This window comes from Panulirus ornatus, chromosome 59 (assembly GCF_036320965.1).
Source record: "Panulirus ornatus isolate Po-2019 chromosome 59, ASM3632096v1, whole genome shotgun sequence".
NCBI lineage: Eukaryota > Metazoa > Arthropoda > Malacostraca > Decapoda > Palinuridae > Panulirus > Panulirus ornatus.
Window position 1 is genome coordinate 23,975,839 of NC_092282.1, and position 132,634 is coordinate 24,108,472.

General features: G+C 42.0%; 2 protein-coding genes across 18 annotated transcripts in view; both read left to right on the forward strand.

Moving 5' to 3' along the window:
* Positions 1–8,255, forward strand: part of qvr (protein quiver) — a 356,159-nt gene extending 347,904 nt beyond the window's left edge. For 5 of the 6 annotated variants that reach the window (XM_071696431.1, XM_071696432.1, XM_071696428.1 and 2 more), the window contains 2 exons: positions 3,197–3,310; positions 3,944–8,255. The gene's annotated coding sequence lies outside the window, so the exon portion shown is untranslated. The remainder of the gene's footprint in view (positions 1–3,196; positions 3,311–3,943) is intronic. The other variant, XM_071696430.1, reaches the window with a different exon arrangement.
* Positions 8,256–22,495: 14,240 nt separating this feature from the next.
* Atf-2 (Activating transcription factor-2) lies at positions 22,496–121,567 on the forward strand. 12 transcript variants are annotated; one of them, XM_071696439.1, is made up of 15 exons: positions 22,537–22,616; positions 83,397–83,484; positions 85,372–85,572; positions 88,243–88,354; positions 93,768–93,901; positions 96,008–96,225; positions 97,517–97,654; positions 101,588–101,752; positions 104,841–105,000; positions 105,810–105,944; positions 106,140–106,264; positions 110,181–110,371; positions 115,818–116,068; positions 117,711–117,953; positions 120,811–121,567. In XM_071696439.1, the coding sequence occupies exons 3-15, from the start codon at positions 85,522–85,524 to the stop codon at positions 121,021–121,023; spliced, it is 2,136 nt and encodes a 711-aa protein (XP_071552540.1). In that variant the 5' UTR covers positions 22,537–22,616; positions 83,397–83,484; positions 85,372–85,521; the 3' UTR covers positions 121,024–121,567. The 12 variants fall into 12 exon arrangements, with proteins under 12 accessions (XP_071552542.1, XP_071552538.1, XP_071552548.1 ...); XM_071696441.1 differs by lacking the exon at positions 83,397–83,484 and having other exon boundaries at positions 22,496–22,616; positions 120,815–121,567; XM_071696437.1 differs by lacking the exon at positions 83,397–83,484 and having other exon boundaries at positions 22,504–22,616.
* The last annotated feature ends 11,067 nt before the right edge of the window (positions 121,568–132,634 follow it).

The following is a 132,634-nucleotide window of genomic DNA, read 5'->3' on the forward strand; positions in this document are numbered from 1 at the left end:
GGCAGGTCTCCTCCCCCCTGTCCCCCCCCTCACTCTCTCTCTCTCTCTCTCTCTCTCTCTCTCTCTCTCTCTCTATATATATATATATATATATATATATATATATATATATATATATATATATATATATATATCTGTCTCTATGTATCTATCTATCAATCTATCAGTCTATCTCTCTATCTCTCTCTCCTCCTGTATTACCACAATCTCAAGGTACCGGGTAATTCTTTGAGGTAATAGTACTTGGCCTTGGACTGACCTGACTGTGCGCATGCGCCGCTTCTTCCTCCACCTCCTGCTGTTTGCAGTGGACCCCCGGGCACCGTTAACTGCCCCCTGCCATATACCCTCGTCCCATTTTCTGTGAGTAGTTCTCGTGCCTGCCCTGGAGCGAACCACCTCGTATGGCCTCGCATCTACTGACACTGGCTGGTCTCTGAGGACTGACACTGGCTGGTCTCTACTGTGGTCTCCACATGGATTGTGGAGCTGGTGTTCTGCATGATGTTATTATGCATGTTAACAATAACCTCTCTCTCTCTCTCTCTCTCTCTCTCTCTCTCTCTCTCTCTCTCTCTCTCTCTCTCTCTCTCTCTCTCTCTCTCTCTCTCTCTATGTATCTCTCTCTCTCTCTCTCTCTCTCTCTCTCTCTCTCTCTCTCTCTCTCTCTCTCTCTCTCTCTCTCTCTCTCTCTCTCTCTCTATGTATGTATCTATCTATCTCTATCTCTCTTTCTATCTATCTATCTGTCTATATATATATATATATATATATATATATATATATATATATATATATATATATATATATATTTGTATGTATTTGTATGGATTTGTATGTAGCATTTATGGATCTGGAGAAGGCATATGATAGAGTTGATAGAGATGCTCTGTGGAAGGTATTAAGAATATATGGTGTGGGAGTCAAGTTGTTAGAAGCAGTGAAAAGTTTTTATCGAGGATGTAAGGCATGTGTACGTGTAGGAAGAGAGGAAAGTGATTGGTTCTCAGTGAATGTAGGTTTGCGGCAGGGATGTGTGATGTCTCCATGGTTGTTTAATTTGTTTATGGATGGGGTTGTTAGGGAGGTGAATGCAAGAGTTTTGGAAAGAGGGGCAAGGATGAAGTCTGTTGGGGATGAGAGAGCTTGGGAAGTGAGTCAGTTGTTGTTCGCTGATGATACAGCTCTGGTGGCTGATTCATGTGAGAAACTGCAGAAGCTGGTGACTGAGTTTGGTAAAGTGTGTGAAAGAAGAAAGTTAAGAGTAAATGTGAATAAGAGCAAGGTTATTAGGTACAGTAGGGTTGAGGGTCAAGTCAATTGGGAGGTGAGTTTGAATGGAGAAAAACTGGAGGAAGTGAAGTGTTTTAGATATCTGGGAGTGGATCTGGCAGCGGATGGAAACATGGAAGCGGAAGTGGATCATAGGGTGGGGGAGGGGGCGAAAATTCTGGGAGCCTTGAAGAATGTGTGGAAGTCGAGAACATTATCTCGGAAAGCAAAAATGGGCATGTTTGAAGGAATAGTGGTTCCAACAATGTTGTATGGTTGCGAGGCGTGGACTATGGATAGAGTTGTACGCAGGAGGATGGATGTGCTGGAAATGAGATGTTTGAGGACAATGTGTGGTGTGAGGTGGTTTGATCGAGTAAGTAACGTAAGGGTAAGAGAGATGTGTGGAAATAAAAAGAGCGTGGTTGAGAGAGCAGAAGAGGGTGTTTTGAAATGGTTTGGTCACATGGAGAGAATGAGTGAGGAAAGATTGACCAAGAGGATATATGTGTCGGAGGTGGAGGGAACGAGGAGAAGAGGGAGACCAAATTGGAGGTGGAAAGATGGAGTGAAAAAGATTTTGTGTGATCGGGGCCTGAACATGCAGGAGGGTGAAAGGAGGGCAAGGAATAGAGTGAATTGGAGCGATGTGGTATACCGGGGTTGACGTGCTGTCAGTGGATTGAATCAAGGCATGTGAAGCGTCTGGGGTAAACCATGGAAAGCTGTGTAGGTATGTATATTTGCGTGTGTGGACGTATGTATATACATGTGTATGGGGGTGGGTTGGGCCATTTCTTTCGTCTGTTTCCTTGCGCTACCTCGCAAACGCGGGAGACAGCGACAAAGCAAAAAAAAAAAAAAAAAAAAAATATATATATATATATATATATATATATATATATATATATATATATATATATATATATATATATATATATATAATCAGTCTATCTATCTATCTATATCTATCTATACATTCTCTCTCTCTCTCTCTCTCTCTCTCTCTCTCTCTCTCTCTCTCTCTCTCTCTCTCTCTCTCTCTGCATGTTCTTTATGTGTTCTCTCTCTCTCTGTCTCTCTCCCATTTTCTTTGTGTTGATCAGCTTTATATATTTCAGCTACATAAACAAAAATCTGCTGCATTGTTTCTCCAATAAACATCATTCAGTAATCTTTTCATCATTATTTTTGATTCATGTTTCTTTTAATCTGTACCACAATGTAGATAGAGAAGGAGTGGTTCTCTTTTTTTAAATTACATATCAGTCATAATTCATTTTATATTTTTTGTGTCTGTGCAATTAATTCCACCTTCCTTTACTGATTATGTTGTAAATAAATAACATTTGTGGTTTACTAAACTGTTGAAATAACTGTTGGAAATTAGTAACTTCTTGATACTAATTTTGTTATACTAAGATTGCTTGATTCTTTTATTACATGTCAATTGTTTCAGGTATTTGTTTATTAAGATATTACGTTTTAACATTTTGCCTTAATTTGAATTGTTTATTGAGAAGTATAGATTAATCTTGAGCTTGGAGAATATATATATGTATATTTAGTATTGTGCTTTTAAATGCGTGTGAAAACTGTACTAGAATGTGATTATTAATTGTCAATATAGTTATCATTTATTATAGTTATTGTTTTTTTTTATTGCTTTTGATATTATAGTTGATATTGTGCGTGTGTGTGTGTGTGTGTGTGTGTATGTGTGTGCTTAGTTTGTATAGTACTTTAGCTCTGATGAAGTCCTCTATGTTTACATACATATATATATAAATATATATACATATAAATTCTATTGTGTGTTACTGTTTTCAGTCTTATATTCTGTTGCCAGCATTTGATGGATAAATGTGGCTGTGTTCTCCATGTTCTCTTGTGTTCTAATCAGTGTTTGTTCTCTTTTCTCCAGTGTTCAGCTCCAGGGTGGGTGAGAACTCACACCTCCCGGCCAGCCTCACTACCAACACTACTTTTCTCCTCTCCTCATTACTCTCCTCCAAAGCTAAGACAACTTTATGTAATGGTAAAAGATCAATTATGTTCACGAACTGTCTAGCCAAACCATTCACCTTTTGATATGGTTATTTTTTTTATCAGTTCTCAACCACCGGTAGAAACCGTAGAAAACTTGGAACACTTTTTTTTTTATTTTCAGATTGAATTTTTTTGGTGGGACACTATTATATTTTTGGACATGATTATATATCATGCAGCGCCCTCTCCCTATATATATATATATATATATATATATATATATATATATATATATATATATATATATATATATATATGACATTTTTGATGATAAAATATTACCTCATAGCCATTATTTCTAAAGTTATTTTAATCAGCTTCGTAAAAGATTATTATTCACTTGTTTATTCTACATACATGTTCATGTGATCTGCCTCATAAACGCTTTTACAAACGGCTTTAAAATGGACGTCGTTTAAACTGGTGTCTCGTGCTGATCATTTGCATGAACTCTTCAAAGCAATCATGATTACGCGTTTAAAAAAAAAAAATATTTAACTTATATCATTGCTTCATATATGACATATTTTACATAAATTCTCTCTATCACATCTTTCATCTATTTCGTTCTTTGACGAACAACGTGTGGCCAGTGTTCTAACGTGTGCCATGTTCTTTGCAGAACGCGAAACCTTCCAAGAAACAGTGATGGCGGCAGGAAGGCTCCCTGTAGCACTCCACTGTCGTCGTCATGGTTGATGTTGGGGGAGGGACGTGTTGTGGTCACATTCCTGTGTGTGTGTGATGCTGCAGGACAACAAGCCATCATCACAGATCACAACCAGCACGCGGGGCATTGCTGACTAGTCTGTCTCTCCTCTCTGCCCGAGCGAACTCCAGAGAAAACGGGGAAATTGGTCGCGGAACCTCCTCATAGAAGATGGGAATGGGAAGACCTGGTTAACATCGCTTAATAGCGAGAATGGGAACTTTTCTCTCTTTTTTTGTACGATGTACAGTGCAATTCAATATACAATACTGGGGAAGATTGTCTTTACCTGTATCAGGATAGGCACCAGCTTGTAAAAGGTTAGAATCAAAGAATTTTTACCTTATTGACATATATATATATATATATATATATATATATATATATATATATATATATATATATATATATATATATATATATTCATTCATGGCAGCTCTTGTGAATGTTGCACAAGTATTTGTTTTTCACTTTCAAATGACTGCTTGTTTGTAATGTTTAGTCTTCATATTATTGTTATTTTTTTTCAACCATTATGCATTGATGCATAATTATGATGCAAAGAAATGCAGGTCAGTATATATATATATATATATATATATATATATATATATATATATATATATATATATATATATATATATATATAGTGAATGTGCATATTTGTTTCCTGATTTTCTTGGAAGAGAATATCCTTAATATTTTATATAATGTAGTTTGAATATTGTTTAGGACTTTTTAATGTCGTGATATACAGGCATAGAGAGAGAGAGAGAGAGAGAGAAAGAGACTTTTGGCTGTTTTAATACCATGAAAACATATCCAGTAATTATGATTTTATATAGTATATTGTGTATTAACTTGCTATTTCTTTATTTGGGTTTGATATAGTCACACATCTAGGTGCTATTACTTCTCCAGTAAGTAATGAAGCAAGAACTGATCTTCTACATATTCATAAATACATATATATATTAATTCTACGTTTACATTTGATGTAAGCAGAGATTAGCTATGTATACATTTCCCAGCAAACTGTGATGGTCTAGTTTGCTGGCACCATAATACAGCCTTGGCCTGGGTTGTCAACTTACACTGGCTAGGCTGTAAATCCAAGTGGCTCCACCAGCCATGCTAACCTGGAGATTTTTTTTTTTTTATCATTAAATTCAAATATGAAAAACTGGTGTTAAGATCAGATAAATTACCACAATTTACCTCTCTGGATCTTTTTGATTACATAAAGAACTGGTGTCATAATTTTTTTCTTCTCTCAAAAGCTCTCCAGTTTTTCATAATTGGTTTATGGAAGCCTAAAGAGAATTTATTATTGAGATAGACTATCGAGTGATATTGAGATTTTCCCGTTGTTATATAGTATTTCTATGGTTTATTATGGACATTTTTTGCAGTAATTGCATGATAAATGACCGCGTGTATGCCTATCATTGCCGCCATTGGACCTAACCATATATATTCCAGTTTCCCTCCATTTTACAATATATTAATTCTAAAAAGATTCAAGGTCTGATTTTGTTTTTGAATGACCTATTGAGGATTTGTGGGTTAAATTGCTATTCACTGGTTAGGCCACATATTGTGATAGGGACTTTGATATTATCATGACTAGAAATGAGAAGTAGATTTGTTACAATTGTCATAAATATAAATGAGAAGTAGATTTGTTATGATTGTCATAAATATAAATAAGTAGATGTGTTATTTCAGTGTTCAATAAAAAGGAGAAGTGGTTGTTGTTGATGTTGTATAAGATGGTGGATAGCTGTTTAACCAACTCATCTTATAAGGTTTCCATATTCAGTTCTTAAGGTGTCATCGAATGTGATATGATTCATGAATTAATCATTGTTAATCGTGTTTTTAAGTCACTTGCGTGTAAAGTAATAAAAAAAAAAAGGAAAAAGTGGTTAAGTGAGTTAGTGTATTACCCGTTCCAGACACTAAGGTGTGTATGATCATGTCACAGTTGATGTTATTAAAGTCAATATGTGATGTATCCTACAACATTTTGCAAGGTATGGATACATCACAGCAAACTTTCTTATTCAAAGATAAATATAATTATAGAAATGTACATAATGTCAGGCAAAGAGTGGGACGTCTGTGTATTCTAGAGCAAGATTTATTTATTTTTTTCTTTTTTAATCTAGTGAAGGGGGCTTGTAAAAATATATGAGCCAGCTAGACTTATTTTCTATGCTTTACCTCAAAGTCAAAGGTTAGCCAAGGTCACAGTAGTTTTGATTTATCATTGTCTACGGCGTCTCACTTGTTGCCCCCCTAACCACCAACCAACGAAGCAATATTTTGTATCTTAGATTTGTCTTCGTAACCAGTTCACTGTCGTATAGGTCACGTGACACTTGTATTTAGATTACAAATTAGGTTCTTACCTATCCATATACATATATATATATATATACATATTTATTTTTTTTCCATCACAATAACCATATTTAGGGGATTGTTTGTTGTTTATTGCTAGTTGTGGGGAAGATTGGTGGACATTTGCCTTCAAAAGTAATTTGGGCACATTTACTGGTGTGTATGATAGCGCACATATAATAACTCACATGAAGAACATTTGCCTCGGCATTGCACAACAAATTTTGGACCACGTTTTACTTGACATCACATATAGATGGCTCAGGGGTCATGACCTGGCTCAAACATGCATCTAATTAGTACAGAACATCTGGAAGAAATTAATCTCAATGTATGAATTAATCTTTATGAAATTAATCTCTGTATATGAAATTAATCTCAATGTATGAAATTAATCTCAGTGTATGAAATTAATCTCTGTATTGTATATGAAATTAATCTCAATGTATGAAATTAATCTCAATGTATGAAATTAATCTCAATGTATGAAATTAATCTCAGTGTATGAAATTAATCTCAGTGTATGAAATTAATCTCAATGTATGAAATTAATCTCAGTGTATGAAATTAATCTCAATGTATGAAATTAATCTCAATGTATGAAATTAATCTCAATGTATGAAATTAATCTCAATGTATAATCAAAAACTTTATTTTTTAACATATGACCTAGAAACTTGTACGCATGACACAGGAACGAGAACAAAATATTTAATATTGAACATACGACGTCTCAAAGAAATTACAAGTGATAAAGAATAAATAATTTAGCAATAGGTCAAGGCTCCTGAGCATTATAAGTACGTGAGGTTGCAATAAATGACTTCAGTTAGGTGCAGCGGCTTTGACCCTTCCTACTCACCAGTACACACAAAACCTAACTGACCAATTTGGACAATTTTATGTTCTTTTGTGACTTTTTGATGTTACAATGTGACCCTATGGAGTGAGTAGATGATTTATTAAAGACCTGCGTGCAAGTTAAGAATTTGTAAGAGATTTGGAAATGGAATGCTTGTTAAGAGGAACATTTAAACTTCCACCACAAAATTTTATTTTTAAAACAAATCTAGTAATTATTCAAATTTGGTTCCTAAGTGTAATAAAAGTGATGAAAGTGTTTGAGATTCATTTACTGGATATTATGAATGAAGTGTTATAAGATTGCTTGATAAGTTCTACCTTTTTCAAGACCTGAAATATACTTGTAGTGTTTTATACATCTCATGATAGAATATAAATCGTAGATGGTAACTACCTGTGTTGGAGATGATATCATTGATGATAATAGAAATATTAGTTTCTTGACAATTTTTAGGTAGAGAAGAATATATATATATATATATATATATATATATATATATATATATATATATATATATATATATATATATATATATATATATAAAGTTACCAAATGCAAGTGCAATGTCAAGTCTTGGAATATAGAAAAAAAGATTGTTAACCTAACACGTATGCATTTTCTGTAATTGATTTTTATAGTTTATAGATTCATTCTGGTCATAATTCATAGTGATTGAAATTTTATTAAAAGACAAATTTGTTTAGAATAGTGTTTAGTTGAATCTTAAATGTTGTGCAGATGTTCATTTTTCTAGATATATATGTATGTACATTTGAGTGTATGTATGTGTGTGTGTGTGTGTGTGGTGGGAAGAAGGTATAAGACGACTGTCATGTTAGACCCAGATGACAAGTCTATGTTGAGTGCTTATTAAATAAGCAGCGCAGAACCCATATGATAATTGTCATTGTTGATCATTCTGCTTTGTAATTTTAATAAATTTTTATATACTGATGTACCGTTTTTCTTGGCCTTTTTTTTTTTTAAGATAGTATAATTTTTTTTCATAACATTTGATGGAACAATAGACCATACAGCAGTTTATCTTTGTACTGATACCAGATTAGATATAGTTTATTGTGTCCAGTTTCTATTTTCTCTAAATTTGTAACGTACTTTAGTGAATTTGATGATACTGTGGAGTTTCACGATGATCAGAATAGAAATTTGGAACACACTAGCATAGAGGGAACTCAAGAATGCATTCTATTGTAAGGAATCAGGTCATTGCCCAAATCTGACTTCAGCAAGAGCAGGTCATATGCCTTGTAGGGTGATAATTCATGTGCCTGTTACATCGCATGATTACTCAAGGGTGGGCCGTTTTGATAACTGTTTCTTACCCTACACGTCGAAGCTTTGGAACTCTCTGCCTTCTCATGTCTTTCCCAGTAACTATGACCTGACACATTTTAAAAGACAGGTTTTTCACTTACTCCAAAAGTCGTAAATACTTTCCCTTGTCTTTTCTTTTTCCTTTTCACAATTCTCTCCATATTTCAGTTAAGGCCCGGCCTTGATGTGGACTGGAGCCTTCATCATCAAATACGACCATTGAATAAATGAATTTGGAACATTCTAATATTTCTTTGAGTAGAAGAACTGGTCTAATCACCACAAGAATTTAAGGACTATCCATTCTACTCGCCAATACATAGATTTAGAACATATATCATCAAGATTAACTGAACTTCATTCTTTAAAGATGATATAGTCAACAACACCACAACCATATTTCGAAGAATTTAACAAAATGGAAGTTTACTTATAAACACTGATATAGTGGTATGTGGTACAGACTTGTTTTGATATTTCACTTTTGTTTTTCGGAAAACCCGTAGCCATAGATGAGGAAGTGAACTGTCGACCGTAAGTTATAATACAAGATGTTCCTTGCTTTAGTTAATATATTCACGTGACCTGCGGATGAAGCCATGGTATATATATATATATATATTTTTTTTCATACTATTCGCCATTTCCCGCATTAGCGAGGTAGCGCTAAGAACAGAGGACTGGGCCTTTGAGGGAATATCCTCACCTGGCCCCCTTCTCTGTTCCTTCTTTTGGAAAAAAAAAAAAAAAAAAATATATATATATATATATATATATATATATATATATATATATATATATATATATATATATATATATATATACTTTAGACGATAAATGTGATTAAATTACCAATTGTGATTTACTGAATTCTTATATTTTCATGATGAACTCTTTCTTATACACATCATATACATAACTCATTTGATACTTAGAAATATTAAACTATATGCACTTAAAATCACTTGCTGGATAATCAAGAGGAGCAATTTGAATCATGTTGCTCATTCCTGACAGAGGGTAATAGATGTGAAAGGGTTAGGAGAATGTATATAAGTAGATAAGAATTATCTGTGGAACATAAGAATGTATCATGGCGGTACTAAAGCATTTTGTCATATATATCACAGTGTACCAAACTGCAGTATTCTTCAGCACCCTCGTTTATCTTTGGGATTAACGATGGGATTAATGAGACGTCCGTACAGAAGTGATTATCAAAGACTACTTGAATTGAATCTTAGGAAGCAACAAGTCATTTAGTTGTTAACTAACTGTAAGGCATATCATTATAACACGGGAATGATAAGTGAGTTATGATGATAAAGTTATGATATTTAACACCACTCAAATGGTAACTTAATCCTTGTAGATGATAGACATGATATATAGATGGCCTCCCATGATCGTGGAAATACATAAACTGATAAGTATATTGAGTGATTACTATTGATTGGCTGGACATCAAAAGAATTCTTGTATTTGAAGTTCCATGTTTACACGACGGGTGCACATATATATAAGTCAATGTAAATACGTAATAATCCACATTATTTTGGCTTTTTTTTTTTAACAGTTTGTGATCATTTCTGTACAATTAAAGCTGGCGATGAAACCTTCACAGGGTTGTGTGTGTGTGTGTGTGTGGAAGGTAGATGTGATATTATTAAATTAAAATCAAAGACATTTACTAATTAACCTCAGTTGAGAAAGCTAGGAACCATAGTATGTTGATTGCTTGATGTAACGTCATGCACAAAACAGCCACATAAATGACAGCAGACGTGTTTGAAAAGCAATAATAATAGTAAATAGTGTAGGTTTGTGAGCTACCAGGGCTGAAGATATGAGGTATATAAATAAACGTTAAATATAGAACCATCAAATATTAAAATAACAGCCACGTAATAAAAGGAATAAAGAAAATTAATCATTGTTCACAGTATTAATCATTGCGGTTAAATATCTTGATATTTCGGAGAGGAAATTGTATTTTTTAAAAAAAAAAGATAGACTTCCAATGATGACCTAAATAACTGCCTCCGACAGACAACGCCCTCTCATTGGCGGACTTTTAGGCCTACATGTAATGAATCAGGAGCTGTGATTGGCTGTTGATGTAAATGAAGCTTATTGGCCGAAAGGTGAAGGAGAAGGAGCCAACTGGCCATTCAAACGGCAGTTGCTCATGTGTTGTGAAGGTGGACGGTAGACGTGGATATCTAGTGTGTGTGTGATATAAATTGCTCAGAAAATGCATTAATTTATGATAATATTAATTAACGTTATAGATATGGATGAATACGTGAAATAGTGCCTGTCGCTTGGACTCATTATGATTACCTTTGATATTGTAGATATGGATAAAGTGAATTATTACCCGTCGCTTGTAATCATTATAATTACCGTTATGGATATGGATAAATAAGTGAAATAGTGTCTGTCGCTTGTCTTCATTACCATTACCGTTGTGGATATAGATAAATAAGTGAACTGTTGTCGAAAAGGTAATACATGACACCATCAGGTCAAGACGACTGTGCCACGTGTCCACATGCAAGGTAGGTCGACCCGTATTATCAGTTGACAAATTTTTTCAAAACCACTTTATAATGACCTGTAGGTCATTCTCTAATTAGAAATTTGAGTTAGTTTATAATATATGAAAATGATCCGTTTTTGTCTAACGGGATTTTTAGATATTTGATCCACAATAAGGAAAACTAAATTTTTATGATGCAAAAGTTTGAATGATAAAATTTGGTGTCGCCAAAGCCCATGTTAAGTTTTATAGATGATAGAACTTGGCGAAGTTAGTCCCAATTGAGCCCTTACAATGTGTTGTTGCTATAGAGTGGGTGGGAATCCTGGTGTATTACCTCTGACGTCATCAACGTGTTGACCTGGGTAGTTGGGTGAGTCTTGAACAATTTTTTTTCCTATATGTTTTCGTGTTGTGTCAATTCTCTCATACTGATATGGTTAAGGCTAGGCTGGGCTTTTGAATTACCTGGGGGACAAATGCAAGTTTTTAGCGTTTGTAGTTAAGACGACGTTGTGTGTGGTATATCAGCAGACGGGTATAGAATAACGGAATTTTTTTTTAAGATTTCTGGTTTGATCATGATAATGTCTAGCCATCGCGTTTTTGTGGTCATCCCTACGTACTGACTGACTTTGCCAATAACATCTCTCCCATACAGTTTTACCGGTCTGGCCTACATAAATATCTTTAATCCTTGGTTGATGTATTTCATTATATATATATATTTTTTCATTGGTCTTAAAGTATTCACACTTCCCATCTCTAGAATTATTTTCTTCCATCCGCTTCGTTCTAGGAGATGCAGCTTTTAACGTGTACATCTCGCAGACATTTAACCTTTCTGAACTGGCTTCCTCATTTTCTGGTAAGTGCAGGAGTTGCCGACCTGTGAAGCTGTCCTTGTAGGTTGTTGAAGATCCGGGGGCTAGAGGAGGAGTAGGCCAGCACGGGGGCTGGAGGAGGAGTAGGCCAGCACGGGGGCTGGAGGAGGAGTAGGCCAGCACGGGGGCTGGAGGAGGAGTAGGCCAGCACGGGGGCTGGAGGAGGAGTAGGCCAGCACGGGGGCTGGAGGAGGAGTAGACCAGTACGGGGGCTGGAGGAGGAGTAGGCCAGCACGGGGGCTGGAGGAGGAGTAGACCAGTACGGGGGCTGGAGGAGGAGTAGGCCAGCACGGGGGCTGGAGGAGGAGTAGACCAGTACGGGGGCTGGAGGAGGAGTAGGCCAGCACGGGGGCTGGAGGAGGAGTAGACCAGCACGGGGGCTGGAGGAGGAGTAGGCCAGCACGGGGGCTGGAGGAGGAGTAGGCCAGCACGGGGGCTGGAGGAGGAGTAGACCAGTACGGGGGCTGGAGGAGGAGTAGGCCAGCACGGGGGCTGGAGGAGGAGTAGGCCAGCACGGGGGCTGGAGGAGGAGTAGGCCAGCACGGGGGCTAGAGGAGGAGTAGGCCAGCACGGGGGCTGGAGGAGGAGTAGGCCAGCACGGGGGCTGGAGGAGGAGTAGACCAGTACGGGGGCTGGAGGAGGAGTAGACCAGTGCGGGTTGCTGGAGGAGGAGTAGACCAGTGCGGGTTGCTGGAGGAGGAGTAGGCCGGCACGGGGGCTGGAGGAGTAGGCCAGCACGGGGGCTGGAGGAGGAGTAGGCCAGCACGGGGGCTGGAGGAGGAGTAGGCCAGCACGGGGGCTGGAGGAGTAGTAGACCAGTACGGGGGCTGGAGGAGGAGTAGACCAGTACGGGGGCTGGAGGAGGAGTAGGTCAGCACGGGGGCTGGAGGAGGAGTAGGCCAGCACGGGGGCTGGAGGAGTAGACAAGTGCGGGTTGCTGGAGGAGGAGTAAGTCGGTGCGGGGGCTGGAGGAGTAGGTAGGTCGGCCCAGGAGCTTGAGAATCAGGTCGGCACAAGGCTCATCATTCCTCCAGGACTGATGTCTAAGGAGGAGGTACAGACAGGGTCTGGCTGGGCTGCATCTTTGTGGCCCTTCGTCCTGTCCATGGACGACATGGCCTGGGTCGTGCCAGGGGATGTCTCGTGTGGTCTGTAGCGACGTGGATGACTACAATGCTCTGGTGGGAAGAGTTAAGATATGCGTACAGGAACAAGGACACGCACGCTCTCCCGGTCGGCCACATAACACAGGTACATGTCCCCCCCTCCATGTTCGAATGGGTTTACGTCCTTCCAGAAACTGAGGAGGTTCGAGCCATCCCCCTGGAGGGACGTCTTCGAGTGCCTCCCTTCAACGCACCCGAAGTCAGAGTCATCAAACTGGTCACTGGTCGCCTTCCTACATCTCGTGGGCAGCAGACCAACACAGTTGGGATGTTCGTAACAACCTGGATGGTGGTTGTGAGGCTTATTTTTCAGCTTCATCGTAGAGTTCTGTAGGGGGGAGGGGGGGGGGAGATCCCGACTACATGGAAATTTTGAGAATTTGCACTGGAATCGGTTGATCTTGTTAGAAAATGGATGAACATTTTTGCCCCCCGACACTTACGATTACATACGTCTGGCCTTAAATGTATCGTTTTCTTTAAACCAACTCTTATTCGTTTTCCCATTTTCTCATCCGAGAGAAAACGGTCGATGTTACTATAAACTTCACGATACATGTAGAGTATTTCTCACGATTGGACACTACGCTCCTGAAGTTTTATGTATTCATTATTTACTTATTTCGTCTGTAGAAAGCTGAGTGAAATGTTATATACGGCCCGCAGCGTCTACGACCGTGTCCACATACCCTTGAACGATTTTATGTATATATTTTTATATCACGGACAACTGAATGTCCTTTTCAAGGCCATCTTGATGATATATATATATATATATATATATATATATATGTATATATATATATATATATATACAAAGTGAAATTTCCTTTGAAAAAAATTACTAATTTTATATCTTTAAATTTTGCAGAGTCTGTATCGTATCGTCTTAAAGTTATCTTTCACAATTTAGGAAGGTGTTCTGATTTTTTGATCTAGTCAGTAACCAAAAGATGTAATTATTATTAGTATTTGTATTAGTGTTATAGTAGTAGTAGTAGTACTGAAAGGGAAGGTAATATCTGCAAAAATTGAGATTATCCATATTACAGTTTTGTCAATAATTAACCCTTTTAAGTTAACATCTACCATGCTGAAGTGCCACAGTTTATATACTGACTTTTCCTTGTTTATATAAAGCTAATTATTTCCCTTAAGAGTGTTATATAACAACCTCACACTGTTCACATAGACTGCAACACACCTATAACACAAACCCACAGCCTATATGGCGAGACAGTGCACTGGAGGGATATATATGTATATATATATATATATATATATATATATATATATATATATAGAGAGAGAGAGAGAGAGAGAGAGAGAGAGAGAGAGCTGTTGTTTTAGAACTTTCGTATATTCAAGTAAAAAAAATGCTTGACTGACTTCAGAGATGTAGGTAAAATTGATAGTTTCCCCCTAAAAATTATTAGAAAACTCGTGAGAAATGGCGTTGAAGGGAAAACTATCATGTATAATCAGTAAGGCTAAGTATTCGTAATTAAACGATTATTTATTTACTTCAGTGGATAGTGAATATGATTTTTTTTTTATTTGTTAAAAGACGTTTGTGAACTAAAATGGTATGTAAAGAATGTATGTTTCATAAAGCGTTTTAGGATGTTTTAACAAAAGTGGTCAGGTTATTTGGGGTGTTGGACACAAGGGCCGGGAATTTTTAAAAGGTAATTTTTATCGAGTAAATTTAATGTTTTCTGCTTAACAAAAGACATTTACTCTCACTCGAATATGAATATATGATTATAAAGTATATAGGGAAAGAAATGATTGCTGAATTGTATTATTGCCGTTTAATATGTAATGCATTATGGTCTGCCTCTGAGCACGACGGTACGACCCTTGAACACGACGGTGCGACCCTCGAGTACGACGGTACGACCCTTGAACACGACGGTGCGGCCCTTGAGCACGACGGTACGACCCTTGAACACGACGGTACGACGCTTGAATGTGATGGCACGACCCTTGAGTACGACGGTACGACCCTTGAACATGACGGTACGACCCTTGAGTATGACGGTACGACCCTTGAACACGACGATACTACCCTTGAGTACGACGGTACGACCCTTGAACACTATGATACAACCCCTGAGTACAATATGACCCATATAAGCCTAACGGCACGACCCTTGAATAGAACTGGACTACCTTTGAACACGACGGTACGACTATTGGGCACGACGGTACTACACTTGAGCACGATGGTACGACCCCATGGGTATGATGGGGTGATATGTAACGTAACCCTCAAGAGTTATATAAAAAAAATCGTGCTGTATCTCAAGCCAAAAGAAGCAAGTGGTTCATTTGCCACTTGGTTGTTACACTGTAACTACAGTCATGTCAGGAGAGCACTGGTGATTTAAAGTGTTTTATTCAAGCATCCAGGGTTCGTCGTGTGTCTTCCCAATGTGCCATAGTTTTGGAGTAGCCTTCAAATGGCAAGGGTAAACAAGCTTGACTGAATGACCCCGTGCGTGTGACAGACGTCTCCACGTGTTCAAATAAACGGTAACGTATTACCCCGTGTAGAGGTGGTATGCACTACAGATGAAAGTATCAGTAGGTTTCTCTGTTAGAAATTCGATCGGTCATTAACCTAGGCCCTTGTCCAAGGAGGGTCAGTCCTTTATATTTCTTCATTCATTTAATATAATTCTAAAACCATACACGCTTTCTTTACACACACACACACACACACACACATATATATATATATATATATATATATATATATATATATATATATATATATATATATATATTCTTTCTTTCATACTACTCGCCATTTCCCGCGTTAGCAAGGTAGCGTTAAGAACAGAGGACTGGGTCTCTGAGGGAATATCCTCACCTGGCCTCGTTTTCTGTTCCTTCTTTTGGAAAATCAAAAAAAAAAAAAAACGAGAGGGGAGGATTTCCAGCCCCCCGCTCCCTCCCCTTTTAGTCGCCTTCTACGACACGCAGGGAATACGTGGGAAGTATTCTTTCTCCCCTATCCCCAGGGATATATATATATATATATGACCCTTGGAAGCAAGCGGAGATGCTTCAGAAATACACCAACATGATATAATCTGTTTTTCTCCCTAGTTGTCATTCTGTTGTGGGTCCTACAACTTACCATTAGGTCAGTAGTAACAACATTTATACAGTCTAGCTACATTACATTTGATTCACATGGTGAATTTATATTATGACCCTCACTATACTAGCATGAGTATGGTGTTTTAATCATTACTTCGGTCAGATGATCAAACGGGGTGATTTGAAGTGATCACTCGATGGTTTAATCAAATCATCATCAGAGGCGATGGTTTGTATATGACGAGCAGTCCAGGTTGTATGATGCAGACTTGCCTTATATACTTTGCGTGTATATTGACTGCCAACCTCGAAGGATAGGCAGTTAGTGATGCTTGTAAATATATATATATATATATATATATATATATATATATATATATATATATATATATATATATATATATATATATAAAAACTGGTAAACTGGGGATATCTGTTGGCGTGAGCGTCATGCAAGTAAATATTGTAAATCAAAGAAAACGACGGCCGTTTGAAGGGGGGACGCAAGGAAAACATGTTGTGGTCTTACAATATACCAAGCCATTCTACCGTAACTACTCCTCAGGCTTCAGTCAGTGAAGATAATGGTCCTGCCTTTCTTCTTTTTACCTGTTGAATTATTTTCTTAAATAATCTTTTATAAAGATATTAATACCTACGTGTCTCCCCTACTTTAGCAGATGGTAGGCGTCGGGAACACGCGATCAATGGCTTTCTTTGCATTACATCCACAATGTAGTCATGTGTGATTCCAGACACCACAGGTTTGTCGGGTGAAGACAGTGTTACAGTGAGAACGCGGGATCAGTGCCTTTGGGGTGCCCGTTCTCTGGTCCTGGCTGGCTGGAGTTCACCGCCTTGAACAACACAGTCGGATAGGATGATTGGGTCTGGATGATCGCGGTGGATGTGTGAGTCGACCCTGGGTCTGGATGAACGCGGTGGCCGCGCGTGTGAGTCGACCCTGGGTCTGGATGATCGTGGTGGCCGCGCGCGTGTGAGTCGACCATGGGTATGGATGATCGCGGTGGCCGCGCGTGTGAGTCGACCCTGGATGTTGTGGGACCTTGGTGAGGCTCGTGGTGGGGCGCGCCGCGTACATTTCTGTGTAGTTCACTTCGCTGGGGATCACGACTTTATCTAAGGTGTAGGTGGGTGTCGAGGGGGGGGGGGATAATATCTTGAGCATGAGGTGTAGCGGGTGGGTGTAGCTGTTGCCGCTGGGCTCAGCAGCTGGGGTCGTCGTGTGTGTGTGTTCCTCTGCTCTCAAAGTCCCGGGTTTTTTTTTTTCTCTCTCTTAAGGGGATTCGAGTGCCACTTGGCAGCCCAGAAGGGTGTGGTCTAGCGGGCTCTTCTCTCGCTCATGACGATATATATAAGATGAAAGTGGATTAGATTTTTATTTTTTTGGCATGATTTTGTCGGGGTTGTGTGGTGGGGACTCTCTCTCTCTCTCTCTCTCTCTCTCTCTCTCTCTCTCTCTCTCTCTCTCTCTCCCCTTGCGCCTCGTCTCCGCCAAGTAGCACTTGGCGGAGGACGACCCACCGTTGAGGAATTCGAGGAGGAGGAGGAGGCTGTACTCCTTCAAGTACAGGGTTCCTCGTTGTGTGCCGGGAACTTATCCTTGACACCCCGTCACTGGGTCTTGGTTGGGTCTTAATGATGGCGAAACGTGTGGCTGTCGCGTTCCCCTCCATGCCCACATGGCTGGGGATCAAGCGAAGGACGACCTGGCGGCGGTCGTGAAGGCCACGCCCCACATCGGTTCTGCAGGTTCCCTCCTGACTGCTTCATACGTTCTAAGTCTAGCCCATTCACAGCACGTCGACCCCTGTATATCATAAAGATAGATAATACATTTATTCATACATTGGTGTAGCGTCACCGGGGTTATGTGTATAGTACAAAGCCAAGTTAACTTAGCAATGGTGTCAGATTACTTTTACTTTGAGAATACTTACAATCTGTAAGTATTGTAGTCTAAGTTCGAATACTTAAGTACAAAAATCTTGAAATGTTGCAAGTGGTAACATTTTTTTGTTTATCTGTTTCGTTAATTATGAGTTGGGTTTTCTGAAGTCTGCAGCATTGTTGGAACTGTCGGGTTGGATGCGAGTTTTACCTGTATCATGTCCGAACGGTTACGTGACCAGGCGCACGTGGATGACTCCCTCGGTCACTGATACCAAACCTTATCTGCTTCATAACTTAAATTGTTATAGATATACGTAACACGATTATGATGTTCCATAATATTTTAGAATTACAACTCGGTTTACATATACCATAACATGCGTATTGTGACATTCTGATGTTGCGTATGAGATCCGAGTGTGACGCAAACACAGTTTCACATTTCTGCTACTTAGTAAATAATTAGATAACATAAGTATAAAGTCTTTTTGTATTGTATATTACATTGATATATGTATGTGTGTGTGTGTGTGTGTGTGTGTGTGTGTGTGCTGCTTCCCAGAGTTACTGTACGGAGACACAGCACTCAAGGATTGACCGTTGTGATACTCTTTTCTTTCCTGGAACAGCTAAATTCTCTGTTTTTGTCTTTCTCTCTTACTAGGACCATTGCACCAGCTGAGCCCTGATTAATATAATATATAAGGGAAAGAGAACTGTCTTTTGGAGAGGATAAAATGGTTAGAACAGTAGATAGAAGTAGTAGGTAGGAACGCAAGACTGGAGCGTGAGGTAGAAACTTTAGGTAGAAGTGTTAGGTAGGAGCAATAGGTTGGGATTGTAGTTAGGAACATTAGTTAGGAGCTTCAGAAAACACTGGGTTAGAGGCGCTCTCTAGAGGCCAGTGGCCTGTTAAGACTAAAAGTTAAGAAGCGGCAGTGGAGGTCACCAGTGAACACCCCCTTGAGTTCACTCAGGCCATGGGCGTCAGAGATGTGGGTAGATAGTAGAGAACTGGTGGCAATTTTGACCCCTGTGGCACGCCACTTCTTACGTCCAACCATTCTCAGGTTGGACCATCAATCACTGATTTCTGTTTACAATCAGTCAGCCATTTTTTTTTTTTTTTACCACAAATAGAACGCCATCTATATCCTGTGATTCAACTTTTGCTCTTAACCTTTGGGTTCGGGAATTTATCGAATGCTCTCTAACGATATGAATGTATGACGTCACCCGCTTGACGCTCTACGGACATGTTGATTATATCATAATAAGAAGTAAAACATTGCTTTCGTTTGAGTGATTTCATGGAGAATCGTGTGTGAGTGGTGAACCCCTAAATCATTTACATTCTTGGTATACTGACGGTTTCCATAAGTATACCAACTATGGGTATTAGGCTGATTAGGCAGTAATTTCCAGGAATGACTTAATTACTTTTTTCTTTACTATTGGTGTTATATTGGCAACCTTTCAGTCCATTCAGACTTTCCTAGTAACATGTAACTTAATCATAAACGCAACTAAGGGCCTACCTCATTTTTCGGCTTCTTATTATTGGCTTTTGAAATTAACCATTTTTTTTTTAAATCTTAATTACTAAAAGAAAAATGAATGCCCGTGTTGGCCAACTTATATACGATATTAAAAAACAAATTGAAATGTTTTAAGTCTTAACATTATGGCAATACTTAGTGTTCCTGATAAAAATAATTCTAAAAATTAATTGTGATTACCATTCATTTCTATTTATCACCAAATTTATCAAGAACTTTCAACTCCTTTTGCCGGTCCATTTGTGATGTGCCAAAAACCATTGCAGTACTTATTCATGTGATTTAATGTTGTACAAGAAGGTCTTTGTTTTATGGCAACACTCAATTAACGTTGCTTAGTGACATTAAGAGGGTACAACATTGTTTATAAGGTTAATATAAGGTATAAGAGCCTTGGACGATAAGCAACGCCATAGCACAATGTAAGCTTATACAGTATAGCAAAAGTTCATGTATGTGGATTATAGCAACAGTATATAACCTTGACAACACTGATGGGGAGGGGGGAGGGGGCACCGATGAATAGGAAAATTCAACCTTAAGGAACATTGTTGGTTAAATCTATATTGCCCGGAGGAGCTTGTTGCCAAGATACTGGTGCCTACCCACTTGCTTCCCTTTTTTATTGTTATTGTTTCTTTATCATGTGCCCAGCTAACGTGGCAGTGGTTGTATTGTATGAGTATATTACTCTAATAATTGAACGAGACCTTGTCCCACGAGTATATTGTGGAAGGTGTCTTTTGGTATAACTAGATATGGTGAACATCACAACTTGCAAGAACTTCTAACTTGCATACCAGAGACATGTTATCACCCCCTGGACTTTCTAACGTTAGCAGATGTTCTAGTTTGGTTTAGCCTTCAAAAATGGACCAACAAATGCCAACTCATTACAGTCTCTCTTTTTTTTTTTTTTTGACGTGCCTGTTTAAGTATGTTGCACTCTTCCATGACATATTTGACATATCTGTGGTTATTTATAAGAAATAAATCTAAAATGTTAAAAGAGTTCATGCTCATAGGAATGCATATCAGGAATATATATATATATATATATATATATATATATATATATATATATATATATATATATATATATATATGTGTGTGTGTGTGTGTGTGTGTGTGTGTGAAGTACTACACGCCACTAAGAGAGAGAGAGTTCTACCAAAACTAACTTGTTTTCAGATGTTAATGTAGAAAAGGCAGGCGTTTCCAGATGTAGATCTCAGATGTAAGTGTATAAAGGGGTATAAGGTACGACAGAGGCAGGCAGGGGGAGGGCGGAAGTACGTCAGTTTCAGTATGATCAGTACGAAGGCCAGGGGAAGGGAGGGAGCGTCAGCCTCAAGGTCATAGTGGCGGGCGGCTGGGGAGAGAGAGAGGGAGGGAGGGAGTTAGTGCGGCCATCGGTCGTGCTCGGGTAAATTTGCACCTCCCACAGTCTGTCTCTTCCTCACCTCTTGTTTATACGTCCCGCCTTGGACTCATCGCACACTATCCCTTGGCGTTGTACGACATAGTTGTGTTTTATCCAAAATATCTTGTGTTTCTCGCGTTGTACATAACTAATCCCCCGCCTTTCCCCTCAGCTTTATCTCCCCATTCACTTATTTCTCCGAATCTTCTTGTTACTCCATCCTTCCCCTCTTCCATTTTCTGTGTTAAACCATTTCCTCCGTATCTTTAGCCCCACGATGAGATTATTTACTATTTATTTCTCTAAAAAAGATTTGCTAGAGATTTACAATTGTATATAAAGTATAGTGTGAATTATTTCACATCCCCCCCCCCACACACACACACATGTTGAAATGTTTTATTCAGCTTTGTGTCATATCCGTACTCGAATTTACCAACGCGATGTATTTAGTTATTCTTATAACTTTAAAGTTATTTGTAGAGATAGCGTACGGGGTTATCCGAGTCCGTCAGCGTTTGTCTGGGCGAATTATTTAATTAAAAGCCCCGAACTTTTGAGGAACATTTGCATGGATACTTACCCTCCCTTGAGGGTGACTCAAGTAGTGTAAGAATTTGCACCGTTCAGTTTTCTTGTGTTTGTGTGCTAACACGAAAGCCACATTCAGCCTAATTACGATGGCAATGATTTGTTTAGCAGTGTGCATGATTTCGGCATGCACTCTGCACACAAGACTCTCCAGCAAAACAGTTATATAAGGATAGGGGGAGAAAAAAGTGGATGTTGGTCCTGACGTCATGTGTTCGGGGGCGGCGTTTAGCGCTACCTGGCAACTCTTGCAGCCGAAATTTCGATCGGTTTCTTTGTGTTGTGAACCTGTCATGTGTAGGGGGGTTTCCTAAACTAACTTTTTTTTATTCTATTTTTGGGCCCAATACTCCGTCTTATGTTACTTTGTGGTAGGAGATAAATATATGTATAATATCTCATCATTGGTGACTTGAGAAGTACAGTTCTAGACGAGTTTTTATTCATATGTTCAACTCTTCCTCCACGCTCCATGTGGAACCTACGAACAAATAAATTAGTAGATCCTCATATTAGAATAATATCATTATTATCCTGTGATTAAAAAAAAGAATCGTCATTTCTGAGGAAGTACGAGTCATCTAAGAAGAGTAGTTGATGAATTAGACATTATTTAGCAGTAGATAATTAGATGTGAACGATACTTTCTGAAGATCGCCGCTATGTCTTAGTAAGTTAAGGGATGAGCTGGAGTGAGGCAGGCAGTGCAGCGGTGGACGCCAAGAACAGGAGTAGTGTGTTGCTCGACCGGAGTGTAACCTTCCCCATGTGCTGTTGAAGTGATTATACAGTGAGTTAATGGAATACCCAGCCTTGTTTTGCGCTACGGTTGTCGAAAGAGAGTAGTAGGGAGCGGTGTGGAGTCGGTGGAGCCAGCGAGAGAGCCGGGAACTGAATCATACCCTCCCCAAATAAGAAGTGAGGACCATTTGAGCGAGCTTCTTAATTCTCCAAGAGCTTCTTCCTCTGCCATGCTTGTGCCACTCACAGGTCTGCCATAGTCACCTTATGCTTTCTTATATGTATACCAAACCGGAGAGAAATGTGTTCATATGTGTCAGGGAGTACATTGTTATTCGGGTAAAGTACTTTTAGGGCGAATAAACTTTTGAAAATGTAATAATTTAATATTTTTGTAAATGTTTTGGCGAGTGGTCTTGTTTTTCATATATATATATATATATATATATATATATATATATATATATATATATATATATATATCCCAGGAAAAGGGGGATGGGAGAATAGTACTCACGTATACCCTGCGTGTCGTAAAGGGCGACTAAAAAGGGGAGGGATTGCGGGGGTGGGGCTGGAAATCCTCCCCTCTCGCTTTTTCAATTTTCAAAAGAAGAACAGAGAAGGGGACCAAGTGAGGATATTCCCTCTAAGGCTCAGTCCTCTTGATGCTACCTCTCAAACGCGGGAATTGGCGAATATACATAATTTGGGTTCATGCTGTGTACATTTTTCTTAGCAGTGTCTTGTATCACGCGTACATCAACTTTATATGATCGTGATGTATAAAGTCAATGAACTTGTAATGCACGACATTACTAAAAACATTGTACATTGTAGCAACCCAGATGATAAAGTCAGTCCTGTTATTTACTACAATAGTCCCAAGTGCACTTTCTTGTAATAATCACATCATCAGGGGACACAAGAGAGAAATATAAGTCAGTTGATATACATCGAAGAGACGAAGCTAGGACGCCATTTGGTAAACATGTGATTGTCCAAAAGATACAAAACATATATATATATATATATATATATATATATATATATATATATATATATATATATATATATATATATATATTATCACTGGGGATAGGGGAGAAAGAATACTTCCCACGTATTCCCTGCGTGTCGTAGAAGGCGACTAAAAGGGGAGTTAGCGGGGGCTGGAAATCCTCCCCTCTTTTTTTTTTTTTTTTTTTTCCAAAAGAAGGAACAGAGAAGGGGGCCAGGTGAGGATATTCCCTCAGAGGCCCAGTCCTCTGCTCTTAACGCTACCTTGCTAACGCGGGAAATGGCAAATAGTTTGAAAGAAAAGATATATATATATATTTATATATATATATATATATATATATATATATATATATATATATATATATATATATATATATATATTTATATTCCAGGACCCTTTTCTAAGAAAGAGAGTGTATTGTACTCACAACCTCTTTCCAAAGGCTTCTGTATCCCAAGATTGCGCCATTTCCAGCCGCAGGGATATTTGGACTCCTTGGAAGTAAGTAGTCCTTTGACGAGACTGTCCTTTCCGTGTGATACAGACAGGCCAGCAGGTGTAACTTCGAGCAGGTGTACTGTACGGGGAAGGAATTTTACACTCACACATACTCCTTGTTATACAGCTTTTTAAACTTCAGTACGCTGGTCGCAATCGCTATTTCTTCAATATATTCCTTTCATCCACCACTCTTATATTATGAAGCACTTCTGTAGATGTTCAATGTTGACGTTATCTTGTAGAAAAAAAATGATTAATGCCTTTAATCAGGTCACCCCTCACTCTTCTCTCTTCCCTGGTGCGTAAATTTAAGGCCTCCAATCTTTCTTTCCCTGTGAGTCTGCTTTCTTGAGTGTGGTAGCATCTTGGTCTCCTTTCTCTGCACTTCTATTTAGCTGTTTGTGCTTGACCACACTTGAGAAACTAACTCACCTTTTGGCTTTACCTAAGTTATGAACAGCTTGCTGAATAGTCCTTTTCTCTGAGTATTGTTTTAATATTTAGTGTCTTCTCTGAATATTGTTTAAATATTTGCCATCAGACAGAGTGTCTCCTTTACACTGTTAATGTACGATTTTGGCAACAGTTTAGGCATGATGTCAACTGCTAAGACCCTCTCACACTCACATTCCTGCATATTTGCTACTGCTACATAATATTCACATTCACATTTACCCAGTCAACTTTGGAGTTTGTTCAGGCCTTCATTTAAGTTGATGCACTCCTCCTTCCCCTCGTGTCCCCCTTTTCTCATTTACCATGATGGCACCACCAGCAACCATGTTATTCACACACGTAGATCAAGAAGAGCAGTGGTCCCAGGGTTGGACCCTGCGGGACCCTGCTGGTACAACCTCAACCCACTGTATGAAGAAGATTCGCCCACCACCGCTGCGTCGCTCCTCTATGAGATCTTCTGCCCCTCGATCTCCCGCCTTTTTTTTTCCCCTGCCTGAAGATATTTCAAGTTCTTGACCAGCTTTGTGTGTGGAAGTGTTAGTGAGGCGTGCTAACACACCAGATGCTGATGATCTATCCTAGTCTTCCGGTTAGTCGATGAAGACAGACCTCTCTCTCACACTCTCATGTCAATTAAAGAGGTTTGTTGCACATTACCTTTCCCTGAATACATTCTCTCTCTCTCTCTCTCTCTCTCTCTCTCTCTCTCTCTCTCTCTCTCTCTCTCTCTCTCTCTCTCCGGTGGTTTCTTCTGTGTAGAAGATAATTCATTTTGCTTTTAGGCTTATCTTCTACCGGACCATCTCGTTCGGGTAGACGGGTCAGGAGGCCAGCGCCTCCTCCTGGTCTCGTATATTATAGACAGTAGAGAATATATTGACGTTTGACGCGTCACGCATCTCCCACATCTTGAACCAACTTCAGGTGGTTGGTCAGACGTACACACACACACACACACCACCACCACCACCACCACCACCTGTACATATGGAGGAATCTAATGAGCATCCTGACCTTTATTAAGGTCAATCAAGATTTTTTTTAGTATTCTCTTCATGTCTTTGTATATTGCAGTGGTGATCAATATCTGCATTCTGTCTCAATGATTTTTTGGGGGGAGCTGTAGTGTTTTCTTCCACTGTGGAGATACATTTGAACTGGTTGTCATGTAGTTTCTGACATATCCTTACTTCACTCTATATTTCCCTGTGGGTACTTTCATGTGCTTTTGCAATTTTCTTTTAATTGGTAATTTGCTCCTGATCAACTTCCATATTGTCCCTAGTGTTGCGTACGATATTATATATTCATAATTTCCCTTTTCCTCCGTTCGTACCCTCCCTCATGGTATACGTTATGAATGGTAACTGGTTATAGACCACTGCTTACAATTTCCTTTGAAGTTATTGTTTACAATTTTACTTTTGAAGTTAGTAAGTTCTTGTAGGAGATTGTACTTCTTCCCATCCAGCAACAATGGCTGTAGATGACATTTTCGTCTGCAGTATGACCACTTATATATACCTGATGACTTGGGTTTTTATTTATATAATTTACTCCATTTTTCATCGAGTTTGTGTATGTTTTAAATCTACCGTTAAAGTGTTTTGCCTGGGAATAATTTCGTATGTAGTTGCTGTGCGCTGTAATACTGACGACTTCAGTACAACCTTATGTGTGGATGGTAGCATCATAGGGCGGTTAGTATTGTTATACTACAACCTACATTAGACATTGTCGGTAAACTTATTTTGAATGTAGGAGAAATGACTGGCCATCGTGCGGGCGGCCGCCCAGCGGTGTTGGCTGATCCACTAGGCTGTTAGGGCGAGCTATTCACCACAGGTTTAGGGATGAGTTAGAATACAACCATTCCTTTTAATTAACCTCAACTGAATTCATTCTTTCTTTATATTTATATTTTCTATGTTGTTTATCAGCTTATGTTTAGATGATTTAGTTCAGAAAAAACTATTTATTGAAACTTTTTTGTTTTAGTTTTTTAGAAATACCATCTCTTACTTTTACTATCCCTCTTATATATTTTTTCAACCCCTGTGGTGCATTACTGTCCTTCTCATCTTTTGATATTTCAACTAATGTCTTGTATTGATTAATTATTAACGAATCCTCTTCCTCATTATATTTACTAATATTAATGAACGAATCCCCATCCTCATTATTTTTACTAATTAATTATTAACGAATCCCCTTCCTCATTATCTTTAATCTTGCATTGGAAAGTCCTGGTTAAGGGCTATGTTGTTACCTTTGTATATGTGATATTGATTAAGGATTTTTTTCCTGATTTGAATATTGCCCTCAATTATGAACTTGCTTCTGTAACATTTCCCTTGTCCATAGGGTTAAGTGACTGATTTGCCTGAGCCGGGATTAAATGATTTCGCTTCTACGATAGTTCAAACGACCCAATTGCAGAATATTTAATATCGTTATAAGGTATATATTTCATTCGTAAAGTTGAACCATATCTGAATAAACGAGAGTGCAGTTGCATTTTATTACCAAGTCTTGAAATTAAAACTGTAATTCAGAAGCTGGAATTTATTTTACACGGTATAAAAAAGAAATATGAAAAAAAGGACGTGCGTGTTTCAGATTCGAAAACCGCTAATAATCCAAAAATTCAGAAATTCAAAATGTGTCCAGTGTGAAACTCCCATCAGAAATTCTACCCCTGTGATTGGCCCAAATTCACTGACACTTTGAAGGCTGACCTCCGCTTTCAAAACAGTGTTGCGGGTTGTCCGGTTTCCGAATTGAGAGATCTTTTTTTTTTTTCGAAAATGTGGAGCAAGTGACTCCACCTTACGAGCCTATGTAGATTTAAAAAAGAACTGAACCACGTGTGTATGGAATAAGGGGGATTCTGAGACCGTGTTTGTGATTAACGAAACCGTATGATTACCTGGTGTCCCCTTCCTTTCCCCCGGGGGGGGTGTGTGGATTCGTTATACGGTGTGTGATACCGTATTGGTATTAACGAGACCGTATGTATATAGTGTTAGCTGGTGTCCCCCCCCCCCGGGTTCACAGTGAATTCGTCATACAGCTCGAGTTTAGGTGGTGTAACGTACGTAAGGGTTAGTGTGTGTGAGCGTCGTGAGCCTGGCTCAGAACCTCCTAGTGTTACGTAATGTATTGCGTCACGGGAGGCAGTGTGGGGTGAGACTGGGGGGTTGGGGTGATCCTGTTTTTCACGTCAAGCTGAGCCGGTTGTTTCGTGTGTGTGTGTTGTGTCTCTGTCTTGAGAGAGAGAGAGAGAGAGAGAGAGAGAGAGAGAGAGAGAGAGAGAGAGAGAGAGAGAGAGGAATGCAGTAGCTGTTCTCCACACGCGCCATGTTCGGGGGTTTTGATCTTTCATTTCTTATATTTGCCTTCAACTTGTTCCCCTAATATATATATATATATATATATATATATATATATATATATATATATATATATATATATATATATATATTGTGTGTGTGTGAGCACAAAAACAAAAGAGTTCCTTCTCACACATGAAGTATATATATATATATATCATTTTACGGCGAAGTCTTCTCAGTGGACTACTTCATCCTACATCCTACGCTTTCGATGTAGGATATATATGAAGGATTATATAGTATAGTATCTTGGTGGGCAACGTAGCCTGGCCTCACCGGTCAAATATATGACCGTTGCTAGGTGGGCTATGTATCCTCACCCCCCTACCCCTTCCTCCATGGGCCAGTGGCCTCTGTGCAACACCGCCACCTTAACCCATTCTCTCTGTAGCAACGCCTCGCCTGCTGGTCCGCAAGGTGAATCTCTCTCTCTCTCTCTCTCTCTCTCTCTCTCTCTCTCTCTCTCTCTCTCTCTCTCTCTCTCTCTCGTCATCTAGCCCGGAGGAAAAGATAGACCCCCGACTCCCCCCCCCCCCCACCCCCCTCCTCTCTCTCTCTCACCAGTACCGCGCGCGCCGCCACCCGCGCCCTGGCAACTGTGGCCAAAGTTCACACCAAAGTGAAGTTTTGCCGGAGGGAAGGGTCAAAGTCGGCCAGATTTTACCGCGGGGGGGGGGGGGGGGGGGGTGTGTGCCCTTGATATGGTCATGTAGGGGAGGAGGGGGGGGGGTTGATAACGGTCGTTATCACGGACCTCGAAGTGGTCAGGTGTAACGCGTGTCAGTCACCTTTATCATGTGTTTGATTATTATTATTATTATTATTATTATTATTATTATTATTATTATTATTATTTTTGTTATTATTGTTGTTATTGTTATGAGGTGACTACCTCTGCTGGCCCTTGAACTTCACTGCTACGTAAGCTGAGCGGAGGGTGTAAGGTACGGACTGCCGGCTGTTCAAAGGCGCGGGGTACCGGTTGTTCAAGGTACTACGGGGTGCCGGTTATTTAAGGGACGGGGTGCCGGTTGTTCAGGATACGGGGTGCCGGTTCTTCAGGTTGCAGTTCCGGTTGTTTATGCTTACGATGACGGTTGTTCAAGGCATAAAATTGGCATTAAACATTTTCCGGAGAATGACAGACAAATTTACCATTGTTGATAGTCAGATAACAATACTTGTAGTATTACTACTTGCACTAGTAGTTGTAGTAACAAGTTGTGATAGTATTAGTAATGTAATATGATTTTTTGAGATGATTTTTTCATGAATTCTATGTGGCGGGGTAGCGATAGGAATGGATGAAGGCAAGTGAGTATGAATATATACATGTTTATATATGTTTATGTATGTATGTATATGTTATGTATGTATATGGACGTTTGTGTGTGTGTGTGTGTGTGTATATATATATATATATATATATATATATATATATATATATATATATATATATATATATATATATATATATTTATACTTTGTCGCTGTCTCCCGCGTTTGCGAGGTAGCGCAAGGAAACAGACGAAAGAAATGGCCTAAACCCCCCCCCCCCCCATACACATTTTCTTTCATAGAAAATGGTCTTGGGGTAATTATATATAAATTATGTAGATAGCATTACCCCTTATGTTATACAGCTGTTCATTTCTTGAGATGAATTCATTTTCTATTTTTTTTTAATAAATTCGTTTTCTATTTATATAAGTAGGCAAGCCGGTTTAGAGTCTCTCTCTCTCTCTCTCTCTCTCTCTCTCTCTCTCTCTCTCTCTCTCTCTCTCTCTCTCTCTCTCTCTCTCTGTGGGTGAGACTTGTTACCTGTGAGTAGTGTTGGCTGTTATCTTTCACCGCAAGCCACCCTTGATAACAGCCAGGTGTTATATAATGCCGACCCCCCCCCCCCCCATACGTGTGTGTGTGTAACGGCCTTGGTAACGCTGATCTTTTCCTTACCGGTCCCTGGGGCTGCCCTTGGCAACACTTGATATTTTGTCGTATCGGCAGTGAGCCTTCCAGTATCGGTGTATAACCCCTTGATCACGGTACCTAAGTACGGTACGACTCCATGAGCACGACGGTACGACTCCATGAGCACGACGGTACGACTCCATGAGCACGACGGTACGATCCTTGAGCACGACGTTACGACCCTTGAGTACGGCGGTACGACCCTTGAGTACGGCGGTACGACCCTTGAGTACGACGGTACGACCCCGTTAGCACGACGGTACGATCCTTGAGCACGACGTTACGACCCTTGAGTACGGCGGTACGACCCTTGAGTACGACGGTACGACCCTTGAGCACGATGGTACGACCCTTGAGTACGGCGGTACGACCCTTGAGTACGGCGGTACGACCCTTGAGTACGGCGGTACGACCCTTGAGTACGGCGGTACGACCTTTGAGTACGGCGGTACGACCCTTGAGTACGACGGTACGACGCTTGAGCACGGCGGTACGACCCTTGAACACAAATGTATGACTCCTGAATGCGACCCGTAGGTATGATGGGTCAGGTCAGAGGTCAGGGTCATCACGCCTTTGTGTTGTGATCAGGGACACAACATACAACTTAACGTAAACATTTAAGGTAAAAAGATAAGAACATTAGACATGTCGACGTGACACAGTACACGGCAGGTGTAGCGAAGTGCATGACAGGTGTGGGGCAGTGCATGACAGGTGTGGGGCAGTGCATGACATGTGTGGCGCAGTGCATGACATGTGTGGCACAGTGCATGACAGGTGTGGGGCAGTGCATGACAGGTGTAGGGCAGTGCATGACATGTGTGGCGCAGTGCATGACATGTGTGGCACAGCGCGTGACACGTGTGGTACAAAATATGACATGTGGCATAGTGCAAGACACGTGTCGCACAGTACATGACACATGTGACAGAATGACACGGTGCATGACATTTTGGGACAGTGCATGACAGGTATGGCGCAGTGGACAACACGTGGGTGTAGCTGATTGGTTGAGATCAGTAGATGGCTGTAGCTGATTGGTTAAGATCAGCAGATGGCTGTAGCTGATTGGTTAAGATCAGTAGATGGTTGTAGCTGATTGGTTAAGATAAGCAGATGGCTGTAGCTGATTGGTTAAGATCAGTTGATGGGTAATAGAATATGATAGAACTCTCGTGGTGTATTAGCTAGCGTTGCAGACTATGAATCACTTGCGGGCCTGTCAGGGTTCGAATCCTAGACAGGATAAGTCGGCTCACAGCCAACCGCAGTTCTACATCCATCCTTCGGAGGCTGGTCGGCTCACAGCCAACCCCAGCTCTTCATCCATCCTTTGGGGGGGAGGGCAGGTAGGCTGCTCAGTCACCCCCAGCTCTTCATCCATCCTTCGGGGGGGGGGGGGGGCAGGTTGGCTGCTCACAGTCACCCCCAGCTCTTCATCCATCCTCCGGGGGGCGTGGGCTGGGTCGGTTAGGACGTACCGCTACAGAAAATAAATACAACATCAGGTTCATGTATCAGTTTGGTTTTCCCTGGTGTAATGAGACGTCACTTCCTGTTGGTAATGGTGTTGATGAAGCAGTTGTGTTGTTGTTCTGATCACGACCAGAGAGATGCTCGTATCTCTTACTGTCGTATGATATACGATTAGACTCGATGTATAAGGGATCAGGAAGGCGATGATGAAGGCTGCTCGTAGCACAACGTTAATGGGAGGCGACGTAGGGAAACACGAGTAGAATGGTCCCAGGAGTCGTAGGTCGCTTGTAGCTCCAGGTTCTGCACCCCAAACAGACAGAGGAAGAGGAGGTCTTACCTTGACCGGAGGGTAGGTGGGGTGTGGTGTGGGGGAGGTAAACGTTCAGGGAGGCAGTAGGTGTCCTTGCGACACCCCACGAGTTTTGACGGGATTCCTCCCTCACTCACGCCCTTTGAGACGCAAGGATCCGTGTGGATTAGAAAACGGCGGGAGTACACGAGCGAGTCATGGACCATCTTCCTCTTGGTGTGTCCATACATTCCTTCCTTCAGTTAACAACTTCTTTCACTATCAATATCTAGTTAAGGTCACCTACTGACAGCTCCCCATTAGATCAAAAAGAGATGGCACAGTAGTGTGTAGTTAGCCTTTCCACGACGTCCCATCCCTAACTGGGAATCTATGAAGAGAATAGGTGATAGGTCCCGGGAGAGGGACTGAGCTTCATTGTGGGAGAGGTGGTTTGTTTGTGGTGTGTGGTAGTTACCGGATCAGTTCAAGGTTGGCTGGATCGTAAAGCTGGCAGGGACGTGGTTGTAATATATTTAGTGTTTCCTGCGTGCCGCCAGACCTCTGTGAGAACTTGGTGAACGCTGGAGCTTTGCTCTCTCTCCCGGGGTAAGTGAGCCACCACACATCTAAGAAGGTCCCCTCAACGTCACCCTCACTCACTCACTCACTCACTCACTCACAGTGGCCGCTCACCTCATCTTCCCTCATTCTTACAATCTTCTCTTTCCTCATATCATTCTGGCCTCCCCTTTCTCCCATTGTCAGGGAAAGTTAGGGTTAATCTCATGAGCACACATGGGTAAATACTCACCAGGGCTTGAACATTTTTTCCCCAAAGGCAGAGTTAGGAAGAAAGATACGTGTGTGTGTGTGTGTGTGTGTGTGTGTCACATGGAGATCATACGTTTGTGCAGTGAATATCAACAGTGCAGGTGTGGGTGAGGGAGGGAGGAGATCATAGGGGCAACTGTGGAGACTGAAGGAGTTACATATCATCAGGCGACCCAAAATGATGGCCAAGGCTGGCCGTGAGCCGCCTGCCCATACCGGGACTCGAACCCGGGGACTCATGAATCATAAGCAGCGACTGGAACCATCGCATCTATGAAGCATGGCCAACACATAGTACCCTCATGAAAGACGTCACTTACACTGGTGGTGTTATTATATGATACAAGTAAAGATGGATGAACTGTCCACACGGTGAAGGTAGATGAACTGTCCACACGGTGAAGGTAGATGAACTGTCCACACGGTGAAGGTAGATGAACTCTCCACACGGTGTCTTGAAACGTTTGGAACATTTGTCAAACGTTATTGTCACACCGAACCGAATGATGTAACTGGCAGACTAACGTTGGCGAGGTGGCGGTATTTATCGAATGGTTTAGAAGATGAGTCTCTCTCTCTCTCTCTCTCTCTCTCTCTCTCTCTCTCTCTCTCTCTCTCTCTCTCTCTCTCTCTCCTCTCGAAAAATCATCCTTTCCCAGCTACTGAGTGTAGAGCAGCCATGGAGCTCCTGGAGAAAAGGGTTCAGGGATAAGACGAAGATCCTGAAAAAAAAAGAATGGGGAAATTAGAGCAGAGTCCATTACAGGAATGTGAATATATTATATTCCAATCCTCATTAATGTTTTGAATCTTTATGAATGTGGTTATCTGTCATCTGAGGCAGGTGTGGTGTGCTGTGGTATAGGAGGAACCCAGTGAGTGTGGGAGGGAAAGTGCCTCACCTTTGTTGTGAAGTTTCTTCACCATATCCAACAGCTAGACTAGAAGTGACACCTTTGACCTTCACAACGTAGATGGAGGTCACCGGAGGCCAGAATAGCTCCTGTAGGCTGTATAGAAGTTTTATATTAAATGCTTCTTCCCTCACCTGTTTTAGCATTCTTAAGCAGTGTGGACGCCTCACATACCCTGGTTCAGCCCATCACAAAGATGTCGACCCCTGTATACCACACCACACCAAGTCACTCTATCCCGTGCACGCCTTTCACCCTCTTGCATATTCAGGCCCCACTCCATCCCTCCATCAGCAATTTAATCTTCTTCTCCCCTCCACTTTGGAGACAGATATCCTCTTTGTCATCCTTTCCTCACACATTCTCTCCAATATGTCCCGACCATTCCAGCATTCCCTCCTCTGCTCTCTCAGCTTCACAGTTTTTATACCACTAAGCAGTTCCCAGACCTTATCAACTGATGGAAGATATATGATTGTTTGTGAAGGATCACCAACATGAGAATATTAAAGTTGGACCCTTCAGAACGACGGTACGACCCTTGCGCATGACGGTACGACCCATGTGCATGACGGTACGACCCATGTGCATGACGGTACGATGCTGTAGCATTACGGTACGACCCATGTGCATGACGGTACGATGCTGTAGCATGACGGTACGACCCATGTGCATGACGGTACGACCCATGTGCATGACTGTACGATGCTGTAGCATTACGGTACGACCCATGTGCATGACGGTACGATGCTGTAGCATGACGGTACGACCCATGTGCATGACGGTACGACCCTTGTGCATGTTGACCTTTGCCCTTGACGTGATCCTTACGGGTAAGGTCAAAGGCCGGGCCATCATGCTCAAGGATCATACCGTCGTGCTCAAGGATCATACCGTCGTGCTCAAGGATCATACCGTCGTGCACAAGGATCGTACCGTCGTGCACAAGGATCGTACCGTCGTGCACAAGGATCATACCGTCGTGCACAAGGATCATACCGTCGTGCTCAAGGATCATACCGTCGTGCACAAGGATCGTACCGTCGTGCACAAGGATCGTACCGTCGTGCACAAGGATCATACCGTCGTGCACAAGGATCGTACCGTCGTGCACAAGGATCGTACCGTCGTGCACAAGGATCATACCGTCGTGCACAAGGATCATACCGTCGTGCACAAGGATCGTACCGTCGTGCACAAGGATCGTACCGTCGTGCACAAGGATCGTACCGTCGTGCACAAGGATCATACCGTCGTGCACAAGGATCATACCGTCGTGCACAAGGATCGTACCGTCGTGCACAAGGATCGTACCGTCGTGCTCAAGGATCATACCGTCGTGCACAAGGATCGTACCGTCGTGCACAAGGATCGTACCGTCGTGCACAAGGATCATACCGTCGTGCACAAGGATCATACCGTCGTGCTCAAGGATCATACCGTCGTGCACAAGGATCGTACCGTCGTGCACAAGGATCGTACCGTCGTGCACAAGGATCATACCGTCGTGCACAAGGATCGTACCGTCGTGCACAAGGATCGTACCGTCGTGCACAAGGATCATACCGTCGTGCACAAGGATCATACCGTCGTGCACAAGGATCGTACCGTCGTGCACAAGGATCGTACCGTCGTGCACAAGGATCGTACCGTCGTGCACAAGGATCGTACCGTCGTGCACAAGGATCATACCGTCGTGCACAAGGATCTCGTCGTGCACAAGGATCGTACCGTCGTGCACAAGGATCATACCGTCGTGCACAAGGATCGTACCGTCGTGCACAAGGATCGTACCGTCGTGCACAAGGATCGTACCGTCGTGCACAAGGATCGTACCGTCGTGCTCAAAGGCTTTATATGATAGTTTATGAAACCTTTAGCCGGAGTTATATATATATATATATATATATATATATATATATATATATATATATATATATATATATATATATTTTCCAAAGGAAGGAACAGAGAAGGGGGCTGGATGAGGATGTTTCCTCAGAGGCCCAGTCCTCTGTTCTTAACGCTACCTCGCTGACGCGGGAAATGGCGAATAGTATAAAAGAAAAGAAATATATATATATATATATATATATATATATATATATATATATATATATATATATATATATATATATACGTATGAGAGGTGGGACGTTTGTAATTATTGATAACATGTTGGGAAAAGGCAGGGTTCGACCTCCAATAACATAGGGTTCGAACCCCCAGGTGCAGCGTGGTGGAGACAGTGGGGTCCTTTGTTGGCAAGTGTTGCTCTGTATGACTCACTGGCGTCCTCTCCCACCTCCACCAGCCATCTCCCTCCACTGCTCCACCTCCATTAGCCATCTCTCTCCACTGTTCCACCTCCACCAGCCATCTCCCTCCACTGTTTAACCTCCACCAGCCATCTCCCTCTACTGCTCCATCAGCCATCTCCCTCCACTGCTTTACCCCCACCAGCCACCTCTCTCCACTGTTCCACCTCCACCAGCCATCCACCTCCTCCAGCCATCTCCCTCCACTGCTCCACCTCCACCAGCCATCTTCCTCCACAGCTCCACCTCCAGCAGCCATCTCCCCCTTCCTTCCCAAGGCTGTGTCTCACCCGTAGTCTGTTGGTCAGTGTTGTGGCCAGACACCCTCACCTCCTGCTTGGCCAGACCTCAGCAGGGGGGGGGGGGGGGGTGACAGTCACCTGCTGTCTCTCCTCACACCTTGCGACAGACGCTGGCCCGCCCGCCTCACACCAGGTGAACTGAGGAAATTAATGCCTCATCTCCCTCACAATCCCTGCTACCTGTCCCTCCCTCCCTGCCTTACCCATGGGCACTACCCCCGCCTGGAGGGGCAGGGGGGGTTGGTGGTGGACGTGATACACCCGTAGACGATATTTTCCCTTGTGGCTAATGATAGGTCGTTTATATTAGAATCATAGTCATTATTTTATCGTAAACATCGTGCTTCAGGTATCTCCCGTCTCTCTCTCTCTCTCTCTCTCTCTCTCTCTCTCTCTCTCTCTCTCTCTCATTATTCATGAGGGATGAGATGTGCCTCATGTGTTGTAAGGGGCTGGGCTGGACCAGGTCGTGAGCCTAGTAAGGAGGTGGTGGTTCAGTCTGCATGACGCTGGTGGGGGGGGGGGGGGCAAGAGACGTTGCTCATGGCATTAGCTGCACCTCTGCGTCGGCTGAGCGTACAAGGTCACTGCATACGCCACGGGCGCCCCTTGTGGGGGAGGGAAATGAGGATATGTTGGCGGGTGGGGGGAGGGGGGGAGTCAAGCGGCGGCCGGAGATACGGCTCACAAATTGCAGTCTTACCACTATACTTAGATAGGAGGGTCCCCTGCTACACACACACACACACACACACACACACACACACACACACACACACACACACGTACACACGTGGCACTGGAGCTTCGAAGCTTACGTTGCAGGAGCGACTGGAAACAGATCCTGAGATCCAGGGCTGGAGTGTGGGTGGTGGCTGTGTCTGTGGACGAGGTCAAGTATGTGGTCACCCAGGATGACCCATGATGAAGGAACCCAGTGAACCAGCGGGTGTGAGGGTATGAACCGCGATGGACAAATGGAGGGATTGGGCAAGGACCCAAACAGCTGTGTCTGGAAGGCTAGCAACCCACAGGAAAATCAAAAAGGTGCAAAAAAAAAGGGAAAAAAGCTGAATGAGCAAAGTTGTAGATGTAAGTAGCTGTATTAGCAAAGTTGTAGATGTTCATAAGTACACTTAACCAGAAGTATATAAGTGAAGTGCGGCTCTTGCTATGGACCAGCGTTTCAGCTGAAGATGTGACATTAATGTTATGTCGCAGGGAAATAAAAAGAGGTTGAAATGAATATGGAAACACATATGTAGCAAGTAATATGGACCAAGAAACTGATCTGTAATTTTCGTGGTGATGAAGGCACGCGGACTGGGAAGTACCAGCCTGAAATTTAAAGTGAAAATTTTAGATGTTTTGTGGGAACAACAGGAGGTGAATTAGATGATTTGTTCTGTGGGAACAACAGAGCCAATATTTGAAGATGATTTAGACCGAGGAGTGAGTGGTGCAAGAACTGAGTGAGGAAGAAAAGAAACTGAGAGAAGGCGTCTCCTAAAATCGTGAAATTGAAAGTGTATTTACTGGAAACAGAATTGGTGAACGAGAAGAAATGTGACGAGGTTAGAAAACTTCAAGAAAAAAAAGAAGAAAAAGCTGAAAAAAGAAAGTTGATTGTGATAGGTAAGCCATGTATGCCAGAGAGAGCGAGCCAAGCTGGCCCGTGAGAAAACGGCCGAGGTGGGAGGAAGACTGGGATAACTTTAGACAGATCCATGGCTGAGGTGATCAGGCAGCCTAGTGTGGAGCCTGGTGAGGCGGGAGAAGACTGGTGAGGTGAGAGGAGACTATTGAGGCGGGAGGAGCCTGGTGAGGTGAGAGGAGACTAGTGAGGCGGGAGGAGGCTGATGACGTGAGAGGAACCTGTTGAGGCGGGAGGAACCACGTACAGAACAAGAAGGATGGGTCACACAGTGCAAGGAGACCTCGAGGTCATCGTAACGTGTAAGACTTTGTTTCAGTCTCATGTGAGACAACAACAGTGGACCCAGACACCCTCCCTCAAGGACCCCAGAATCAGTGTACGGGATAAGTTTGTCATTGCAGTCGTGTGTATGCTGGACTGGAGAAGCTGCTTAACGGAACCGCAGGCCAGAGGAACCTGGCACCCCAGGGCACGGCCGAGTATTCTAGGAGGTGGATGAATAACAAAATGAATAAGTGACGTTAGTGTGTTGGCAGGTACGAGGCCGGCCTGCTCCAGGCCCGTCCGTGGGCAGCCACCACACTGAGGGGGAACTCGACTCATTCTCTCGTCTTTTTCCTTCTTCTGCGAGTAAGCAAGCTAATGTCCCATATATATATATATATATATATATATATATATATATATATATATATATATATATATATTTTTCTTTCTTTCATACTATTCGCCATTTCCCGCATTAGCGAGGTAGCGTTAAGAACAGAGGACTGGTCCTTTGAGGGAATATCCTCACCTGGCCCCCTTCTCTGTTCCTTCTTTTGGAAAATTGAAAAAAAAAATATATATCATTTTGCCGTAACAACTGACGGAGGCACTGACGGAGGAAGTCATCTGGAGGTCATTCTTTTGATTCTGGTATCTCTCATCAGTACCAACGAAGGTTCGTTTACAGATGAAGAGGAGATGGTATTACGTACCAGCAGTCAGCAATAAACACATTGTGTCTGAGGTGGGATGTGGTGGGCTTCAGGACACACACACACACACACACACACACACACACACACACACAGACGCCCTTTTCCTCACGCGAGGAGGGGGGGGGGGCAGCTGGGCACCCCACCCACTCCCCACCATGATGAGTAAATGGGTGTGTGGGTGGATGAGGCTGGGGAGGGGGAAGGGAAGTCCTCATTACTCCCCCCCAGAAACACCTCTTACTCACTCCTCCCCAACGCTCTGTCTCAACTCTCGCTCGCTCCGTCGTTCCACCCAGCCAGCTCAACCAACAGCCTCTATCCTCTGCTTCGAATATTTACGGCTTTTTCCTCCCCTTTTTTTTTCAATATTGACATTAGTTTCAGGAGCACCACAGTATGACCCCGAGCGGGTATATGTGTTGACCCGACCTTTGTGACCTGGTCAAGGGCCAAGCTGTCGTGACCGAAAGTCGTCCCCCCGCCCCCCCTCCCCAAAGGTCATCTTCAGTGACCACCCTCCTTAAGGGTTTCGCTGCCATGCTTAAGCTTAAGGCTGGCGCTCAAGCGGTCTCGAGAAATGTCATGTAAATAAGGAAAGCTTGAGAGAGAGAGAGAGAGAGAGAGAGAGAGAGAGAGAGAGAGAGAGAGAGAGGGAGAGAGAGAGAGGTTTTTCGGCCCAGTGCTGGTCCTGTGAGTTCATCACTGCTGTTGTTATATGTTGACCGCCAGGCTCAAGCTGGTGGCTGGGTGTGTGTGTTGGTGTGGCCAGCCCGAACCTCCACGCCTCCTAGGAGCAGCTGGGAGGCATGGAGTATTACGGGCTTAAGGCTGTATCGAGGCACATAGCCACGTGGGATGGACGACCTTGCTATCTTCAGTGCAGAGTTACATATCCGGGTGTTGACTTGATGTTGATTAGTTGAACACTGTGTTATTGTGGGCCTCATATACATTGCTTGGGCACTGCGTTATTGTGGGCCTCATATACATTGCTTTGGCACTGCGTTATTGTGGGCCTCATATACATTGCTTGGGCACTGCGTTATTGTGGGCCTCATATACATTGCTTTGGCACTGCGTTATTGTGGGCCTCATATACATTGCTTGGGCACTGCGTATTGTGGGTTTCATATACATTGCTTGGTCCCTGCGTTACTGTGGGCTTCATATACATTGCGTGGACACTGCGTTATTGTTGAACATGTTAGATGCATGAAAAGCTGTTATTTTTGGACTATGTTAAATGCATTGATATAGTGGTGTCTTGTTGACCATGTACAATGCTTTGTTAACCATGTACATTGCTTCGAAGCTGCGTGTTGTTAACAACATGAAACGCTCGCAGACAACATTGTCTTCATCGTGTTAAATGTCTAGAAACAGTTTTCTGTTAATCATGTTAAAAGCTTGTGAAAGTGTCTCGTTTATCGTTTTTAAATCATGTTAAAAGCTGGGAAAAAGTGTCTCTTTTATCGTGTTAAAATCATTATTAAAAGCATGGAAAAGGTGTTTCGTTTATCGTGTTAAAATCATGTTAAAAGCTTGGGAAATGCCTCGTTTATCGTGTTAAAATCATGTTAAAAGTTTGGGAAATGCCTCGTTTATCGTGTTAAAATCATGTTAAAAGTTTGGGAAATGCCTCGTTTATCGTGTTAAAATCATGTTAAAAGTTTGGGAAATGCCTCGTTTATCGTGTTAAAATCATGTTAAAAGCTTGGGAAATGCCTCGTTTATCGTGTTAAAATCATGTTAAAAGCTTGGGAAATGCCTCGTTTATCGTGTTAAAATCATGTTAAAAGCTTGGGAAATGCCTCGTTTATCGTGTTAAAATCATTGTTAAAGGCTTAGAAAAAAAGTGTCTCGTTTATCGTGTTAAGATCGTGTTAAAAGCATGGTAAAAGTGTCTCGTTTATCGTGTTAAAATCATTCTTAAAAGCTTCGGAAAAGGTGTCTCATTTATCGTGTTCAACGCCTGGAAATAACGTCTTGGTTCTTATGTTTAACGCTTGGCAAAACAGCTTTCTTGAAAAAGCATGTTAGAATCCTTATTGTTTCCCTGTCTTATGGTAAGGTCACGTAGCATCTTGTGGCTGACCACGTCTGGGTAAGTTCCATCTCTGTGCAGTGAACGAACTCGCTCATTATTAGTGAATGAACTCGCTTATTATTAGTGAACGAACTCGCTTAATATTAGTGAACGGACTTGCTTATTATTAGTGAATGAACTCGTTTATTATTAGTGAATGAACTCGCTTATTATTAGTGAATGAACTCGTTTATTATTAGTGAATGAACTCGCTTATTATTAGTGAACGAACTCGCTTAATATTAGTGAACGGACTTGCTTATTATTAGTGAATGAACTCGTTTATTATTAGTGAATGAACTCGCTTATTATTAGTGAATGAACTCGTTTATTATTAGTGAATGAACTCGCTTATTATTAGTGAACGAACTCGCTTAATATTAGTGAACGGACTTGCTTATTATTAGTGAATGAACTCGTTTATTATTAGTGAATGAACTCGCTTATTATTAGTGAATGAACTCGTTTATTATTAGTGAATGAACTCGCTTATTATTAGTGAATGAACTCTTGTTAGTGAATGAACTCGTTTATTATTAGTGAATGAACTCGTTTATTATTAGTGAATAAACTCGCTTATTATTAGTGAATGAACTCGCTTATTATTAGTGAATGAACTCGTTTATTATTAGTGAATGAACTCGCTTATTATTAGTGAATGAACTCTTGTTAGTGAATGAACTCGTTTATTATTAGTGAATGAACTCGCTTATTATTAGTGAATGAACTCTTGTTAGTGAATGAACTCGTTTATTATTAGTGAATGAACTCGCTTATTATTAGTGAATGAACTCTTGTTAGTGAATGAACTCACTTATTATTAGTGAATGAACTCGTTTATTATTAGTGAATGAACTCACTTATTATTAGTGAATGAACTCTTGTTAGTGAATGAACTCACTTATTATTAGTGAATGAACTCGCTTATTATTAGTGAACGAACTCGCTTATTATTTCCCTGTAGATTTCTAAAGGTTTCTGGAAATCCCAAGTGTTCTTGGCAGCGATGTATTTCCTAAAACACACACACACACACACACACACACACACACACACACACACACACACACACACCAGGATACATAATGCACTTCCTTCTTAGAGTCAAACTAGCCACTTAAACACCCCCTGCCCCCCACATGCTCAGTCTATATGTGTGGCAGGGTCTTCAGCTTACTGCGCTGAGAGAGACGCTGTTAAGTGACCGGAGAGAGAGAGAGAGAGAGAGAGAGAGAGAGAGAGAGAGAGAGAGGACATTTTGATTAGCGCCACTGTTCTCAAGGTGAGGTTATGATGTCTTAAGTTCATCACGTCTGATGGGAAAGAAGAAGGAAGGGGAAGGAGGGAAGAAGGAAGAGGAAGGAAAGAAGAAGGAAGAGGAAGGAGGGAAGAAGGAAGGGGAAGGAGGGAAGTTGGAGGGTTTCTGGTGTATCCTACCATTCCATCAACACCAAAACTCTTTTATATCCGTTTCAAGAGAAAACCTCTCTCTCTCTCTCTCTCTCTCTCTCTCTCTCTCTCTCTCTCTCTCTCTCTCTCTCTCTCTCTCTCTCTCTCTCTCTCTCAGACTCCTACAGCGTGTGAACCCCTCCTCCTCCTGGGCCTGCCGTCAGAACGGTGCCATCTGCATATAGCAACAGATTAGTGTTTGACACTGCAAAAAAGAATATGGTGATTAGGATCTGCCATGATTGGGAGAGATTGGTCAGCAGGGAACCCCCCTCCTCCACCCCCCAGTTCTCTTCCACTTCATCTGTTCCACTGGATGCTCCTCAGTTCTCTACCACATGACCTGTTCCATGGGACATTGCTTGGGTCTCTTAGACCCAATCGTCTGGGCTGCAACCCACTGGGAAAGTGGGGATTAGACCCGTGATTAGACCCTTGGCCCTAGTGATTGGTCGAAGGGGTGTTAGGATTAGGTCCTTACATGGAGGATAGTGAAACACGTGTGTTTTACCCCCAGGGATTAGAAGGATTGGGGCTAGAACGCATAGAAAATGGGGAGTCGGTGTCACTCGTCCCCCAGAGAGATGGGGTGCATTGAGGCTCATACCCCAGAGAATGATGCGGTGTTTATCATCACCCAGAGAGTGAGTGGGTTAGGAACACGTCCCCAGACAGTGTTGCAATAAGGTTGGTAACGTATAGAATTATGGATCAGACCACACCCTTAAGACCGTGATGCAATTAAACTCACCCCAGAGAATTATGTCATTGAGAAATGTTTCGTAAGATACAATCCCCCCAGACATTGTGAGGTGGAAGCCACTTATTTTTTTGTGTGAGATTGGTGAGATCAGTACGTAATTTGTGATGATCAGGTTGGATTAGAGGGATTGTGTGATTAGTGCCACGTCTTAGATTACTATCAATCGCATCCCCTGATGATTATTTTTGAGTTAAACCCACTAGGATTGTGAGACCAAGTTAAAAAGAGCCCCCCCCCCCCCCCAGAACTGTGTAATCATCCCCAGAGAAGGACAGAATCAGACTCCGTTACCCCAGAGAATGGTTGGATCAGAGTTGTACCCCCTTAGAAATGAGACTGGGTTTATATCCCCCAGAGAATGATAGGATTAGGGATCGTGAAGGATTTGGGGATTACGTTGCTAATCCATACAATTGTAAGGTTCTGACCACATCCCAAAGATTGGTTGATTGGAACCAACTCATATATGTTGAGATTAGAACTGAAGCCCGGGAGATTGGAGTGATTAGGGCTGGACTCTAGAGAGATTGGTGAAGTGAGGATTGGACTCCAGGTGATGAGTGAGATTAGGATAATTCCAGAAGGTGGTTGAGATTAGGAAGACTCCAAATAGATATTGAGATTAGGACTCTTGAGGGCGCGGCTGGATTAGGGATTGGCCTTCCACAACAGTGGAATTGTTACCACAGTCACAGAGAACAGTTGAATGAGGTTCCTTACCGACAGAGGTGTGGGAAATAACACCATTATGAACAAGTTGGGAAATTTGGTGCCACCCTAACCCAAGGAGATTAGTGTTCACTAGCGTTAAATTCCCCCTTTTTTTTCCAACTAGCGAGACGGTGTTGTGAAAGGGTGACGCTAGAACCAGAGTTAAGGAGGAAGAAGTTAAGACCAGGTCACTCGCTAACCCACAGGCTGGTAGATATAGAACCAGCTGGAACCAGAGTTAAGGAGGAAGAAGTTAAGACCAGGTCACATGGTAACTCACAGGCTGGTAGATATAGAACCAGCTGGAACCAGAGTTAACAAAGGTGAAGTTAAAACCAGGTCACTCTTACGACCATATCACTCGCTAACCCACAGGCTGGTAGATATGGAACCAGTCCATTACAGAAGATGAGTTAAGGTTACCATGACCAGATGTCAAGTTAGGGTCATATATATCTGGAGAATGATGAAGGTTAATATCATTGCTGTACGACAGGGTTAGGAGTGTGTCTGCCCTCCAGTTATGGTGTGTGTTGTGTGCGTGTGTCGTCTGTGGGGTATAGGGTCATATTAAACAGATGGGAAGTTTGATAATGTTATTTATTGAATAGATTATTCTAAGTATATTTATTCTGCACTCAAGTCGAACATTGCAATTTACAAAGTTAGTAGTATTCTTAACATTGGTCACGTGTGGAAGTTAGTATACAGTTATGTTAATGGTTTCTAAGTCGAACTTGGGAGTTAGGTGCATGTTATTTTTCTTGTGGGAGACTTTGAAACAAACGTATATATATTTTTTTTCTTAATGAAATGGGATTTTGAATTGATGATATTTCTGTATCATGGAGAAGTTAAACCATGCGCGGTAAAGTATGTTAATGTTGTGGTCAGTTGTTATTAACATTGAAGTTATAATGTTAAATAAGCAGTTAAAAAAGTCCTTAATATCTTTAAGTTGGTGTTTCCGGCCCCACAGTGTTTGTGGGGCATTGTTTGTAACTTATATATATTTGGAGTTAACGTGACCCCTTTGAGCACGACGGTACGACCCTTGGGCACGACGGTACGATCCGTGAGCACAACGGTACGAACCTTGGGCACGACGGTACGACCCTTGGGCACGACGGTACGACCCTTGAGCACAACGGTACGAACCTTGGGCACGACGGTACGACCCTTGAGCACGACGGTACGACCCTTGAGCACGACGGTACGACCCTTGAGCATGGCGGTACGATCCTTGAGCACAACGGTGCAACCCTTGAGCACAACGGTACGACCCTTGAGCACGATGATACGATCATGCTCAGGGGTCGTACCTGGGGTGAGCACGGACGCCCTGGAGCTCACGTGATGGTCTTCGTCTAGGGTCACCCCAGGGGCGCCTCATGGTCCGGTCATGTGGTCTTTGTTGTTGCAGAGGAGTGGAAGTGAGTGGGTCCGCGACAGTGTGTGTGTGTGTGGCATGGCGGGATATGAGCAGGCATTATACTTGGTGGGACATTATTATTATTGTTATTATTATTATTATTATTATTATTATTATGTTATCAGTATTAATTTATGATAATAATTATACAGATAATGATAGTAGTAGTGGTAGTAGTAGACTAGTAAGGTGCACTATTCTGCCTGTTTTAATGATGATAATGACATTGATGATAATAATAATGATAATTATGATTATGAATGGCTGAAGTCGACTGCAATCCCACGGTAGAAAGTGGAGGAAATGCTGTATACATGATGGAGGCAGTGGAGGTGTAGGAGTGTGGACGAGGGGGGTGTGGGACAGTCTGTACACAGACAGTGATGGTTGTCTGCTGATAATTAATGATATCGACAGTGGTTGAGATCTAGCCGTTCTTGTAGCCGTGTGTCCATCCGTACACGGTGAGGTTGTAGTGGCGAACTGCAACACGAGGGACGAGGGATCTCGTGTGGATGGAGATGAGGGTGGCTGGATTTGTGTAGCGATACTTGCTATGCCAGTGAGCTTATAATCAGATCAGTCTTCATTCATTAAATGATAGACCTTCGGCTATATCACGATATGTACTGAAACATTCCAGTATAGGAACTTTCTATACTTTTTGACGTAGGGGGGGGGGGTTGTTTGGACTGTCCAATCCCACCAGTGTGTGACCTGGTGAAGCCAAGTGGACAGAAACCATGAGACACATCACATGTTAAGTGATGGTGGTGGCGCTACATGTCTGCACAGCACAGCCCAGCTGTATATCATGTTTACTGCCAACTCCGGGTGGTTTTGTTCTTGCTCGGGCATTGATAGAACGCTTGGTAAGCTGAAGCCTCTGGTTACGCTTTCCCACGAAGCCTCTAAGCTGAAGCCTCTGGGAAAGCTTTCTCACGAAGCCTCTAAGCTGAAGCCTCTGGGAAAGCTTTCCCACGAAGCCACAGTAAGTTGAATCCTCTGTCAAGTCCTTCTTACGAAGCTTCAGTATCCTGAAGCTTCTGTTGAAGCTTTCCTACAAAGCTGTATAAGCTGAAGCCTCTGGTAAGGCTTTTTCACGAAGCTACGATAAGCTGGAGCCAATGTTAAAGCTTCTCCGCGGAGCTACAACAAGCTAAGGCTTTTGATGATGCTTCTTGACGAAGCCAAGGTAAGCTGATGATTCTGGCAAAGCTTTACCAAGCCACGATAAGCTAAAGCACCTGGTAAAGCTTTACACTATCACGGTAAGCTGAAGCTTCTCGTAAAGCTTTTGAAGGCCACGGTAAGCTGAAGCTACGGTCATTACCACAAGTGTCTGTCGTGCGGAACTCCACACTGTGCAACAGCTTGAAGGAAGTACATAGTATGAGTCGACGCATGATGAAAAACGACGAAGAAAATGGGATGTCATGGAAGGGAGGGGACCAGGAATTCAATTCTAAGTGACTGGCAGAGCTTTGAGACGCGATGCTCTCTCTCTCTCTCTCTCTCTCTCTCTCTCTCTCTCTCTCTCTCTCTCTCTCTCTCTCTCTCTCTCTCCCAGATATGCTGCTGTTGTAGGATCCGACTGTGAGGGTGTCAGAGAAGCTGTACGGACCCCCCCCCCCCCCCCCCCAGTGCGAGGACTACGACGCCCTCATGGGTTTGGGTGTGCGTCATGGAATGGCCCAGTGTCTTACGTCCGTGTCGTACAGCTGAAGTGGTCGCGTCACCTTACTGTTGAACTACCTCGTTTGTATGTCATGGGCTCTCGTGGATCACCCCAGCTTCACTGGTGATGTTTACAAGTCTGGGGTCATGTCGGGTCGTAGGCTGTTAGGTGGTGCTGAAGGCCCCCATCAGCAAAGCAGCAAAGAAGTTAGAATGTAGTTTGCATAGGGGGTCAAGCAAGAGGAGGCCCACCGTGGACGCCCTTCGACTTGTCTGTTCCATTCAGTTCTTGGCTCGTTTAAGGTTATATATAGACTTCAGACCTAGCCACAGCCAGGGCCATTAAGGACATCAACTTCAGGTTATAATCACCAGTCGGTTAACTTGAGCCTCTTCGTCTGGTGTTGGAAGATAATTGCAAGAATTGCAAGACCATATACCCCTCCCTCTGTATATATCACTCCCTCCCCCCTCGCTCTCCAAGTGTTTGACCATTTTGTATATATGGAAGTCAAGTCTTCATGATGTTTTACAGAAGCTTGACTGAGAATTGCTTTGAAGACTTTGTAGTTGGATCACATATCAGTTGACGAGTAGATGTTCAGATAAAGAATGATAAAAAACATTGAGAAAATGTCTGGTATAAGATTACCTTTCATTCTGAGAAGCTGAACAGAAGGAAACGTGAAACCCTTGGGGTACAACGGTATGACCTCTTGGTGTGTTGGCTTGACCTTTGACCTGCCACTTAAGGCTCTGGTCAAGGGCCAGGTCATCATACCTAAGGGTCGTACACATGGGTTATACCCCTGTGCACAAGGGTCATACCTTTGTGCTAAAGGGTCGTACAGTCGTACTAAAGGGTCGCACCGTCGTGCTCAATAGTCACACTGTCGTGCTCAAGGGTCGTACCGTCGTGCCCAAGGGTCGTACCGTCGTGCTCAATAGTCACACTGTCGTGCTCAAGGGTCGTACCGTCGTGCCCAAGGGTCGTACCGTCTTATTCACTAGGTTGAGTCATATAATCTAAAACAAACACAAGTATGGATACATCTGAGTACGAATTGTCTTCATAATGAATTGAATTTGAAAATGTTTCAAAAAAAAAATCATTTCAAAGTTTTTTTTTATTTCTTGGGTTGTTGAAACGTTAATGACTTGCATTGATAAGCGGGTAGAGTTTTAAGTTTGTTGGATGGCTGGGTGCAGGGTCACGTGAGGGTTCGAATCCCTCGTGGTCGGAATGCTCTTTTAACTCGGCGCCTCGTTAGACCCGCACCAGGTGGGTTAATGAGAGGTCATCGTTAATTAAGGCGTGTTCCCACTGCTGGAGGAGTGACATGACGTGGTGGTGTGGCCACCCAGGTCACCAGCTGTGGGTGGCAGTGTGGCCACCCAGGTCACCAGCTGTGGATGGCGGTGTGGCCACCCAGGTCATCAGCTGTGGGTGGCGGTGTGGCCACCCAGGTCATCAGCTGTGGGTGGCGGTGTGGCCACCCAGGTCATCAGCTGTGGGTGGCAGTGTGGCCACCCAGGTCAGCAGCTGTGGGTGGCAGTGTGGCCACCCAGGTCATCAGCTGTGGGTGGCAGTGTGGCCACCCAGGTCAGCAGCTGTGGGTGGCAGTGTGGCCACCCAGGTCAGCAGCTGTGGGTGGTGGTGTGGCCACCCAGGTCAGCAGCCATCACAGGGTCATGTCTCAGTAGGTAACGTGACAAGTTGTGTGTCACAAGGATTAATGTGGGGGTCGCTCGTTAGTTTCTTGTATATGAAGGACGCTGATGTTAAGATAAATATATATTGTAAAATCGGTAAAGTCGTCGGCGAAAATGGAAGGGGAAGTAAAGGTGTAACAGAAGCTGGGAGTGTACTGGTACGGGGTGTAACAGCAGCTGGTGGGAGTGTACTGGTACGAGATGATTATATTGCAGTGCGCTGGCGGGTGTGAAGTGGAAATTGATGTATGTAAAGTGTATCATCATCACACGTAGACAGTAAACACGGGAAAAATAAAAGGCCAACCTAGGTTGTGTAACTTTGGTGAGTTACGTAACTTGAACGAGAGAGAAGGGACACTCACGATGGCGCATACATGGTCCATCGAGGCGAAGAAACTGTAAGAAAGGAGATGGAAATTGATCGTTTTATATGTGACGTTTGTATACGTGGGTAACAGAGAATGGTTTGCAAACTTGTATCGTTACCAGAGGAAAGGCTGGGACGGACGTGGGCGTTATTGATAGATTAGAACAGGTGTGGTTGGTAGTTAGAGATTAGAACAGGTGTGGTTGGTAGTGTTTCGAACAGGTGTGGGTAATATCGTTTTGGGGCAAGTGTGGGTGATAGTGTTGTGGTAGATGATGTTGGTAGTGTTGCGGCAGGTGTGGGTCTCAGTGTTGGGGCAGGTGTGGGTCTCATAGTGTTGGGGCAGGTGTGGGTCTCACAGTGTTGGGGCAGGTGTGGGTCTCACAGTGTTGGGGCAGGTGTGGGTCTCACAGTGTTGGGGCAGGTGTGGGTCTCACAGTGTTGGGGCAGGTGTGGGTCTCACAGTGTTGGGGCAGGTGTGGGTCTCACAGTGTTGGGGCAGGTGTGGGTCTCACAGTGTTGGGGCAGGTGTGGGTCTCACAGTGTTGGGGCAGGTGTGGGTCTCACAGTGTTGGGGCAGGTGTGGGTCTCACAGTGTTGGGGCAGGTGTGGGTCTCACAGTGTTGGGGCAGGTGTGGGTCTCACAGTGTTGGGGCAGGTGTGGGTCTCACAGTGTTGGGGCAGGTGTGGGTCTCACAGTGTTGGGGCAGGTGTGGGTCTCACAGTGTTGGGGCAGGTGTGGGTCTCACAGTGTTGGGGCAGGTGTGGGTCTCACAGTGTTGGGGCAGGTGTGGGTCTCACAGTGTTGGGGCAGGTGTGGGTCTCACAGTGTTGGGGCAGGTGTGGGTCTCACAGTGTTGGGGCAGGTGTGGGTCTCACAGTGTTGGGGCAGGTGTGGGTCTCACAGTGTTGGGGCAGGTGTGGGTCTCATAGTGTTGGGGCAGGTGTGGGTCTCACAGTGTTGGGGCAGGTGTGGGTCTCACAGTGTTGGGGCAGGTGTGGGTCTCACAGTGTTGGGGCAGGTGTGGGTCTCACAGTGTTGGGGCAGGTGTGGGTCTCACAGTGTTGGGGCAGGTGTGGGTCTCACAGTGTTGGGGCAGGTGTGGGTCTCATAGTGTTGGGGCAGGTGTGGGTCTCACAGTGTTGGGGCAGGTGTGGGTCTCACAGTGTTGGGGCAGGTGTGGGTCTCACAGTGTTGGGGCAGGTGTGGGTCTCACAGTGTTGGGGCAGGTGTGGGTCTCACAGTGTTGGGGCAGGTGTGGGTCTCACAGTGTTGGGGCAGGTGTGGGTCTCACAGTGTTGGGGCAGGTGTGGGTCTCACAGTGTTGGGGCAGGTGTGGGTCTCACAGTGTTGGGGCAGGTGTGGGTCTCACAGTGTTGGGGCAGGTGTGGGTCTCACAGTGTTGGGGCAGGTGTGGGTCTCACAGTGTTGGGGCAGGTGTGGGTCTCACAGTGTTGGGGCAGGTGTGGGTCTCACAGTGTTGGGGCAGGTGTGGGTCTCACAGTGTTGGGGCAGGTGTAGGCTGGTTATTTCGGGAGGCCCTTGTGTGCCAGGAAGGTCTGGTGGTACACGAGCTGCTTAAAACACTTCTCATGTTCTTCCTCCGCCATGTTCCATCATCAGTTATTGCCATATTCTTAGTGTCTTATCATTATTTTCTGTGGTCGTGTTGTTATAACTTTGTTTTTTTATATTAACTCGTATCATTTTAGCTCTCGTTGTTTCATTTCTGTTGCGTATGGTATGTTGTGAATGGCATCTTTATGGTCTTTTCTCTATCCGTGTGTGACCTTGGCAGTGACGTGACCTTGGCACTGCAAATCCCTTGTGAATGTGTAAGGAATGGGTCACGTCCCAGGTCGCTCCAGAGGGCCGGGGTAGTAATATGGCCCACCACTGCCTCCAGAGATGGTGTAGTGAAGATATGTTTGTGTGACGTTTGGTGAAGAGGAGGAGGAGGGAAGCGGAGTGGGAGGTGTTTTTTTCTCACTGGAACTTCAACCCCATTGGCTGACTGGGTCGTTAAGGACGTGTGTAACTTAATTACACAGTTACTGTATTGCTCCTTGTCCCCAGAGTAGCTGTTAAGCCAGTTCACGTCCACTCGTACACCTCTGGTACAAAGTTATTTTTGATTCTGGTGACATTGCGTAAGACTGCTGACTCAGAGCCCTGTCACTAGTTTGGTTAATTTATGTTAGATTTTGGTTGAATTTCCCGAGGCTATTAATTTACGAATGTCTCTATTCTTATTGGATTTAAAGGGATTGCGGGTTAAATGGCCTCTCCCTGGTTTGTTGAGTTTTTGTTAGATTTCGTGAGGTTGTTAATATCATGGGACTTTGGTTGGGGGAAATCTGAACCATTTGCTGATTTCTTAGATTTTTTGGCCACCTGTATCTTACTTCCACGTCCAGCTTTGGTCTGTAGGGGTCTTCAGATTACATTTCCAGTATAACCATTTGGAACATCATGGTCTTCCCTTTGACCTGACCTTCAGTGATCAGGTCACAGGCCAGGCCATCGCACTCAAAGGTCATATCGTCGTACTTAAGGGCCGAACTGTCGTGCTGTTCCGGAGGTTAACTATACGATTTCTCTCAAAAGGTAACTGATTACGAAAGGAATTAAGGAGTGGGGTTGCTTGTGTTCCCTGGTATCAACACACTGCTCCAGTCTTTAGCCATTAGAAGCTATGCTCTCTTTTTTTTTCCTGTAAACATTATATTATTTAGATGTATATGATAATTGATACGAAAATCTACATCATTCCAATCTGTATTTACTTCTTTGAGAAGAAATATTACCCCAGCTTAGTTAAGCAGCTGATGCACAGGCTTGAAAGGTTTGCCTTTGGCCTAAGAGGAGGTGGAAACCTGACACAAATGAAGCGATGCTTCAAAAGTTCCACTGTAATGTAATTTCAGGGTCACCCCTGGTAATGCCGTTTTCTAAAAAGAAAATGAAGCATAGCGGACATACAGTAGAGAACGGTATACGGTAGATTATTATTATTATTATTATTATTATTATTATTATTATTATTATTATTACATCATGCCTAGGGGAATTTGAAATGGATCAGGGAAAAGTCCCTTTTTTTCCCCTCTGGGGAAACATTTTTGAGGAAAATTTTGAAATTTGCCCGGGGAAAAAAAGTCAGGGATTTTTTTTTTTTTTTCATCGCTCATGTGTGGACGTTTATATTAACTGTTGGAAACTATAGTTTACCAGGTATAATGAATATAGATATATCAATTTGGATATACCACGTTAAGAGTCTTTTTAGCTCATAATGTCTCCTGATGTTCCAATAAAGTAGCGTTTATAATGTCATACGTGGTATATCCCATCATACCTGGACTATACCATCATACTTGGTATATGCTAACATACCTGGTATATAATATATTAAACCTGGACTGGTGTATGTATATCATCGTACCTGATATATACTATCAAACCTGGTATATATGCTGTCATATCTATTATATACGTATACCATCATACCTGATATGTACTATCATATCTGGTATATACGTATACTATCAAACCTGATATATGCTGTCATATCTGGTATATACGTATACTATCAACCCTGATATATACTGTCATATCTGATATTTACGTATACTATCAAACCTGATATATATATATATATATATATATATATATATATATATATATATATATATATATATATATATATTCATACTATTCGCCATTTCCCGCATTAGCAAGGTAGCGTTGAGAACAGAGGACTGGGCCTTTGAGGGAATATCCTCACCTGGCCCCCTTTCTGTTCCCTCTTTTGGAAAATTAATATATGCGTATAGTATCAATCCTGATATATGCTGTCATATCTGGTATATACGTATACTATCAACCCTGATATATACGTTGTCATATCTGGTATATACGTATACTATCAACCCTGATATATGCTGTCATATCTGGTATATGCGTATACTATCAACCCTGATATATACGCTGTCATATCTTGTATATAAGTATACTATCAACCCTGGTATATACGCTGTCACATCTGGTATACACTTATGCTATCAACCCTGATATATACGCTGTCATATCTGGTATATACGTATAGTTCATCAGATTTCTTCCCTCCCATTTCCTCTCGACTGTATATCGTAGCGTCGTGTGAAGACGATACAATACCTCCCGTCATGCATGGGTGGTGTTGGAACGCCTTGCAGCGGGCCCTAAGTAGGCTTAACAGGCTCCTTAAGCGCATTTCCACTGGTTGACGTGCACCCTTTGGCCCGAGAGAGGGCGCGCTTTGTGCCACTTCCTGGGTCTCTCTCTCTCTCTCTCTCTCTCTCTCTCTCTCTCTCTCTCTCTCTCTCTCTCTCTCTCTCTCTATCTATCTATCTATCTATCTATCTATCTCAGAGGTCGATGACGTCAGCACCTGTTCCTGAAGACCTGTTGCTCTTGTGTGCCACAAGGACCTGTCATGACCTGCCTGGGAAGCCCTGACCTCTTGACCTCATTGACCTTGGTATAAGCTGTAGTGACCTTGATGTACGTGTAGGGTTGCTATAGGAGGGGGGTGTGTGTGGTCATCCTTCGGTAGACGAGCATCAAGAAATGGCCATAATGTTACGTTCATGGTGAAGGGATACACGCCCTTAAGCCAGTAATCGCTCAGTGGTGCCTTGGATGTCAATAATATTTTGTAGTAGAGACAAATGTATCGAAATGACTGTGTAAGGCCAGGACAGAGGCCCCGTACAGGCCATGTTTATGGCCAAGACAGAGGCCACTAGAAGCCATATTTATGGCCAAGACAGAGGGGCCCCTACTGGCCCTATTTATGACCAAGACAGAGGCCCCCTACAGGCCATATTTATGACCAAGACAGAGGCCCCCTACAGGCCATATTTATGACCAAGACAGAGGCCACTAGAGGCCATGTTTATGGCTAAGACCGAGGCCTCCTACAGGCCATGTTTATGGCCAAGACAGAGGCCACTCGAGGCCATATTTATGGCCAAGACTGAGGCCACTCGAGGCCATATTTATGGCCAAGACTGAGGCCCCCTACAGGCCATATTTATGACCAAGACAAAGACCACCACAGGCCATGTTTATGACCAAGACAAAGACCACCACAGGCCATGTTTATGACCAAGACAGAGGCCATTTACCAGGTCCTGGTATGTCACGGTGTCGTCACAGTAAAGTTTGTGTTGGATCTGTTGATGTGTTCGCTGTAGAGAAATACCTGAAGCTACATAAGTGTTTTAAGGCATGAAGTCTATAACAGTAAAGTGTAGGAGTCTTGTATGCTCTTCTTAAGTGTATAAAGTTACTTATGAAGCGGAAGCTCCACTTGTCTAATGGACAGCTTTCTGGTATGGAGTACGGCTGTAATAAACCTTCAAGGTCAGACATACAGGTGTGGCGTACATGGAAGGGGAAAAAATGAGTGGTTGAAATATACATATGTAGAGGCTAAAGTGCGTTGACCCTTCCACCCCACACGTGCACCACCTACCCTCACACATTCTTCAGCCCACCCCACACGTGCACCACCTACCCTCACACATTCTTCAGCCCACCCCACACGTGCACCACCTACTCTCACACATTCTTCAGCCCACCCCACACGTGCACCACCTACCCTCACACATTCTTCAGCCCACCCCACACGTGCACCACCTACTCTCACACATTCTTCAGCCCACCCCACACGTGCACCACCTACTCTCACACATTCTTCAGCCCACCCCACACGTGCACCACCTACTCTCACACATTCTTCAGCCCACCCCACACGTGCACCACCTACCCTCACACATTCTTCAGCCCACCCCACACGTGCACCACCTACTCTCACACATTCTTCAGCCCACCCCACACGTGCACCACCTACTCTCACACATTCTTCAGCCCACCCCACACGTGCACCACCTACCCTCACACATTCTTCAGCCCACCCCACACGTGCACCACCTACTCTCACACATTCTTCAGCCCACCCCACACGTGCACCACCTACCCTCACACATTCTTCAGCCCACCCCACACGTGCACCACCTACCCTCACACATTCTTCAGCCCACCCCACACGTACACCACCTACCCTCACACATTCCCCCATCCCCCTCCCTCCCTTCTCCAAGCAAACACCGCATTGACCAAGCAAATTCATACGGAAATGACACTCCGAACAGTAGACAAAACGCCCCCCCCCAACCCCTGAACGTATAGCCATCTGGGGGCCACACTCCCCAGACCAACACGGGTCACACTCCCCATACCAACACGGGTCACACTTCGTCCATTGTGGAGACTGTCCATGCAGAACATACCCCTTGCACACGGAAGACAGCAGACATTAAGATTTCCTGTTACTTCGTCTCTTTATCACTATTTTTTGAAATGCCATCTCCCCCACGTCTGTGGCCCCCCAGAAGGCCCGGGATCACGGGGAGTTTGCCTGGGTTTTCTGGCCTCTCAGTAGACCAGCTGACTCCCACAACTATTGTGCCCACACACACACACACACACACACACACACACTTATAGTTGCGTATTTGTACAGTTCGGGGAGAGACTTCTATTCTAGTACAATTGGGTTACCCCCATCTCTGTGTAGGTACAGTAAGGAATGCAAGGCAAAACTCTCCTGATTGGTTCGGTAGATTTTTTTTTTTTGTTTGTATACAGTACTGAAATGTGACTGTTGTTATACAGCGGTTGATCAACACATGTGTGGCGTACCATCTGGGAGGAGCGGTTATCTGCTGCTGGTGTAGTTAGGTGATAAGGTGAATGAGGAGGTAAAAAGGCGATGAAATCTATTTCAGAAGAGGCGACATGATCCTGGAAATTATACAGGACGCGGTGGTCGAATCTGTGGTCATTTAGATTGGGAAATTGAGTTCAGTAGCGTGGCAGGATCCAGAGGGAGAAGGTTGTGTGTGATGCATTAGAAATGATTAGGATTACGAGACCCTTTAGACTTAGATACTGAGAGTAAACGTGTAACAATAGCAAGGCTCCATAAAACCTGTACAGAAGCGAAGATACGAGGGAGCACCCCCAGCCAGCAAGCATTTGAAATTGGTATACGCAATCAAGAAACTAATAAAGCAGGTTGACAAAATGTTCAGGAAGCTGGTCACCTCCAACATTAGGCCAAAACTGGAATATGCTTCACAGGTCTGGCCACTGTACTTAACGAAGCACAAACAGCTCATACTGATGATTCAAAGGAGAACAACATAGAAATTACCATCATTAAGAAACAGGCTACGTTGCAGGGATAGGCACAGATATGAACACAATGAAGAAAGACGATTTAGGAGTGACCTGATCACAAACTTCAATGTTTTTAAACCAGTGTGATGAACAGGTTTTAGAAAGATATAAGGTTAGTACAGACTGCAGACCTATTGAAAATATGCAAATAACGTGTGAGAAACTATATAAGAGGAAGTACAATTACTATATTGTGTGAGAAAATATATAGAAGGAAGTACAGGTACTATATTGTGTGAGAAAATATATAGAAGGAAATACAATTACTATATTGTGAGAAAATATATAGAAGGAAGTACAGTTACTATATTGTGTGAGAAAATATATAGAAGGAAGTACAGTTACTGTATTGTGTGAGAAAATATATAGAAGGAAGTACAGTTACTATATTGTGTGAGAAAATATATAGAAGGAAATACAATTACTATATTGTGAGAAAATATATAGAAGGAAGTACAGTTACTATATTGTGTGAGAAAATATATAGAAAGAAGTACAGGTACTATATTGTGTGAGAAAATATATAGAAGGAAGTACAGTTACTATATTGTGTGAGAAAATATATAGAAGGAAATACAATTACTATATTGTGTGAGAAAATATATAGAAGGAAGTACAGTTACTATATTGTGTGAGAAAATATATAGAAGGAAGTACAGTTACTATATTGTGTGGGAAAATATATAGAAGGAAATACAATTACTATATTGTGTGAGAAAATATATAGAAGGAAATACAATTACTATATTGTGTGGGAAAATTTATAGAAGGAAGTACAGTTACTATATTGTGTGAGAAAATATATAGAAGGAAGTACAGTTACTATATTGTGTGGGAAAATTTATAGAAGGAAATACAATTACTATATTGTGTGAGAAAATATATAGAAGGAAGTACAGTTACTATATTGTGTGGGAAAATATATAGAAGGAAGTACAGTTACTATATTGTGTGAGAAAATATATAGAAGGAAGTACAGTTACTATATTGTGAGAAAATATATAGAAGGAAGTACAGTTACTTTATTGTAAGAGTGATAGTTTAATGGAATGATGCAACTGTGAATGTGGACAGCATATAGAAGTTAAAAAAGTATGATTCCAGAGAGTTCAAAAGATGGGGCCTCACGAGTCTAGAACTCCCTCCCTGTACAGTACAAGAGATGGGGCACCACGAGTGTAGAACTCCCTCCCTGTACAGTACAAGAGATGGGGCCCCACGAGTCTAGAACTCCCTCCCTGTACAGTACAAGAGATGGGGCACCACGAGTGTAGAGCTCCATCCCTGTACAGTACAAGAGATGGGGCACCACGAGTGTAGAACTCCATCCCTGTACAGTACAAGAGATGGTGCCCCACGAGTGTACAACTCCCTCCCCGTACAGTACAAGAGATGGTGCCCCACGAGTATACAACTCCCTCCCCGTACAGTACTAGAGATGGGGCACCCACGAGTGTACAACTCCCTCCCCGTACAGTACAAGAGATGGGGCACCACGAGTATACAACTCCCTCCCCGTACAGTACAAGAGATGGGGACCCACGAGTGTAGAACTCCCTCCCCGTACAGTACAAGAGATGGTGCCCCACCAGTGTACAACTCCCTCCCCGTACAGTACAAGAGATGGGGCACCACGAGTATACAACTCCCTCCCCGTACAGTACAAGAGATGGGGCACCCACCAGTGTACAACTCCCTCCCCGTACAGTACAAGAGATGGGGCACCCACGAGTATACAACTCCCTCCCCGTACAGTACAAGAGATGGGGCACCACGAGTATACAACTCCCTCCCCGTATAGTACAAGAGATGGTGCCCCACCAGTGTACAACTCCCTCCCCGTACAGTACAAGAGATGGGGCACCACGAGTATACAACTCCCTCCCCGTACAGTACAAGAGATGGGGCACCACGAGTATACAACTCCCTCCCCGTACAGTACAAGTGATGGAGCCCCACCAGTGTACAACTCCCTCCCCGTACAGTACAAGAGATGGTGCACCACCAGTGTACAACTCCCTCCCCGTACAGTACAAGAGATGGTGCCCCCACCAGTGTACAACTCCCTCCCCGTACAGTACAAGAGATGGTGCCCCCACCAGTGTACAACTCCCTCCCCGTACAGTACAAGAGATGGGTCCCCACCAGTGTACAACTCCCTCCCCGTACAGTACAAGAGATGGTGCCCCCACCAGTGTACAACTCCCTCCCCGTACAGTACAAGAGATGGGTCCCCACCAGTGTACAACTCCCTCCCCGTACAGTACAAGAGATGGGTCCCCACCAGTGTACAACTCCCTCCCCGTACAGTACAAGAGATGGTGCCCCCACCAGTGTACAACTCCCTCCCCGTACAGTACAAGAGATGGGTCCCCACCAGTGTACAACTCCCTCCCCGTATAGCACACTTCGGTTGTTATATATTGTCATTTCCGTTCATAGTTTGAAGTGATTGACGGTTACCCGTTGTGATGATGACCCTGTGATGGCAACACTGGCTGGCTGTTAAGTCCAGGATGCGAAGAAAATTTTTGAATATGATCATTCATGGCTCATTGTAAGAGAGAAAAAATATCTATATATAATGCCATTCGTGAAGTAAGTTTTTATGATTTATCTTGATTATCCTGCAAGCAGTGAAGACTGTTAGAAAATAACAGTTAGCCTATTAGATTAATATTTATAGATGTTTATGTAGCCAGTGGTATGAGAGAAAATAAATATGTAGTGATGTTTACGTAGCCATGATGAATATATATGTTTATATATGTTTATGTAGCCAAAATCAGTACATAGTGATGTTTACGTAGCCAAAATCAATATATAGTGATGTTTATGTAGCCAAAATAAATATAATTTTTATGTAGCCAAAATATAATTTTTATGTTGCCAAAATAAATATATAATAATGTTTATGTAGGCAGTGATAGGTACGGGAGTGGCCTGTGTTAAGAAGAATTTAAATTTTTTTGGTGTTAAATAGTTTTGGTTAGTGTATGTACGAGAGGAGAGAATATAGGGTGGGTCAGTTTGCATCCAGTGACGTCATTAAGATATACACTCCGTTACTGCCCTTCTGGTGGTGGTTGTGGTAACGCCATTTAACCTTTGGCTGTGTTCTGGGAAGAGAGGTAAGGGGGGGATACTAACCCCCCCTCCCTGTAGCAAGGGCTGGACATTCCTGAAGATTGGAACACATCCGGGAAATGTGAGCAGGCGCGTCCTTCCCCAGCCCTGGTGCAGGTGTGGCTCTCTCTCTCTCTCTCTCTCTCTCTCTCTCTCTCTCTCTCTCTCTCTCTCTCTCTCTCTCTCTCTCTCTCTCTCTCTCTTACCTTGGAATTCCCACGGAAGTTGCAACAACGTGTTGGTGCGTCCATGTTATTGACCTCTCTCTCTCTCTCTCTCTCTCTCTCTCTCTCTCTCTCTCTCTCTCTCTCTCTCTCTCTCTCTCTCTCTCTCTCTAAGATTCAGAGTCTGTGTTATAATAGGGGGTAAAAGATACCAACATAATATTTATTACATATACTTTATTGAAAAGGTACTTAGATATTCATTTCATATATTTTACTGAATGAGTAAAGTTACTAAAATATTCTTCGCCTCATCTACTCTACTGAATCAGTAAAGTTACTTCGATATTCTTCACGTCATATACTTTACTGAATCAGTAAAGTTACTACGATATTCTTCACTTCATATACTTTACTGAATCAGTAAAGTTACTACGATATTCTTCACTTCCTATACTTGACTGAATCAGTAAAGTTACTACGATATTCTTCACTTCCTATATTTTACTGAATCAGTAAAGTTACAAAGATATTCTTCACTTCCTATACTTTACCTGTAGAAGTCTTTGCCAATGTCTAATGTGGTTGGGAATGAAGTTTAGTGGTTCTTGCGAAAGAAAAAATGTTTTGAATGAAGAGGATTTTTGTGACGTCAGTTCGTGTGTTCACTGGACGTGACTTTGTTCATGTTCTTGTGCTGGAGAGATGTGTTCTAGACGGCAGGGTGGCGGTACGTCAGGTGACGACGTGGTCGTGTTCTTGAGAACAGTGATGACGTGGTCGTGTTCTTGAGAACAGTGATGACGTGGTCGTGTTCTTGAGAACAGTCTGTCCAGGTCGGAGCTGCTGTTCTGCACTGCTTATTAAGTGAACTGTAACCTTTTGAACACGACGCTACGACCCTTGAACACGACGCTACGACCCTTGAGCACGACGCTACGACCCTTGAGCACGACGGTACGACCCTTGAGCACGACGCTGCGACCCTTTAGCTCGACGGTACGACCCTTGAGCACCGTGTCACGACTCCTGAGCATGATGGTACGACCTTTTGATTGAATTGCGTAGACTTTGACCTGACCCTCACAGGTCAGGTCAAAGGCCAGGTCAAGATACTCAAGGGTCATACCGTCCCTGATTAGGGGGTTATGGATGCTGGCCGTGTGCTGTGGTTCTCAGAGCTTTGTGTACTTGGGTAGTACGGTACACCCTGTACATGGGTAGTACGGTGCTGTATACCCTGTACATGGCTTGTACGGTACATCTTGTACATGTGTAGTACGGTACACTTTGTACATGGGTCGTACGATACTTTACACCGTGTACTTGGGTAGTACGGTACACTGTACATGGGTAGTACCGTGCACTGTACATGGATAGTACGGTGCACTGTACATGGATAGTTCGGTACACTTTGTACATGGGCAGTACGGTACTGTACACTGTACGTGGGTCACACTTCATTCCCATAATATCTTCATGACAAATGCTTTCTGGAACCAGGTCATGCACAGGTAATCAAGGATCAGGTGTCATGCAGAGTTACCGTGTGAGTGTCATGCAGAGTTACCGTGTGAGTGTCATGCAGAGTTACCGTGTGAGTGTCATGCAGAGTTACCGTGTGAGTGTCATGCAGAGTTACCTTGTGAGTGTCATGCAGAGTTACCGTGTGAGTGTCATGCAGAGTTACCGTGTGAGTGTCATGCAGAGTTACCGTGTGAGTGTCATGCAGAGTTACCTTGTGAGTGTCATGCAGAGTTACCGTGTGAGTGTCATGCAGAGTTACCTTGTGAGTGTCATGCAGGGTTACCTTGTGAGTGTCATGCAGAGTTACCGTGTGAGTGTCATGCAGAGTTACCTTGTGAGTGTCATGCAGAGTTACCGTGTGAGTGTCATGCAGAGTTACCTTGTGAGTGTCATGCAGAGTTACCGTGTGAGTGTCATGCAGAGTTACCTTGTGAGTGTCATGCAGAGTTACCTTGTGAGTGTCATGCAGAGTTACCGTGTGAGTGTCATGCAGAGTTACCGTGTGAGTGTCATGCAGAGTTACCGTGTGAGTGTCATGCAGAGTTACCGTGTGAGTGTCATGCAGAGTTACCGTGTGAGTGTCATGCAGAGTTACCGTGTGAGTGTCATGCAGAGTTACCTTGTGAGTGTCATGCAGGTTACCTTGTGAGTGTCATGCAGAGTTACCGTGTGAGTGTCATGCAGAGTTACCTTGTGAGTGTCATGCAGAGTTACCGTGTGAGTGTCATGCAGAGTTACCGTGTGAGTGTCATGCAGAGTTACCGTGTGAGTGTCATGCAGAGTTACCGTGTGAGTGTCATGCAGAGTTACCGTGTGAGTGTCATGCAGAGTTACCGTGTGAGTGTCATGCAGAGTTACCTTGTGAGTGTCATGCAGAGTTACCTTGTGAGTGTCATGCAGAGTTACCGTGTGAGTGTCATGCAGAGTTACCGTGTGAGTGTCATGCAGAGTTACCGTGTGAGTGTCATGCAGAGTTACCGTGTGAGTGTCATGCAGAGTTACCGTGTGAGTGTCATGCAGAGTTACCGTGTGAGTGTCATGCAGAGTTACCGTGTGAGTGTCATGCAGAGTTACCGTGTGAGTGTCATGAGCGGAGTTACCTTGTGAGTGTCATGCAGAGTTACCGTGTGAGTGTCATGCAGAGTTACCGTGTGAGTGTCATGCAGAGTTACCGTGTGAGTGTCCATGCAGAGTTACCGTGTGAGTGTCATGCAGAGTTACCGTGTGAGTGTCATGCAGAAGTTACCGTGTGAGTGTCATGCAGAGTTACCGTGTGAGTGTCATGCAGAGTTACCGTGTGAGTGTCATGCAGAGTTACCGTGTGAGTGTCATGCAGAGTTACCGTGTGAGTGTCATGCAGAGTTACCTTGTGAGTGTCATGCAGAGTTACCGTGTGAGTGTCATGCAGAGTTACCTTTTGAGTGTCATGCAGAGTTACCTTGTGAGTGTCATGCAGAGTTACCTTGTGAGTGTCATGCAGAGTTACCTTGTGAGTGTCATGCAGAGTTACCGTGTGAGTGTCATGCAGAGTTACCTTGTGAGTGTCATGCAGAGTTACCGTGTGAGTGTCATGCAGAGTTACCGTGTGAGTGTCATGCAGAGTTACCGTGTGAGTGTCATGCAGAGTTACCGTGTGAGTGTCATGCAGAGTTACCGTGTGAGTGTCATGCAGAGTTACCGTGTGAGTGTCATGCAGAGTTACCGTGTGAGTGTCATGCAGAGTTACCTTGTGAGTGTCATGCAGAGTTACCTTGTGAGTGTCATGCAGAGTTACCGTGTGAGTGTCATGCAGAGTTACCTTGTGAGTGTCATGCAGAGTTACCTTGTGAGTGTCATGCAGAGTTACCGTGTGAGTGTCATGCAGAGTTACCTTGTGAGCGTCATGCAGAGTTACCGTGTGAGTGTCATGCAGAGTTACCGTGTGAGTGTCATGCAGAGTTACCTTGTGAGTGTCATGCAGAGTTACCATGTGAGTGTCATGCAGAGTTACCGTGTGAGTGTCATGCAGAGTTACCTTGTGAGTGTCATGCAGAGTTACCGTGTGAGCGTCATGCAGAGTTACCATGTGAGTGTCATGATAGATATTTCTCCACTCGTCATCACGTTTCATGTGACGGGTAATGCCATGCCATGGTGATGAAACTACGCTCCCCAGGGATGTACGTGTGACACTTTCTCGCCTCCGCTATGGATGGGCAACACCCACCTGTGCCACATTAGTCATGCCAGTTGATGGGTTGCATGACGACTGGAAGCACTCACGGGGAGGTCAGGGGGGTCATTTTGCGTCCGTATAGCCTTCAGGGGTCAGAATGAAAAGGTCAGTAAGGGTCACGACCCATGATAACATGGGACGTGGGAAAAAAAGACTGATCTGAAGTACGTCATAACAAGAGGGTTAGAGCGGTGCCCTGCGGCGCTCCAGCATTATTTGGGTAACGACTATTGCCTCATACTGCACCTCCATGAGATCATAGTCTGGGGGGGGGGACCCATAGGTTATAATCGTAGATGCCAAGCACCAGTGGTTGCCAGTGCCTGCGGACACACATGCTTGTCGTAAACATGAGTAAGGACACCCTCCGGGTGATGGTGGTGGAGGACGCCCCCGGGTGTTGGTGGTGCGAGGACGCCCCCGGGTGATGGTGGTGGAGTCATCTTACCTCAGGTGGTGGAGAGAGGAACACCAGCTGCTCACCTGCAGACCCTTACCTCACAGCACCAGCCCTTCATGGAGGAACGAAGTGTATTTTGTGGTGGGAGTCTCAAACTCTTGGACTCTCCTTCATCTGAAATGGGACGACTTCGACTTCCTCGCTTCTCTACATCGCCTCCGTCCGCCCAGCTGCACCATTCAAACTGCGATCCCATCTTAGCGACCTCGGAACTTAGGGGCCTGCGAGACAAGGGCGTGTCTGCACCAGGAGGGGACACGGTGTAGATAGCGAGTAAATAAACCCTTCAAGCAGTCTTGGCCTCACTTATCACGCCCAGAGGCTTTTGATGTGTCTGCCTTATCACTCTCCAAAGGCTTTTTGGGGGTGTCAGTCGTGTCTCAAGACGAAGGAGGTCTTCTCCATCAGCTGGCACGGTCGTCAGCTGAGGGGGGGGGGGGGGGGGGGCACCGTCAGCAGTGATCGTCTTTGTGTGGTCTGGGAATCGCAGCTCTTCAGCGAGATACGAACCTAGTGGATCAGCTTTTCCCCGGCTGCTGCTGGTCACACCACCAGTGCCATCAAGTCTCTGTCGCGAGAGAGAGAGAGAGAGAGAGAGAGAGAGAGAGAGAGAGAGAGAGAGAGAGAGAGAGGGGGAAGGAGGGAGTTACATGCTGTAGGTGTTCCTGGCCAGGCTTCACAAGGCTTCACTTGAGCTTCGAGTCGGGGTCGCAGGAGCTAGATATTCCCCTTGGGCACGCCGTCAGCATCAGATTATTACACTGCATCGGATCTCGTCGCCATGCGACCATGTGTAGTTTGGTCTCACTTTGTCTATTTCCCATCTGTTTTATTTACCCCTCCATACGTACACATCTTCCTTTCCCCTTCTATTTTTCACTTCTCCCTACTCATCCTTCGTGTTTCTTTACCATCTTTGTCCCCGCGCATCTGTTCCTCGTCCCCATGTCCTTCCTTATATACCCCCTACCGGCAGATCAGAAGATAAATAACCCATAAACCTGTGAGGGTGAAGTCATTGCTGCCAGAGCCACGCTGTGCCCTTGCCAGAGCCCGCAGAGCGAAACTTTAGTGCCAAACGCACCACCATCAGTCGTCTGTAGGTTTTTCCATATGAAGATGACAAGACGGAGCGCTCAGCTGGGGAGGTTCTCCTGGGTGCTGACTCAAGCCATGTGTACACAGGAGTTGGTCTTGTGTTGTGTCCTATGACGGGAAGGCCTTGAAGACGAGGTCATGACCCCCCCCCCCCCCGACCACCTCGGATTTAGCCTTGGATCTGACCCTTAAAGGTCAGGTCTGTCCTACCCAAGGGTCGTGCTCAAAAGTCGTACCGTCGTGCTCTGGTAATTCAGAAAAATAAAGCTGTTATGACTTATTTCCTTTGTTTAGCTTGAGTGTGTGTGTGTGTGTGTGATGTCGGGTAGCGCAGGTCCCATATACTGTTGTGCCGGCTAGCGTCACTCATGATTTGAGTGTCGCCTTGAGTACACAGGTCACATGGGAATGGCGAAGAGAGGACTTGGAAAGCATCGAGAGACTGTGGGAGCCGACATACCTCTCTTACTCAGTGGTCTTGACCCGCTTGAAGCACATGATCGAGTTGTGTCTCCTCATGGGTCATCATGATCGAGGATGCAGACGCGCATGACAGGTCGAGTCAAACGTGCAAAAAAAAAAAAAATCTGGTGGAGAGAGAGAGAGAGAGAGAGAGAGAGAGAGAGAGAGAGAGAGAGAGAGAGAGAGAGAGAGTTTAGTAGCTTAGTAGTGCCAAGGGACTCTTAGAAGTACGCAAACATTGTCTTTCTTGAAGAGTTCAACACTGGATCTTCCTCGAGAAAGATCGGGAGATTGCGATGAGTTAACTGGCTCGCTGACTGGCGTGGTCCGAACACAATGCTGGAAAAGACCATCGGAAAACGAGTGGCTAACTAGCTACCTGCAGAGGAGAAACTACCCAATGAACTATGTAGCGAAGGTTCAAGGAAGGAAGATCATGCTGAGCAGACCGTACACGAACGAGAGTGAATGACTGATATAGACAGAGGAGAAGGCTGGGTGGACGGTATGGCCCGAGATGGTCAAGAAGGCCTTCGACAGTGGATCACACTCGTCTGGCAACGGTGGATTATCAAGCAGGAATGAGGGAGAAACTCCTTCATTGGTTAGAAAACCATCTTACCGTAAGGACACAAAGGGGACATGTCCTGGGAGGCTGGTGGAGGAGCCCTCAGTGGCGTACCGCAGGTGAAGCTCTGGGGCCCCGCTCCTCCTGAACTTGTTTACGACTATCTAGGACTGGACAAGTGTAACTAAGGTTACCATAGAAGTACGAGGGGTCACGTCTACTTACAGTGGCACTTAGACAAGCTCATGCATACACTTACAATGGCACTTAAGCTTCAGGGTTGGTGTTGTTGATGGAATTCATCGTGAGCTATGAAAAGTAATGAGGACTGGAAACACTTAAAATTTAAGAGATTCGACTTGGGAGTCAACGTCGCACACAACCTGTCACCACAACTCAGCGTGTCATCACAACAAAACCTGTCATCACAACACAGTGTGTCATCACAACACAACCTGTCATCACAACACAGTGTTTCACCACAACACAACCTGTCATCACAACACAACCTGTCATCACAACACAGTGTTTCACCACAACACAACCTGTCATCACAACACAGTGTTTCACCACAACACAACCTGTCACCACAGCACAACCTATCATCATAACACAGTGTTTCACCACAACACAACCTGTAGCCACAACACAACCTGTAACCACAACACGACCTGTCACCACAACTCAGCGTGTCACCACAACACAACCTGTCACCACAACACAGTGTTTCACCTCAACACAACCTGTAGCCACAACACAATCTGTAACCACAACACGACCTGTCACCACAACACAACCTGTCACCACAACACATCGTGTCACCACAACACAACCTGTCACCACAACACATCGTGTCACCACAACACAACCTGTCACCACAACACATCGTGTCACCACAACACAATCTCGAAGAATTGTAAAGGAGACAAACTGTCGTCTGGTAGTTGTTAAAGTTGCATTAGTGTACGAATAATGATTTCGTAAGTAGGCTCTTCATAAGATACATGTGCCAAAACTAGAATATGCTTCACCGATCTTGTAGAAACGCAAGAACAAATGAAGAAGGTCGTGAGAATGGCAGCTAGAGAAGATGGTACTTGAAATACAACGGCTGAGTTAGCGTGAGAGATTTAAGACCATAGATTGGCGCACCTTGGAAAAGAGTTGAGGGATAAACTTGATCACAGCCTTCACAATCCCAGACCAGCCAGACGAAGTGGACAATGAACACGCCCACGAGAGATGGAGAGTTAGAACATACAAGCCGGGGGGAGAGCTGGGAACGTATTCGGAACGATCGTGGATCACGTTGTGAATGTTAACAGTAGACGTAAGTTGTATGATCTTCAAGAGATGGGCCCCCATGATTGTAGCACTCCCCATGCGGCACAAGTTGGTAATTACACAAAACACACACACACACACACACACACACACACACACACACACACACACACACACACACAGATTTACATAGACCTAGAGCTGTGTACGTAACGTTGTGTCTTTCATTTGGAAGTAACGTGTGGAGTGTAGGGAAATGCTTTTCATCACACAGGATGAACTAAAGGTTACCATTATCATGCGCTTGACGTAGACCATCTCGTAGCTCTTCACTGCATGGTCTTCCCTGATACTCTGGCGGCGTTCTTAAGGTCTGGTGTTAGAGCCTCTTGTGTTTGGAGACAGCACGGCCCCATTCTTCAAAGGCCTGTCCCCTCACTGCGATAGAGCCTTCTGCTTTACCGTCCTGCTTCCGTCCTTGTAGATTGGGAGCGTAGGATCATCTTTATGTCCTCTGGCAGGTAATCGGGTCATAGACCATCAAGTCTCTGATATCTGTCCTTCCCATGTACTGTCCTCCAGCAGATAACCTGGTCATAGACCATCAAGTCTTGTGTTATCTGTCCTTCCCATGTACTGTCCTCCAGCAGATAACCTGGTCATAGACCATCAGGTCTTGTGTTATCTGTCCTTCCCATGTACTGTCCTCCAGCAGATAACCTGGTCATAGACCATCAGGTCTTGTGTTATCTGTCCTTCCCATGTACTGTCCTCCAGCAGATAACCTGGTCATAGACCATCAGGTCTTGTGTTATCTGTCCTTCCCATGTACTGTCCTCCAGCAGATAACCTGGTCATAGACCATCAGGTCTTGTGTTATCTGTCCTTCCCATGTACTGTCCTCCAGCAGATAACCTGGTCATAGACCATCAGGTCTTGTGTTATCTGTCCTTCCCATGTACTGTCCTCCAGCAGATAACCTGGTCATAGACCATCAGGTCTTGTGTTATCTGACGCACAACAGACACCATGAAACAAGCTATACCAGGAGGCGGGTTAAGGTCTACACCTGACGTATATAGGCTCACCACTCCTCCTCCTCCTCCAAGCAGATCTTGAAGTGTTCGTGGGGTGTTCGCAGACACGGCGGAGGCGCGAGATGTGCGCGTTTAGTTGTGGCAGCCAAGAGCAGCCCTGGGCTTCCGCCCCGCCGGCTATCTTTAGCGACTCGCAGAGCAGCGGCGTCCATCGCGCTCTCCTGACGCGGCCCTGGTTTATGTACGGAGTATACAGACGAAGGGGATCTTATACCACCCACCCTCCACCCCCAGCCCCCGCTGATGGGGCGCTATAGGGTACGTGGTTATGTGTGTGAGGGACAGATAACACAAGACCTGATGGTCTATGACTAGGGTATCTGCTGGAGGACAGTACATGGGAAGGACAGATAACACAAGACCTGATGGTCTATGACCAGGTTATCTGCTGGAGGACAGTACATGGGAAGGACAGATAACACAAGACCTGATGGTCTATGACCAGGTTATCTGCTGGAGGACAGTACATGGGAAGGACAGATAACACAAGACCTGATGGTCTATGACCAGGGTATCTGCTGGAGGACAGTACATGGGAAGGACAGATAACACAAGACCTGATGGTCTATGACCAAGTTATCTGCTGGAGGACAGTACATGGGAAGGACAGATAACACAAGACCTGATGGTCTATGACCAGGGTATCTGCTGGAGGACAGTACATGGGAAGGACAGATAACACAAGACCTGATGGTCTATGACCAAGTTATCTGCTGGAGGACAGTACATGGGAAGGACAGATAACACAAGACCTGATGGTGTATGACCAGGTTATCTGCTGGAGGACAGTACATGGGAAGGACAGATAACACAAGACCTGATGGTCTATGACCAAGTTATCTGCTGGAGGACAGTACATGGGAAGGACAGATAACACAAGACCTGATGGTCTATGACCAAGTTATCTGCTGGAGGACAGTACATGGGAAGGACAGATAACACAAGACCTGATGGTCTATGACCAGGTTATCTGCTGGAGGACAGTACATGGGAAGGACAGATAACACAAGACCTGATGGTCTATGACCAGGTTATCTGCTGGAGGGCAGTACATGGGAAGGACAGATAACACAAGACCTGATGGTCTATGACCAGTTTATCTGCTGGAGGACAGTACATGGGAAGGCCAGATAACACAAGACCTGATGGTCTATGACCAGGTTATCTGCTGGAGGACAGTACATGGGAAGGCCAGATAACACAAGACCTGATGGTCTATGACCAGGTTATCTGCTGGAGGACAGTACATGGGAAGGCCAGATAACACAAGACCTGATGGTCTATGACCAGGTTATCTGCTGGAATATGTCAGTAGAGTCTAGCATCGCTAATCTGTATAGCTGTAGACAGGTTAGTAAGCTAAAGACTGTAATGCATTGTAAGGAGTGGCCTTTGTATGGTAGTGTCTTGTTTGCTGCCCAGGCCACAGTTGGCCACCCCTCCTGTAGGTGCCACAGTTGGCCACCCCTCCTGCAGGTGCCACAGTTGGCCACCCCTCCTGTAGGTGCCACAGTTGGCCACCCCTCCTGCAGGTGCCACAGTTGGCCACTCCTCCTGCAGGTGCCACAGTTTGCCACCCCTCCTGCAGGTGCCACAGTTGGCCACTCCTCCTGCAGGTGCCACAGTTGGCCACTCCTCCTGCAGGTGCCACAGTTGGCCACTCCTCCTGCAGGTGCCACAGTTGGCCACTCCTCCTGCAGGTGCCACAGTTGGCCACTCCTCCTGCAGGTGCCACAGTTGGCCACTCCTCCTGCAGGTGCCACAGTTGGCCACTCCTCCTGCAGGTGCCACAGTTGGCCACTCCTCCTGCAGGTGCCACAGTTGACCACTCCTCCTACAGGTGTCACACTTGGCCACCACCACCCCCCTGGAGGTGCCACACATGGCCACACACACACCGTCCTGCAGGTGCCACACTTGCCCCCCCCCCTCCTCCCTCCTGCAGGTTCTTGTTCATTCTTGTTTACATTACTGCATTCGTACCGTGTGACGTCATGTCTCTGCCTGCGCGCGAACCAAGGAAATGTGGTCGTCGCGCATGTGTACACACACACACACACACACACACACACACACACACATACACACACACATATACACGATCGCTTGGCAGAAAGGCGTTTACAGGAGTCATATTATTGAGACTGTCACAAGTAGTTATTTATAACATTCGTTATACCGAAATTAAGAGAAAAAAGAGAGTCAGCGCCTCCGTGTCTGTCAACTCCCACAGAAGCAGTTAAAGTTCCTGGAGAAGGTCCAAAGGAGGGTGAGGGAAAAATGATTGTCCCTGAAACACAGGGGCTAAATTAGAGAGAGAGAGAGAGAGAGAGAGAGAGAGAGAGAGAGAGAGAGAGAGAGAGAGAGAGAGACTCTCAGAAGCTATTAAGAAATACTTGTTGAGTGATGTAGAGTGGTGGGCGCGTGGAGCAGCGATATGCGCAGGAGAACGAAAACGGTTCGAGGCAGTTTAATGAAAATGGATAATGCACAGATAAGTGATGACACACACACACACACACACACAGGCACGACCATACTGGACAATAGGTGTGCACATCCAGATGTATAACACAACAATGGGGGAAGGGTTACTATGCGAACCTGCCACAGCGTTTGTAGACCTGACTCTCCTGTATACGGGGAGGGAAGAGGAAGAGACGGGAGGACACGGCTTCCTGCATACGGGAAAGGAGGGAGGGGGTAACATAACGGTCTATCCTCGTGAGCTAGGAGTCTGGACACACACACACACAAACTGTGGGAAGCAGCAGCAGGCCGACACATGCCCGCGGTCTCTCTCTCTCTCTCTCTCTCTCTCTCTCTCTCTCTCTCTCTCTCTCTCTCTCTCTCTCTTATCACCCAATATAGTGTCAGGTATGTATGTGTTTGGGGGGGATGATAGGTGTCCTCAGGTGAATTTTATTCGATGAAATTAACATATTTCTTACGTAAAGAAAATTTCGTTTTATGGGGGGGAAACGCCGTTTTTAAGAAAATTTTAGAACTAACTATATACTTGTATCATGGGTCACCTGTGTAAATAAACAACTCAAAAAAAATGGATACGGGTGTATATTTATTTTTCCTGTATATGGACTGAAAGAGAATAATTATTAAGAGATAACGTATCATAATTATAAAGATATTACGTATCGTAGAATGATTATAAAGATATTACGTATCATCGTTATTAAGTGTATTAATGTATGCTGTAGAGTTAAAGGGAGAGTGGGGGGGGGGTAATGTATCGCCTACGTCGCCCCCCCCCCCCCTCTCATGGGTACGCCCCTCTCTCTGTCTATAAGTTCTCATTCCTGTTCTTATCTGTTCAGTCGTTCTTGTATCTGTGGAATCCAATCGTTTCGTCTTTGGGGTCCAATCATTTCGTCATTCGATTCGAATCGGAGTTGAGTCATGTTCGCTATGCTTTTGTTTTGAATTGTTGTTCCGTTTTTGTTTGTTTTAACATTGTGTATGACGTCACCAGGTCTTTTATTGAATATATGAACTCCTGCTTCTTTATCTTTGTTTCTCTTTTTAATTCATATATTCTATGTTTGGGAGTTGTATATTATTACCAGGTTTCCACACATGCTATTTTGAATCAGCATTTATGATTTTAAGTATTGTTTAGGCCTTTTTCTTAGTAATAATGATGATGGTAATAATAATAGTAATATTAATAGTAATAATGATAATAATGATAATAATAATAATTATTATTATAATAATAATAATAATTATTATTATTATTATTATTATTATTATTATTATTATTATTTGTTACGAACATGTGTTTGCCCATATGTTGTGTATATGTATGTGTGTGTGTGTCTTTGTGTATGGTGTTGCTGCTATTTCTTGTTAGGACGAAGATTAGGGTCTTCCTTTTCTATCGGCTCGGACCTCACTCCCTGACCGAGCTATTAGTCTTGATGATCCTGTTTGAAACCAGATGACGACCAGTCCTTCAGCACTTAGACCCTTATCAGAGGCGTCAGGTCAAGTTGTTTGTTCAGCTTACGGGGTATGTCATCCCGTACATCATCGTTGCAGTAATAACAAGATAACAGAGGAGGTTGAGCTTTAGGCAAGATGTGGGACGGACCTAGGATCCTCCAACCCACCAGCAGTTTCACGGATAGCAGCCTCCTCCAATCACAATTGGACCTTAGGCCCATAGCCAATCAAGGGTAACATTGTAGGGTGCCAGGGCGGACGTTCGTTCTTACTTGTAATGAATACCTCTGGCACCCGCTGAGCCTCGATTTTCCTTCTCTCGCCCTGCGAGGTAAGTGGTTTTCCCTCTGTCCCAGAGCCCGTAACCCGAGTGAAGTGCGCGATATAGACTCTACGGTGTTGTACCGCCTCTGTCATTTGATTTCGAGTGTCATAGAGTATTGTAACTTGTCATAGAAGTGTCTAACAATAAGTGTATCTTGAATCCTGTTATTGAAGATAAATTGTTATAAAAGGAAAAAGATCTGGTTTGAAATCTTACCTGGAATGTTAAACTCATGTTCAGTGTTAACGTAAATGATTTGTGCCTGGTTCATGTGTTTATTTTGTACTCTAGCTCTTTCATTATAAGTATTCTTAATGCTGGTGTTTGATTTAATCCCATGACTATAAGATAGTGTTATCCTGTGTTGTGTAACATAAACAAATCTAACGTCCTTGCAAAGACAAGGATTAGTATAGTATTTGTAACATATATTTGTAATTGGCGACCTCGCTAGAATAAGTATAGAGTTCGTAACACATTATTATTATTTATGCTTGGTTTATTGAATTAAATGCAACCAGGGGTTGAAAATATACAGAAAAAGTTGACATGAAACAAGAATCCGTGGTTTTAGGAATATAGGTGTTAAAGACACTTTTACACAGACACCACTGGTTATTAATGATGTTCACAGTGGTTGGGGTAGGGATCTTCTTGTAGTGTTGTATATGAAGATATGTGGGCCACTTGCTGTTGTGGTGTCGAACTGCAACTAGGAGACGTGGGATCTCCCTTGGCAGGAGGTGACGGTGGCGATGTGATGCAGTTGCTTCCTCCTGAAACTGTAGGATGAGGTCCAGGTGATGGACGGAGAGAACAGAGAGGACTATGCAGTGTGGTGAGGGCGTCTTGTCTTCCATTGTGTGTTGCGTGTTGTTCAATGCCTCAGTCTTGTGTTGCGCCACCACTGACCTCCTTGTGTTGGCTCACCCGACCCGCATCCCGGCAGACTCATTATCATACACTCCCTCACAGACTGTGTTTCATGTGTTGAGGGACCTTCCTCCGTAGTGTTTCATGTGTTCAGGGACCTTCCTCCGTACAGTGTTTCATGTGTTCAGGGACCTTCCTCCGTACAGTGTTTCATGTGTTCAGGGACCTTCCTCCGTACAGTGTTTCATGTGTTCAGGGACCTTCCTCCGTACAGTGTTTCATGTGTTCAGGGACCTTCCTCCGTACAGTGTTTCATGTGTTCAGGGACCTTCCTCCGTACAGTGTTTCATGTGTTCAGGGACCTTCCTCCGTACAGTGTTTCATATGTTAAGGGACCTTTCTCCGTACAGTGTTTCATGTGTTGAGGGACCTTCCTCCGTACAGTGTTTCATGTGTTAAGGGACCTTTCTCCGTACAGTGTTTCATGTGTTGAGGAGCAAGATAGAAATGTACCTTTTTAATTGCTTCTTTAACTCGGTAATTAGTTATAACCCGATTGTGATTAGTGAGGAATAATCGTGGAAACAATTTCGGTTATGCTGTAGTGAAGGGTCGTCTTGCCTGGGGGGGGGGGGGGGCGGTTATAGGGGAGCAGTGGTGAGTGGGTGGCCGGGAGGGAGGGTCGTTAGCCATACACCTGCCCCCACGGGCCCCCAGGGCTCCCCACAGGACGACGCAGGGACGCCACGACCCAGGGACGACGACTTAGTTCAGTACGACTCAGGGACGAGGTGGTCCAGTACGACCCAGGGACGACACGGTCCAGTATGACCCAGGGACGACACGGTCCAGTTCGACCCAGGGACGACACGGTCCAGTACGACCCAGGGACGACATGGTCTAGTACGACCCAGGGACGACACGGTCCAGTACGACCCAGGGACGACACGGTCCAGTACGACCCAGGGACGACACGGTCCAGTACAACCCAGGGACGACACGGTCTAGTACGACCCAGGGACGACACGATCCAGTACGACCCAGGGACGACACGGTCCAGTACGACCCAGGGACGACACGGTCCAGTTCGACCCAGGGACGACACGGTCCAGTACGACCCAGGGACGACATGGTCTAGTACGACCCAGGGACGACACGGTCCAGTACGACCCAGGGACGACACGGTCCAGTACGACCCAGGGACGACACGGTCCAGTACGACCCAGGGACGACACGGTCCAGTACGACCCAGGGACGACATGGTCTAGTACGACCCAGGGACGACACGGTCCAGTACGACCCAGGGACGACACGGTCCAGTACGACCCAGGGACGACACGGTCCAGTTCGACCCAGGGACGACACGGTCCAGTACGACACAGGGACGATACGGTCCAGTACGACCCAGGGACGACATGGTCTAGTACGACCCAGGGACGACACGGTCCAGTACGACCCAGGGACGACACGGTCACTCCACGCCAGACAATAGTGGTTAATCTTGTGTTGGAAGACGATTGAGAAATCATCGGGCGTTAGAGGCGAAGATCTTATTCCGTGCAGGTAGTATTTTCAACTTTATTATTAAAAGTTGAAATAAAGTTTTGGGAAGCGGTCAAGCGGTGAGTAAGTCGGTTGGAACGAACTGACTGGTGTAACACGGAGAGAGAGAGAGAGAGAGAGAGAGAGAGAGAGAGAGAGAGAGAGAGGGAGGGTTGCCAGTGTTGACAAAGGTAGCGGGAGGAGGAGAGATCACGTGACTGGCCGCCTGGCGTCAGGGTTGCGAACGCCACGAGTCAGTCATACACCATGTGGACCCCCAACTTCAGGAAGTCTTATAAAGGACAATGATGAGAGAGAATTCTCTCTCTCTCTCTCTCTCTCTCTCTCTCTCTCTCTCTCTCTCTCTCTCTCTCTCTCTCTCTCAAGTATGTTTTATTAGTGTTCATTTATTTGGTGTGTGTGTGTGTGTATGTATAATTACCTACTCGTGTATCACTACGAGTGTGGAGTAGAAGACTCGTGTGCAACTCCATCTCTGTAACCTTCTTGATAATCTTGAAGAACGCGTTGGCAGTTTCCTCTCGGCTTGTCCCTCGAGTCCTGACCCCCCATATACCACAATTACTACATCTTCCCATCGTTTTTGAACTTGACTGGTGGCACTGACTATCCAGTTCAGTTCTCCAGTCTACCCCTCGTATGTTCGAAGACGTGTCCAGTCATCACCCTCATCATGTTTGTGTGGCTAGTTGCACGATGGTGTTGGAATGTGTGTTGTCTGCACTTTACCAACATAGGGGACTCCCGGGCCTCTGGTTTTTCCATGTAGCTATGTTCCATCGCCTGTGCTACCACGCTTATTTTGCACTCCACCCCACCTTCTCCAGTGTATCGACCCCAGACTGATTTTGGAGATGAAAAGGGATGGTTTCCATTTAAAGAAAAGGGAGATCGACACCCAAATACACACAGCTGAGGCTGGGAAAATGAGAAAAACTTAAAGACATCAAATTCATAAATGTAATTGTTGTAGAAAGCAGTAGGTTAGGTTAGGTTGTACCCCAGTGCTGGATATGGTAGCATGTTTGTTTACGTTTCGTTAACCCCCTTGTGCTGGACGGTTCGGACCCACCGTTAGTGTGTTCTTTGACCTGACCCTTTAATTGTAGGTTAGTGGTCACGTCATCATACCCAGGGGGTCATACCGTCGTGTTCAGCAGGTCAACCCACAGTCCCACAGTGTTCTTCCCAGAGAACAGGTGCTGTGTGGCACTACACGATCCATTTTCCGTAAAGCAACATCAAGAAAACGCTTGTTTTCGAACGGGGACTTAAGCAAAAGTTGCACGCGGTATTTCATTGTCAAGTCTTGACCCCATAACCCTTTCCCGTCCTCCCTTGTCCGACAGGAACCAACCTTTTAAAGTTAATGGGGGAAGCCCGCGGAACGAAACTCTTCCTTGAGGAACAGGAGGAGGAGGAGGCAGAGGTTCGTCCTCCGCAGGGGAGGGAATGAGCAAGGGCGAGCGAGAGGGTGTGAAGGAGGAGCGAGTAAGACGACGCTCCTCTGGCCGGGATCATTTCTCCTCCTCCACCACTTAACCCTCAGAGAAAATCTAGACCCTTTTTTTTCTCTCCCCTCAGCAAATAGGTCCAGTTTTAAAGTTTATAGTATAATGACGTTAATTTGCGTCATGAAATAATTATTATTATTTGATATAAGTGGGAATGCAAATAGCTGGAAAATTACAGTTCGTTTTGATTTAGAGGAAATGGACTGTGACACGTTATTGCTGTATTCCCAGTCTACTTTGAAACAGGTTTAAACACCCGTCGTGCTTCTGAGAGCGGTAAATGTGACCAAGAGATACGCAGGGATTGCGAATTAAATACTGTTAGATTACCCGTTGAGTAATGTGATATGAAACAGTAGTTAAACGACGAAAATGGTCATTGAAAAAGTAGTGAGACGAAAATTGTCAATGAAAAAGTAGGTAAACGACGAAAATTGTCAGTGAAAAAGTAGGTAGACGACGAAAATTGTCAGTGAAAAAGTAGGTAGACGACGAAAATTGTCAGTGAAAAAGTAGGTATACGACGAAAATTGTCAGTGAAAAAGTAGGTAGACGACGAAAATTGTCAGTGAAAAAGTAGGTAGACGACGAAAATTGTCAATGAAAAAGTAGGTAAACGACGAAAATTGTCAGTGAAAAAGTAGGTAGACGACGAAAATTGTCAATGAAAAAGTAGGTAAACGACGAAAATTGGCAAGGCTCATAGCATTGGATAGTGTTGAACCCTTGGAACCTAACGAGTAGGGAACGTTTAACAGTCCACGGTAGAGGTGTGTGTGTGTGTGTGTGTGTACGAGACTCGGTAATAAAACTACCCCCCCGTGAAATTTTCACACCTATAGAAAATGGTTCCTTAACATATGTGGTCAAACACAAACATGCTACACTTGGGTTAAAAAAAAAAGGCATTAAGCTTCTAAGACAAGAGGTATTTATCAATACTTTTTAGTTAAGTACTAAATGAGAATGGAGTAGACGGCGGACGAAGGGCATGAGTACGACTAGGAGAGACAAAAAAGCAAAAAAAAACAAAAAGCGGAGGGGTGTTAACGTGGGTGGAGTCAGACGCCATGGCTGGATAGTGTGTTGGGGTCGCCGTGGGCCAAACCTTGGCCCGCCTCCTCCTCCTCCTCCTTCCCTCACTCACTCACATATACATACATGGTCAGCAACAAGCGCCACCTGCCCACCACACACACGGTCGGTCGCCTTGAGGAAGAGACTAGGAATGACAGCCCATACGGGAACAGTGACCAAATGCAGGAGACATGGATGTGTCGAGAGGAAGCCAGGGTGTCGTAAGTGGGTCTGCTGCTGGTGGTGATGGCCTGACCGCCCACACCCGAGGTATTAGTCACACACACACACACACACACAGGGGCAGTACAGACATGGTGCCTCCTGCACTCGCTTAGTTTTTCCTGTCATTTCCAGTATATCGGTAATAGTCTGTAGCCCAACCACCCTGGCAGTAGTGGTTCATATATGATTTGATTTAAACCTTAATGTCTTCGAACATTTAGATATTTAAGTTGAGCTTACATTGGTGAGGGATTGCCACATCTGGGAGCTACAAAAAAAAAAACTTAATCATAGTCTGATCCTATGGTGGTTCATGGTTGTTGGGTAGTGTTGGAGTCCCTTCAGAAAGAAAATTGTTGCTTTATGGCGTGTGGTATTAAACCATTGAGCACGTCACGACCTTACAAGCACAACGGTACGCGCTGGTCATGATTAATGTGGATTTTACCCAGATCCTTAGGGGTCGTATGGTCTTTCTTATAGAACTAAGATTTCCAGTTAGCTTTTTCTGTCATTTCTTTTATCTTTAGTAACTTGAACTGTCCCAGTTTGAAGTTCAGGCACAGTTTTGGATATATTATTGATGTTATAAGCGCTTGGCACCTCTTGGTCTAGCTAGATTTTGTCGATTACATAGATTATTTTGGAATAGGATATTTTGAAATGTATATGCTATGGAGCTCCCAACAGTCTCTCCCTTATAAGAATATTTCATATCAGTATGAACTTTTGAGTCGGTGTGGTAAGAGGACGCCACCGTGTGATGACTAAGATCTCCGTGGAAGCACGTACATTCTCTGAGAATAAGTAAGAACAAAGAGATAAGTATGAGGATGATGCATCTGAGGGAAAGCTTAGGAACAACGATAAGTTGATGCAGGAGCTAAGGGATGAGAGAATAGGGGACAGAGGGCGGGGGTACCAGGTCGCGATTCAAATAACACTAACTGCCAGACGGACACAATAGGGAACATGCATTTCATCTGTTTTTCTTTGAAAGGAAAGAGTATACCGTCAGAGTGAGATCGGTAGAGTGTAGGAATGAAGGAAGATGTAGGATAACGAAGAGAAAGTAGTGCGAGTAGAGACCGTTGCTTCATAGTTCTCCGCCATGGACTGGCGGGATAGGCTTCCGCCCACTCGGGGTCTACACTGTTGCCACGTAACGCCTCATATCATCCTTTATTGCTTTATTGTGTTACCTTAACTGTCAAAACCTATAATTTTTATTATATTTTTGTCATTCAGAAATCTTCTACTATAACCAGTGAATGTTTCACCTCTTTGTTTTCTATACAAATTTTGTTATGATCATCGTTAAGTTGCCACAAGACATTTTTTTCGTAGTTTATTGTTTGGAGTCACGACTCATTATTGTATAATCGTATGCCATTAATGTTTTGCCACGACATATTCTTGAATCATCACTAATTACTGTATTCCACAGATCACTATATTACTTCTGTACCACCACAACCTATTGTATTAGTGACTATTATGATTGAGACACTTGTATTGCCACAACCTTTTTTCTATTACCTCAACTTATCATATCTTACCCAGTATTCATTTGCCACACCCAAGTGGTGTTTCCTGGACTCATCTTCAGGATTGCTGTAGTAATGAGTCACATTTATTCATCCATTCGTTATAATACCAATGATGGTGCTCTTGCTGCAACCATTTTATTTCATAAATGTCACATTCGTGTCCTGCATTTTTTCTGCAAGTTGTATGTGTTGATCATGGCGTATCCCATACCCGCTCGACTACTACAGTGGTGGAGAAATGCCTCTCTACTACTTGCCTAACACCCTGGTTATGGAGCCTTGTAACTTAATACCTTGGCAGGTACCTTGTACCTGTTTAACTCCCTCCAATGTCAATGGATGTAGTAATTTCCGCCTCTATAAATACTTTTATTCCGCTCTATTAAGATTTGTGTCCCTGGAACATTCTTCCCTCGCCAGCAGCTCTGTATTACAGAAGAAACTATACTGTTGTTTCATAAGCCTAGGTGGGGATATGCGATATATTATCCCAGGCATCTCGCTCTCGCTTACCCCAAGCAGTTTTGATACTGAAAAAAGAAACTTATTTGTCTCCATCGTAGTCCATATGATTTTATGGTTGCAGGCTAGACATGGTGTCAACTCCAATGTCCCTTTTTTTTCTTTCTTTTATTAAATACATGTCTTCTCCCCGTTAGGTTAGTATTACTAGCTGTCGTCTGTTTATTCCCACCCATCTTGTTTCCATTGCATTTTCTGGATTTTTGAGTTGTCTAGCGTTTTGTCTCACCAATGCTGCACCTTTTCGATGTGTCTCTACTATATTTTGTTAATGCTGTCATCACACTGTTATCCCCCAGTTACGTGTTCGGTTCATAGTTCGATGCTGGCCATTCGGGCAAGGGGACTAGGCTATCAAGAGGTGGAGAAACTCTCCATCTTAACATCTTAACTCTCATCTTTTAATGCTGTCCGCGGGGTGAAGCGTTCCTCTACGCAAAGGAAATGTGAAGACTTCTCCTCTTCCTTTGAATAAGTCCTTTAGTCTTTGGCAAAAGATACCTCATCAATTTTTTTCGTTCTTTCTTTTCTTCCCTTTTCCCGTTCAGAAGGAACCATAGCTGTGTCTCCTACTCACTAAGCCACTTTCTTTTTCTCCCATTTGTTCCTGTAGCTCATCTCTTGATGACTCCTACACTCCAACGTCTGCTGTCACACCACTTATTCTGTGTTGCTTCCCGTATAATGTCTTCGTTAAATCCGTGTAGCACTCTCATGTTTCGAGACAGGCTAGGTGTATGTATGTCACTGCAGCCCTCCTTGTGCTCTGAAGGAGTCTGCTTCTCAAGTTGGCGCTTGTGCTGTTGCTCATGTGTTCCTCCTCTGCTTGATAATCAATTTTTTTTCATTCTCGAAGACGTGCATTGATACCACCTGTCATAAAGCTGGTTCACCATTCGAACTGTTGTTATGTTCCTTTTATTTCTATATGTTAGTAACTTACGATCACCAGCATGGTTAGCACAAGGCCAGGTCAAGAAGTGATAAACCATTCCTGTTGTACTGTTGTCTGGTCCTCCAGTATGAGAAACTTTTACGTCTTAACCTTAGATACTCGGAAAGGTATGGCATCTGCGTCTCGTCTCCTATCTCCCCACTTGGCCCGAAAATTCATATTAGGAGGAGTTTCTCTCTCTCTCTCTCTCTCTCTCTCTCTCTCTCTCTCTCTCTCTCTCTCTCTCTCTCTCTCTCTCTCTCTCTCCAGCTGCCCCTTCCATGATGGTCATGACCCCCTGTGTAAAGGACTTGAGTGTATATGTGCCACACACCATCGCCCGTAGGATTTTCACATTTTGTGGTTATTACCTTTAATTATTTATATATATCGCGCCAGGGAGGACTCCATGATCATGCTTACCTCCGTATCCCAAGATCGCTACAAGTTACAGTGTGGAAATCAAATTAAAATAGACGAAATTGATGTTAGTATTAACTGTATTATTATCCTTACTGTATATTGACTTGCCTGTCTCTCAGTGTACTTCATGAGATCCATATTTCAGAAACCGTATCGTTAACATGTGATTGTATAACTGCTATTCTTTCATAATTTGTTTGAGTGACATTTGGTGCGACAAAAACGGCGTGTTTCAATCAAGGTTCACTCAGGTCGTAGGCTAGCCTGCTATAACCCCCAGGTCGTGCTCTCGTATTCAAGAGCGTATCGTCGTTCTCATATCGTACTGTCGTGCTCAGGGGGTCATGACCATCATGGAAGAGGCAGCTGGAGAGAGAGAGAGAGAGAGAGAGAGAGAGAGAGAGAGCAGGGTCTGTGGCATCAGCCAGTTGGTGAGGTACAGCTTGACTGATCCCTTACCCAAAGCCTAGGACGCACTGGGTGCTGTGAGAGTAGGAATCTAAACCATTTGTAAGTGAATATGGTAACCATATAAAGGTAGAGCCTCAAGGGAGGCAGGAAATAAAACAGTGTCACCCATTCTTCAAGAAATGATGGATTTACCCGTTTAAATAAGGGAGATGACAAGAATTAGGGAAAGTATAAAACTGTAAAGAGATTTGCTTAGTAGATGTTGCATGACGTGTACTAATATGTTTAAGAGGCGGCAAGCTGGTAGCTAACTTGATGCCTAGAGTTACCGTCATATCTGTAAAAGAAAGAGGGAGATTGAGAAGTAACATAATGGCGAAGAGAAGCTAAAAAAGAGAGAGAAGTTGAGATGGCAAATAACTTTTAATTGTGTTATATCGAGGAAGGGGTTGACGAATATCCAATTGTTCGTCTCTTATAACTCTTCCATTCAGAGACTTGTACAGGGGGATAGATAGCTATAAGGATCATAATATCTTTATATATATAAATCTTGCATTGACCCAGGTACAGTTGTAGCAATACTGCAACTCCGTAGTGTATCCATTCAGCCGCCAACAGGTTCGAATTCTTCCATGGAGGACATTTTTCCATGTAAAAGCAGAATTCAAGCCTACTATTTGATATATATGCTGTATAATCTTATGAGAACCTGCAACTTGCCAAGCTTCACATGACATATTCTTTGGCCGTGATTGACTAAAATTTATATAGAGTGTGTTTGAGTTAATTCTTGAAGAAGGATATTTTACATGATATCACTTAAAATACGAGATGTATAGTTATTCATAATTATCAGAAACATATTTTAAATTGAGAATACTCTTGCAAAGAGAAAATTGTCATGTAACAAGACATGAGGTAAATGAAAACAGTCGAAATGAACAAGCTCTAAGAGAAGATTTATCTTAACAAGCAACCGTTGTCGTTCTTAGAAAATGTTTATGAGAAAATTTATCCTAACAAGGAAACGCTTTCGTTCTTAGAAAATTGATTATTTAGTAGATAACCAGAAAGTAAGTCGTAAGAGTGGCAACATACTTCATAGATTTAAGGTTTACTGGCTTAAATTACGCAAGTTGAAATATAGAGAAAATACACATTGATCATTATATTTATAATTATCGATATAGTTTGCTATTGTCCAACTAGATTTACCTTTGTAAGAGTCAGCACATGGGAGAACCATACCAGTTTGAACTTATTAAAATGAATGTCCTTGTCTTTCCCTTTCAGAAAACCTGGCGAAAATGTCTCTTTAAGGTTTTATCTCTGTGTGTAGGCCTGCGTGCGGGACAGTGTCATTATCAAACTTTAACGGACATCAAGAGGACTCCTGAAAAACGCTAGAATTCCGAGAAGGAATTATCGACCTTAAGTATTACATACCACCAGGCAAATTGCATTTGTTTCATAGCATTATAGACCTGATTCATGATGGTATTGGCATGAAAGTTAGCGTATACTTATTCTTATAGTGTTCTCTACGTTTATGTTGAAATCAGAAACTTACCAAGAGTTATTTTCACTTATTTATATAATACAAATGTGTTCTTAAAGTAGGTTTTACGTATTTATTATAAGTGAAAATATTTCGGCACATGGTTTCCCGGGTTAGACTGAGGCGGCAGGTAAACAAAGCTCCGCTTACGTCATCAAAATTCAAGAGTAAATAGTGGTGTTGTGGTGAAAGATTCTCGTGTTTTTAGCAGAGACGATAAGATAACTCACCACGATAACTTTCTTTTTCGTCTTTCCCGTTTGTAGCTTAGTTGATGAGTCCCAGATCGTGAAAGTCCCGTCGTTATGGCATGATATGGGCGCGAAGAGCTGGGCACCAAGTGAAGGCAGTATGGTGAGATTGATAAAGTTGCCATTTATTTCCCTTTCTCTCTCTATCTACGGTCATTTCTCCATTCTTAACTCCATGGGATGACTCAGGGTCACACAACCTTAAAAGATCGCTGTATGTATACAGCTAGAATCTATGAGTATGTTTGGTATGGGTAAATGTGTACAACAATTTATTCTCTCTTTGCCCCACCTTATTGATAAGAGATTTTGGAAAACATTGTCATAGAGCAAGAAAACTGATGATAAGGTTTCGAAATATCAAGAGGAGAATTATTTCCACGTCCAGTATGCGCCCCCCACTCTTTTCTCCAAGAGTGTTTAATGGACGCAATAAGTGTGGGCTTTGTTGTAGTAAACCTAACGCACTCCTTGAAAACATGAGGTAGAAATCTAGTTTAGTTCCGCGTCGCCAGTAGCAGTGGATATTGAGTCATTTGTGTTTGCAGTGTTAGTGCATTGTTTAGAGAATAGTAGTTGTGGAGCATGATTTGAAGCATTATGTTTTACTGAGTGATATCATATAAGGCAAAAGTAGTGAGGGTGATGTATGTCAGGGAAAATTGTGGCATGAATTAATGGAAAAGCAGGAAAGGTATTTGTAATAAGTCAACAGCACCTATGAAAAATTCACCTTAACTCATCTTGTAGGTAGATATCATTGTAGAAATGTATCAACTTTATACATCTGCTGCTAGGGATCACATGGCTTCGCCTGTCTGTTGTATTTGTTGATATTTCACAGCATTCATGTCTTGTTCAATCATGGATGTGATTTATATTTAGATTAGAATTATCTAGATGAGTTATGTGAAGTTCTCATTTGGTTCTGTTTTGCTTTTGTTATGACCTTCTTTAGTAACAACAACCTCTCATTTTCCTTATGCATATAAACTTCACCACTATCACTTTATTCAGTATCATTTGATAAGATATAAATCTATAAATCTTGCAACACTACTGTTATTGTATTAAATAAACACTGCATTAGCTTTGCAGAACAATATCACTTAACATCCAAGGTTGGTTGTGATGCAGAATTGAGATAAGACTTACTGAACCTAACATCCTTGCTCTTATTCACATTTACTCTCAACTTTCTCCTTTTACACACTTTTCCAAACTCAGTCACCAACTTCTACAGTTTCTGACTCAAATCAGCTACCAGAGCTGTATCATTGGTGAACAGCAACTGACTCACTTCCCAGGCCCTCTCATCACCAACAGATTGCATGCTCACCCGTTTCTCCAAAACTCTTGCATTTATCTCCCTAACCTTCCCATCCATGAGCAAATTACAGTCGTGGGAAGATCACACACCCCTGCTGCAGACTGACCTTCACTGGGAAATAATCCCTCTCCTCTCTTCCTGCTCGTAAACATGCCTTACATCCTTTTCACTGCTTCTAGCAGCTTACTTCCCACACCATATACTCTTAAAACCTCCTATAAAGCATCTCTATCAACCCTATCATATGCCTTCTCTAGATTCATAAATACTACATACAAATCCATCTGTTTTTCTAAGTATTTCTCACACATTCATCAAAGCAAACACCTGATCCTATACTGCATACAAATCCATCTGTTTTTCTAAGTATTTCTCAACATTCATCAAAGCAAACACCTGATCCTTACATCCTTAACCACTTCTGAAACCACACTGCTCTTCCCCAATCTGATGCTCTGTACATGCCTTCACCCTCTCAATCCATACCCTCCCATATAATTTCCCAGGAATACTCAACAGACTTATGCCTCTGTAGTTTGAAAACTCACCTTTATCCCCTTTGCCTTTGTACAATGGCACTATGCATGCATTCCATCATTTGCTGTTTGTTTTCCATGCCATTCATTAACTTCCAGTAATATGATGTAATCCTTCTTTCAGAGGCCTCAAGGGCACCACGCTGGCAGGGTATTGGCGATTTTTAAGATCCAGTTGGGCCACGCAGGCTCCCAACATTAGTGGTCCAAGTCCTGCATACAACCATCATATATCTCAGAGGAGTGCCCTAATTGGACGCTAGTCCTGTTAGCAATGGGAGAAGTTGATAAACCTTTTGGATGTCCTCAGCCTGGCTGTGGTATGGTAAGTGTGGGATTCTATGTGGGGTAATTGTTACAAGGTAATATATTCACCTTTTACATGTAGACATATAGTGGTATAAGCATCACAAAAAAATTAGTCTTTGTATAGTGGTATAAGCATCATAAAAAAATTAGTCTACATAGAGTGGTATAAGCATCACAAAAATGCTTACTCTGTTAGAGTTTACATTTTCCAAATAGTGTCTGTAATATTCTCTTTTCTTAAAGTTCAGATTCCTTTTCATCAGAGATCAAAATGTTCAGGTACTTCATGGAAAAAGTAATCTATTTGCAAGAAGTGGGCAGTATGAGACATTTAATTGATGTTTTTTGTTTTCTTTCATCTGTCTTTGCATAAATTGGATTTTTTTTAGAAATTATAGTGTTGTAACTCAAGATGCATCATAAAAAGGACATTGCATGAAAAGTAAGTCAGTTTGAAAAAATGAGTATAGATTTATGTAAGAAAGAATATTCATGAGTGAACAGAAAATGTAAAATTATGTTACACGGATAACCTACCAAACTGATATCATTTTTAATGTCTCATCTTGGAGAACCAATTTGCTCATGATATTTCCACTAATTTGTTTTTTCTACTCTTTCAGTAATTTCTTATATATATCTATTTTATAAGAAGAGTTTCTTCTTATTTCAACATCAGCACAGCAGCTGCATACTTTATAGATATTGAATCTCCTAACTTGGATGTCATTCAGATTAAAATCAGTTTTTGAATACACCTATTTTTCTCTTATCACCTTTTGCTCTCCAGATTCTGTAAGCCATATGATATAGTTCAGCTTTGTAAAACCTGCCATGGAACTGGAATAACTTTACATCTGTAGAACAGTAGCTACATAATTTTACTGAAGTTGGATCTTATTCCTGTAGATGCTCTATAACTCATGGCTTCACCTCCTCCTCCTAATGCCCCTTATAGATGAAAAGTCATCATTTATTTTCCTAGGAAAGATTTCTGCCTGTGGTGCCTCTGTCTCTGCTAATTATGTAGAAGAATTTGTATTTGTTGGAATGGAGGCCCACATCCATGCTTCCCCAATGATTGTCTTTCAGTTTATGGTTCAGTCATTTGTAGGCCCTTTCAAGCAGGGTTTATGATATAACAAACTGGAAGAGTCTTATCCTAGAAGCAGTGCTCAGTTATTTGTGAGGCAGAGCATTACTTCATCCAAAGGAAGAGTAATTGCTTTTTTCTTGCTCAGATGGGCTTTTCTGGTCTTTGGTCAAAAGTATTGTGAACAGCTGCTGTCAGTTTACCTTTCTTTGTTTTTCCATACTGATGAGACAATATATGATGATATCTCTTGCTGATAAAGTTACTGTTTTTGGTTCTTTTTTATTATTTTGCTTTGGATTACTTAGACATAACCGTACATCATGATGCACTTCTTACTGATTCTCTGTCTCATGCTATAAACATTCTTTGTACAGTCTAAAAGCATTTCTCTCTTTAAACACAAGCAAGGAATATGAATTGTATGACATCTCTTTTCATGTTTTGAAGATTGTTTCTGGCCCTGTGCTTGTGCTCTCTATCCTGTTTCACCTTTTTATAAAACTGCAGTTCTTTCTTCTTCTTCTTCTTCTTCTTCTTCTTCTTCTTCTTCTTCTTCTTCTTCTTCTTCTTCTTCTTTTGAAACATGCACTGGTATATACCATTCCAATTTAGCCTTTCCCTATCATCCTGTTTATATACATATACACCAAGCTTTCAGTCTCCACAGTTCTCATTTCCATAAGTATCTTGAATCTGCTTCAAGTCTCTCACTACCAGTATGGTTACTGCAAGACAAAGTCCTTATGTTACTAATGCTTGGTCATCCTTTCAGAAAAACCTGGGAAATTTCATTAGTCTTTGATATCTCAGAAACTTTTGATAGGACATGGGTTGGGGCATCTGATCTGTAATCTCTGCTTTTAATTCTCCTCTTCTCTCTTCTTTTATATCTAGTTTTCGTTTTGGTTTGTTGGTATCCATACATGGCAGTGGAGCAACCTCCTCTTCATTACCTGTCAAGGGTGGTGCCTTTTAGGGTTCTGCCCTGTCTTTTAACCTCTTCTTCCTTTTCATTAGTGAACATCTTTTCAGCAAATAACCCAAATACTTATACAGTGATGAATCATGTCTTCTTTGCTCCACTTCTCCCAATCCTGCTCAGTTTCTCATGCTTGATCTAATACTTGTTTTGTTACAATTGCATATTTAAACCTCAAGACCTCAAAGAGGATAGGATTTACCAGTGGGATAGACATAACCCAATTAAGTTGAATGCTTCTAAAACTCAATTTTCCCTTATTTAGTAATTCTAAGATTTCTCATAACTTGTCTAGTTCCTTTGATGGCTCTCATATTCCACCACTTATTTCTATAAACAGACTTTGTGTCACAATAGCTAAATTTGCATCTAAAGATATGGGAGTCTCATTTGGCAAAAACAGATAACATGATACTTGCTAGTGTATAACAAGGTCATCTTGTTTAACCATCAGGGTAGACAATATGCCTGCTAAATGTTTCTTAAGGGAGACCTTATAATCTTTAGACCTGATAAAAACTAATGCAGAAATGTATTTCAAAACTGACCCAAAATTATTGTCGTATTGAATGAAAAAAGAGAAAACTATGTCTGGAATCATTATTTTCTAGAGTTTTACCAATGAGGATCACTTGACTGTGCACCGTCGACATCACGAGATGCAGCTTACAGTTAATGGAGACCATCACACATCATCTCTAGTCAAGCATGGATTCATTATTGGTAAGAGGCATTAAAAGATGTAAATGAAGATCATTTCTTTTTTTATGAAGCAGTCAAGATAAACCATGTAATTATGCTTTGTGGGGCGCATTTGGATGGTAGTTGTGAGCTTTAATACTTTATTTATGAGTACAAAAGAGATGACTAAGTGAGGTTGTTGTTGTTCTGTTTGTGATACACTCACTTGGGTTGGAGAAGCAATTACATACTGTATAAAAAGAATTAGATTTAGATATCAGAATTTGGCACCCAAAACTTGTTTCAGGTAATGACTGGTTTGTGATGGCTAAACAAGACAGTAACAGAATAGGAGTGCTAGAATTGAGCATTCCTCCTCTTTTCCAGCTTGTGGGTATAGGACCCATAGTTTTTCAAAATATATTCAAATAATAGTTACATACCACTGTATCAATAAGCTTCAATGTCTAAGCTACATTTTTTCCAATTTCACTATTTTCTTGTCAAAGCACCATGTATGAAAACTATCACTCCAGTAACACAACTATAAACATTTACTTCCCCTTTAAAAAAAGTTCTGGGGAAGTCTGTCTCGATACACTGCGGGACACTCTACCACCTGGCGAGGTTTGTGTTGCAATGGTTCTTGATTCACAAATTGATGAGAACTACTATTGACGTTTGTGTAAATAAATTAAACATTTCCTTTTTCCTTAGCCAGAGGTTGAACCATTATGTGACATTCATTTTTTCATTTCATTTCAAGCTAGAAGTTTCAGTTTTCTAAATTGTTTCTTACATTTTTCATATATATATATATATATGTATGTGTGTGTGTGTGTGTGTGTATGTGCGTGTGTGTGTGTATGTGTATATATATATGTATATTATCCCTGGGGATAGGGGTGAATGAATACTTCCCACGCATTCCTCGCGTGTCGTAGAAAGCGACTAGAGGGGACAGGAGCGGGGGGCCAGAAATCCTCCCCTCCTTGTATTTTTTTTAACTTTCTAAAATGGGAAACAGAAGAAGGAGTCACGCGGGGAGTGCTCATCCTCCTCGAAGGCTCAGATTGGGGTGCCTAAATGTGTGGATGTAAGCAAGATGTGAAAAAAGGAGAGATAGGTAGTATGTTTGAGGAAAGAACCTGGAAGTTTTGGCTCTGAGTGAAACGAAGCTCAAGGGTAAAGGGGAAGAGTGGTTTGGGAATGTCTTGGGAGTAAAGTCAGGGGTTAGTGAGAGGACAAGAGCAAGGTGGGTTGATTAGAAAGGGTAGTGAGTGGTGGGATGAAGAAGTAAGAGTATTAGTGAAAGAGAAGAGAGAGGCATTTGGACGATTTTTGCAGGGAAAAAATGCAATTGATTGGGAGACGTATAAAAGAAAGAGACAGGAGGTCAAGAGAAAGGTGCAAGAGGTGAAAAAAAGGGCAAATGAGAGTTGGGGTGAGAGAGTATCATTAAATAGAATGTAAGAAAGTAAATTCTCGATTAATATGGGTAAAACTGAAAGTTAATGGAGAGAGATGGGTGATTATTGGTGCATATGCACCTGGGCATGAGAAGAAAGATCATGAGAGGCAAGTGTTTTGGGAGCAGCTGAATGAGTGTGTTAGTGGTTTTGATGCACGAGACCGGGTTATAGTGTTGGGTGATTTGAATGCAAAGGTGAGTAATGTGGCAGTTGAGGGAATAATTGGTATACATGGGGTGTTCAGTGTTGTAAATGGAAATGGTGAAGAGCTTGTAGATTTATGTGCGGAAAAAGGACTGATGATTGGGAATACCTGGTTTAAAAAGCGAGATATACATAAGTATACTTATGTAAGTAGGAGAGATGGCCAAAGAGCGTTATTGGATTACGTGTTAATTGACAGGCGCGCGAAAGAGAGACTTTTGGATGTTAATGTGCTGAGAGGTGCAACTGGAGGGATGTCTGATCATTATCTTGTGGAGGCTAAGGTGAAGATTTGTATGGGTTTTCAGAAAAGAAGAGTGAATGTTGGGGTGAAGAGGGTGGTGAGAGTAAGTGAGCTTGGGAAGGAGACTTGTGTGAGGAAGTACCAGGAGAGACTGAGTACAGAATGGAAAATGGTGAGAACAATGGAAGTAAGGGGAGTGGGGGAGGAATGGGATGTATTTAGGGAATCAGTGATGGATTGCGCAAAAGATGCTTGTGGCATGAGAAGAGTGGGAGGTGGGTTGATTAGAAAGGGTAGTGAGTGGTGGGATGAAGAAGTAAGAGTATTAGTGAAAGAGAAGGGAGAGGCATTTGGACGATTTTTGCAGGGAAAAAATGCAATTGAGTGGGAGACGTATAAAAGAAAGAGACAGGAGGTCAAGAGAAAGGTGCAAGAGGTGAAAAAAAGGGCAAATGAGAGTTGGGGTGAGAGAGTATCATTAAATTTTAGGGAGAATAAAAAGATGTTCTGGAAGGAGGTAAATAAAGTGCGTAAGACAAGGGAGCAAATGGGAACTTCAGTGAAGGGCGCAAATGGGGAGGTGATAACAAGTAGTGGTGATGTGAGAAGGAGATGGAGTGAGTATTTTGAAGGTTTGTTGAATGTGTTTGATGATAGAGTGGCAGATATAGGGTGTTTTGGTCGAGGTGGTGTGCAAAGTGCGAGGGTTAGGGAAAATGATTTGGTAAACAGAGAAGAGGTAGTAAAAGCTTTGCGGAAGATGAAAGCCGCAAGGCAGCAGGTTTGGATGGTATTGCAGTGGAATTTATTAAAAAAGGGGGTGACTGTATTGTTGACTGGTTGGTAAGGTTATTTAATGTATGTATGACTCATGGTGAGGTGCCTGAGGATTGGTGGAATGTGTGCATAGTGCCGTTGTACAAAGGCAAAGGGGATAAGAGTGAGTGCTCAAATTACAGAGGTATAAGTTTGTTGAGTATTCCTGGCAAATTATATGGGAGGGTATTGATTGAGAGGGTGAAGGCATGTACAGAGCATCAGATTGGGGAAGAGCAGTGTGGTTTCAGAAGTGGTAGAGGATGTGTGGATCAGGTGTTTGCTTTGAAAAATGTATGTGAGAAATACTTAGAAAAGCAAATGGATTTGTATGTAGCATTTATGGATTTGGAGAAGGCATATGATAGAGTTGATAGAGATGCTCTGTGGAAGGTATTAAGAATATATGGTGTGGGAGGCAAGTTGTTAGAAGCAGTGAAAAGTTTTTATCGAGGATGTAAGGCATGTGTACGTGTAGGAAGAGAGGAAAGTGATTGGTTCTCAGTGAATGTAGGTTTGCGGCAGGGGTGTGTGATGTCTCCATGGTTGTTTAATTTGTTTATGGATGGGGTTGTTAGGGAGGTGAATGCAAGAGTTTTGGAAAGAGGGGCAAGTATGAAGTCTGTTGGGGATGAGAGAGCTTGGGAAGTGAGTCAGTTGTTGTTCGCTGATGATACAGCACTGGTGGCTGATTCATGTGAGAAACTGCAGAAGCTGGTGACTGAGTTTGGTAAAGTGTGTGAAAGAAGAAAGTTAAGAGTAAATGTAAATAAGAGCAAGGTTATTAGGTACAGTAGGGTTGAGGGTCAAGTCAATTGGGATGTGAGTTTGAATGGAGAAAAACTGGAGGAAGTGAAGTGTTTTAGATATCTGGGAGTGGATCTGGCAGCGGATGGAACCATGGAAGCGGAAGTGGATCATAGGGTGGGGGAGGGGGCGAAAATTGTGGGAGCCTTGAAGAATGTGTGGAAGTCGAGAACATTATCTTGGAAAGCAAAAATGGGTATGTTTGAAGGAATAGTGGTTCCAACAATGTTGTATGGTTGCGAGGCGTGGACTAGGATAGAGTTGTGCGCAGGAGGATGGATGTGCTGGAAATGAGATGTTTGAGGACAATGTGTGGTGTGAGGTGGTTTGATCGAGTAAGTAACGTAAGGGTAAGAGAGATGTGTGGAAATAAAAAGAGCGTGGTTGAGAGAGCAGAAGAGGGTGTTTTGAAATGGTTTGGTCACATGGAGAGAATGAGTGAGGAAAGATTGACCAAGAGGATATATGTGTCGGAGGTGGAGGGAACGAGGAGAAGAGGGAGACCAAATTGGAGGTGGAAAGATGGAGTGAAAAAGATTTTGTGTGATCGGGGCCTGAACATGCAGGAGGGTGAAAGGAGGGCAAGGAATAGAGTGAATTGGAGCGATGTGGTATACCGGGGTTGACGTGCTGTCAGTGGATTGAATCAAGGCATGTGAAGCGTCTGGGGTAAACCATGGAAAGCTGTGTAGGTATGTATATTTGCGTGTGTGGACGTAGGTATATACATGTGTATGGGGTGGGTTGGGCCATTTCTTTCGTCTGTTTCCTTGCACTACCTCGCAAACGTGGGAGACAGCGGCAAAGAAAAAAAAAAAAAGTTACATGCCTGTATTTTCTTGATATACCTCATGTTGATGGGAATGGAGTTATAGAGGTACGATAGATAAGATTTCTAGATATGCAAACATCAGTAGCATCACACGCTTGATAACTGTACCAGAATGTGTAACTTGTAGGTGGGTGTGTGAGATCTTTCTAGGTTTCACCTATGAAGTTTAAAGGTATATGAACTGGCTGGTTGTTAATCATGAAACTCTAGGGCCCCTTTATGGGGCTCTTGCTGCTGAGGGAGGTACAGGTACTTTGGTACAGGAAGATCCTCAGTGACACTGCCCTTTCTTTCTGCAGATGATGACACAGCCTTGTCGAAGCTGACCTTTCACTTGTGGTGCTTTCACTTGCAGATAGAATATGGGTATACCTTGGGTGGCTGTTGTTATAGAAATTGTCTTATTTGGATAGGTAGGTAGTATATGGTAAGCAGCCACCGACCTGTGAGATATATTACCAGTACTACCTGCTTTGTATTGGCAGGGTTGGTGATGGCTACATATTGAGCCAGCACTTCAGTGGTTGTCAAGTTGCACAACTCTGACCCAGGTAGCTGTCTTTTTTGTCTGCCTCATCCATATCTGGACTGCTGGTATTCTGTCCACATATGTACAATCTCTCCATGTCACTTGACAACACACACACTTAATTCACACAAGTCATTCTTCTTAGCTCTAGATTTTTCTTGCACTGAGCACTCTTTACTAGCCCTGCCTCTTGACAAAATGGTAGGAGCAGTAGATAGAAGTAGGTAGGAACATTAGACAGGAGCATTAGGTAGAAGGTTGGAATATTAGATGGGAGCAGTAGGTAAAAGTAATTGTTTGGAACATTAGGTAGATACAAGTAGTAATAGTTGGTAGGAACATTAGGTAGTAGCTTCGGAAAACACTGCATTAGAGATAGGGTACTTAGGGAATAAGATAACTTTTGATATGCTGATGATACTTGTGTTCCATCATTCCTTGACCTAAAGATACAAAGCATTGATCATCCTCAGCACATGTATTTAAGGTCTTTTGAAAACAGTGAAAAGAAAGTCAGTTGTTATTTTTATTAATGCAGTTGCATTTTCCAGACCAGACACCAACTCCAACAAGGTTTCTGCGGCAGTGTGATGAAGTGGGGCTCTTCCAGGAAATAAGTCTTAATCCATTTGATGAACAGTTCAGAAGAGCATCACTTCTCAGGTCACATCACTCTATCACAGAGGTATTAAAGCATCTTTTTAATGTGTATTACAGGTATCTTATTTTTATGAAGAAATGGATCATACAATTATCTCCTTCAAAAACCTCACCACTTTATATCATTCCTCATTTTGAGGTCTTCTTAAACAGAATTTTATCATTACTTTGTCATATACATTTACCTAAGCAGTGAATAGTTAATACCTATTATTCTATATAATTTTCACCACCTATACAGTATATGATGGTACAGTCTCTCCTTTCTTTTAAGACCTTTTGAAATCCCATGCTTATTCTTAGTTTTTGTGTATTAAAAGAACTTGCACCACTTCACGATATCATCATCTCCACCGATGCCTGTTTGGTTCTTTCTTGTAATTTCTTGTATCTCTGCTCATAACTCTCTCCCTAGATATTGCTTCATCTGGTATTGTGTTTCACCTTAGATCTTGCCTCTTGCTTTTCCGTGGTATATGTCTTACCCTCTCTTGCTTCACCCGAGGCCTTTCCTCATCCTGAGTCTTCCTGAAACTTATCATAGAGATCCCATTCTCTGATTTCCGCATAGTAACTGCTACATCCTCTTAATTGATCTAGCACAAAGATATGCAAGGCATTTATAGAGGGAGTCACAACATTAAAACACAAATGTTGTTCTTTTAAGTTTGTCTTTCCCGTATTTATCCTCTCTTTTTCAAAACACTTATGGTTTCTGGACTGTAAAAGACTTAAGGCTCACACCTGTGATCAATCAATGAATGTTGTTTATAGTTCATTTTGCCTCTCTGTTGATGCCATATGCCTGGACAGGCAGCTGTAAGGTTGGTGATTCCGGTGGATGAGCATCTGTTGGTTTCATTTGTTTTTATGGTGGTCATGAATACATGTTGTATTGGGAGATGAAACAGTTCTTAGATACCTTACCAAGGATCTCTGTCAGATGCTTGAAAGACTCTGTCTAGGGCAGAGAAATGGGCTTTCATTCTTCAAGACCTACATTAACTCAAAGACTCTAAAAGAACCACTGTATCTTTTTTCTTACAGTACTGAGCACTCTTCCTTCTATCAGATTTGTACCATGTTAATATTAGTAGTTGGTAAGCAGCCAGTGACTAGGGAAGTATATTACCAGTACTAAACAACTGGGTATCGGGAGGGTTAGTGACAGCTGCATAGTGAGCCAGAACCTCAGTGGTTATCAAGTTACAGTCCCCTGATCCAGGTAGCTGTCTTTTCTTTCTGCCTCACCCACACATGGCATGCTGTCATTCTGTCTACAAACAGACAATCTTTCCTTGTCATACATAATACAACAACACTAACGCAGCTCATTCTTTGTACCTCTAGATTTTCCTGCGGTGAGCACTGTGCGCTAGCCCTACCTTTTGGCAAAATGTAAGGAGCTTTAGATACAAACAGTAGGTAGGAACAACTAGGCAGGAGCATTAGGTGGAAACATGGGTAGTAGTAGTAGGTAGGAACATTAGGGAGGATTATTAGATATGAGTGCTCAGTAGGAACATTAGGTGGAAGCCTCTGCAAATGCTGTGCTAGAGTTGCCCTCTGCCAGTGGCTTATTAAGGATGAGGCACTAAAGGCTAAGAAGCAGCACTGGAGTTCACCAGTTATGGAGACTTTTGCTGTGGCCACCTCCTTGAGGGATTTCCAGTTGGGAACAGGTGTCAGAGATACCACGTTCATTAACCTTCATTGCGAAATATCTGAACTTTACTTATATATTCACCATTGAAACAAGATACATTGAAACTTCCTTTCTTACAGAAATTTGAATTGTTTTTCATATGATTTGTAGCAATTCTTCCCATGTTTTGCCTTCTTTTCATGTGAAATTGGTTGCAGCTTGCTTTCACAATTCCTAGGTAAGGCATAAAACTGTTTTCTGTATAGTGTTCTTCTGAATAATGATATACCTGTTTTGGAACTCTTTCATATTTATTTATTAGTAATACTTAGTCAATGTCTCCCGTGTTAGCTAGGTAGCGCAAGGAGACAGACAAAAGAATGGCCCAACCCACCCACATACACTCTTATATACAGTTTTTAGTAGTGTTCATGGATTTTGAATGATTATGGTTGCATCATAATGATTTTTATTCTCCCAACTCAGCCTCTTGGAGGAAATGCAGGAGAAAGCCTTGACACACCTAGAGTACTCCCACCTGTTGATTCTGATGAAACGATTTCTTCCACATCACGAGATGATGTCAATGTTACTTCTGCCATGGTCACATCCACATCCACCCTCACCACATGCAGTGTTGCTGCGCCATCTCATCCACAAACTGCTACATCATCTTGCTGCACTCCACCACAGCCTTCTGCCAGGTAAGAAGGAAACCATGATTGTAAATAGTTGATATAGCTGGATAAAGTTAGATGAAATGAAAAATGGAACAGACAGAACAGTAGATATAGCAACAAATAATTTTTTTTTTTTTTTTTTTTTTTTTTTTCAAACTATTCGCCATTTCCCGCGTTAGTGAGGTAGCGTTAAGAACAGAGGACTGGGCCTTTTTTGGAATATCCTCACCTGGCCCCCTCTGTTCCTTCTTTTGGAAAATTAAAAAAAAAAAAAAAACGAGAGGGGAGGATTTCCAGCCCCCCGCTCCCTCCCCTTTTAGTCGCCTTCTACGACACGCAGGGAATACGTGGGAAGTATTCTTAATCCCCTATCCCCAGGGATAAGCAACAAATAATACAAGATAAAATAACTTAGTAGGTCTCACTTCATCAGGTTTCTCATGTTGTCCTTCATTTCCCTCACCAACTTATAAATATCATAGATGTTTCTCTTGATAATTTGATTCACCCAAAAATCTATGAACATAATATCATTGGGGTCACTGTTTACTCAAGACCCTCAAGTACACAGTTGTGCACTTATAATGGTTATAGAAGTGCTGAGGGCAAAAATTTTGTCACATTATGGCCTTGGAAGAGACATGTATAAGCTATTGTTCTGTCTCTGACGCCTCTTCCCACTGGAACTCCCTCAAGGGGTTGGCCACGGAAATAGAGTTTCCATAACTGGTGGACTACGGTTCCACTTCTTAGTCTTTAGTGCCTCAACCTTAACAGGCCATTGACAGACTGTAGCTCTAGTGCATGTTTACAGAGGTTCCTACCTAATGTTCCTACTGACTACTACTACCTAATATGTCTGTAATAAGTCAGCTGAATATTTAAAGAGGTAGGATTTGTTGGCACATTAATTGATGTTGGCCACTATTTCCTTAGAGGACATCCAATGATGGTGGCTCATGTTCAAGTTTTAATCCACCCCGTGTGAATGGGATTATAGCCAATAATTACAGAAAAGATGAGCTTTACAGCAAAATGATTATTCTGTACTTTGACATTTATGAGACCACAGACTGTCTCCTTAGATCTTTATGTTATAGTATGAAATCTGGAAGATTCAGAAGAAAACGAAGAACTTTCACCAACAAAATAGTCAGATCCGATACATTGAAGGTACAAAGAACTAACTTCAGACCCTTTACACTTAGTAGCTTTTATTGGTTATCATGATAAATCATAATTGCCTGGAATGTAATTAAAAGGTATGCTGTTCAAGGTTTTCTTTAATTGCTCTTATATTGTTTTGATATTTCAGAGTGGTTGAAGTTGATGGAGAACCAGACAAGGAAGAAGGTGCATCTAGGCACCTTTTTCTTAATGTATCTTCAGCAGCTGAGGCAGGACAACAGTCAGGCTCTGTGATCTCTACACCCACACCTGTCATCACTGCAGGGTTAGTTGTATCTTTTATCTTTCCATTATATCATGTAAGTCAAGTAATTGACAATATTTGCATGTTTAAGCAGACGTACTAAATTCCTTTGATGCTGGACAAAGGAAGTAATCAAAGGCTGAGATCTGCACAAAGCATTTAATGATTTTAGTATGTTATGAATGTAAATGTATATCCCTGGGGATTGGGGAGAAAGAATACTTCCCACGTATTCCCTGTGTCATAGAAGGTGACTAAAAGGGGAAGGAGTTGGGGGTTGGAAATCCTTCCCTCCAATTTTTACTTTTACAAAAGAAGGAACAGAGAAGGGTGCCAAGTGAGGATTTTCCCTCTTAGGATCAGTCCTCTGTTCTTAACGGTACCTCACTAATCTGGGAAATGGCGAATATGTATGGCAAAAAATTCATGTTTTTCTTTTCCTTCATTCATTTGTGCTGTTTCCTCTTGGGTGGGGTAGCATTGGGAATGGATGAAGGTGAGCAAGTATGAATATGTACATGTGTTTATATGGGTATATATGTACGTGAATATTGCTAGTTAATGAGAAAAGAGAGGCGTTTGAGTGGTTCTTACAAGAAAGGATTGCAAATGACTGGGAGATGTATAAGAGAAAGTGGCAGGAGGTCAAGATGAAGGCTCAGGGGTTGAAAAAGAAGGCAAATGAGAGCTTGGGTGAGAGAATATGATTAAACTTTAGAGAGAATAGAAAGATGTTTTGGAAGGAGACAAATAATGTGCAAAAGACAAGAGAACAAATAGGGACATTAGTGAAGGGAGGAAAAAGGGAAGTGATAACAGCTAGTGAGGGAGTGAGTATTTTGAAGGATTGTTAGTCTGAAGGTAATTTATGCAATGTTTTTGATAATTTTGCACATGAAACAAAGTTTGTGTAACACTGAACCATCAGAAATCTAAGGAGTCACAACCTCAGCTACCCATGTGGACAATCTGTGGTTGTTTGGCTTCTTCATTCTTGACTCTAAATTTATGTGCTACTGATAAGCAGTCATTTTATTACATTTATTCTCACATAATTATTCAACATTAAAAGAATATGAGATACCATTAACACATTGAAAAAATAATGTGTTTTGGATAACTAAGCAGCACAGTAGCATCAGTAGAATACCTGTATCATTTGTTAAACAGTAACAACAACAAACAACTGCAGGTTTTCAGTTTCCACTTACTATGCTGTGTTTTGATTAAAAGGTCACAGTACGCTGCATTTTATTTTTTAGGTCTTATTTGAGATATAAAAATAGATAGGCATTTAATTTATGATAATTACAGATCGCTGTAAATGTAATGAAAACTACATGAGAAAAATTTCAACACAGTAATGTTGCTGGTCATATTATACTCAAACATGGCATTTTAGGTGGAGATGAAATTCACATTTCACATGTGAATAGTATTTTGCACTTACCAAAAAAAGACTTGATCACTGCCTACAAAGGAAGGTAAATGCAGCAACAAATACTAGAACTACATATGGCATGAGACATTTTAGGGGGAGGGTATATCACTGTTGTCATCATCATGAGAAGGAAATTCAGAAGTTGAGGGATCAGGAAGTGGGTCCTCTAGGGATGAGGAGGCATTCTGATGGATGGTTTTTTTTAAATGTTTCCTCAAGAGACATCTGCCTCATTAACAGTGGTTTTTTGTCTTAGAAGCCTCTTTCTGATTTCTTATTCTGTTATGAATGCATATACTCTAGTCCTTCAATAAGTCCATCACACATTTTCACCATGTCATCTATAAGCACTTTTTCTGCAGTGTTAACAAAGTCATCTTCATTGTTTCTTTTATCACGATCACCTTAATTCAGAACCATTTCAGCTATTTCATTTTGGTCAGTGATTGAACAACTAGAACCTCATTATCTGCAGGCCTTTTTGACATTTTCAACATCTTTGCATCGCAGAGCAGAGAATAAGTGGGAAATACAGTGAGTAATGCGCGTTAGTGTGGCGGTGGGTGATGATGTTTTTTAACAAACTGGTGCCAACATGGGCAAGTGAGGTCAGGTATGGAATTCCACTTGGAACGTCATGTCGCTGCTCAAAAAGTTTTGGATTTTGGAGCATTTCAGATTTTCTGATTAGGTATGCTTAACCTATATGTGCACGTGAGTGGATGGGTCTTTCTTTGTCTGTTTCCTGGTGCTACCTCGCTAACACAAGAAACTACGACAAATAGAGTAAATGAATAATAGACGTGTATGTGTATGAATATGTGTATGTGTGAATGTAAGTGGATTTGCCTTTCTTCGTTTGTTTCTTGGCATTAACGTGGGAAACGGTGATCAAGTATTTAAAAAATTTTATTTTAAGAAATTGACCCATCCAGAAACTCCTCAAACTTTCCTATGGCAGTTGCTTACTACTTGGTAATCCATAAATACACCTCAGTCCCCTTGTCCTTTATATGAATGTTTTACATTCCTTCTCCCAGTTCCTTTTTCAGGGATTTTTTCACCTTCAGAGAGAGCTCTCTAAACACCAGTAAATGAGGACTTGCTCACATGATAGTTAAAACAGTGTTTTCCCTCAAATAGGGTACACTGACTAGGCTTTTATCCTCTTAGACTATCAAGATATGCATACATCTAGCTGATGTTGTTCATATAGACCTAGACCTCATAGTCATACAGCAGATCACTTAAGAGACCATTCATCAGAGGGTCATATTGTTGTGGAATACAACAGTTGCTTAGAAATTATAGATTTGTACCTCTCTCTTCCAGCATTGGCTTCCTTGAAGAATAAGTTTTTCAAACGTCCTTCCTCCACAGAGCTTGCAGCATATCGATGGTGTGAAGGACAGTGTTGTCAGACTTGAAAGTGGGGACAGGATACTTTTTCATTTCTTCTATTGGTGATATTCTTGTTCACATAACATTGAAATTTGATTAATGACCCTCTTCATTTTTTGAAACTGTAATTTCCTTGAATCAGTATAGTATTTCCATTCCTGTTTCTATTTTATTGTTCACCAGTTTTCTTGAATATCTTTACATGCATCCTCCCTTTTGATGCTCTGATTTTTCAGTGCATATTCACACTATACCAAGACCAGTGTTCTACATATTTTCAATCTTTATACCATCCTTGAAACAGTGTCATTATCCTATTTGTGACCTGTAATTATTCCCATTACACTTTATTTTGCTTCATTATTTCTTTTTTCCCTGTGTTGTAAAATTATGAAGACGACAACTGATGTTTTCACATGCTTGTTTTTTTCCAATGAAAGTAGTACAGTATCTGTTCCACATGCTTGATGGCTCAAGCAGCAGACTAAATTCTTCAGTAAATGTTTTGGGATTTCTTGTTTGGTTTCGACATTTGAGAGTCTGGACTTGGCGAACAACAGAAATATTGTGAAATGCATCTGTGGTGTAGACAGATGGATTAGTAGTTAAGTCATACCGTTGTTTTTAAACTGCACATCAAGGTTTGCCTAGTGCCCCAAAACCTTCTTTTTTGTTGTTGTTGTTATTGTGGATGAGTTGAATGTTATTTCGTTTGGGTTAATAATTTAGAAACTTCTGATAAAGAAAATGCAATACTGAAATAAGTTTTTTTTTTTTTTTTTTCAAAAGAAGGAACAGAGAATTGGGCCAGGTGAGGGTATTCCCTCAAAGGCCCAGTCCTCTGTTCTTAACGCTACCTCGCTAATGCGGGAAATGGTGAATAGTTTGAAAGAAAGAAAGAAAAAGAAATAAGTTTTAAAGTGTATTTTCCTTCTGTACTTTTAAATTCATTTTGAAGCAAGATGTATACCTGCTACATTTTAAATCTTTTTAAAAGTTTTTCATTTATTCATATCCTCTGCAAAGAAATAAATTTCCTTTTATGATAAAAATGTTGTTATAAAAAGTGAAACTTTGAAGTCCTGCTATTGAAGATAATTACTGTTTTACAGGCCATCTGTGACCCAGTCCCTTGGCGTTGTCGATGTAGGTGTCACGAATGGGAATGTGAAGGTTGGTGGGGTGCCGCAGTCTTCTCCCCTTCAGCCAGCCCTCTGTGCTGCTCATAGCAGTGTGCCTCCATCTCCTAGTGCCACCGTCCTTCAGCTACTTCTTAGGTCTGTTATGAAAATGTTAGAAATTAATGTATACTAGTTATCTTGCTTCCTTTTGTTGGTATTCAGGGAAATACATATTTTTTTATGTGAAAGATATGCACTCGATTATCTTGCATATTTTTTGCTTAAAACATTCAGTGATTATTCAGATAATACTGTTTGTTAGCCAGAATCCATCCCTGTAAACAAAGTATCTAATTGAAGTATTATGTTGTTTACTTGAATAAAAAGCCTAAAAATAAGCTCTCCAAGTGAATATAGAAAATGTTATGATAAAATTATATCAAGCATGTTGGTTAAGTATGTATACATTGAAATGTATTGATATGTATATGTGCGAGTGTGGGCGTTTATGTATATACATGTGTATATGGATGGGTTGGGCCATTCTTTCGTCTGTTTCCTTGCGCTACCTTGCTAATGCGGGAGACGGCGTTTAAGTATGATAAATAAATGAATGTTGGTTAAGACTAATGAATCAGGATGACATCATATAATCATGTTGTATGTGCATTCATAAGGTAGATATTTTTATTGTGACAAATCTCTTGCCTCTTTTTCTTTCTTTTGATTTCTCTCTGCTTAATACATTCTTAGTAGTCTATCCTTTTGTAGCATGTGTGGATATACCATGGACCTGACAGCTTGTTTATTCTATTTCTCGTTTTGCATGGTCTGTTTAAACCTCTTTTGCCTGTTAACTGTCTTATAGATTATCTACACCAACCTCTCATATGTACAAAGGAATACACGGGAATTCAAACAGGAACAGGTCACTGGGTCCTTTCAAGGCGGTTTGTGATCGTGGACAATATCAGAAACTTCTGGAATAGTGTGGGAAAAGTTAGAAGGCATACAGATGATGCAAAGGGAATAATTTGTGAATTTGGATTCAGATGATTCAGAGGGAATAACTTGCAAATTGTCTTTTTGACTATGGAGGCTGAAATGATAAAAGTCATGGACTTGAAGCAAAATATTTATCAAGGCTCTTCTTAAATGTAACTATGGTACTGCTTTCAATCAATCTACTTGGCAAACTGTTCCATCTGTTATTGTTATTATTATGATATAACCCTAAGACCCATTTTCCAGGGGCTCTTGCAGCTTTAAAGCTGCATTGCCTTCAGTAGCAGGAAAAAGGTGGACTTCTTTGAAGTGAAATCTTTGTTGAGACTACTCACTTTTGTCAACTAACAATGATACAGCCTTGCTGAAGATAGTAGTTGGTAGGCAGCAACTGACCAGGGAGGTATATTACCAGTACTACCCACCTTGGTATCAGAAGGGTTCGTGAAGGCTGCTTACAGAGCCAGCTCTTCAGTATTTTTTGAGTTGGACTCTTCTATCCTAAGTAGCTGTCTTTTCTTTGTTCCCCACTCACACATGGACTGCTACCATTCCATCTACAAACATACAATCTTTCCTTGTCACACATAGCACTTGACAACACTTAACACTCGACTCACTTTTCACAACTAGAATTTCCTGCATTGAGGGTGAACACTATTCTCTAGCCCTGCCTTTTGGCAAAGTGGTAATAGCAGTAGATAGAAGTAGTCGGTAGGAAGATTAGACAGGAACATTAGGTAGAAGTAGTTGGTAGGAACATTTAGGTGGGAGCATTGAGTACAAGTATTAGGTGGGAACATTAGGCAAGAATATTAGGTAGAATTAGTTTGTAGGAATATAATGTAGGGGCCTTTGGAAACACCACAGGAGTTACCTTCTGTCAGTGGTCTGTTAAGGGTGAGACATGAGATGCTAAGAAGGAACACTGGAGTTCACTAGTTATGGAGACTCTTTTGCCATGGTCTTCCCCTTGAGGGAGTTCCCAAATGGAACAGACATCTGAAATGTAGTTAGAAGGAAAGGTAGACTTTTCTCTCACAATGTAATCACGATTAGACAGAGTCTGGAAACATCTCTCTTTCACATCATACATGCAATCCATACAATATCAGTAAACTTTTTTTTTCATAGAACACACTCCTAAGATTCCTTCACTGAATGGAATACAGACAGCATGGACTCCTGTAGTGTTGCAGTTAGCATTCCTGACCATGATGCATTCATGGGCTGCCCAGGGTTGAGTGCATAGGTTCAAATCCTAGTTGTGGCAGTTGGTCCACAGTCAACCCAGCTGTTCATTCACCTCTCTGCAACACGAACATTGATTTTGTTGTCCCCTTTGCCTTTATACAAGAGCATTATGCATAATTCTGCCAATCATTATGTGCCTCACCTTGGGTCATGCAACACTGAAATCCCTTTTTTTGTGAAACAGTGTAAGGTTGAGTTGAGAGGAAGGAAATCAGGTCTTCTTCGTCTGTGGTACTCAATGAAGATCAGGCAGCCTTTGTAGATTTATTACAAAAAAACGTGTACGTACATCTGTAGTCCTCTGGGCTATAGTCTTATGACACACTATGACACACTTTAGTGAACAGTGTGTCCCCTCAGGTCACACTGACAGGGGTTATATGGGAGTCTGTTAACACCCATTCAACAACATGTTCAAATAACAGATCAGCTCTTACGTGTTCAAACATCCTGATTAACAGTAGCCCGTGGGAACAGTGAGCCTGTGGGAACATGCATCTAACTCTATGTAACTCACAGTAAAATAATAACGAATAGCTAATGAAAAATTGATGGTAGTGTGCGTGAGTCTTACAACAGTTTCATCATGATCCACTCTTGCTATTTCGCCACACTTCGTCTCATTGTGATTTAATAGGAATTGATTGTTATATATATCTGTTTAATCTCATTTTTTGACATTACCAGACTTCTGCTTGTTGTTTTGCCATGAATGAAAAGTCACCTTTGGCAAGTTTGTATCATTAGAATACAATCTCATCAGCGAACTTTCACTTCAAAGAAGTCCAACTTTTCCCCTGCTGCTGATGTGAATGCAGTCTTGGAGCTGCAGAACCCCTTGGACAAGGGGTTCTGGGATTGTTTGATAAGGATTCTGATTTTTATAAAATGTATTTATGTTTGAATATTGCATTTTAAAAGCTGTAAGAGATTTTGAAACAAAAAAAATTCCCATAGATTTTATTGAAGTAAATGTCTGTTTTAGGTTACCCAATGGTCAAGCCATCCCAGTTGAAATTCCAGCAACTCCAGTTGTATCCTCATCCAGTTCAAGTGCAACTTCAAGTGGGACAGTCTCTACTGTTGCTAGTTCACCACCTCATTCCATAGACAGTAGAGCACCCCAACAATCACTTGCTAAAATGGTAAGAAATTACACCTTATGTAAAAGACTTTTTCAGAACTTTTCTCAGTTCAGTGGATTGAACCAGGGCATGTGAAGCATCTGGGGTAAACCATGGAAAGTTCTGTGGGGCCTGGATGTGGAAAGGAAGCTGTGGTTTCGGTGCATTATTACATTATAGCTAGAGACTGAGTGTGAACGAATGGGGCTTTTGTTGTCTTTTCCTAGCGCTACCTCGCACACATGAGGGGGGAGGGGGTTGTTATTTCATGTGTGGCAAGGTGGTGATGGGAATGAATAAAGGCAGACAGTATGAATTTTGTACATGTGTATATATGTATATGTCTGTGTGTGTATATATATGTATACTTTGAGATGTATAGGTATGTATATTTGCGTGTGTGGACGTGTATGTGTTTACATGTGTATGTGGGTGGGTTGGGCCATTCTTTCGTCTGTTTCCTTGTGCTACCTCGCTAACGCAGGAGACTGCGACAAAGCAAAATAAATAGATAAATAATAACTTTGTATGTGCCATCCTTTGCTGAATGTGTCATCTGAAAAGGTGGATAAGCCTAGCTGGATGACTCAATGACAGACCTGAAGGGGGATGGCATTTTACCGTCATCCCTGTTTCTTTATCTGTTTGCCATGATGTTTTATTGGTTAGTGTTGGGTTATTGATTCCTTAGTGGTTATGAAATCAGAAGTGTCTTGCTTGTAGCTATTTTTTTCTGAATTATAATTTATCCTCTTGCCATTTATGACAGATTTCTCAATTCATCTGTGACTGAGTGCAAATATATCTTACAATCAGCAAGTTCTTTTCAGAAGTTAAAGCAAGCCTTGGCCTCCAGTAGTACTGCAGCCCGGCCAGGCTGTAGTAAGATATCTCGAGCGAATACAGCTGATCGCATTGCTGAGATGACCCGATCTCGTAATTTCAGTGGTACCAGTAGTACTGAGGTCAGTTGCTATTGTGAAGCATTGAAAGTTGTGTATGTTATATAATGGTATGATTTAAGGGATATATATCATATAGATATGTGTATTGCAAGCTTTGTGTGCTTAATAATATTAGCTGTTGATGCCTGATATTGTATTTGCTGTAGATCAGTGAAGAGTATAGACCAAGTTTTTTCTTTTCTTCTTTATCGATAGGGTGAAGGTGAAGAAGATAGTACAAATGGCAGTAGTAATACTGTGAAAGGGGAGCGAAAGCGGCGCCATTCTTCAGATAATGAGGATCCAGTGGAGAAGCGGAAAAAATTCTTAGAAAGAAACAGGTGTGACATACTTCTGGTTTTGGCCTTGTTTCTAGTTTTGGAGCTTTCAGACAGCATCCTATAGTTTTCTAAATTTTGTCTTATTTTGTGTCCAGCACTCCGCCCATTTGATTTTGTCAAATGCAAGCTCCTTCATGTATTGTTGTAACTATATTTTTGCATATGCTTAACACTGTATTTTTTCCCTGTTTTTGCAGTTCCTATGCTTGTAGGGGTCCATTCCTTAAACTTTCTTTGCTATTATACACAGCTTTTTAAATTTTTGTTTTCTGTGTGCATTTATATTATCACCAAGACAGTTCTATTCATCCATGATTCTTTAACTGAAGAAGTGCTTCATATCTGTGCAAATGTATTTCTTGCTAAGTGTCTCTGTGACATCTCATTAATTTTTCTTTGGTGAATTCAGAAAACTGTTTTCTCAGAGTTGCCTTCTTTATTCAGAAATTTAGAAGTTGCAGTTATATTTTTCTATACTGGCAGATTCATAGCTGCATGAGACAGTATTTGAGATGTCAGAATGTGAGATATAGGTTGGATTTGCCTTATCAGTGCCCAGAAAGTCTTTTTAATCCTGGTGGTAGTTGAGAACCATTGACTTGATTATGAAGGTGAAGAGTTCGTCTTGGGAATGAAGACACACTTCCTGATCACTACCTAGGACAAGAGGTTATTGGTGTCCTTCATTGAGAAAAGAGAATTTGCATTGCAGAATAATTGAATGAATTTGTAATCACGAGTAGAATGGTCCTAAGTTGATAATGATGATGCCATAATGAGTACAGAGATGGCAGGAAAGAAGAGAGGACAGTAACATTTTACAGTTATGATTAATATCATCCTTAAGTATACTTCCATTTTTGTAAATTGCATGAAATATGCACACAGCACCATAACTCAAATGCACATTATGCTTGATGCATGAAGCCATGGACACTTGATATTTGTGAACACTTTATATTCTAGTTGAGTTCGAAAGGAAATCTTTGTAAAAGGCATAAAGCTGCAGGATGCCACAACTATCCATGACACCTGTGTCTGCAGCCTGTATGTTAACACTGACTTTCTTCAGACACACCCATACGGTTGTAGTCATGTAGAATTTTTATTTATATTTCACTTTTTTTTTCACATCGGAAAACTTCTCACCCATATGGTTGTATGTCATGTAGATTTTTAAGTTATGTTTCTCAGAAATGATTGTCTTTATGGCAGTTTGATATCGAGAAACTCGTTAACCGTAAAAATACATTATGTGTCACTTATCTGTACACGGTCAACTGCAGCATAATCACCTGAGACCAAATTTTTGCACCCCAGTTTTAATTTTGCTGGGTCATAGTTATTGGGAAAGCCATGAGAGGGTAGAGAGTTCCAAAGCTTCAAGGTGTAGAGAAAGAAACAGTTATCAAAACAGTCCAACCTTGAGTTGCCAATGGCCACACACTAATCATGTGATGCAGCAGCTTGTTGACTAATGTCTGGACGATGACCAGACATTAGTAAGAGAGGAAAGAATAACAGTCAAAGTAATATGTAAAGAAGAGGGAAAGTGAAGAAACATTGCAGATTAGAGCAAGTGGGTCAAGTTTTGAAACTGGCCTAGGAGAGTTTGTCATATTGCTTTCGACTTTGTCAAGTATGGATGCAGTGCGAGAACCACCCCAAATGCGAGAGTAGTACACCATTAAAGGATGGATCAGTTCTTTGTATGAACTGGGCAACAACAAGAAAACAGATTTCAGCACCTAAACAGGGTTCCCATTTTCTGAGAGGAAGACGTAGCAATTTTCATAATGTGAGGTTTCAAGATGGAGTGGATGTTTCAGTAATGTCAAGTATGTTCTTTGAGTCAGGAGGTGGAATTACAGAACCCTTGAAGGAGAGAAGGAAGTTAAAAGGAGTTTTTGATTGAGAGATGGGCAGACACTGGGTCTTGGAGGCATTAAACTTAACCAGATTTTGTTTACCCCACTAAGATATCCTGTCCAAATCTGAGTTTATTCAGGAAATTGTGTTGAGGTTAAATGCCGATCGAATGAGAGAAGGAGCAGAATTGATGGATTTGGAGGAGTGCAATGCTGACTTGTCAGCATATGAGTGCTTTTGGTTATTTGTGGAAGAAAGGAAATCATTGATAAAAAGGAAAAGAAGTGTTGGAGACAGGACAAAACCTTGAGAGACACCTCTGTTTATGGAGAAAGGGGGAGAGGCTGATCCATCAGCAACCATGGAGGTGTTTTGACCAGAGAGGAAGCTAGATAGGAGGGAGTAGAGTGAGGGAGAGAAGCCAAAAAAGGGAAATTTAGAAATAAGACCCCGATGCCTCACCATTAAAAGCTTTGGATATATCATGGGAACTACGTAGGATTTCCCAAAATCTTTCAGGGATGATGACCAGACATTAGTAAGAGAGGAAGGAATATCCCCAGTGAACCTCGTCCTACAGAAGCCATACTGGTGATCAGAGAGAAGACTATGAGATTCATAATGTCTGAGGATATAGAAGTTGAGGAGGGATTTAGAGACAGGAAACGATAGATGTTAAAGCAAGAGGATTAAAATTAGAGGAGGGTTAAAGTGGTCACTCTTTTTAGGGATAGGATGTATCAATGCATGCTTCCAAGAGATAGAGAAAGTTCTGGTTTCTAAAGAGATGTGGAATTTACAAGCAAGCACAGATAACAACTTCAGAGGCACACTCTATCAGTACACAGGGGTAGATGCCATCAGAACCATAATCCTTGTTTGTATCCAGAGAGAGAAGTGTTTTTTGGACAGTTTGAAAATAGGTTATGGGGAAGGGAACAGGATTAGTAAGAGGAGCATCAGGGCATGGAGGAATGATAGAGTTACATGAAGGAATGATAGAGTTATCAAAAGTAGAGTTAGAGAAGAAATGGGAACTAAAGATAGTTGCTTTTTCTATGAGAGAGACGGCTATAGTACTGTCAGAACAGAAAAATGAAGGATAGGTAGACCAATAGAAGGTGTTAATGATGCCTTTAGCTAAAGACTAGAAAGACCTATCCTTGGATGATGAGGAGAGGTTATCGCGCTTCCTTTGAATGAAGGTATGCTTTGCCTTATTGATAGTGTACTTGCAGTGATTAGGGACAGTGATAAATGCTGAATGGGAGTTGGAGGAAGGAGAGTTTTTACAAATCCGTTATGCTTGATCCCTTGCCTAAGTGGCCTCAGAACAGGAACAGTTGAATCATGGATTGGAAGAAGAGATTGGCATGGAAGTGAGGTTGAAAACTGCCATTCCTGTGGAAATAACCTTTGCTATGCATTTAGAGACAGAAACATAATCTCATAACAGACAGTAATTTAGCTAGAGAAAGTCAGAAAAAAAAATTTTGTAAGTCATTCCAGTGAGCTTTGTTGAGGTTTCAGTGGAGGGGAGGTGCTGCTATATGGATACATTTATGAGAATGTGTTCATGTGAACCAATGGGCAAAATTGTGTATTTATAGCATAAAGGATTAGAGGTGGTGGAATAAGTGCAAATACCACCTTTGAACTGGAATCATGAGTAGAGATTACAGTGGGCATGAAAAGGGGGCTAGTAAGAACATCATTAGACAATAGGCTTGCAGAGAGAAGTAAGATAGGAGAGGTACTAGACAGATGATGTTCAACAGAAGAGAGGTTACTAGAGAGACTGTGAATGTTGGTATAGTGAATTGAAAAAGAGACCCCTTTGCTTGTGGTCTGGTAAAGATGAAGCACTTAAGGCTAAGAAATGACTTTGGAGTTCACTAGTTATGGAGACACTTTTGCTGTGGCCACCCCCTTGAGGGAGTTCCCACTGGGAACGGTCATCAGAAATGTAGATAAATAGATAAGTCATTATCATTTGAATTTATGTTGTTTATCCTTATATTTTCATTTCATTTTTTGTGTGTTTCAGAGCAGCAGCCATTAGATGTAGAGAGAAAAAGAAAAAATGGATTGAAAATCTTTCTCTCAAGTATGATGAACTGGGATCAATCAATCAGAAACTCCAGAACGAGGTTTCTTCTCTGCGTTCTGAAGTTGCTGTTTTGAAGTCCATGCTTTTGCAGCACAAAGACTGTCCTGTAACTCTGGCCATGCAGGGAGGTGTGTGTGTCTGTGTATTCAAGCAGGATATCTTTGAATTATAAATCTATTTGTTTATCTTTCAGTATAAAAAGGTACATCATTTTAGGGCTTTAGGCCATGTAATATCTTTTAACAATTAAATGCAGCACATCTTCATTTATGCTAATGTCTTGGAGTTTGCAATATTTTTTTTAGAATTATTTGCATAAGTGTAACATTCACACAGCCAGTTAGTCAGCTTTGCTTTCACTTTAGAATTAGAAACAGTAAAGACACTGGATGAATTAAATGTCCCAGCCTGTATTACAAACTTGTTTGGTAAAGGGAAGAATTACTAGAAATAACTGAAGATGAAGAACTATACAAATTTTGGGATAATATTTGTGATTAGATTGTTTTAAGCATAAAGGTATTAGACAGACTTGAGAATGATAGTGATAGGTAAATCCATCATTAATTCTAGATACCTTGCGTCAAAATTGCTGATGCATTCACTTGGCTCCTCCCAAAACATTTGCCTCTCTTCCTTACTCCTCTTGCTACCAGGTGCATGAGCAGTAACAGTCATCCATCTTATACATCACTTTCATTTTCACCTGCATCATTCTAGAGGGAAAGCCAAATTAGGATATTTTCTTCCTTTTATGCTTAGTTCTCTGTTTGGAACACCACTTTTCTCATGCTGAAGGAAAAGAAAAAATAAACTTTATGTTTATGTGCAGTCTAAGGTTTATCTTTTTTTTGATGAAGTTCAGAAAGGAGATAGCAAGATAGGATTTAGATTTAATATTTATTTGTTATATTTGTCTTTCATGGTTTTGGTAAAATAGGGGATGGGGAGAAAGAATACTTCCCACGTATTCTTTCGTGTCGTAGAAGGTGACTAAAAGGGGAGGGAGCGGGGGGGGGGCTGGAAATCCTCCCCTCTTGTTTTTGATTTTCCAAAATAAGGAACAGAAAAGGAGGCCAAGTGAGGATATTCCCTCAAAGGTTCAGTCCTCTGTTCTAAACGCTACCTCGCTAATGCGGGAAATGGCAAATAGTTTGAAAGAAGAAGAAATGTAACATAACTTTATTCCAATGCTGTATAAAAACATGAACAACCTATCCTAATGAAAGTTACAGCTTACAAAAATAGAATACTTTGTAAAGAAGATAAAGGTGGGTTTGCTATTTCAATTCTATTTAACTATGAACCTAGTCTAATGAAAGTTACTGCTTACAAAAATAGAATACTTTATAAAGAAGATAAAGGTGAGTTTTCTCAATTTTTTCTAGTTTTTTATCGTAGTACTGTATTTTTTAGGTTGAAGTGAATCTTTGTACTTACATCCTGACATCAGTAGGAAATTAATATGTTATAGAGTAAACACATGTTTCAAATAGAATTGATTCTGTGAATCTCTTGTTTATATCATGCATACTTTTTTCCACACTGCAGCTGATTTGTTGACAACCTCTTTGCAAGCACTGCCATCATACTTGTAATATTCATGTGTTGTGCCAGTCCTCATATTTGTGCTTCTCCGTTATGGTCCTTTAGTATTTTGTTGCTGTTTGACATGATTACACTTCTATTTCGTTTTACATCTGATGCCTACTACGAGTAGCATTAACACCTTACTACTCCACCTTTACTTATCATTGATTCTTTTGAGCCGATTCCTGTCTTGCCCTTCATTAATATAATTTTAATAAAAGTATTGAAGGTGCATGGTTAACTTCTGCAAGATAGGCAAACTTGGCAAAATCTGCCAGTCATGCTTTATGTATGCCAAACACATAATTGCAGTAAGCCTTGGAGGAAAAGAACTACTGAATTAATTTGGCCGTGTCATGTACAAATAAAGCCATACCTGCAGTTCCATATTTATGACATCACAAATGAAAAAAAAAAGGGTTCTAGATTTATTTATAATGATGATAGTATCACAGCATTCATCAACGCCTTCAACACCATCACCCTTTTACTGTTATTGAGTTGATGAGGATGGACATCAGTCTAGTCAAAGATAAACTTATAAGATACCCAGCCCAGAAAATTCCATCTTTTTCTTCGAGATACTGATGTTCTCTTCCTTGAATGTTGATATATATATATTCAAAGAAGGCAACTAAATGGAGCAGGAGTGGGGGCAGGAAACCCTCCCTTTGTATTTCAGTTTCTGAAATAGGAAACAGAAAGAGCTAGGCATGGAGTGCTCATCCTTTTCGAAGTCTCAGATTAGGGTGTCTGAATGTGTGTGGATGCAACAAAGATGAGAAGGGAGGAGAGATGGGTAATTTGTTGGAGTAAGGAAATCTGGCTCTTTGTTTGAAATGAAGCTCAAGGTTAAAGGGGTAGAATGGTTTGGAAATGTCTTAGGAGTAAAGTCAGGGGTTGGTGAGAGGACAAGAGCTAATGAATGAGTAGCACTACTGAAGCAGGAGTTGTGGGAGTGTGTGATAGAGTGTAAGGAAGTAAATTCAAGGTTGTTGTGGGTAAAACTGAAAATGGGTGGCAAGAGATGGGTGATAATTTGTGCTTATGCACCTGGCCATGAGAGGCAAGTATTTTTGGAGGAGCATTAGACCAGGTATTAGTGATGGGTGATTTAAATGAAAAGATAAGTAATGTACTAGTTGAGGGTATAATTGGTGCTCATGGGGTATTGATTGTAATGAATTGAAATGGTGAAGAGCTTGTGGAGTTGTGTGCTTCAAAAAGACTGATTGGGAATATCTGGTTTAAAAAGAGAGATGATTTATTTTTTTTATATATTTATTTTGTCCTTAAACACCATCTCCCACGTTAGCGAGGTAGCGAAAGGAAACAGATGAAGAATGGCCCAACCCACCCACATACTTATGTATATACTTAAATGCCCACACATGCACATATACATACATATACATTTCAACGTACATATGCATATACATACACAGACACATACATATATACACTTGTACATATCCATGCTTGCTGCCTTCATCTATCCCTGTCGCCTATCCTTGGGGTTAGGGGAGAATGAATACTTTTTTTATATATTTATTTGTCCTTAAACACCGTCTCTCACATTAGCAAGGTAGCGAAAGGAAACAGATGAAGAATGGCCCAACCCACCCACATACTTATGTATATACTTAAATGCCCACACATGCACATATACATACATGTGCATTTCTATGTATATATACATATACATACACAGACACATACATATATACACATGTGCATATCTATGCTTGCTGCCTTCATATATCCCCGTCGCCTGTCCTTGGGGATAGGGGAGAATGAATACTTCCCACGTATTCCCCGTGTGTTGTAGAAGGTGACTAAAGGGGGCGGGAGCAAGGGGGCTGGAACCCCCCCCCTCCCCCCCCCCTTCTCTCTCTCTCTCTCTCTCTCTCTCTCTCTCTCTCTCTCTCTCTCTCTCTCTCTCTCTCTCTCTCTCTCTCTCTTTAAGGGGAAACAGAAAAAGAGAGAGATGCACAAGTATACATATGTGAGTAGGAGAGGTGGTCAGCAGGCATTATGAGAGTATGTGTTAATTGATAGGCGTGCAAAACAGACTTTTGGATGTAAATGTGCTGAGAGGGGCAGCTTGTGGGATGTCTGATCACTATCAAGTGGAGGTGAGAAGTCAAGACTTGTAGAGTTTTTTGAGAAAGAACAAACAGTGTTGCAGAGTAGAGAGCGGTGAGGGTAAATGAGCTTGGAAAGGAGTTTTATGAAGAATTACCAGCAGAGATGGAATGCAGAATGGCAAGAAGTGAGAGCGAATTAAGTGAGGGAAGTGGGTGAAGAATGGGAGTGGTAGACATGTTATGTAATTTACATCATCATGTGGCCTTCCCTGCTGCTGACTTGTTGATTGGAAGAGAATTCTTGACATGATGGCTTACTGTTTTTGAGATTGGTGGGTTTTGGAGCTCTTTTGTGGGAAGCCAGTCAACATTTGAGTTTAGGCTGTCAATATGGTGATCAGATGTAGGCTTCAATGCACACTTTGGCTGCCTCAGTCATATTTTGTAGGGACTTAATTCTCTGCATCTTCAAAGAGGGATTGATTCCTCCAGACTTGATTTTTCAAGTTATGTCCATAATTTGACACCCTTCTCGGTATTAAGGGCTTTAGCTTTATTAAACCAGTCACTTTGGCTGTTGTCTTGTACATATGCTTGAAAAAGTGCAAGGCTTTTTTTCTTCTTCTTAAACTGAGACTAGGCCTTTGAAAGAGAGCTTCCCTCCTCACCATGTATATCAGTTCAGTTGGTTTAAGACCTCATTGGACTTGCCCTTGAATCATAAAAGAAAGTGGAGCATCTTCAGCTGATCTGTGAGCCCACTTTTAAGTCTTCATATCTGTTGAGGAAGGCTTAGTTCATCTCTCCCCCTTGATATGGAACTTAGAAAACTTTGGAACAGGCTCATTGTTAGGAGTACTGATTGAGTGTTTATTTGCTTGTTGAGTGAGTTATAAGGTGCATCTTTGAGCTGATGCCTTCTGACATTTTCTCTCCTATAAGATCTCCTTTTCTTGATGAGTTTTTTCATCTCTCATGGTCCTAAGTAACATTTTCTTGTTGCCATTTTTCTTTTAGGTACTCCCAGTTTTGACTTTCATGTTCAGATCTCTTATCTTCTGAAACTTGGAGCTGAACCTCCTTGGACCACTTTGGTTGGTCACTTGGTAGCTGTATGAAATTTTCCACTAGAGCCCATACATATTTGTATGATCTTCATCAGTAAGGCTGTAGTCAAAGACTTCTTTGTGCCATTTGATCATTGACTTCTTGGTGGTGATTTAGGTCACATAGTGATTAGATTTTTTTTTTATACATATTTGCTATTACCCACATTAGCGAGGTCAGATTATGTTTGTCCTAATTCTATCTGTACTACAAAAGTTATTCATCTTTGCTGCTCTTATTATTTTATCTGTCCTGACCTCTGTACATTTAGGTTTCACATCCATATATCAGTCAGGACAGATATTCCTCCATACATGCTTATTGCACATTGTGCTTTGACAGAAATGATGCACTTACCCATTTTTGTTTTGCCCCGATCTTCACTCTGATCATGAGCATAGCTAATTATTTTAGGGTTTACTTGATGAAATTTCTTACTTTTCAGATCATCTGTGTAATGGAGACTGACTTCAGTAAATAGCATCCTACATCAGAAATTTGTGTTTAATGATATTCTGATATTCTTTTGAAAATGTATAAGTGTAGCTATTCTTGTACCATTCAATTTCTTTTGGTTTTTTTGTATTGACACATAGTTCATTAATTGCACATTTATATTGATACTGGATTATTTTTACTTATTTCATAATATTTTGTGGGATAGAAGGATGTATTAAGGTAGCATTTCCAAGATTGATTTGAGTTAACAGAATTGTTAAGTGAAGTCTTTTGTTCAAATGCTCCACTTTATTGAGGGTTTACTAGAGTCTGAAAGTTATACATTTTGCAGATGGCAGCTTGGACGGTATGAACTGCAGCAATGACTTGGCTCCCTTACCTCCCATATTGGCACCCCTGTCAGATGGTGTTCGTTTTTCTGGCCAGCCTTCTCACAAGCCTCGCACCCGTTCTCTTTCCTTGCCATCAATACCATCATCTAATGCCAATGCCATGAAACCTATACCAGTAAATTTGTCATGCTCCACATATGCTCTTTCACCAACAAGTGCAGTCATAACATCTGTGTCTTCATCAACCAAGGTAAATGTTCTTAATAGATATTACATAAATGCTCAATATCTTTTGTACTGTTTTATTTTGATTGATTTATCAAAAGCTTAATTAACTATTGGAGGAGGATATTATATGAATGATATATGAAGGGGATTAGGGAAGGTGGATTGGTATTTGCTATAGTCATTGTGCCATATAGCACCGAAATGAATTTGCTCTAGGCTATCATCCCAAGCTGGTCAGAACAGATAATGACTGCCTTTTGTATTAGTTCTTCATTACTTGTGTGTAGTTGATGTTGGTGAATTAGCAAGAGGTGGATAGCAAACTCATCAGTCACTAAAGATGCTGTCTTACTCAGATTTGGCCTATTCAGTGTTCAGGAAATCAGATAGTCAAAGAAAACTGGGCATGATATTCTGATCCAGTAGCTTCACCCAAGTTTCTCTACTATTGGCAGTCAGGCAGCAGTCTGTTTTACCGGATGGTGATTATTATCTTTCCTGATAGATGAGGGGACTGACAAGACTACAGTATGTGTCAGACATTGCATTCACATGTATGTGTGTTCTGGTGTTCTGGACAATGCTTCACTTATTGATCTGAATGACGGAAGCTCATTTTATTCTCAACCTTGCAGTTTGGACAGCTGGAATGCTCTCCACTTCCATTTCTTCATCCTTTGTAGACACTTATAGTCTGTTGAGTGAGAGCTAATTCATGAATTTCTTTCAAGTCGCATGATCTTTGTACAGGCTATCAACTTGTTCCATATAAAGTCCTTTCCTGTTTGCATTGGAATTGATGTTATTTTTCCATCACTTATTGATGTTGTTCTAGGGAAGGAACACCATGACTACAGGAATGGCAGGGGATTTGTGGGCATGATGTTATGCTTTGAAAGATTTGTATGAAAAATACTAGAAAGAGAGGGATTTGTATATGGCACTTTTGTCCCTGAAGAAAGCATATGATAGAGTTGATGGAGATGCCTTGTGGAAGATGTTCTAAATATATGATGTAGAAGGAGAGCTACTAGTTGCAGTGAGGAGCTTACACTGGAAGAGTCAGAATATGTGCAGGTTGAAAGAGAAGAGGATGAATGTTTCCAAGTGAAGGTAGATCTGTGACAAGGATATGTGATGTCACCAAGGGTGTTTATTCTGTTCATAGATAAGAAGATGAGGGAGTCTATTCTGAATTTGTCTGTGGTTCTGCCTTCATATACTCTAATTGGGAAATTACTCCCTGTGTTTACAGATGCTGGTGTGGCATATTACAAGACACCTCATGCCTAAGATGCAATTTGCATAATAAAACTCTAACCACATACTCCTCAGTTGCCATGTTCAACCCACAAAAATGTACACACAACATCTTTCTGGAGAGTGAATTAGGAAGTTAAAACTTTTGTGCATGTTTTGAAATCATTCTTGGATTGGTTTGTATTCTGAGCTCATCACAATTTTTGTAAGTCAGCAAACACAAGAAATTTACAGGTTTTCACAATGCAAACATCATAATACAGTGGATTCAATCTTGAAATTATTATTTTAAAAATTGAGTACGTTATCAGGGTGATATTGTCAGATGTCGGAAATTTTGGTATATTTCTTAAATTATTCTGCCAGCTTTTGCATATTGTAGCCATCTGTATTTTCTTTTATAGGTGGGTGTTTTACCAGCAGTATCATCTAGTGGAGTTGGAGCAGTTTCTGTAAGCCCTGTCAATCTGACTAATAGTTTCATCTCAGCTAGTCAAAACCCAGCTACCCTCAACCCCACCACCTCCAGCAACCGTGTTTGTCAACCTGGAACCATCCTTAAGCTTTCACATACACCTTTAGTCCACAACCACACCACCTCATCTCAGTATACTCAGCTTCTTGTCCCAGCCACAGGAGCTTCGCAGGTAAGAAAATTAGTATATTCAAACCCAGGGTTTGCAATTTATATAAAGGATTAGAGAGAAAATAAAACATTGAATACTAAGGACTACCCGTGATCATTCATGGAGTGTTAGTGTGTGTGAAGAAAATAGTAACTAAAATTAAATGTCATCTGTCCCCACTTCCTATTTACAATATAGGTCACCTTTTCTTTAATTGACAGAGCTGGTCTAATATATTGTTCAAGGCTGAGATTAATGAATTTATGAAATATGCTCTGTAAAGAGAGTGGTTATACCATTCCAAGGTGACTACTGATTTCAGCCTGTGGGAATATGAGTAAACTGAACTAAGCCAGCAGTCAGCAACTATAAAAAAAAGTCAATCAGGACTCTCTTAGAAAACTAGTGATTACCATGGCACCATAACATACGCCTTACTTAACTAGTTTTTCTTGATTGATGTTCAGTTGCCAAGAAATATCGCACAACTCTATTCAAGAAGTCTTGCAAGGCATAAGATATCTGTTAGAGATATACAACCTGGAAAGTGTTCTTATGGCTTCCTGTTAATACATTGTGCTGGAGAATTCGTATGTTAATACCTTGATTACAGAAGATTGTTAGGGAAACATCTGTAGGGAAATATACATATCTTTTCTGCCTTCCATTTTTTTCCTGCATCAGTGTGGAACAAAGAAAAGGTCTCATTTGCTCACAAGCATTCTTTTGCGCTTCTCAAAACTTTGCCTCAATGATAATATGATTGGTTTTGCAATTGCTGTTTTTATCTTTTGAGTGAGCAGAATAATGACCAAGGCAATAACACCCATGTTAACCAGCCTCTCCATTTCTCTCTGTCCAGTGCATACCTCTCACCCTCGTGAATGCTTCCCCTAGCCCACTCCTTTCTTGCTTTCTCCTTTTCCGACATATAGATTCCTGTGGTCAGCGATCCTTCTCTCATCCTTTCCATATGTTTCCACACCTTCCACTCTTACATTCAGATCCCGTTGCTCCTCAAAAAAAAAGTACCTATTTCTTATAAACTCCTCACACTACCAGGTTCATAATCACTGACAGTCACCCACATCTCATGGCGTACTTTCATTCTAGCCCACATCAACGTCAATCCTGAACTCACTTCATTACATTTTTTAAGAAAGTCCTACAGCTCCTCCTTCATCAGAAGTACCACCCCACTCCTTCATGCTTTCCCTCACAATAATACCAGATTTTGCTCCTCATACATTCCTAAACCATTTTACCCTCTTCTGCTTCAATTTATTTTCACTCAGATCCGGAACATCCAGGTTCATTTCATGACACAAGCACCTGTTTCTCCCTCCTTCTCATCCTGTGCACAATAATGCTCAGCCAGACGCCTCACCTTTAGGAGAAATCCCCACTTAGTTTTTTCTTGTTACAATTTTTGAAAAGTGGCAATGTGAGAAAAGGAAGTATTTTTCAGCCCTTCGCTCCCACCCGTTAGTAACCTGCATCATATGAGACAGATGATTGTTTTTCTCACTCCCTTATCTCTAGGCTTAAAGAAAATTCATGATTTAGGATAAAGAATTGTCTGGATTATATGTTGCCAAGTATTTTCTGTGAGATTTGGGGAATAAGTGGATTGAATTCCAGCAACCAACATGCATTTAGACAGAAAGGAAAGACAGCAACCAAGAACGGTGGGGAACACTACAGAACAGTGATGCTAGTTTGTGGGTTGCTTTGGCATCAACTTCAGAAAAACAAACAAATAGTACCCCCCATGCCCTCCCCTCTTATCTCAAGGTGAGGAAAGACCCCCAGGCACTTCAGCCTCAACCCTATCTGTCACTCATTTTTAGAGTGTGTAATTTTATGTTTGTATCCTCCCCTCCCATTTTTTGATTTTCAAAAAGAAGGAACAGAGAAGGGGGGTCAACTGAGGATATTACCTCTAAGGCTTAGTCCTCTGTTCTTAACGCTACCTTGCTGATGCGGGATATGGCGAATACGTATGAAAAAAAACAACAACATATGTTTGTGTCATTGTTACTTACACTGTGACTGTAAGAAATAACAGTAGAGTACAGTAATTACTTCATGACAAACAAAAACAAGACTTCCATTTTGTCCCCTAATATCTCAAGATGTTAGATGTCTCAGCCACACACACAGACACACACACTCTTCCCCAGATTTTTGAGTACTTCACCAGACCAACACCATGGTAGTTGTATTAGTTTTTCTTATGCCAATTTATCAATTCATGAAGGATTTTCGTCTTCTCTTTTAGGGGTTTGTTTACAGATATGCTCATCATTTGATAGAAGTAGTGATTGTGGGGAAGAAAGTGTGGGTATGAGGAGTTTGAAATGAATGTGGTAGTGACAAGGTTGTGTGATCTCCGATTATTTAATTCATTTACGGATGGGGCATTGCATGAAATGAGAATGAGGTAGGATGATTGTGGTATAGTTCTTAACTACGGAGAGAGACAGTTGTTGCATGCAGATAATGCTCCATTGTAAACTACACCAGAGGAAGAGATCGTTAGAATGATAGGACAGGATGCTGAAAGTGACTGCAAATTAGATTAAGATGCAAGTGTTTGAAAAGGATGAGAGGGCAGATGTTAAGGTCAGTGTTCATGGCGAAGACATGGAAGTTGTGATAAGTTTATGTATTCAAAAATGAAGGTATGTAAGGATAGTGATGGGAAAACTAAAGTTTAAAGTAGAATTGTGCAAGGGAGAAAAATTAGGAAAGCATTGACAGCATTCATCAGTTTCATTTCCATGAATGAGTGCTTATTAATTATTTCTGATGTGCAAAACTCTACATATAATTATTTGTATATGATAATTAATAGATATATTTTCTTATAACTGAGAAAGGTGATGGGAGCCCCAGACATAATAACTGCAGAAATAAACCCGAAGACACTAATGATGAGTGGCACCTCCAATGTGATAGTGGCAGCCAGTGGATCTCCAGTCACCCATGCTGCAACCCTTGGTCAGCCACAACTTCTAAATTTAACACTTCATCCTGCTCCTCAAAACAAGTCATCAGCAGTTCTTCGGAAGTCAAGTTAAAAGATTAGAGTTTTTATCTCAAAGTTGCCTATTCAGTTATAGAATCTTTTGGTATGTATATTACATGATTAATGCTCAATGGATCACTACCGTGTAGTGTAGAAATTAGTGGATTTTCTATTTTCTTTAGGTACAGTCCCCAGAAAATATCTCAGATCTATGACAAGTAGATTTAAAATGTTTATAATGATAGGTAGAATTGTCACTGTTATTTTATAAAGTTTATTACATGATTTAATAGAACAGTATCAGAATCTGCTGCAGTAAAGTTTGAAATGATATATGCCATAGATAATGAAACACTCTGGAAGGTATTTTTCATTCTATGGCATAAAGGATGGAAGTTACACAGAATTCTGGTTCAAAGGTACAAGAGGCCATATCAGTATTTTGATCCCATCCACTCTTTCATGAACAAGACGCTGCATAGGACTGGTTTTTGTAATACAGTTAAGAAACGAGCTTTATAATTATGAAATTTTTAAAGTGTAAACACTTTTGTTTGTATCTATATATACAAATATGATTTTGTAAAATATACACATATATAGATTTGTTGCATTAGTTATTTTGCCCTCTAAAATAGTGTTCATGGTGTAAGAAAACAGGTTATGTCAAGAAAAAGTAGTTATTTGATTTTTCTTTCTTTTTCTTTTATACTATTCGCCATTTCCCACATTAGCGAGGTAGCGTTAAGAACGGAGGACTGGGCCTTTGAGGGAATATCCTCACCTGACCAGGTTATTTGATTTAAAAGGAGAATAACATCCAGAGTATGGATGAACTTATATTGATCAGCTTTTGGATTTTTGCAATTTAGTTTCCAGTAGGGTAAGTGCATATAAACAGTGAGAAGTCAAATGAGCAAATAACGTACAGTTTGTTTCCTAGTTTCTTGTAGGGTAAGTGTATGTAAGCAGTGAGAAGTCAAATGAGCAAATAATGAACAGTTTGGAAACAGTTATGATTTTTTTCATTTTAGATGTGGGATCAGATAGTGGGAAAAGAGGTTATGAAAAGGTGGGAAAGCAACTGAAACAGTCACAAGTTGATTTATTGATCATATGTTTTAAGCTGTTTTAGTGAAATAAACAAAAAAAATTCTGATATGTATAATGATCACTTTTCTTGTGGTTCCTCATACCATGCTGTGATGTTAATGAAGGCAACATATTTTTAGAACAGTGTCAAGAATCTTATTCCTGTACAGTGATCTGGTTAAGGTGTGTCTTGCATCATTCCCACCTCTCGTGGTTCACCACAGTATGAGCTCCATCAACAACAACAAAAGCAACAGTAACCAATAGAATGGAAACAGTGAGAATACTTTGTTGTGTCTCCTTTGTCCTTCATTATCATTTACAGAAGTGTGGGCATGGAATTGGTAAGGTTTCTGAAGTATTCTAGGTCCATGTTATGGCTCATGAATGTTGTGGCAAGGCACTGATGACATGTTGCAGGGAGTAGCTGCCTGATCATGCATTCTGAGCACCTAGTCTGCCTGGAAATCTCACATGTACCCACATTCACTTGACTTCAGGCAAGAATTGGGCTTTCTCCTCCTCAGAAAGGTAAGAGCCAACCATTTGAAACACAGGTGGAAGAAATACATGGTGTAGAAGAAAAATTCTAAAAATAAAGTGGCAGCCTGGAAGAGTAATGAAAAACACTGTTCCTCAAGATAGCCTGAGGCACATTGAAGCAGGTTGCTGGTGCTCTCACCATTAGAAAAATACTAATCTTAGTGACCAGATGTACAGTGATTTCACCCTTAGAGCATCATGTGCTTGTACCCACAATAAACCTAAGCCTCGTATCACCTTTCAAAATATACAGGGGCAGACATTTTCTTTTTTTTTTTTATATTATAATTACCAGCACGTACTTGTTGTTAGGAAGCCAATGTCCAGGGAGGTACGTTACCAGTACCACCCACCTGGGTACTGGGAGGGTTAGTGATATCTGCTTAGTGAGCCAGCACCAGTGGTTGTCAAGTTGCAGTTCTATGACCCAGGAAGCTGTCATTTCTTTCTGCCTCACTAACATGTGGACTACTAGCATTCTGTCCACAAACATACAATCTCTCCTTGTCATACATAACACTTGACAACACTCAACTCACACAGCTTATTCTTTGTAATCTGTCTATCGATATCTCTGACGCTCATTCCCTCTGGGAACTCCCATCCTGGGGTGGCCACAGCAAAAGAGTATCCACTTAGTCCTGTCCTTACATGCCTCCTTTGCATATGCCATTCCACACATTCTTCCACTATGTCTCTCCCTCCAGTGTTCCTTCACTCATTTGCCCATGTCACAGGTGGTCTTCCACTCACACCAACTCCTTTGATTATACTATCATGCACTCTCCTTGTAAGCTCCCAGTCTTGCATTGTTTTCACACGCCCAAACCTCCTCAGAGTATTACATTTCACTCATTCTACCACTCCACAATTCACTCCCTTGCATTCCCTGCCATACCCCATCTCTCATACACCCCTTCATTTCTTTCTTCATTCCATCTAGTCACACCACATTCTTTTCTCAAATAGCTCATTTCCTTAGCTTTGATTCTTGACCTCTGTGACTCATTCCATTTTCATTATTCTATTAAAGGATCTAATGACTCTTCTACTCTTGCACTGATGTCTCCCTTAGCTCTCCTTCCATATCACCACACTTACAGAAGTCAGCTCCTAGATACTTGAATTCCCTCACTTCTTCCAGTCTTCCCCCCTCCCCCTCCACAGCAGAATTTAGTACATTTTCTTCTTTCAATCTATGGTTTTACAAAATCTACACTTTCACTGTTTCCTTTCAAACACCATGACTGTACTTTTACTTAGTTTTACCTTCACTTGCCTATGCTTACACACATCATGAAACACCCAACCTCCTGCAACTCTTCCTCACCCTCATCCAACGACACAGTATCATCCACAAACAGGGTTGCCACAAGCCACCATATCTCACTGCCACACTTCACTTGGCACCCCTTTGCCCTAGTTTTGCTTTCATCTCTTATTACTTCATCCATAATATATTAAAAAGCCATAGTGAAATCACACAGCTCTGCCTCATATCTAATCATTGAAACATTAGGTAGGAGCCTATGTAAATACTGCATTAAAGTTGCCCTATGCAATTGGCCTGTTAAGGATGAGGCACTAATGGCTAAAAAGCAGCATTGGATTTCTTTAGTTATGGAGACTATTGCTATGGCCACCCCTATGAGGGAGTTCCAGTTGGAACAAGCATTAGAGATATAGATAGATTGACTGTAATTACCATATCACCACCCCAATCTCCCAGTGTGCCTCTGGTCACAAACGGGTCTGCCTAGTTAATCATGAGTTTAACCACTACATCATTAACATTTATATTGTATTTGGATTGTGAGTATCTGTATGATTCTACAGGTTCATGGACTTGGGTTTTTTTGAAGGTTGTACTGTAGGGGATCTTTTCACCATGTGGCCAGATCTTAAGAACAGCCCTTATCACATACTTTATGGAGTATGTGATGCATAATAAAGATTAATTACCTTTACTTTTAATAGTTAAGACCTAGCATCATTGCCTTTACAGAATATTCAATATGAGGTGTAGAATTGTCAAAAAATGAATAAAAACTTGAGGGAATATGAAGTTAAAATGTAATATCCTGCATAATTGCAATCACCTTTGTTGATTATAACTTGGTTATTACTGATATTTTCAGTTTGATTTCCTGTTTAGGTTTACAAATAGATCTTCCTTTCATTGCTGTTCTCCAAATTCCACCCAAACAAGATGGTGTCAGGAACAGATGAATGTGGCTATGAGGAAAAATCTTGATTTGGTTCCTTCCTCTGTCCCTTCTGTTAGGAAGCAGTGATATGGGTGAAGAGGATTTCCAGTTCCCCAACTCTGGTGTGTGACTGCCTCTATTTTAGGCAGTAAGTGTGGTGAGTGAGCATAGTAGCTCGTCAAGGTGCCATTCTGGAGCAGGAGCAGTATTTCCCTGGATGTGGTTTCATTGTTTCTAGTTGATAGACTACCAATATGTTCAGTATCACTTGTATAATTTATGTATGTATCATGGTACGATGAAGGCCTGTCTCAAATCTATCTAGTCGTTTTGTGGTCCCTTCTTGCAACTGCCATTGTGGATGTTGTGCCAAGTAGGTGTTGGATGCTGACATATCAATGGAATATCCACCCCATCTTTATTTCCTCCTATGGGGACTTTTGTATAGTGTCAAAACAAAAGGGGTTGTGGGCCCAATGCCCTTCAGAGGTTGCTGGCCATGAAACCAGGCCAACAACATCAGCACCATACTTCTGCTCCTCATAGTTGCCTTTTATGACATGAAGGAGATACTTGGATAATATTCTTTCTTCCCTATCCTCAGGGATAATGAATTCTTGTACCTTCTCAATTTTGTGTCCTCTTGTTTTACTGCAAGGATTTACACCAAGATAGGTGGGGAGGATTTCCAGTGCCATGCTTCCTCCTTACTAAGTTACATTTTATGACATGCAGGAAATGTGTGAGTAGTACTCTTTCTACCCTGTCCCCAGGGATTGTGAAAAGATGTACTTTCTTAATTTTATTTCTTACTCTGGTTTGAGCAGGGATTTTTAACAGGATGTGTAGGTAGACTGAGATTAATTATCAGTTGTCTATTTAGATCCCTAAGGGTTAGGCAGGCCCTCAGTCATTGCTAATTTCAGTAATTTGTGGCCACCCAACCCAGTTTTTTCCATCCCCCCAAAAATGAAGAGTAGGAAAAAAGATAAAGAATAGTGGTATGTAGGGAAGAATAGAGGAGCTGGAAGAAGAATTGAGGACCATAAAGAATGAATGGAACTACAAATTTAGATATTTGTAATTTGCTCTGAGAACCTCCTTCTGTTTTCTTTCATATCTGTCCATTCTTTCTGTCATTTGTGGCGACACTCATTCACATCCTTTCTCAAGCTGTCATGTGTACTGCACTGAAACCTTAGTTACCTGTCCACAACCAAGCCCCACAGACCTTTCTATGGTTTCCCCTGGCCGGCTCACATTCACTGCTTCTGTCCATGGACATTTCCCTCTTTATACCACATCATTCCCATTCACTCTATCTTGTGCATGCATTTCTTCCTTGTGCATGTTCAGGCCCCAGACATTTAGAATATTTTTCACTCCATCCTTCCATCTCCAATTTGGTCTGCCTCTTCTCCTTGTCCCCTCCACTTACCACACATATATATCCCCTTTGTCAGCTTTGCCTCTCATTCTCTCCATATGTCCAAACCATTTCAGCACACCCTCTTCAGCTCTCTCAACCACACTCTTCTTATTACCACATCTCTCACACCCTTTTATTACATACTCAGTCAAACTGTCTTCACACAACATATCGTCCTCAAATGTTTCATTTCCAATGCCTTCACCCTCCTCTGCACATCCTCATCTGTAGCTCAAGCCTCACATTAATACATCATTAGGAACACCATGTCTTCAACACCCAATTTTGCCCTCCCAGATAATGACCTTTTCTTCCACACATTCCTCAATGCTCCAAGGACCTTTTCCACTCCACCTACGCTACGGCTTGCTTCCACTTTCATGGTTCCATTTGCTGCCATGTCCACTCCAAGGCATCTAGAACACCACATTTTCCAAATTTACTCTATTTAAACCCAAACCCCAACTAATATGTCCCTCTGCTCTGCTAAACCTAATAACCTTGCTTTTAATAATATACTTGCTCTCAACATCCTCCTTTCACACGTTCCTCCAAACTCAGTCACCAACTTCTGCAGTTTTGTACCTGAATGTCACTAGTGTTGTGTTATAAGCAAACAACAAGAGTCACTTCCCAAGTTCCTCTTGCACCTTTCAAACGGAATACTCGCTCCTGTTTTCAAGACCCTTGCATTTACCTCTTTGACCACCCCTTCCATAGACAAATTAAACAGCCATGGCAGCATCATATTCCCCTGCCACACACCAACCTTCACTTCGAAATCACTATCCTCTCTTCTGACTTGCACTCGCACCTTACACTCCAGTTATAATTTTTTTTCTGCTTCTAGTACCTTTCCTCTACACTATAAATTCGTAAGACCTTCCATAAAGCATTTCTATCACCGCTATCATAAGCTGTCTCCAGATCCATGAATGCTATATACAAATCCCTTCGTTCCCTAAGTATTTCTCACGCATGCTTCAAAGTAATTACCTGGTCCACACATCTTTACCACTCATAAACTTACATTGTTTCTCCCTATGCAACTTACCAGGTATACTCCACAGACTAATGCCTCTGTAGTTCAAACACTCACCTTTGTTCCCCTTGTGTTTATTCATTGGCACTTTACATACATTCTGCCAATCCTCAGGAACCTCACCATGATCCATCCATACATTGAAAATCCTAACAAACCAATTAACAGCACACTCACTCCCTTAGGAAATTCATCAGCAATACCATCCACTTCAGCAGCCTTGCCACATATCATCTTACACAAAGCTTTCATCACCTCTCTTAGAAACTGAAATGCAAGAAGGGGGGAGGTTCTAGTCCCCTTTAGTCGCCTTCTACAGCATAGAGGGAATACTGAGGTAGAATTTTTTCTACCCTATCCCAAATATGATTCTTATGAATACACAAATAAGTGATTTTATACCCAACTACAATCCTTTCTTGATGAAACGGAGCCAGGAGAAAAATGAATAACAGCTTCATTTGCAGACATTAATTTTCTAGCTGTCATACATTGTACACTGAACACCCAATAAAATAGCATTATAAACCAGACAAAATACATTAGGTAGAGCCATATATCATCTGTAATAGTCATTACACATAACCCACCACTTTACATTACACATACATGTTTAAACCTCCGTAATACATTAAAAAGATTACTGCGCCTCCTTGAAAAGTGCTGTCTCTGTTATCAGAGATATCCCATTCTCGTTGAGTATTGTATGTAAACAGTGTATTTTGTAGTATGTGAGCCATTGAAATGTATTTACATAAAAAGATATGTTTTATAAGGTGTAGCTGAAAGTGTATATTCAAAGTATAACACATGATATACAATTGCATTTTGCATATACAGCATATTCCTGTTGTATTCATGTATCCTTTACATACACACAGATACACAATACTCTGAAGCAACTTTTATAAATATTTTGATAGCTTTTGTCTCCTGCCACTGGTGAATGAGTGAGTGGATAGAACTGCCGGGTTGACAATTATTCAGTGGATTTTTTTGTTGAAGAACCTATGCCAATTTTGAGGTTATTAGTTACTGCATTTTATCTCAAAAGTAGGTGTTGATAGATTGTTGAGTATTCCCTTTCCCTTGGTATAGTGGTTAAAGAATAAGTTGTGGAGTTTAATTTGAAGAATATTTTGAGTAAAACAATAGTGGTGAGGGCTAGAAATATATGGGGAAGTTTTTTTTTTTTAGCAAAATTGATAAGTTAACGTACACGATGAGACTTTGTAGAAAAAGATCAACAAAATCTAAATCAAACCCAATCATCCTAAGGGTAAAAAGCATTGTGCCATTTGGCTAAACAAATGTTCATGTGACTTCCTGCCATCTTCCCCGCAAGAAAGCCTTCCATGCAATCTCTAGGAACTGACTACAGCTGTTGTCTAGCAGAGCATTTACTAGTATTTCAACCTAACTTTGATATTATTGCCGTATTTTCCTAGATATTCTTAATTGTCACCAACATTCAATTCCATTCTCTGAACGATATCATTACAAAATGAAAATCATTGTCAAAATCCATCGAGGAGAACAAAGACAGTTTCGTTGCGCAGCTAAACTGGCAGTTTACCAATTTATCATTATCTACTGTACAAAGGGGGGATAATTATGTTTTTACTGATACTAAACATTAAAATGATCCCCCCCCCCCCGGACTCTGTTCGTAGCTCTACTTCACTAACGTGGGAAATGTCGAAGTATATATATATATTTTTTTTTTTTTTTTTTTTTTTTATACCTCGTCGCTGTCTCCCGCGTTTGCGAGGTAGCGCAAGGAAACAGACGAAAGAAATGGCCCAACCCCCCCCATACACATGTACATACACACGTCCACACACGCAAATATACATACCTACACAGCTTTCCATGGTTTACCCCGGACGCTTCACATGCCTTGATTCAATCCACTGACAGCACGTCAACCCCTGTATACCACATCGCTCCAATTCACTCTATTCCTTGCCCTCCTTTCACCCTCCTGCATGTTCAGGCCCCGATCACACAAAATCCTTTTCACTCCATCTTTCCACCTCCAATTTGGTCTCCCTCTTCTCCTCGTTCCCTCCACCTCCGACACATATATCCTCTTTGTCAATCTTTCCTCACTCATTCTCTCCATGTGCCCAAACCATTTCAAAACACCCTCTTCTGCTCTCTCAACCACGCTCTTTTTATTTCCACACATCTCTCTTACCCTTACGTTACTTACTCGATCAAACCACCTCACACCACACATTGTCCTCAAACATCTCATTTCCAGCACATCCATCCTCCTGCGCACAACTCTATCCATAGCCCACGCCTCGCAACCATACAACATTGTTGGAACCACTATTCCTTCAAACATACCCATTTTTGCTTTCCGGGATAATGTTCTCGACTTCCACACATTTTTCAAGGCTCCCAAAATTTTCGCCCCCTCCCCCACCCTATGATCCACTTCCGCTTCCATGGTTCCATCCGCTGACAGATCCACTCCCAGATATCTAAAACACTTCACTTCCTCCAGTTTTTCTCCATTCAAACTCACCTCCCAATTGACTTGACCCTCAACCCTACTGTACCTAATAACCTTGCTCTTATTCACATTTACTCTTAACTTTCTTCTTCCACACACTTTACCAAACTCCATCACCAGCTTCTGCAGTTTCTCACATGAATCCGCCACCAGCGCTGTATCATCAGCGAACAACAACTGACTCACTTCCCAAGCTCTCTCATCCCCAACAGACTTCATACTTGCCCCTCTTTCCAAGACTCTTGCATTTACCTCCCTAACAACCCCATCCATAAACAAATTAAACAACCATAGAGACATCACACACCCCTGCCGCAAACCTACATTCACTGAGAACCAATCACTTTCCTCTCTTCCTACACGTACACATGCCTTACATCCTCGATAAAAACTTTTCATTGCTTCTAACAACTTGCCTCCCACACCATATATTCTTAATACCTTCCACAGAGCATCTCTATCAACTCTATCATATGCCTTCTCCAGATCCATAAATGCTACATACAGATCCATTTGCTTTTCTAAGTATTTCTCACATACATTCTTCAAAGCAAACACCTGATCCACACATCCTCTACCACTTCTGAAACCACACTGCTCTTCCCCAATCTGATGCTCTGTACATGCCTTCACCCTCTCAATCAATACCCTCCCATATAATTTACCAGGAATACTCAGCAAACTTATACCTCTGTAATTTGAGCACTCACTCTTATCCCCTTTGCCTTTGTACAATGGCACTATGCACGCATTCCTCCAATCCTCAGGCACCTCACCATGAGTCATACATACATTAAATAACCTTACCAACCAGTCAACAATACAGTCACCCCCTTTTTTAATAAATTCCACTGCAATACCATCCAAACCTGCTGCCTTGCCGGCTTTCATCTTCCGCAAAGCTTTTACTACCTCTTCTCTGTTTACCAAATCATTTTCCCTAACCCTCTCACTTTGCACACCACCTCGACCCAAACACCCTATATCTGCCACTCTGTCATCAGACACATTCAACAAACCTTCAAAATACTCATTCCATCTCCTTCTCACATCACCACTACTTGTTATCACCTCCCCATTTACGCCCTTCACTGAAGTTCCCACTTGCTCCCTTGTCTTACGCACCCTATTTACCTCCTTCCAGAACATCTTTTTATTCTCCCTAAAATTTACTGATAGTCTCTCACCCCAACTCTCATTTGCCCTTTTTTTCACCTCTTGCACCTTTCTCTTGACCTCCTGTCTCTTTCTTTTATACTTCTCCCACTCAATTGCATTTTTTCCCTGCAAAAATCGTCCAAATGCCTCTCTCTTCTCTTTCACTAATACTCTTACTTCTTCATCCCACCACTCACTACCCTTTCTAAACAGCCCACCTCCCACTCTTCTCATGCCACAAGCATCTTTTGCGCAATCCATCACTGATTCCCTAAATACATCCCATTCCTCCCCCACTCCCCTTACTTCCATTGATCTCACCTTTTTCCATTCTGTACACAGTCTCTCCTGATACTTCCTCACACAGGTCTCCTTCCCAAGCTCACTTACTCTCACCACCTTCTTCACCCCAACATTCACTCTTCTTTTCTGAAAACCCATACTAATCTTCACCTTAGCCTCCACAAGATAATGATCAGACATCCCTCCAGTTGCACCTCTCAGCACATTGACATCCAAAAGTCTCTCTTTCGCACGCCTGTCAATTAACACGTAATCCAATAACGCTCTCTGGCCATCTCTCCTACTTACATAAGTATACTTATGTATATCTCGCTTTTTAAACCAGGTATTCCCAATCATCAGTCCTTTTTCAGCACATAAATCTACAAGCTCTTCACCATTTCCATTTACAACACTGAACACCCCATGCATACCAATTATTCCCTCAACTGCCACATTACTCACCTTTGCATTCAAATCACCCATCACTATAACCCGGTCTCGTGCATCAAAACCGCTAACACACTCATTTAGCTGCTCCCAAAACACTTGCCTCTCATGATCTTTCTTCTCATGCCCAGGTGCATATGCACCAATAATCACCCACCTCTCTCCATCAACTTTCAATTTTACCCATATTAATCGAGAATTTACTTTCTTACATTCTATCACATACTCCCACAACTCCTGTTTCAGGAGTATTGCTACTCCTTCCCTTGCTCTTGTCCTCTCACTAACCCCTGACTTCACTCCCCAGACATTTCCAAACCACTCTTCCCCTTTACCCTTGAGCTTCGTTTCACTCAGAGCCAAAACATCCAGGTTCCTTTCCTCAAACATACTACCTATCTCTCCTTTTTTCACATCTTGGTTACATCCACACACATTTAGGCACCCCACTCTGAGCCTTCGAGGAGGATGAGCACTCCCCGCGTGACTCCTTCTTCTGTTTCCCATTTTAGAAAGTTAATACAAGGAGGGGAGGATTTCCGGCCCCCCGCTCCCGTCCCCTCTAGTCGCTTTCTACGACACGCGAGGAATACGTGGGAAGTATTCTTTCACCCCTATCCCCAGGGATAATATACATATATATACACACACACACACACACACACACACATACACACACATACGCACATACACACACACACACACATACATATATATACATATGAAAAATGTAAGAAACAATTTAGAAAACAAAATTTTAGCTTGAAATGAATGAAAAAATGAACGTCACATAATGGTTCAACCTCTGGCTATGGAAAAGGAAATGTACAATTTATTCACACAAACGTCAATAGCAGTTCTCATCAATTTCACCACTGAATCAATAAGCTTCAATGTCTAAGCTACATTTTTCTCCAACTTCACTATTTTCTTGTCAAAACACC

What these genes read in the sequence shown, in the direction of transcription:
- Atf-2 (XM_071696437.1), top strand. Translation starts at nt 85,522, where the DNA reads ATGGGAGAAGTTGATAAACCTTTTGGATGTCCTCAGCCTGGCTGTGGT. An exon ending in CACATCACTCTATCACAGAG is followed by an intron (nt 93,902 to 96,007) that starts GTATTAAAGCAT and finishes CTCCCAACTCAG; the next exon opens with CCTCTTGGAGGAAATGCAGG. An exon ending in GTCCTTCAGCTACTTCTTAG is followed by an intron (nt 101,753 to 104,840) that starts GTCTGTTATGAA and finishes TGTCTGTTTTAG; the next exon opens with GTTACCCAATGGTCAAGCCA.